We start from the raw sequence: 144,179 nt of genomic DNA on the forward strand, positions 1-144,179 counted from the left end.
TCACGTTTGAACTAGCTTAACTTAACGGTTTCGTACCCAATGAATAATTTAGCAGCACTTAATTAATGCATCGTTCACAACCTTCTTTGCTACCAAAAGTACGGATAACAGATATCCAAGTAAAGATATCAATGTTTGTAAGAAATTTAATGGTTGTTTGGCGAAGTGATCACCAAGAAGCAATTCGCATATAGAGGTGCTTTGAGCAGCCCAGCAATCGCTTTTGGGATTCTGCGTTCGACAGTGGTAATTGTATGCTTTATAAAGATGTTTGTATGAGCTTTCATGTCTGTTGTTTGTGTCAGCAGAATATTTATAATTGACAAAATGTTTCAAGATTTAAGAATGAGGAATATGATGATGCTTCGTGATGGACGACGAGACGCACATTCTGAAAATATGAGCGGATAGACAAAAAACGCAAATGTTAGCCACATGGTCTTTGAACTCGATCTACAACCCAACATTAGTTTCGAACGAGCCTAAAATTATTAAAATCGATTCATCTATGCCCGAGGAACTTGAGCGGTAAAGAGTTTTGTCGCTTACTTCACTTATAAAATTTTAACTTCAAATTTGTTTAAGAAGCGGGTAGGGTCTAACACTTTTAAAAAATCATTTATTATTCTCTTTATATTGTCTTAGAGTAAAACATTTCAAGAATATTCTGTGAAATTTTCAAGCCTATTGGAACGAAACTCAGGAAGTTATAGACCTTTATCTATGGCTATCTCATTCTGCGAAGAAGCAAGAGCTCGTCGCACAGGCCCAAGATTTCTACTTCGATCGATTTCAAAACTTGACAAAACATTTTTGAAATGTTTCATTATAATACATTATAAAAAACATGAAATTTTGAACATTTTAGATCTATGAGCTCACTGGATTAATTAGTTGTTACCATTAATTTTATAGACAAAAAACTTTAAACGCATTTTTCTCGAAAGCAGGTTTTTTTTTGTTTCCATTATAGAGGTTTTAATAACATTGCGGTCATTCACCTCTTCGGACCAGAAAAGTTTTCTGACTCTATGTACGGAGTTGGGAATAGAACCCAGGTGAGCTGCGTGAAAGGCATCGACTTATCCATCGAGCTATACCCGTTCCCCGAAAGCAAGTTTTGAAAGTCCGTGTCCATTGTCATCCAAAAACTACTGCACCAATTGTTTTCAAATTTTGCACACATTTTCTACATATAAAAAACCAGACCCCAAAGCTACAAAATGGCGATTTTTTTCGTGAAAAATCGTAGTTTTCACTTTAAGCAACCACCAAAAATTTAAAAAAAATAAAAAATGAAACAGAAATGTTGGGGTCTAGTAAAACTTCTTCTCTAACTATGCTGCGTTCATTTGTTCACCTCTGATTAGTCTGCGCTGAGATACAGTGGACACCGCAAATCATGATTTTTAAGAAGCGTCCTCAAAAATATCTCTTCACCGACTTATTTCTCAATATCTTTCCATGAAAAAATTACAAAATATTGTTCGAATGATGCTTTTTATCATGCAAAACATTTGAATTTATTTTGTTGAACGATAGTTCTGGAAAAAATCGCAAATATGATGATTTTTCCATCGTTTAGACCCTTCGCAGCCAATTCTTAACGTTCAGAAGCATTCCATTGCTAGTACTACGATCCTATTGACACTAAGAATCCTTCCAGGTCGGGACACGAACATACGACAACTGGTTTGTAAGACCAGTGACGTATGCATTGAATCGCCAACCCGGACACATACCTACTCTGCGTGAATTATTATTTTGCTGATTTATTAAGTGGATTAAGAAGGAAAGTGGAGAAATTTGCATACGTTTTAAAGATTAATCAACAATTCTACGACTCATCAAATATTAATCGGAGAATATACGATAATATACATCAATGTATTTCTCAATTCCTTGTTAATGTGAGTTTTGCCCTTTCGATAAACATCTAATTAATTAAGATTATTAACATTTAGGGTTGTTCAGAAACATGTTGGTTTGTGCAAAAAGCACATATTTCATTTCGATTTCTTCACGTTTCACATTCGGTTCATCAGTGCTTAAAGCAGTTCAAATTGAACTGTCATCTCCGCCTAGAAGTTGAATTTAAACTGCTAAGCAGACGCAAAGTTTACACTATTTATGTAGTTGAACTTCTTCAAGCACTGATGATTTTCCCGCTAAATATGAAACGAGACGATGAAGAATTGTTTGATATGGAATTGGTATCTGAAAAATTCTCAAAGACCTTCTGTTTCTTCTTGACTTCAGACATGATCTTGATATCCGTTCTCGCATCCGTTTCGTGGGGTTGAATGCTCAGGAATTGATGAGATCGAATGGATATCTAGTTTCCATTCAGATTGTAGCAGATCTACCACGAGAATAGTTCTTGAAGAATCTCGGTGAACCGATAACAGGTCGAGTATACAACGTTTTGAAAGATTGAAAGAAGTTGTATTCGACGTGATTCTTAAAACTAATTTAAGAATCCAACAGGGCTCCCAAGCCCATGGCGGTCGATTATCGCTTGAGGACAGTTAGGGACATAGTGTAGTTGAATACAACTATTGTGTGTCTTCGAGTAAAAGAAATTACGAAACATTTTGATATGTTTAATTGAACAGATTGGCACTAATGGGTTTAATTGAACAGATTGGAAATATCCAAATGTTTTGCAGGAGTTTGGCATTTTTTAGATTTTTACTAAGATTGAACAATTTAAAATCGTCGGCAAAGGATAACTCTTTGCATTCTAATGAAATGCTCAAATCACTCAAATAGAGTAAGAATAAAAACGGTCCAAGATGACGTGGCCACACCGGTTATCCTGGGTGAAAACTTTCTTTTATAGTTATAGGAAAAGGACTCCTATATATTTCTTTTATATAATTCAATCAGAATAGGCTCAAAAACTGTTCAGTTTTGCATATAACTCAAATTTACTATTCCGGCCCCAGTTACCAGTTCCGAAAATACCGGAAGAAGTAATCATAAGGCTTCGGAAAGGAGCTCAATTTTATGCTATAGGTACATAACCGCAGTAACAAGTCGAAGACGTAACGTGAAGAAATAGTAAAAACGGTTATATACCGGTTATAGCTAAAAAACCCAAATAAGCATAAACTGAGGTCGGCCAGTAAAACCGTTCATTCGTGTGCTTCGGGACGTCAAAGAAGACATTGAGCTTTGGCACAATTCAAAAATAAGCGGCTCGCAAGTAGTGTTAACTTTAAGTTTGTTTAGCAGCTCTGCAATTACATGTCGAAAACGAATAGTGAATAATTAGTGAAAACGGTTCGTAGTATCGGCTTTTTAGCTAGAACTTTAGTTAGAATATTATAGATTTGAATATAAGATAATTTTTTTGAGTGTTTGTACACGCGATAGTAGACATGTCACTAGAAAAATGAGTTGGTTTGATGCCTCATTTATGAATCATTGCAAGATGCTTATTTATAAAAGTCAATCATCAGTCTAGCCCAGGTTGAGCTGAACGCTACTGGTAAGTAGAGTGAGTGATGCCCACTTGCGCATCGTTGCTTCACAATTGGATCCAATTGTGTTAACGTCGGTGTCTGACCGGCTAGTTCTTCCACTTTTCTCCATCTTCAATAAAACGCTTTATAAATATTTAGATATACCTACCTGCACAAAAGCTGCTGAAACTGTAAATAAATAGAGAAAAGCTTTAATAAAACACGAGATATCCAAAGCCAGTACGTTCCGCTCTAATCATCATGGTTTCTGCATTAATCGCCACGCTGGTACCTACATGTGGCAAGTAAAAAATAGGTGCTGCTGCCCAAAAAATCATGCCCATGGCTGGCTGCGGTGCATCACTCCCTGCCGCCCATGCAGCAGTACCGTATTGCGTTTGATTTGGTGCAAAGTGCTTCATTTTACTTTCATCGCCAAGAGTTGGGAGAAATCGGCTTACCAAGGTACCGTGACACATAGATTAGGCTCTCGCTTATTATCCTTTCGCGGAGAAATGCTGCTGACTTTACTTTCATCAGCTATTATCACGGCATTTTATTCATCATACGTTGTATATTTTCATCAAACAATAATCGAATAGTTTGCGACGTTAAACAGATGTTTTTTTACTATGGAAGTTGATAGAGTAAATCATGATCGAGAGTTAATTATCATCACTATCATTTTCACACAATTCACAAATGTATTGGCTCCTGTCTCCCGTTCAAAATAACATTTGAAGTTTACGCTCTTTGTGATTTAAAAAATGTCACATAAGAGTATACATCCTGTAGATTTTTTTATGTTTTTGCAGGAAAAACAAGCATGCTGGTCTGAAAGTTAAATCTGGATTGATTCAAACTAATATAAGAGCAAATTTAGAGCAAAATCTGCAGCTGGAAGTTTCATATGGGAGATCTGTAACAAAACTGAAACTGGAACAAACGTATTCCCAGCAAGCCGTTTTAGTTTAATTTATTCGAACAGTTCTACTGTCAAATTTAAAACTAGTGTCGTTCTATTATTTCTATATTTGAAATACGAATAAAATGCGGTTGGGGCTGCCAGTTTTGATTGTAATAATTTCCAGATAGTTCGAATCTTTTTCAATTTAGCTATTATAGCGACGCGATAACTCGAAGCAAATGCAGATATTTTCATTACATCCTGGAAGACAATCTATCGAACAGAGACTACAGACCTCAATCTAAGTAATTTTTTCGTATATGAGAGGACTACTGGAGCTGAGATGAATGGGGATGACCGTTACCCTATTTGTTCTTGCTAAAGCTCTCATTTGATTTCCAAAGATAAACTGAAACACGGAGAAATATAAATTGAAATTGATGGCTGTTATAAACCTGGCATAAGATTCAAGACTATTATTGTGATTAATTATAGATATCCTGTTGTACCGAGGCTCTGTTTTGCAATCTAAATTCATAATAACGTCGTACATATATTCATCGTTCACTAAAAATATATAGTTTTCTATCAATATAACTAACCAACTCTTCAAATATTCTTATATTTTAATTGATAGGTAAATGGTACAAATTGATTTATACAAGTTATGCCCAACCAGTGGTCAGCGATGTAATTTTTCAACGAATATCATATACCATTCGACTCAGTTCGTCGAGTACGCAAAATGTCTGCGTGTGTATGTAACAAATATGTGCACTCGATTTTTTCGGAGATGGCTAGATCGATTTTGTATAGCTTAGACTCAAATGAAAGGTCCTTGGTCTCATACGTTGCTATTGAATTTTACTCGGATCGAATTTCCAGTTCGGGACTAACGGGGTAAAATGTGCAAAGAAATTAAGAAAAAGATTTTCTTTTCTCAGAGACCATCCAATTTTCATAAACTTATGTTCAAATGAAAGTTTTTACAATCCCATATAGTCTGATAAGTATAAACATTTCATTATCAGGAGCGTGCTTTTAGACATGACAAGCAAAAATCAAAATCAAATGCATTCAAATAACCGTATAATTCTTCAATTGAGCAAGTATGGTTTGTTGATAACCAAATACGTCGATTTTGGACCTAACGGATCATTGTTTTTTTTAAATAACTATTTATTGTAATATGAGTTAAAATTAAATTATTAAAGTTTAAATTGGGTGTTCAGCTACAAGTGGTGACATTTCAGCCCTATTATATACATGGTTTGGTTATTACCATGAGGACATCAGATTTTTGTGTAGGGAAAATTCTAAACCTACTTGTATTGTGTAATGGGGAAAAGGAACTTATATACTAACATACTAACTAATACAGAGAGCGAATCGATTCAATTGAAGATTGCATCGATTTTTGTCGGAATTTGCTTATAATATTATGTGACATTACATCTAATGGTTCTATATTTGTGAGTCTGTGTAACTCATTTGTACTAAACCAGGGAGGACGCTTCAAAATCAATTTTCAGATATTTATTTTGAATTCTTTGAAGCGTATTCTTCCTGGTGGAACAACAACTTGACCAAATTGGTACTGCATAAAGCATGGCTGGTCTATAAATTTGTTTATAAATTAACAATTGGTTTTTAGACAGAGCTTTGTAGGGACTGCAGATCACTCTTAGATCTCTACCTGTGGCGTCACAGAATAGCGATTTCTGACAACCAACGGGTAGCTTTGGAAGATCAGAAGTGAAAATATTATACAAGATTGGAACTACGCTCGAACCCTGCGGAACACCGGCTCGTACGGGTAGCAATTCAGATTTACAATTATGATAGCTAACCTGAAGAGTACGATCAGTTAAATAATTTTGAATCATTTTGATTAAATAAATAGGAAACTGGAAATCAGACATTTTTGCCATTAAACCTTCGTGCCAAATACTGTCGAATGCTTTTTCTATGTCTAGAAGAGCAACTCCAGTGAATAACCCAGAAGATTTATTTGCTTTCATCATGTTCGTTACTCTGACAAGTTGATGAGTAGTTGAATGTTCACGACGAAATCCAAACTGCTCTGGTTTAAAAATTGAATTCTCATTTATATGAGAAGTATTTGATTTCCTTCCTTGAGAGCAGGAATTGGTTTCTGAGGTTTCTTAAGAAACTTAGAAAAATTTCAGAAAGGTTTAGAATATGGTTTAATTTGTTCAACTTCTTTAGCGAAATTTTCTTTTCGCAAAAGAGTAAATCTATGTTTAATTTCTGTTTGTAATTCCTTAACTATGTGTTTCATAGCAGGATCACGAGAACGTTGATATTGTCATTGACGAACATTCTTCAACCGAATGAGCAGTTGAAGATTGTCATCGATGATAGGAGAATTTAATTTAGTTTGAGCTTTGGGAACTGAAAGATTTCTAGCTTCGATAATATAATGATTCAAATTATCAATTGCTGTGTCGATGTCCGCATAATATTCTAAAATAGTTTCAAATCCACATGATTTTCAATATGAGATCTGTAATCCAACCAATTAGCTCTATGATACTTGAATATAGAACTAATTGGATTAATTATAGCTTCGTTGGAAAGTCTGAATGTTACAGGAAGATGATCTGAGTCAAAGTCAGCATGTGTAATCGGTTCACTACAAATGTGACTTTGATCAGTTAGAACCAGATCAATTGTAGGCGGTTTTTTCACGGAAGAGAAACAAGTCGGATTGCTGGGATGAAGAACTGTGAAGTAACCAGCTGAGAGTTGATTATGAAGTATTGTACCATTACTGTTATTTTGCCTACAATTCCACTGGACATGCTTAGTATTTAAGTCCTCTATAACGAAAAACTTCGGTCGATATCTTGTGCATTGGAATGGCAAATATGCTCCAGCGATGAAATAAATTCCATGAATGTTTTCAACTTCGATTCCCAAGCTTTCAATAACTACAGTATTGAAATAAGGTAAAATTCGATGTTTAATTTGCCGTTGGACAAAAATGGCAACTCCACCACCCATTCCAGTAAACCTGTCAAATCGATGAACCACATAATGTGGATTACTTTTCAATTTGACATTTGGTTTAAGAAAAGTTTCTGTCACAATGGCAATATGAATTTTGTGAACTTTGAGAAAATTATAAAATTCATCTTCACTCAATTTTAAAGATCGAGCATTCCAATTTAAAATATTCAAATAATTATTTTGCATCACTGTTAAATTTTAAATTCATTATAATATTATTTGCAAATTGCCTTCCGGTTTGAAATGCTTCAAAAAATGATGAAGTCGAGTTCATTCGGATGATCATTTGAAAAAGTTGATCTTGTAGGTAGATCATTTTATTTTCAGTTATATCGCCTAAATCGACTTCATTTAAATATGCGAATGGCATTGAAGGAATATTTGTAGGTAGACTGCCATTAGAAGAAGATGATTTGGCCGATTACCTATTAATAAATTGTTTTCGTTAGAAGACGAAGTGCCTTAGAAGAATTAAGCGTGACATTTGTACGGTTTTTTGATTTTTAGGTATGTTCTGTAAATTTAAGGTCGTTGATTTGACTTGTTGTCTAAGCGAACGAGCCTTTAAAAATTTTTCCCTGACAGGACATTTCAAATAATTGGATATATGATTCTCATCGCAATTTGAACATGAAAATTTATCAGTGGTTTCATTCATTAGACAAACGTCTTTCGAATGCGATTTACCACAATTCAAACACCGTATATCGATATGACAATTTTTGGTTCCATGGCCGAAGCCTTGGCAACGACGACATTGTGTTAAGTTTGTAATACGATTATGCCGTTTATAATGTTCCCAATGCATTTTAATGTGGGAAATGAAACGTACTTTTTTTAAAGTTTTCAAATTGTTTACATCACTTCGATTGAAGTGTATTAGGTAAAGTTCATGGGAAATTCCAGAGCGTGGTTTAGAAGTATCATTCGCTCTTTTTTTCATAAGTATTACTTGGGAAGGGGCAAAACCAAGCAATTCTTTTAGTTCATTTTTAATTTCATCAGTACTTTGATCATTTGATAAGCCTTTCAAGACAGCCTTGAAGGGTCTGTCTGATTTTATATCATATGAATAAAATTTATGAAGTTTCTCGGACAAATATCGGAAAAGACGTTCATAATCTTCAAATCCATCAACCAAGACTCGACATTCTCCTCTTCGTCCGATTTGAAATGAGACTTTTACTTCCGGAAGAAAAGTAGAAAGCTCAGTACGGAATGCTTTGAAGTCGGAAATCATCACCGGCACTGCTGGCATGTTTCTTCCCAGAACGACAAGCGTCCATTTTGGGCATTTTTGAAGAATTTTCTTCTATGTCGCTACAATCGGATTCAGGAAGAATCTCGTAAATATTGTTAGACGGCATAGAATCAACGGAAGGGAAATCCGTCCGTTGTCTTTTATTCTTACATTCAGATTCTATAAGATCGTGAATGTTATTAGGAAAATGTTGAATAACGGATTGTGATTTATTCCGCATTGAATTATTTTTAGCCTTAGGCTTGTTGCCTTTCCGGTTGGACGCAGGCATTTTTGAAATGAATGAAATTTGAAATTAAATTAATTAGGCTAAATAATTCTTCGATTAGACTCCTAGTTTGGAAAAGTCTTGATAAAGATTGATTTTGTGGTAGTCTTAATATAGACTGATTAGTTCAAAGAATAGTTCTTTGAATAGCTAGCCTTAAAAAGGCTGATTAATTTCTTAGTCTTGAAAAAGACGGATTATATTAGAATATCACTCTTTGTATACCCTTGAGAAATGCTGACTAATTGACTGACTCTAGGTAGCCAGAAAAAATTTCCAAGAGCCAAGAGCTATACGCATGCAGTGCGAACGACTGTTCAACACCGACTGAACGGATCATCGTTCCTGATTACGAAAGTACCGGGATAGTGTTCGTATGCTCCAAACCGGAAATCACTCCAAATTCTCAGAAAAGGCCAGATTGACCTTCGCAAACTCAGATTCAAATGAAAAATATTATATTTACATAACTTGATTTTTTATCCAGGTTCCGGAAATACAGTGCAACCTATTGTATAGAGCGATAATGCGGAAAACGTAAAAAAAATTCTAAATTTGGTGCAAAACTTTTTTTAGTTTATAGGTAATGCTAGTTGCTGGCCAAACGAACCGGTTTTTAGATCCTGGTTGCGGAAGTACCGGAAAAACGAAACTCTCTTCATTTTCTCAGAAACAATTGGGTCGATTGTCACAAACAGACTCAAATAAAAGGTTCAAGTTCCATAAAATTAGACTGTTTTTGACTTTTGTTCGGATCTCACTTTCGTGCTAGTGTACCTATGCCCAAACAAACTTTTTTGTTCTTATTCAATGTTCGAAGAAAAGTTTTTTGAAGAATCCCTTAGCAATATTTATGAAAACATGAGTTATATGAGAAAGGAATCATAACACCATTAGGTGGATAAAAAAAGGTTTTTCTGTCAGCAATTGTTCCTAGCATTGTTGTGCTTTAAACAAAATATAATAATGGCTTCAAGTCAATATAACGATCATGTTGTTCTGTTCTCAAACTTATTTGTCATTTTCCGTAGATACTATGTAATTTTCAGAATAAAGTGTAAATATATATCCAGCGCACAAAATTAATCCTAATGCCTGAGGACAGAGCGACGCGAACATTCCAGAAGGTCACATAAACCCATGAGAGTTTTTCTTCGTTTACCTTCTCTTTGTTAAGGGGCTGGGGTCCACTAGGAGATGGATAGTACCTATTAGCTCTCTCCAGACAATACCAGCCTAGATGCCGTGTGGAATCCGGCGGAAAAAAATGAGACAAGAATAGATCCACTGGGTTGCTGCTTCCATGTCGTAAAAGGCGACAATTGAAGGAGTTTTTTTTCTCCTTTCAGTTATCAGATATTTTCAATGTTTCACTTCTGATTACTCTATTTTTCTAAATTATCTCTTAATTCAACCTATCAATTTCCGTAGGGCTTCGGAGAAAAGTTTTATTAGGAATGTTTTCTTCTTCCATGTTATTGATTGTCTTCCAGGATTATAAATTGAATGATAAAAATCAACTAATGCGCAAATCCGTTGATATTACAAAGCTAATAACAGAGATAACATATATCGGTATATTGAATACATAGTAAAATACACTTGATATTAATATTTCAAACAATAAATTAACATTTCTCTCGGTAGCCGGCTGCCCAGATCAACCAATATAACCAATTAATAATTTTAATAAATAATTAAAATAATAAAGCAGAAATAATACAGAATCAAGACGCGCGTGAAATCTGTTGGCCTTTATTTGGTGATTTAAAATGAATTTTTCTTCAGTTTCCTCGAATAAGAGCTGTAAATCAAGACTTCTCGGGACTTCAATATAGGATATTGTTGAAACGTTCACTCGGGAAGTCAGTGAGTTTAGTGGTGTATCCGAGCATCTTGAAACCGGAACATACTGAGTCGCGCGAATAATACCAATACTGAAATTTTTACTAACAAACATCCTTCTCCCGTGACACTTGTGGAGTGCGCAGTAGTATATACGCCCTCTAGTAACAACAAGTGTTGGACTAACATCCCTTCCCATTTCTTAGACGATCTACGTTCGGGCCTGGCCGGCGTCGGTACTGATCAATGAATTCTAGGATTACCAGAAAATGTATATTGAAGGATGATTTACCAGTCCCAGGTCAGATCATCTAGAAATTCCCTGTACAATTTCAGCTAATCCCGATCAGTAACGGAGTAGCAACCAGGGGTGGTCGCTCAAGCTCAAGTTCAAGCTCAAGTTTACCTTCTCTTTGTTAATAATTCCCTTAGTTTCAGATTTACTTACAAAATATTCATTTAGAATGAACAGTACCATAAAGTAGCGAAAATTTGTATAATAACGCGAATATAGTCGAAAGTGAAAGTAAACAAAGATAATCAGTCAATGACTTTCAGGCCCTTTTGAAATGTTTACGTCGAGAGGGTCGCATATAGATTTGAATCGAACACGTGGCTCCATCATTTCCCTTTGCGTCTGTGTGCTTAGAAACCTTGTTAATTCGATTTAACTTATTTTCTCTGTTCTTTTTTTTTTACAGAAAAACATAAGAACTCATTTTTATCACGAAAGCATATATGTTTTTATGTATTAATCGTATATAAACTAAATTATCTATACCTTATTAAGGTAGATTTATAATATGAGCCTTAAATGTCGAGATATTCGATGAACAAGTAGAGGTATGTCATTCCAAGCGTAGCAATTTTCAGCAATTTTACAACTGGGCTTGACGATATTGCAAACTAAAAAAATACTGCATGCAAAAAAATACTCATTGTTTCTTTTTCATGTGAAATTAATGCATTCTGAGAAAAAACCGAGATAGAAGTTAAGGAAAAATAATGCAGAAATACAAAGAAAGAGGAATAAGTGGAAGAAGAAGCAAACGCAGAACATGAAAACTCGAAAAAGATAGGATGGTTGAATAATACAACTAAGAAAAGTATATATATACAAGGCAATTAAATTTGGTACAATTTTTAGTTTCCAAGATCAATTATGACAGACATTGTTAAATAATATTTTAGGGGGACGGGTACAGCGTGATGGGTAAGTCGATGCCTTTCACGCAGCCTGCCTGGGTTCAATTTCTAACCCCGCACATAAGGTCAGAAAAATTTTCTGGCCCGAAGAGGCGAATGACCTTAAGGTTAAAACCTCTATAATCGAAAAAAAAAATAATATTTTGAAATAATAGTTTTTATAACTCGGATAGTAACCATACAATTTCAAAACAAAAATAATAACGTATATACTTCCTGAAGTACCTTTAATTTGCAACCTTTACTTTACTTTCTCTTTTAATTATTACGGAGCCATTACTGCAATTTCTCGAAAATTTTCAATAAAAATCGTTTTGCGAAGAGTAAGGCGTAAAATATAAAATCAGTACGGTAAATCACGAAAGAAAAAGTAAACAAAGAGAAACTGACGTTTGCAAATAGGCTCTTTTGTCGTGGGACTCTCGAAATATTCTGAAATTTCTATTACATTGAATGAAGAAATATGTTTGATTTTCATCTTTACTATTTAAGTCTGTATTGACCTTCGGTTATAATTTATTTTATAACAATGTTTTATCATTTCAATCATATTAAGTGAACTTCCCCAAATCACACATGGTACTTAAGCAGTTACATTTAGAATTGGAATAAAACAGACGTTCGCTAAGTACTAAATCCATAGAAAACACTAATTGCGCTAAAATCGATTACGCAGTGCGCAAATTATGAAGTTATCCATTAGCACAGCAGTAGTAAGTGGCCACATGCTTTCTTTCATTTTTTGGAGAGGTGTGATTTTCTGTGTTCATCACATCTGGCGCAAAGCTAGTGAAACTAGATAAATGAAAAATTGATTTGATTCATTTATTTCACGTTTCTTACAATTGTCTTCATTAGCTAAATGATAGGTAATGCTTAGTTCACGGTTTGGTAGTATAGTGCTTTATACTTTCTCGCGATGCACCGTTTGTTTGAAATCAAAACAATTTGAATGGAGGTTCGAAATAATTACTATAGATGCTGCAATACTTCAACTGAAAAGTTGATGAAGATTGATGATAAAGCCCAGGGTACTGATGATTTTGGCCACGCATTTTTTTTTGGGAAAACGGTCCACAAGCCACCAGTCAACATTCACTTTGAAAAGGATTTGCAGGTGCACTATCACTATTGGTATAAAGTTTAACACCAGACGAAAGAGAAATTTTCAGTTTCGTTAACTGTTTTAACTAACACTCGGAATTTCTCTGTAGAGTTTATATTTCCAGTTGGCCTATTGGATACAAAACGCCCTTATGATGACATTCAAAATTCGTATAAAAAATCAAAACGTAAATATTTTTTAAAGAGCTACACAACATGTTACAAATTTTCATTTCATTCTTCAATGCGTTTCTATAAGTTAGGGCACCTAATAGATATACTATCTGTCTAACTGTGCATAAGTAGCTTTTATTTACATAATTCAACAAATTTGTTTGAGGTACTCGGAAAAATTTACTTACATAATTCCTTAACAATAATATTCCACAAATTAAATAAACCATGATTTTACAAAATATTTCACTGTTATAAATAACTTAAAAATGATGAACTGATGAATATACCTGGGTGTGTGTGTGTTTCTATTAGCTAAATTTGTTCGAAGATAACTCAATTGATCTCGGCATACTTGGGCTCGTGTGAATGCTGCCATTGATCAGGTTCAAATGTATTATTGTTGATACTTTCGGTTCCGGGAAAGTTATCGAAAAAGCGACGTAAGCGTCAAAGCACACTTTTATGAATTCCTTCAATCAATCTGAAAATTATTGAACCTAACTATATTGGTGTAATATATTAACTTGATGTACAAATTTACAGTGAGACTATTTGAAACCCAAAAGAAAGACAGTATCACACCACTAAAATTACTAAGAATTTTTTTGGCATTAAAAATGCCTTACTCTTCACTATACGGGGCCGGGTGTCAATTAAAAGTTTCAAAAATAGCCGCGTAACCTTTTTGTGTCATAATTTTGAACGTTAATTACTCGGTCATTTGTTGATGGATTGTTATAATTTAACAACCAATCGATTCGGAAACTTTTAACTTAAACATGTATGACGACGTCGTTTCAGTATTTCAATAGCATACTATTGAAAAAATGGTTGGAATCGACCTATGTTTTCATCCACCAATCCCTGCTTTACAAAATGACGTCAACTTCTTGTTCGGCATAGGAGGCTTTGCGTCATGCATAAAAAACACCGCATCGTTCTGCGTAGTATGAAGAGAAATCTATAAATATAGGCTGCACAATATTTCTTTGCCTAGTTGATGTTTGACTGCGAATGAAACAAGTAGCTCGTCCAGTGAGCTGACTGGATTGTATATGCGTTCACTTGCTGGATTGTCGCTTTTGCATTATGTGTTGGTGAAATTTCCTGCTGTCTGCACAACACCGCTTCGTGTTCGCTTGAATATCTTATATATCATCTAGCTATTGAAGAACCGAATCAGCGTGGTTATCGGTTCTTTTGAAATATCCCATGTATTTAGCAAATTGTTGGTCGATTTTGCCATTAAAAATGCCTTACACTTCGCTTCCCGAGGCTGGGTGTCAAATTAAAACATGCAAAACTAATCGCTTAACATTTTTCTGCCATAATTTTGAACGCTCATACCTCAGTCATTTGTTGATGGATTTATACAGGGTGATTTTTTAAGAGCTTGAGAACTTTTTTAAACAATAAAACGCATAAAATTTGCAAAATCTCATCGGTTCTTTATTTTAAACGTTAGATTGGTACATGACATTTACTTTTTGAAGATAATTTCATTTAAATGTTGACCGCGGCTGCGTCTTAGGTGGTCCATTCGGAAAGTCCAATTTTGGGCAACTTTTTCGAGCATTTCGGCCGGAATAGCCCGAATTTCTTCGGAAATGTTGTCTTCCAAAGCTGGAATAGTTACTGGCTTATTTCTGTAGACTTTAGACTTGACGTAGCCCCACAAAAAATAGTCTAAAGGCGTCAAATCGCATGATCTTGGTGGCCAACTTACCGGTCCATTTCTTGAGGTGAATTGTTCTCCGAAGTTTTCCCTCAAAATGGCCATAGAATCGCGAGCTGTGTGGCATGTAGCGCCATCTTGTTGAAACCACATGTCAACCAAGTTCAGTTCTTCCATTTTTGGCAACAAAAAGTTTGTTAGCATCGAACGATAGCGATCGCCATTCACTGTAACGTTGCATCCAACAGCATCTTTGAAAAAATACGGTCCAATGATTCCACCAGCGTACAAACCACACCAAACAGTGCATTTTTCGGGATGCATGGGCAGTTCTTGAACGGCTTCTGGTTGCTCTTCACTCCAAATGCGGCAATTTTGCTTATTTACGTAGCCATTCAACCAGAAATGAGCCTCATCGCTGAACAAAATTTGTCGATAAAAAAGCGGATTTTCTGCCAACTTTTCTAGGGCCCATTCACTGATTTGCAAGCGTTGCTCGTTAGTAAGTCTATTCATGATGAAATGTCAGAGCATACTGAGCAAATAATAATGCATGAAAATCATAACCTCAAAAAATCTGAGCAAATACTAATGCATGAAAATCCTAACCTCAAAAAAATCACCTTTTATAATTCAACAACCAATCGATTCGGAAACATTTAACTTAAACTTATGAGAAAACGTCATTTGAATATTTCAATTGCATACCATTGGAAACTTGGTTTGAATTTAGTGTTTTATTTTGGTTCTCTGGTAACTATCAGGCCAATTTAGAATTATCGGCCAAAGATTTTTCGGATCTAATTTGCAGCGCTTGTTCCTCGATGATTTGTTAAATGATTTTCCTCATTTAAATGATTCCGAAGCCTCAATATAGTCAGCTTAAAAATGTTTTAATTTGTCAACGGATCAGTTTGCATACTTAAATCTCCATTCCCATACGAACAAAACGGTGGCGCGAAAATGGATTCAGTATAAAGTTGTGTTATTATGATATTCATAGAAACTTCTTCTTTATTATATGTGACTGAACAAGTTGTTGTCCCACCAGGAATTAAACGCTTCAAAAGATTCAAAATTGAATTCTGAAACTTATCTAAAAGCGGCCTCCTCGGTTTGGTAGTATAAATGAGTTCCACAGGCTCACATATACAGTACAATTAGATGCAATATCATATAGTATCAAATTGATCGTTTGAATAGCAACCCTCGTAGAATTTGGTTAACCGCCAGTTTCAGTTCAATTATTATTTGCTTCAAAACACGCGTTGTAACTATGACAATGTTCATTCATGTGTTAATAACATCAAGTTACAATATGAACAAAATTTCTGAATTTTGTTGCGTATCCATTTTGTATATTCCTAATATGCCAAAGCGAAAATCAATGTAAGTAACTAAATATTTTATGCGGACTGTTTCACATTTTTCTTCCTCGTATTGTTGCCATATTATTTACCGACACTTTCCGAAGATTATCGACGATTTTGAAGAAGGATTAATAAAATTACACTATTACTGAGCTAACTGGTACAACTTTTTTCGTTAAAATAAATGAAATCTTCTCTTGGATCGATTAACTGTTTATAAAATTAATAAGTTTGTACGTTTCTCGAAGATTATTGTCATAAAATAAAACAGTTTCATTTGTTCAGGATTAAATCTTTAGGTTGTTTGTATCTAAAATTGAGCTTTCAAGTAACTTTGAATTCTAGTTAAAGGACGTTATTCAAAATCTTAACAATGTAAAAAATTGTGGAAAGGGATCAAAATTGAATATAATTAATTATCAAGAAAGAAACTAATTGTCAATTTTATCATTCGCCAACAATCTAAGCGCTTAAATAAACCGGGTATAAATAAACGATATAATAATAATAAGCGCTTAAACTAGAGCAAGTTTGTAATTAGTCGATTGAAAAAGTTTTTAGTTTAGTGTATCATCATCTCTTTATTTTTGTATACATTATGAAGACCCTAGGAACGTTCCATTTTTAATGTTATTGTGCTCAGTCGTGTCTTGAATACAACCCTCTAATTTTTTTGTATAAACAACTTCAGTGTTCATTAGTAAAGTTTCCGATTTTCTTTAGTATGTTTAAAAATACAGTAGGCAAGGAAGCAGTAAGTTAGAATGGCGTATTTTTCTTTTTTTTTGAATAACATCAATTCTCTGGTTCAATGACTAGCTTTATTCCAGAACTTTATCATTTATCCTGAAAAATCTTTCGTGTTTTTGCGTGATTATTATTTCAAGGAATCATATTTAACGTAACATTCTATGAATTCTTGGTATACAACATGATTCTTTTCATGTTATATGGTCAATTTTTATACATCATCAGGATCAAGATACTATGGGTTGTTTTAGAGCATGCTATTTTTGGAAAAAAATACAAAGTGCATTTACATCTAACATAGGTATTTGGTTGATACAACACATTTATTTTCATTTCGTGAAAATACCATACCGCTTGGGCAATTTAGGTGTACCGAAATTATTCCACCTGATTTATCATCTGTGCACAGGAAATACGATCGGCAGTTTACTGAGTTAATATCCGCAAATCTACCGGTTGCGGTGCAGGGATATTCGTAGGTTGTTGTCAGAGTTGTTGTCGTGTGAAGAATTTGGTTTTTGTTGGATGCTAATGTCAATAGATCACTGACTGTTTCGATTGTGGGTATCATCTCCGATACTCCCTGATAGTTGGTCGTTGAATCCAAACCGTCGCCGGACTCATCGGAATTGTCTGACGAAACAGAAGAGAGTTCGTTAGAGCAATGTAGTCTGTCAGAGTCTTTGACGCATTTATTCAATTGCGACGAAAATACCAAATCCTGAGGACAAGTAAACAGTACACGCGATAGTGTATTATTCGAATTCAATGAACATAAATAGTATGTTTTGCAGGTGATATCTTCGTTGTTAGGGACTCGTTCAGCACCTATACATTCAAAGTGGTTAACTTCAGTAGAAGTAGTTAGCGAAAACTCCGTTGCTTGTACAAAACAGACGAAATCTGCGTCACTCACACATCGTTCTAGTTCATAAGAGAATAACGACCCAGACGGACATCGCTCAATGACCTTGAACCAATTACCTTGTAGATCTCGTGAACAAATATAGTAAGTCTCGCAAAGTTCATCATCTTCATTGGCAAATCGTCCGGACTTACTACAAACGGCAGTCTTCTCTTCGTTTGTCGCTTGTTTCGAGATAGTGGAGGGTTCATTATCGGCGTGCTGTGCGAATTGTTCAATTTCAGCTAGCTGGGTTGGACATACATATTCGGATGAGGAAACGCATTTGGATGTTATCGCGGAAAAAATAGTTCCTCCAGGGCAAGTAGATACAGTAGGCCGTAAAATGCCTTTCGAATTTAGAACGCAGTTATGGTATGTCTCGCAGGTCTTAGATATTTTATCTGGATATCGTCCAACACCTGGGCAAATAAAGTCGTTGTTTCCATCATCTGGACAGTCATAGCTATCGGACGAAACACACGATCGTTCAATTTCTGAGAAAATTGTATTATTTTCACAAAGAAAATTCTTTGACACCAGTGTTCCATTCCGTAGTTTTGAGCAAAGTCGGTATCCATGGCAATTTGGTATGGATTCATCCGGATACCTGCCGACGTCCAGGCATACAAAATCGGACAAAAACTTTAGAACTATTGGTGGGCACTGATATTCAGACTCATCTACACATGATAATGTTTTTGCCGAAAAAACTTGATCCTTTGGACAATTTTGTTTTATAGGAATATACACTCCGGGATCCTTGGTTTTTAAACAGTTCACAAATTGCCGACAATCCTGTGACTTAATATTCACATACTTTCCGCATTCCTTGCACTCGTATTCGATGGAGTAAAAGTCTTCCAGGCTGTCACATGCTTCACCAACTATGCAACGTTGATATTTCGCACTGAACAAACTCCCCGGATTGCACTGGTCATTTCTCATTTCAAAAGTACCATCCGCATTTGGTAGGCATGTTACATACAATTCACAGTTCCCTTCTTCTTCATCCGGATCTCGGAATCTTCCTGGCTTAGAGCATTCATGGGCAATTATATTCGATATCAGAGAAAAAATAATCAGAACTTGCATTTGTTGATTCATTTTTAGACGATTTGAAAGTATTGTAGATTAGATACGTTTCGGATGCGGTCAAACAGACTACTGAGCGAAGAATAATATTAGAATTCAACTAAATTACCTCCAATCTTTGCCGAGGACTTTGTCGGCTATGCCAACTGATGATACTTTCTATCGCCGTGACTTTGCTTGGCATGACTCAAATAGAAATATGAAAGTAGATGTATTGTCTTAGCAATTCATGCACACAAGACCGAGCCGTTTTCCGCCCGCGTGAATTGTGATCTGGGTCTCTAATATTTGATAGTGAGCTGTGATTATATATGATAATGAAGGTGCAATTCTCTGGTCTACTTCTGTACAATGATCGTGGCAGAAACTACTACTTTGGGTAGAATACGTACACGAAGGTTTTAGAATCATGTTTGAAAAAATAAGAAATTGCGTTCATGTTGGTAAATGATACTTTATAGATCGATTATAGCTGACATAAATTCGTTTTCGCGATTGAGGACTCGATTATTTTTAACAATCGATGAAACGGGATCTGTAGCTAAATAATATTTTTTTTTCAATTTTCCTCTAGCATCTAGAGAGTTTGCGCGTTGATTATTGCTATTAGGCCGCCTTACATTCGTAACTGTTTTACTTCACGTGTCCATTTCTTCGGATATTTTCGATTTTGATGAACGATTAAAACACACCCGCAATAGTATAATTCAATTTAATTACTTCTATCATCGAATCGCCTAAACGCGCTTTGATCGCTTGTACCACATTTTACTTACTTTCCTCTAATGAATATTAATAAACGAAATCGTGAATAGGCGGCGTGGTGAACAATAACACCAAATTAAAAGCATATTGCTTTGAGCCTATCACCGCGATCGCTACCGAAGATGCTTATATTAGAGTCTCTGCTGAGCTTTCGATAATGATTTTGCAGCTCCATTTATGTTTACCTAAATTCAAGGTGGTCGTTGGTTCAGACTAGCACGAAAATTCAAACGTTCAAACTTTCTATTCTAAAAACATACTGCAGAAGAGTCAAGAGCGATTCGAAACTGCGCTACGGGTTTTCCCCGGAATTAGATTATCAGCAATGGTAAAAAAACAAACTTAAAACTCATTATAACAGCATGAAATAAGTTATAGAGCAATTCTCGATGAGGATAACAAAATAGATTGCAAATGTACTCCAAAAAAATCCAAGAATTTTACAAGAATTAGAAAACTAACCGAAAGAATTAAAATTGAAATAAAACGCATCGCTACTTTTTCACAATTTCTCCATTTTACACCTCCTATATTTAGAAGACTATCCACTGGATTCTTTCAAACTTAAATGTGATGATCGATTTTCCGACACTAGTGGATTGAAACGAATCTGTTTGGGTGTTGAAAAATATTTGATCATTGTGAGCAAATTGATTTCCCTTGGGCTGTGAAACCATATTCTAGAGTTTGTATAACTATTTTACAATAAAAATTGATGATTTACTAATGCCTAAAAAATTTCTACATTTCTTCTCCACTTTTGTACCATTGTTTCTCCTTAGTCTTAAAAATGCTTCAATCTCAGTGATGACCTCATCATTAGATGCAAACTTTTTTCATGGAATTCAGCCATTGTAACGATAAGTTGTTTTTGGTCAGTCGTGAGAAAATGCCGCGTCCACTTTGAAAACAATTTTTTTCATATTCAAGTGCCTTGAAAATTGTGAATACACTTCTATTTGAGCTTGGTGCCTCTTTTGCACGGCCACGTTTAAATTCAGCATACCAGTCAATAATGGTTGGGTATTGTTTATCAAGCCAAGCTTGCTCAGTATTTTTAAATTAAAAACAATGGTTTCTCAAAAAAAAAATTAATGCTTTTAAAAAGTGGGGAAGGCGAAAAAATTTGGAAGAAAGATGTGTCATTCACAATATTGACAATATTGTAAAACAAATTCTGAGAACGAAGTATGAATTGTCAAGTTATTTGCACTTTTATATAATAATTACTTTTTTGTTAATGGAACTTAATGTTGAAAAATCTTCCATGGAAGAGGGGTGAGGGTACTAAAAACCAGTATAAAACAAAATAAAAAAAACCTTCTTAATCCACCTAGTGGTGTGATAATGCCTTTCTCTTTCTTCAAAACAGTCTCATAGAAACATTTTTTATCTTTTTATTAAATAGTTTGTGACACTAATTTGGGCTCATTTTCGACACCAATTGATTCAGATTGAATCGAGTAATCACAAAAGCATTCTTCACTCTTTATATCACATAGTAGGCATAATTTTTCCAACCAAGCGCTTGACATTTGCGTTGCCTATTTGTATGAGAAGAGTGATGCTAATCTAAAAAACCTATTTTAATCCACCTAGTGGTGTAATGATGCCTTTCTCATATTACTCATTATATCATGAATATAACCGTGAAATTCGCAAATACAACTGTTTATTGCATAGAAATAGGAAAATTTGTTCGGACCTAATCTCACAAACTCTACAAATCCTGTTTATTCTGTAGTTCCGGAACCGAAAGTAGTATCCACAACAAATTAAGGAATTCCGTATGAAACTGTAAGACTTTCCTTTTGAACCTATAAGTTTGTGAAAATCGATTTGGCCATCTCCAAGAAAAGTGAGTGAGATCCTCTTTGCAGTTTTTAATCACTATTTCCAATTCTTCCGAAACTGGATTCAGATGAACGGAATAGCCGAAGTTGGTTCGTTTGCAACCAACAAATATGACTTAAACCTATACTTACTATCTCATTCTCTATTTCGATTAAACCAATTAAACGAAATCTAACAAACGGAACAAGCCTGCGTTTCTGTTACTTCTGCATATGTAAGTCAAGCTAAACAGCATTATTATTATTATTATTATTATTATTATTATTATTATTATTATTATTATTATTATTATTATTATTATTATTATTATTATTATTATTATTATTATTATTATTATTATTATTATTATTATTATTATTATTATTATTATTATTATTATTGACATCTCTACACAACGTGTACGAAATAGAACAAAGCACACCTTGTTCGCTTTGTGTTTTCTTCTTTTTTCGGTGTTGTACATATTGTCACTCTACATGGCGATTTCAAAACTTTGACACTCTTCGCCCTGTAACTGCGGAACCGGAAGTCGGATCCGGATGAAATTTCACAGTAGCTTTAAAGACAGTGTGAACTTCAATACAAATCAAGATTTGTGAAAATCGGTTCAAGCATCGCAGAGAAATCGAAGTGAATTTAGTTTTAGGGGTTTTTCTTCTCCACTTTCGGTGCTCTCGGAACAGGAAAAGAGGGGACCAGTAGTGCCGAATTAAGTTTTTATGCCCACAAACTAACAAGCTCTGCAAACTAGAAGAATTTATCAGACAGTTTTATGAGATTTGTACTAGTTTTTAACCATCATTCGTGGAAAAATACTAATAAAATTGGTAATTTTCACTTATCACGCTTTGGTTCCGAAATCGAAAGTCGGATCTATATAAAATGTTCTACAAATTGTTGGGATATTATAAGACCTTTCATTTGAATCTTAGTTTGCAAAAATCGGTTGAGTTGTTCCAGAGATAATTGAGTGTAAACTTTTTCTCAAATTTTCACATATTACAATATAGCTCTGGAACCGGAAATCACATTCAAATGAAATTCAATAGCAAGCTATGGGACCATAATACCTTTCATTTTAATCTTAGTTTGTGAAAATCGGTTCAGCCATCTCTGAATAAGTGAGTGCATATTTTTTTCATTATTTTGGTACATATCATCCTATATCTCCGGAACCGGAAGTCGGATCGGAATGAAATTCAATAGCAGGCTATGGGACTATGAGACCTTTCATTTGAATCTTTGTTTGTGAAAATCGGTTTACCAATCTCTGAGAAAAGTGAGTGCATATTTTTGTTACATACACACACACACGCGCGGACTCATACACACACAGACATTTGCTCAGTTCGTCGAGCTGAGTCGATTGGTATATGACATTCGGCCCTCGGTTAAAAAGTCGATTTTCACAGTGATTGCATAGCCTTTCTATATGAGAAAGGCAAAACCCTTCTCTTAGTCCACTTAGTGGAATTTTCATAGATCTTGACATTTCCGAAATCGATGAAAAAAATTTGATGCCAAAAGTCTTAGAATTGCATGAAACGTCGAGATTTAGTGTCACCTCGATTTTTTTTAAATCGACTTTCTGGGAGAAAAAATATCAAGTCGATTTAATAAGTGACGTAACCGACAAAACGCGTTGATTTTTTACCGCGCAAGTTTTTGGAGCTGAACCGATTTTAACAAACAGCTCGTTTGAAAACTACTATTGTGCCATTGATCAAGTTTTAAGATTCAATGGCTGTGACTTTTGGTTCCGGAGATATAATGGTATAAGTAACGTAACCGACAAAACGCGTTCTTTTTCACCGCTTTAATGTATATAAGTGTACCAATCTTTGGGGATCACCTCTAATTTCGTAAAGCACTATAGTTAAAAAGTTTAAGCACCTCGAAAAAAAATCCTCATGCAGAATTTGGGCTAAATCGGTCATGGGTAAGGGGTGCTACCCAGCGGTTAAAGTTTGAAAATTTTCGATCTTGAAAAAGCACCATATGGGGGGAGTACTTGAAATTTCCGAAATCGAAAATTTTTTTTGATGCCAAAAATCTTAAAATTGCATGAAACGTCGAAATTAAGTGTTATCTCAAATTTTTTTTTTTAATCGACTTTCTGGGACTATGCAGTCACTATAACATTTATGATCTGTATGTTTTCGTCCCATCTTATTTCAATGTGCAAAGTTTTACTTTATTGCAACAAAAGTGTTGAAAATGGTCTTATTTAGATATTTGAAGTTTCTGTGTTCGCAGAAGATGAATGAAAGCCAGAAGTAACTCGAAACGTCCGAAGAAACTGGCATTAGTGTTTATTATAGTGATTTATTCCCGAATTTCGGCAAAACTTTGAGTCATATCGGCAAACTCTAAAACAACTGATATTATCGATATTTTTTTTATCTTAAAAGAAATTTGCGTTACCGAGATTTTCGGTTTCGGGAAAATTATAAATTACTGAGATCTTCGTCGCTTTTGGAAAGAAATTACCGAAAATATTGGTATTCATGCATGTGAGTTATTACCGAAATTATAAGCAATTAATTGCAATGAACTTTTAAATTGAAAATGAATATTTCAGTTAACATGAACTCAACATTATGTTAGCGATTGCACTGATAGGCTTGGAAATGTAAAAGAAAACTAAATATCAGGTAATGAAATACTGTAAAGCAATTTCATTATAAAATGGATGCATATTCATGCTATTTCCAGTAGGGAATACGATTTTATTTTCCGCAGCAAATCAGATTCCGACTTCACCAAAAGTAATGGCTGAAAAAAACATTGAATATTTAAAAAAAATCATACCGGATTCCAATTATCCCATGTGCGTTAGGGTTTGCTGGGAGATTTCTTGCTACGGATAATCCACAAACATTGGACAAATTTATTTTAACATCACAAAACATATCACTACATTCGGGTTTGACTTTCAGTTGCAACTGATTCTACATATGAGCACATGCAATTATTCACATCGCTCAGTTTTGCAGTGAAGAAAAATGACTACTTTTATGAATCACCGAATTTCAGTTTTATAAAAGCTGTTTACCGAGATTCAGGTAAGTCGATATCATTAATTCGCTGATATCGGTAAAACGACCAATTGCTGATAAACACGGTAATTTATAAAAACGAATGTCACTATAACATTTATATTGCCGAGAAATAAACCGAGTATTTTGGAAAAAGCTATCTTTACCGAAATTTCAGTAAAATGTCACTTCGCCGTTCGTTTTCGGCATCTTTTTGCTGAGATTATTGTTACTTTTATTATTATCATTATTATTATTATTATTATTATTGTTATTATTATTATTATTATTATTATTATTATTATTATTATTATTATTATTATTATTATTATTATTATTATTATTATTATTATTATTATTATTATTATTATTATTATTATTATTAATATTATTATTATTATCATTAATATTTTTCTGCTAATTACCATCAACGGATTGCGATGTTATCAAAATCAATATCTCGCGTTTTTGTGATAACAGCCAATAAGCTACCTCTTAAAATCCACTTCTGAAAAAAATGCTGGCGAGCTATGAAAAATAGAGTATTAATTTTAACACTATTATGAATATCGAGTTTTTCGGAAATCCTCTTCAAAGTGAATGTTGATAGGTGGCTTTCGATTGTTATCACGAAAAATTCGAGATATCGTCATTTTCGACCAAAAAGGTGTTTCACAACTATATTATATGTAAAAAATGAGCAAAACAAGAAAATTCCAAGCTAATGCATCAGCTTTACTCTTCTCTTCTGATCCAAAACATTGAACATAGATTAGAGATATCTTACTAACTAATAGTTCAATATATCAGAAGAATTTTGAATCTACATTCATTTTATTTTAGTTTATTGAGGAGCAGGGATCTGGACGATTATATGCATCTTTGCCCTGTGCAAGGATACTTATTTCAAAGATTTCTTAAGCGACATATGATATTACTTATTATTTAGAAGCCTCTCTAGCAATGGTTTTGAAAACATATCTGAACTCGGCTATCCCTCAATCTTTCAATCCCGATCATAAAAATTGAATATGTTGAATATCATTTTTGATATTCGTACATAAAGCACGTTTTCTTGAAATCATGGTGGTATTTACTGAAACGTGCCACTTGAGCCAATACACTTGAATTTCTGATTATCATATTAATATTATTGCTTTCTTCAATAAGTTCCCTATTTTCTCATTAAATCTCACAATGTTATACTAACCGTTCTTATTTTGGAATACTGTCACTACTAACAAGCAAGAGCGAAGGTTATATGCATTGCTATATCAACGTTCTTTCCACATCATTTCTTTCTATTGAACTTGGTCTCTTGCAACCGGTGTGGTTGTGTCTGATGCAAGGCAAAGAGTTGCATGTCACATTCACATTGGTACGTTTTATCCCCGGATACGATCACTGATAATCACATGCGGCCGCGCTCTCCAAATATGCTCTGATCTAACGCTGGAACATAACATATTCTCTCTCACTGGCGATTGTTCGATGCTCATGTTCCGGACATCGAATTGCCTTTCCTTTTATTTACTCACTATGCTCACTATCGCTCACATTTCTCCAGCCGCTCTGGACGATGAACCATGTTAAATATATCTACAGTTTTTAAATATCAAGCAATATTATTTTTGCTTTAGTGGCGGTACAACATTTTTTTTAACTGGCTTCATTCCAGCTCTGTCCGTGAAGTTGTGCACATCGTTCTTGCGCAGTGTCGTAGTAGTTTACCGGGTCCTTTGTTAGTTTTTCAGTGGAGAAGCAATTTGTTAGTGAATTGCAATCATTTTTATATTCCATATTATCCAATAGTGCGGCTTACAAAAAAATTCACCCAAAACCAAGTGGTGTGAAATTTGTATATGAAAGTTGTTAAGCAGTTCCATTGTGTGAAGAAGCTATAAGAATACAGCAGTTGACCGTACTACAGTGTTTGAAGTTTTGAAACCGGCACGGGCTTATACATTGTAGAAATTGTGCTGTTAAACGAAGAAAATCCTGCTGGGGAGAGATAAAGAAACGGAATATTTGCACGAAGAACTGCACAAAGCAAAAGAGCCGCAAAAAGTGATCGACATCATTCCATCTGAAGAAGAGGTTTTAGTCCAGACGACTAACTGCACAGACACCATACAAGTAATAGATAGTTCCCGTAGGGAAAATCGGTAAGTAAGAGGAATGAATGTTTATTAGAGAACAGAAATGCACTCTTCAAAGATTGAATGACATCTAGTGTTGATGCTATTTATTGCCATATTTAGTCAAACTAACATTGCTGACTGCAATTAAATGAAATACTAAATGAGTTGCTTCTTCGTTTCCTTGAATATTATTTATAGTTGATTTTTGAATAAATCAACTGAAACCAATGCTAGTCATTAATTTTCCAAATAGTAGATTTCAGGAACGAGGCTTGAATATGGACGATAACGGTTATCTGTCGTCCGATGTATGGGAAAATCATCACAGTTGGTTTTACTTCTGCAAGATCTTATAATAGTACTATTATCTATGGTTTTGTTATGTTTATATCATGCATGGAATAAAATAAAATTTAGCAGTAGTAATCAAATTTAGTAATTGAAAGTGTACCGAATACATAGGAAAAACATAGAGGACAACACTGAACTATTAAACTTGTTCAATATTTTTATTCAATGTATTCATATAGCATTTGAAAGCGATTTTATTTCATAAGTCCAAGCAGAGATATTGTGAATATTGGCTCGAAAACCTACCTCTTTCTAATGGGTAATTAGTCACTACATATAACATTCATATGGAGAACTACAACAATATTGTAAAGCTGTAATCATTGTACAAAATTGTTGATTCGTTTAAAAATAAAAAAATAAAAACCGTACCTAAAAATCCGTGTTTTCGTTTTTCTTTAACTACACGAATTTCGCCCGGTTTCAATTTGGCACGGTGCGTATCTCCCATGTATAATCAGAATTGAAATCATTCTGAAAATCTTTTCTCTTCTACCAACATAAAAAGTTTATATAGTTATTCAGTTGACTTCTCAATTTGTATCAGATACTGACCAGAAAATCGCTTTATTTTTATTGTAATCCAAGTACTAACGATCGTAATGTGAATATTCTGTCAAAATTTTCAATCATCGATGTATACGTATATGACATAGAATTAAAAAGTTTATTCCTTACATTTCATATGGTAATAGATTGGAACCAATTTTAACTTTAACTAACAGTTGTGACTATATTCGAAATATATTAGGTTAAAAGTACTACACACAAAAAAATTTGAATATTAAAGGTGACTTAATTCCTCATGCGATGTAATCCATAAAGACCTAATTGGTCAAATGACGGAAAATTTCATTTGTAATGACTTAATGTTAGAATAGCTTGAATTTTACTGGGTTCGACTGTAACTTGCGTTCTGCTAGCAGGTGCGACTGTATGAATTTGAATGCACCTTTTACTAACCAAGCAGATGTATGCTTCTGTGGCTCAGTCGATTAACAGACGTACTTGTGATCCAATGATTCTCGGTTCAAGTCGCGGTGGTTGCTATCAGTTTTTTTTTATTTCAACAAATTTCATGTCATGGAGTTTTAGACACAATATTAAATGTTCTTCCACGTGAATTTGCGTGAACTGCGACGCTCCATTTATGTGCATCTTATAAGATGTAAAATCACAGGGATTTTTTAAAGTGTGTATATATGCTGGATGTTATGGCTAAGAAAAAATGATTACCTTAAGAAATAAACGTATTTATGAAAAAAATTGACTGACAGTTTTTGGGTTATGCGAGATGTTTATATTTTGTTTTTTTCACATATTGTAATTTGGAAGTAACACGGTCGATTGTTTCTTTGTAAATGGATAAACACTGAAGATGTCTTATTGTAATTACAAGTGTACACATTACACAAATTGTAACTTCTCAAAATTTAAAACAGCTTGATAATGTTGGATATAAGTAATGTTCTACAGGAAAATTGTTTTCTGCGTAAATATAAATAATTCTCATCAGAAATAATAATCATCGATTAATTCTTTAAAAAAATTGGATTAGCGATTTTTTTCAATAAATCATATTCACCATTTACAATCAAGTATAATTTTAGATTAGTTTTAATAAATAAAATAAAACAAAACACCATTGAGACAAGCAATACAGTTTTACCTGACTTTTTTACATTCATCAGAAACACTAGGTACACAGTTCGAAATAATCTTGTGATTTTACATCTTATAAGAAGCACATAAATGGAGCGTCCTATTTCACACAAATTTATATTCAAGAACAAGTAAAATTGTACTATTTGAAAATTACATGGCTTGAAATCGAATGAAATATAAAACAAAAGATCGATAGTACCAGCGCGAATTGATCCAAGAACCATCAGATCACAAAGCACGTCAGTTAATCGACTGAATGACAGAAGCCCATATCTGCTTGATGAATAATTGATACATATAAATCCATACAGTGGCACTTGGTAGCCGAGTGCAAATTACATTTGGAGCCCGTAAAACTCTGTACGAGTGGAATATTGCGTCATTTGAAAAGTTATGTAGTTATGAATTGTATCGTTTGTAGAATTAGTCACCAGGAAAATAGTCACCAGGAAAATTCATAATTTTTTTTCTGTGTATGTTATTTTATGTATGGCATGTGAGTAATTTATATCGTTCTGCGGAAACGAAACCGCGTAAACACAACTACTCCTACGATAATCTCCTCAATTCTCTCCTATTGTATTCTCTATCGTCGCAGTTTCATCTGTTTCAAGTGAAGCTAAGAGCTATAATGTAGAGCGTTCTCGAAAATCACAGAGGCTTACCTCTTTTTCTAACTATAACCGGAATGTTTTTTTTTCGTATTATAGAGCCTTAAACCTAGTGGTTATCCGCCTCTCGGATCAAATGAACTTCCTCTCCCTATCTGTGGAGTTGGTATTCGATACCAGGCAGGCTGTGTAAATCTTATTGTGATTTCAACATAAAATCGAGAATACGATTGAATAAATCTAAAAAAACTGAAATGAAAAAAAATCAAGATTCGAACATATTTTTCATTAAAGTCAATATATCTTTGATGTTTTCTACTTGTATATACCTCCTGCTTATTTGTAAATGGTTTTTAGAATAGTATTAGATTTCATTCTGCTATTTAACGGGTATTTTATTCAGGTTTCGTATAAAATAAATAAAAAAAGGTTCATACCCCTTTACAAATTGAATGAATCAAATATTGATGATGAATTCTCAATTAGGAATTAAAAAAAAATTGTGTGAAAAATTAGCGTCAAACCTCATAAAACACTTTTTAGAACTGTTTTTCTTTTCTCATATAGAAACCATTCGATTTGTAGCGATTTCTTCTTAATAAATCCTCCTAATTTGCAGATAAAGATAGTCTATGGCCAAATAAACTCATATCGGATTTTCACAACATCAAATTCAAATTAATAGGACTGATAGTTCCATAAAAAATATCCAAGTCCGATTTCCGTTTCTAACATTACAAGATGATAAAATTTCAAACCGTCATAGAAAATCGTAAAAAATCTTTTAAGTTAGATTCAAAACTGTTACAATTTGTAGGTCATGTTAGTTATTGGTTTCGTTATACTGGACCCTTCATTTAGTTCGAACCACCATATAAATCAAAGATGAAGATGAACATTTTATTTCAAATTGTGCTTAAAACCTTTTCAGTTTGTAATTCATATTATCTGATAGTTGAATGATCCACTATACAGGTATCTAGTTTCCGGTTCTGGAAATACCGAAAACAGTGTTTTTTAAATGGAGCTCATTCCATTGTCTCATATATGATTGAATCGATTTTCACTAACCTAATTTCAAATGAACTATATAAATGTAGTTGTATTAAGCAAGGAAGTCTTCAGAACTGGTTTCTAAGCTTTATTAATTTTTAGTATTTTGATTAATCTTGGTATAATATATAGAAGTAAATCAGTTGAGAAGTCTGCTGAAACAGTACGGTGAATTTAACGTCAAGACTTTGCTTTTCCTTGTGTATATTTCCACAATATCAATTTCTTTTTTTCTAAAATGAAATTTTTCATCCGAGAAACTTTGAATCTCTAACATTTTTTATATTAATTCTATGCTATGCAAATGATTGCTTCAAAATCATACCAGTTTACTTCAGAGATTGTCGTAAGGGTATTTTAGGTGAAGGATTCAGTAGATGTTCAAAACAAGGGGGAGCCAATGGTCAAATTGTTTGTATAATTCATACACATACTTTTTGCATTCCGAAGGGTACTAGAAAGGTATTCCTGAATGACAACGTTCCTAACAGAATAATGAGATTCCTAACAGAATTGATAAAAACTGTCCCGATTTAACTCTAATACCGTGAAAATTGTGATTGTAATAAGATCTACGATGACATACTGGTCATGCGCAGCCTGGACATGTGCGGGGTATTGTATTTCAATTGACAGGATCTTTCGGCAAATTTGTCCTAACGAAACATTTCTGAACAACTCTGGATAATTCAGCTAGTACATTCATAAAACTGAAAATTTTTCCACAATGAGAAAAAAATTTCAATAAAATAATTGAATTTAGAAAAAAATGTGTTATCCATATGCACATTGCCTTTGGATTTCGTGGATAAAAAAGCAAATGTAACTGAATCTCGAACAATTTTCTATAATGGTGGAATTCAACGAGGTCGATTTACCGATAGATATTCACATCAATTTGTGAACGAAAATAATTCTTGTATTGACAGTAAATTCAAGGTGTCATACACAAATTTCGCAATTCTCAAATTCTATTTAAAACCTTTTTTGGAGTAAAGATCATGTTTTCACTAAAAAGAATTTCTCGATCGAATGTGTATACATCACGCGTAATAACGGCCAACAGGCCTTTCAACTACTTTTGAATAAAATTGCAGGCAAGCTATCAAAATAGAGTTTTAGTTTTAACACCAGACGAAAGAGAATACCTTTTCCTATCATTTGCTGTTATGATTTACTCTCAGCGAGTACCGAGTGACTTATTGACCGTTAACACAAAATGCAAGACATGAATAGGTCGTTTTTCTATTTCACGCATCGGTGTTTCAACAGACTGTTATCCTTTGCCAATTTGTACACAATCACAACTGTTCATTCCTTCAATATATCCTGAATTTCGGTACCCGGCAAGAGAGTTTCTCTCATTTACTATCATCATTCCGCAAGGTGTGGTTGAGTTTTCATAGTCTAGACTTGGCTAGGACTGAGCTTCAGTTTCAAATTCATAAAAATTAAAAATAAGTGATTGAAAAACACTACAGCAGATATATCTGGATGTGACGTGCAAAAAATGTATGGTGAAACACAGTAGTAGCAGTAGTGAAAGACGAAAGAAGTTGATAGCTTCATACCATAGAGTTGCCCGATACATTTAAATAGAAAGGAAAGATTGCCGGCAATCAGTCAGGCTTTTCTTCGCAACTCCCTGCTGTCTATTATAACGAAGAAGTGCGACTGGAAAGCAAGCCGACGGCGATCGCGTGTGGTTCAGGCCTCCTGGATAGGTTTACGATCGATAATAATCACCTGCAATCAGTGCGTGCAGTCTGAAGAAACGAAAGAAAGTCAAGTAAGCGAAACTCGAAAGGTGTTTGTGCGCCAAGGGGAAAGCGGGGTATAGTTACTACAGTTATGCGTATGCGCTTGAAAAAATTCTTTCTCCACAATGAACATCAAGGCGTTTGTCTCACTGCTTGCTCACTAGTAAAATCAATAAAAATTACTCTCCTGGCGTCCTTCACCTTGTACTTTCCTCAGTTCTGTTATCATCGCTTGTTTAAAAAAAATGAAAACCATGTTTACTGAATTGAAACACGCTTGATAAGCAATTTTGTTCCCGACTCCAACTGGTACATTTAAGAGTTGATGTGATGAGTTGAGTTTGAAAAAAGATGTTATTTAAAATATATTCACCGATGACGAAGGCATACATAGTTCACCTTCTGTATTCACTTCACCGTTTCTACTGTTCACGCCCGGTACAATGCCGACGATTCGGAGCATACAGCATACATTTCATAAACACACCTCCGTTCATTTGGGCAATTTCATATTTCTGCTGTGAGGGGTGAATTGAGCAGATTCGTTTCCCCGGGAGAAGGCTGGAGTGCGCAGTATCATTGATCGGGCGGAATACTACAAAGGGCAAAGTCCTCGCACAACGTAACATGCATGTATTAAAGTATTTGCCAGTTTGGGGCTTTGGGTAAATAATAGTGTAGTGAGGGATGTTACAAAAGTTGAATGTCTCTCTGTTTCCCAGTCTCTTCTTCGTTAAGATGTTACTTCTTTACGGAGCAAAATAATATACTTCAAGTACAAATCTTCACGCGAATTACTTCCGGTTTCCGACTAGTAAACAACCATGTCTCCAGTCTGCAATCTATCATCTTCGGCGATGGATGGCCGCACATTGAGTACGGGTCATTGCGAAACACCGATAGGACCATTGGGTTTTTCAAATGATGAGAAAAATCACTCTTCCACCATGAGTTACAATGATTTGAGCGTTACGGCTTCAAAATTATCAGCATCTTCACTGTGAGCAATCTAAAAAGTGGTAAAGTGAGCACAGCAAAGCTGCAAATATACAAGTGACTTTTCCAAAATATGTTTCCGGTATTGGGCTGCTGCCATGTGGAGTTTACAATGATAATCGATTCATACAATATATTGGGATTTGATTACATATTAATTTTAGGTAACGAATACATCAATTGATGTTTAGCGTATATAGGGCTCGTTACCAAACAAATTGTGAAAGGTGTTTGAATTGACTATAATAATAGCAACGGAAATCAATTAGCTACATGTCTAACATATCGTTGACAGCTTATGCAAAGAGATTTCCTGAATAATAGATATACAATGATTGTACAAAGGCTATCAATAATATGTGCAATAGAACTAGTGTAACATGAGTAACACTTTATATATCACGAAGTGATAGTTTGTTATTCATGCAACCAAATTTTCCTGCTTGACAAATATATTCAACGACTATCATTTACAAAAGAATATAAAATAAAGTATATGGGGCAAAAAACTGTCAAAGTTAGGATTCGATCAGTGGCGCGACATGTGTCGACAAGTTAAGCCCGTATTCGAGCAAGTTGCGCTACTTTACACTCCTCGCGTGCGGATCGTGATTGAAAAATTCACTGACCAAAAGTATTAATCTTTCCACTCTGAAACTTTGCCAAGGTTGAGTTAAACCGTTAAGGCTTCTTTTTTCAACTAAAAAAAGAAAAAATTTAGGCCCATTTTTGATCTTTTTTATTTGTTTATTAATTTTTAACTTTTTTTTTTATTAAATAAAATTTTTGTATCTTTATTAGATTTTACAGTATAGGCTTTTGAAGAAAGGCGCTCTTTTTGGTAAACGCGAAACTTCAAAAACTCATATCTCGAAAATTCCACGTACCATATTGAAATAAAAAAATACGTGGCGAATATTTTCGAGTTCTTTACCGAAAAAAAATAGTTAGATGAAAAAAAAATTTTAGGTGGCTGATTTTGCGTGAATTGCCTCATTTATATTTTCGAAAGTATGCGACTTTGTAACTTCGCGTTTCTGTTCTGTTCTCAGATAAAATATCTATCAAAGTAGTACATAACAATCACATTTGATGAGAGCCTTCACTATAAACTGAAATTTGGTGAAGTAATCGTTGATATCAAAGTTTTATAGTTTGTTTATTGTTAGGCCCACTTCTAATCTTATTGACCTTCTCGTAGTATGTCACTTTAGCAATAGTACGGTTTTGAGAATATCTATCTTAATGTTTCGATATTTCCTTCTGATTCCGATTAAAGAGCCAGGTTGTAATTGAAAAAACAATTGAATTCTGTCAGCAAAATTATATAAACGATGTGTTTTGAATGTGAAAATTTCTGCTCCACAATTGCTTGAGCGCTCATTACTTGTGTAATGTATTGAATTTTTTTTAACCCGTTGTTCGATTGGTCTTACTTCAGTATACCTAGAATTCAATTCACAACTGTACCGCAGTTATTCTAAATTAGACATTCTGCTACCACACTGTTAAAAAAAGGCAGCAACGAAAATGACGACGACAATATTCAAATCATGTTGCGTTGTGCAGACGAGTCAACGTTTGTGGAAAGGAAATTGTACGATAGGAAATCCCCGCCCATCCCATACCTCCGTTTTCAGAAGGCTCACTACTGACTTCATGACAGGACAAGGCAGTCTTCCTCAAACCCAGTTCGATTAGTCATCATATTTTGTTTTGTGTTTCTTCGCCTTGCAGGCGACCACTTGTGCATACAATTGTCGACATGGGCAAAGTTATAGCACGGTGATTCGATGCGTCCAGGATGTGTTGTGAAAAACGTTTCGGTTTCACCATTCGAAGAACCATCATATTAAGCACAGTATCTACACGGTGAAAAATCATCTAGGCTAATCCAATTATTTTTGTTTATTGCAAATAAGTTACATTACGTGTAATATAAGCATTATGGTATATTTAAATTGCGTCGATTGTTTTTAAATTTTTAATAATAGAGAATTTAATCTGAAAAACCCCTAAATTTGATGGAAATGGAACCAAAATTAAAAATGGAAATTTTATATTGTAAAATAGCGTTCATTTGTATTGGTCAATTCAACACTGTTAGGCAAAAAGTAGAAATCATGCAGTCGTGAGCAATGAGCTGCAGATGGCACCTGATGTAATACGGGCTGGTGGCATAGACTAGCGGAAAAAAGCGGCAGTTAACACTAAAAAAGGTTGCTAATAAATATACGATGAACGAACTAAGGCACGGCTTCACGAATGATTTCATTTTAGTATACTCGAGAGCGTGCGTAAGATTACCCTGGAAAACGTATCGCGGAAGCCAGCATTCGAATGGCATCCGCTACCATGATCAACGAAATGAACCTTCCACGTCATATATGGCAACTTAACAGGCAACGCAGATTAAGTCATCTAGCGAGGTTACGGATTCAATCACTGGCCCTTATTCTGCGAGTCGAGTGACGTGACTCGACAAATCTCACCTCACTGTCACATGACTGTAGTCACCCTATTCTAGGAGTCGACTCGGGTGACGTGACAGGTTCATTCTATGGTGAGTGAGATGGTGAACCTCAAGTGACGAACGATTCATTTTCCCAAACGTCAAAACGAGTGGGAAATGTTGCCGGGTGTGAGGTTAATTTTGGAAATGTTGCCGGTTGTGAGGTTTAAATTTTCTCGATATAAATCTTTAGTGTTGAATTTGTTTTCGGATTCCGGTTTGTTTTTTTTTTTTCGAATCACGAGATCCGTTGCCGTTAGTTAGTATGATTTGCCGTTAGTTGGTATGAATTAACGTCGATAATCCTGGAAATCGCTACAAGTTACTGGCCTTAATATATTTCTGAGTCGTTTGCAACCGCTACAAGTTACTGGCCTTAATATATTTCTGAGTCGTTTGCAACGATCGGTCTTATTTGCAAAGTATGCTTCTGAGGAGCGAAATATCAACTGTAAGATTTGTTTATTTGATTTAAATTAGGTATTAAGTAAGTATACTTAATACCTAATTTAAATCAAATAAACAAATCTTACAGTTGATATTTCGCTCCTCAGAAGCATGTTTATTTGATTTAAATTAGGTATTAAGTAAGTATACTTAATACCTAATTTAAATCAAATAAACAAATCTTACAGTTGATATTTCGCTCCTCAGAAGCATACTTTGCAAATAAGACCGATCGTTGCAAACGACTCAGAAATATATTAAGGCCAGTAACTTGTAGCGATTTCCAGGATTATCGATTGCAGTCCACACCACTGTCACTCATTCGAATAAAATGCTTACCGGTGGACAAAGACCAGTTGTAACATTCTTGTTCAAGTTGAAAGGATCGTACAGGATTCCTAATTGTATTCTTTCCAGCTAATCTCTCAACAATAATGGCTGCGATTTAGGCAAGGACGAGTCCAATTAAAGTGTTGGTTTGATTGTGGTACAGTGTGCTGGTATTAGAGTCTTCATGAGGCACAGATGCCCTGAGTATAATTTTCTATTTCGTTATCTGAACATCCTTCCTCTCACAAAATAATTCATACCAAGCCACTGTGCTAAAGATTGAATATTCAGTTTTCGACTGACTGATGACTGGCTTTTAACGGTTAAATGTTTCTGAGAGTTTCGAATGACTTTGGGCCACATAAACTTTTGCATATCATTTATTTAATTCGTGTCAAATTAATACTGGGTAAGAATTCTTAGTTACACTTAAATATTATATACAGTAGCAGGAGCACAGAATTAGCGATGACGATTTGGCGATCTCAGAAAATACTGCAAACAAACTAGCACTTTGTCTGCCAGCTACTCGAGAGAAACCAACTCCTGCACTCCTGCTACTTCTACAAAATCAAATTCCTGCTAAATAACTTTTAGTTGGGTTTAATCGAAATAGTGCATGAGACTAAATCAACAGTCTGCATGAAAAATAAATATATAATGATTAATATTCAGCATGGAATATTTCGTCGTTGAATTTTGAACTGAAAACACTTCCTGAGAAACAGCTGAGTACATTTTTGCAAATTTAGACCATAATAAAAGGTTTTATGGTCTGCCGTTGACTTTTTTTTGGATGTCACTTCGGGTTCCAGAACAACAGGGCAAGTGTGTTTAAAATGTATTCCGCCATGTAGTGCAAAATACAAAAAAAAAGATAAACTTCTGTAAACTTGCCTTAAAGCTTTTTATAAATTATATAGATTGTGCTATATGCTTAAACAACTTTCCTTGTTCAGATCGCCAAAAGCTTTTTTTTTCTTAGTAACATTTATGAAAACATGAGTTATATGAGAAAAGCATCATTACACGACATGTGGGTTAAAACAGTTTTTTCACAATAATCTGTGCTTTCGCGCATTTCGTGAGTATAAGTCATTTCATCCCAAAGCATTATGAGCCTAGTCCATCGTGCTCATAAAGTTGTATCTAATAATTTTACAGCTCAATCTCTCTTCTAATTCTCTGGAAGTATACATTTATCCTAATGTATGAGAATTGAATTTTTCATAGGAAATCTAAAAAGTAACAACATAATAGATACAATTAATTTTGTTGTTTAATAACAACATCAAACATGTTAAAAAAATCAAAAGTTTGAAAATATCTAAGATTTTTCGGTTAATATTCCTCCTGTCACTTGCTTTACCGGTACCGACTTTGAAACTCACTGCGTAGTGACTCTTGTCACCTAGATTCGACTGCAAGAATACGGTGAGAGTTCATCGAAGTTCATCCTGGTGACTTTTGTCTCTTCATTCGACTGTCAGAATCGCGTGACTCGGGTGACTCGACTTATCTCACCTCACTCGACTCGCAGAAGTACCATTCCAAAAATAGAACCTTTAAATTTTCTAGTGAACAATCTGAAATGTGACGCATTTGCATTGTGCGAAACTTGATTAACTTCTGATGTATCTTTAAACTTTCACGTTTTTAACATTATTCGCCTGGATCGAAATGATCCCTACGAAAGAGTACTTTTGGAGATCAAAAAGTGTTATTTCTTCTATCGAATTGACCTTCCCTCGATACCAGGTATTGAAGTTGTCGCATGTCATGTCACAATGCAAGGCAAGGAGCTTTGCATCGCTTCCATCTACATTCCCCAAGGGCCTCGGTTGGTACCATTGGGTCAGTGGTATCATGCAACTCCTTCCAGCGCCGACGTTAGTTTCGGGAGACTTTAACTCTCACGATCCGGGATAGGGTTGTCTTCATGATAATAACAGATCAGATCTCTCATATCGATTGCTAATCCGATGGTGATTGAAAACTTCAAAAGGCTTGTCGAGCTTAATTCTCAGACCCGTTTCATATCCTTGTATTTTGATTACATGGCTCAGAATATTAATCCCAACCATCTTGGATACTTGGCTTTGCTCTGTATGGGACCGCAGGACCTTTCATTTGAACCTAAGTTTGTGAGAATCGGTCACGCCATCTATTAGAAATGTTAGAGCATATTTTTTCATTTTTTTTGCACATTTTACCCCATAATTCCGGAACCAGAAGTCAAATCCAATTTAAATTCAAGAATTTAGTATGGGAGCTAAAGAGCTTTTATTTGAACCTAATTTTGTGAAAATCGGTTTAGCCATCTTGAAAAAAGTTGGTGCACTTATTTTCACAATTTTTTGCACATTTTACCCCATAACTCCGGAACAGGGAGTCGGATCCAAATAATATTCAGGAATTTTATATGGGACCTTTCATTTGAATCTAAGTCAGTGAAAATCGGTTCAGCAATCTCCGAGAAAAGATAGTGCAAAAAAACGTTACATACACACACAGACATTTTGCGTACTCGACAAACTGAGTCGAATGATATATGACCCTCGGCCCTTCGGGCCTCGGTTCAAAGGTCGGTTTTCACAGTGATTACATAACGTTTCTATATGAGATAGGCGAAACGCTCGAAAACATTATTGGTTTAATTATTCCCATTTTTCTTTACTTTTACAAGATTTCAGAAAATCATATGCCATGACAAGTAAGAATTGTAATAAACGAAATATACCTGGTTTGTATAGCAATGAACCTGAATACACTTCTAATTTACACCGAAATGCGTGAAAATACACGTAAATGAATAGAGGTCTGGCCAGACCCATCAGTTAGACCGAAGGTATAAAAATATCTGTCAGACGAAGGGTTAACCAATAAATTTTCAAAATGGAGAATATTAACGAAGTACGAAGCCTGAATGATCATTCTTCAGACATTTGAAATGAATTAGACTCTCGTTGGTTGAAACATTTCAACATTACCCTAACATGAAAAATCTCTAAGTGTCCCATTGAGCTTTGGTGAAAATCGTGGAGCGAGAAGGAAATTGGAAGCAACACGTATGAAGACCAAAGAAAAGGTTGAGAATGTAATTTCACCCGAAACTCATACATTTCAACACGAGATGTTGACAAAATAGTCGGTGTTTCGAAAAAATACGTTCAGGTGGTCAAGACAAGTGCTGGATTATATTCATGCAAGGTTCAAAGCTCCCAAACCGCAATGAACGACAGCAAAGTGCTACCAATACCAATGTTCGGAAGTTCTCCACACATATGTTGACCGGATACAGAAGCTATGTGATCAATTACATAAAATAAGTTCAAGGATTATGATCGTTTCAAAAACAAATGTAACTCGCATCGAAATACCTCATTTGGCAGACTATCTGATTCTAGGGAAAGTGAAGTGAAATTTCTGACACAACCGGGATCATCAGTTATGGCATTGAGAAGACTAAATACCTTTAAAAATTTCATGTGTGTTATGAAATGATTGGAGGACCAACCGCCTTAAACCTACATCCAATCGAAACCTATTCAAATATGAGAAGCGGGAAGGTAAAAAACCATTAGAAATTTAAAATCAAGAAAGGTACCAAGTCGGTGTTGAACAGTCGTTCGCACCGCACGCGTATAGCTCTTGGCTCCTGGAATTTTTTTCTGGCTACCTAGAGTTTCATTGATTCAAGGCTTCAGTCTTTTTCAAGGCTACCTGAATCACTAACAGTCTTTTTAAAGACTAACAATTAGTCAGCCTTTCACATTCAGTAATAGCCGTTCAACCGAGAAGGTTGTGTATAGAAGCGTACAGTTTAATAACGCTGGTTAGTTTACACGCGTTAAATACGACAACGGTTGAACTACAGGTAGAGACCTGTTGGCAGCAGCCGTTAAAACGTAAAATCGTGCTGCATAAGAGAGCCCTAGTGCTGGGCCAAGCTGGTGAAGGAAACAACAAAGGGCGTTTCCCAAGCTCTACCCAGGCCACAATATACAGCCACAAGTGCTGAGCAGGAGAGTGCAAAGGCACATTGAAGAAGAAGAGTGCAAAGGCACACAGAAGCAGGAGAGTGCAAAAGCACACCGGTGCGAAGGCACTTCGGTGCAGAAGCATATCGGTGCGGAGCACAAGGAAGAAGGAGACAAGACAACTCGGTCTTTCCACTGCCATACAACACGCAGGTATACACCGGTGACCTGCGCTGGTTACAGCTGGCGAAGACAAAAGTAAATCGGAAATCGAGTGGTGCTGGATGTCAGGTAGCAGTAGCATCACATCCAACAATCAGCATCCAACAAGAACATCTAGAGCAACGAGGATCTACACGGCAGTGCAACGGAGATAGACAACAATTTCAAGGTAGAAGTTTTTTCTTTTCCTTTTGATTGAGTACTGTGTAGTGTTGGTTTCATTTTTTATTTTAAAGTTTGATTAAAATTTTTAATGTGATGGATGAATCCATGGACGTAAATCCTAGCATGAATCCTATACCCCCACGAACGAAAAAATATCAGGAGAGCTCTTCTGGGCCTTGGATAGTCTTTTTTAGACGTATATCAAAGCCATTAAACATTTACCAAATTTCTAAAGGTTTGACATCACGATACTCTTCAATCAAAGAGATCATAAAAGTAAATAACGATAAAATTCGTGTTGTGGTAAATAATTTGAAACACGCGAATGATGTTGTCTCTTCGGAACATTTCATTAAAGAGTATAAAGTTTACATACCCTCCAAAGATGTCGAAATTGACGGTGTTGTTACCGAAGCGAGTCTTTCGGTAGATGATTTACTCAAGCATGGTGTTGGTCGTTTCAAGAACTCTATGCTTGAGGGTGTGAAAATACTGGAGTGCAAACAACTGTACTCAGTAGTTTATGAAGAGGGAAAAAAAGTTTATCGCCCATCAGACTCGTTTCGAGTGACATTTGCCGGATCTGCGTTGCCGTCCCATGTCTATGTCGATAAAATTCGCCTCCCTGTTCGGCTTTTTGTTCCAAATGTAATGAATTGTACGAACTGCAAAAAATTCGGACACACAGCTACTTACTGTAGCAATAAACCAAAATGTATTAAGTGTGAAGGACCTCATAAAGATAATGATTGCAACAAGGAAATTGAAAAATGTATTTATTGTGGGGAAAGTCCTCATGAGGATATTTCAGTATGCACTGCATTTAAAGTGCACAAAGACAAAATTAAGCTTTCTTTAAAAGCACGGTCTAAGCGCACATATGCAGAAATGCTTAAAACGGTCATTGATGTCCCCCCTTTGGAAACCGAAAACGGGTTTTCAAATCTAGAGGAAACAGAGGACTCTGACTCTGACGAAAATAGTGAAGGTAATTCGTTTATCACTACCCAAGGGTCAGTTAAGAGAAAGAAGTCTTCTTCCAAATTACCAAAAAAGACACCTAAAGTTTCATCTTCGAAAAAAGATCCCCGTGTTAAACAAAAAAAGTCAAAACCAAAGACTGTGCCTCCTGGTTTGTCAAATTCACAAACCAATCCAGGATCTAGCACAGAAAAAGGTAATAATCCTGTGGGCTCCATTTCACAGCCACCAACAGGATTACTGAAGTTTTCGGAAATTGTTGAATGGATTTTCTCAGCATTCAATATATCTGAACCCTTAAAGACCCTCATAATGACATTCCTTCCAATAGCTAGAAATTTTTTGAAGCAGTTATCAGCTCAATGGCCAATTGTCTCAGGTTTTGTATCTTTTGATGGATAATTTATCACCCGCTGCAAATGATACAATCACTGTCCTGCAGTGGAATTGTCGAAGCATCATGCCAAAACTTGATTCATTTAAAATTTTATTGCATAGTCAAAAATGTGATGTATTTGCTTTATGCGAAACATGGCTTACTTCAAACATAGCTTTAAATTTTAATGATTTTAACATTATACGTCTCGATAGAGACTCTCCGTATGGTGGAGTGCTTTTGGGAATTAAGAAATGCTGTTCCTTTTATAGATTAAACATCCCTTCAACTTCTAGTATAGAAGTTGTTGCTTGCCAAATAAACATTAAAGGCAAAGATATTTGCATAGCTTCGGTTTATATTCCTCCAAAAGCACAAGTTGGACAGCGACAGCTTAATGAAATGGTTGAAGCCCTTCCTGCTCCACGATTGATTCTGGGGGATTTAAATTCGCACGGAATGATGTGGGGTTCCGTTTACAATGATAGCAGATCATCTTTAATACAAAACATTTGTGACAATTTTAGCATGACGGTATTAAATATGGGTAGCATGACACGGATCCCAAGACCTCCTGCACGCCCAAGTGCATTAGATCTATCTCTTTGCTCAACATCAATTCGACTAGATTGCACCTGGAAAATATTGCCTGATTTACACGGTAGCGATCATTTACCAATCATCATCTCAATTAGCTGTAACAAATGTATTGCTAATTCAGCTAGTATTCCATATGATTTGACAAAAAATATCGACTGGATTAAATACCAAAGTAGAATCTCTAGTATTTTGAATTCAATGGAAGAGCTCCCTCCACTTGAAGAATATGACTTCCTTATTTGTTCGATTCTGGAGGCAGCAGAACAATCCCAAACTAAACGCTTTCCTGGACCAACGACTAACAGAAGGCCTCCCAACCCCTGGTGGGACAAAGAGTGCTCAGAGGCTAAACTCGCAAAACAAAATGCTTGCAAGACGTTTCTAAAACGGGGAGGAGGAACTCCTCAGAATTTTGAAAAACTTATGGTTTTAGAAACCAAGTACAAGAGCATACTTCGAGCCAAAAAATGTAGCTATTGGAGACATTTTGTCGAAGGTTTGTCAAGAGAAACCTCAATGAGCACTCTTTGGAATACGGCCAGACGAATGAGGAATCGTAACGTGGGCAATGAGAGTGATGAATACTCGAACCGATGGATATTTGACTTTGCTAGGAAAGTTTGCCCAGATTCTGTTCCTACGCAAAGCATTATACGGGAATCTCCTCCAAATAATGGTTTTATTAATAACCCATTTTCAATGATGGAATTTTCTATAGCACTCTTGTCTTGTAACAATAACGCCCCTGGGTTGGACAGAATTAAATTCAACTTGGTGAAGAATCTGCCCGACCTCGCAAAAAGACGTTTGTTGGAATTGTTCAACAAGTTTCTTGAGCAAAATATTGTTCCGCCTGACTGGAGACAAGTGAAAGTTATCGCCATTCAAAAGCCGGGGAAACCAGCTTCCAATCACAACTCATATAGACCCATTGCGATGTTGTCCTGCATCAGAAAATTGTTCGAAAAAATTATTCTACGACGTCTCGACACTTGGGTCGAGACGAACGGTTTGTTGTCAGATACTCAGTTTGGCTTCCGTAGAAATAAAGGGACGAATGATTGCCTTGCATTACTTTCGTCTGACATCCAAATTGCCTTCGCTCAAAAGCAACAAATGGCATCTGTATTTTTAGACATTAAAGGAGCATTTGATTCAGTTTCCATTGATGTTCTTTCAGACAAGCTCCACCAACATGGACTTCCAGCGGTTATAAATAATTATTTGCACAACCTTTTGTCAGAGAAGTGCATGTATTTTTCACATGGCGATTTGGCAACATTCAGAATTAGCTACATGGGTCTCCCGCAAGGCTCATGCCTCAGTCCGCTCCTCTATAATTTTTACGTGAATGACATTGACAGCTGTCTAGTAACCCCATGTACACTAAGGCAATTGGCAGATGATGGCGTGGTTTCAGTTACTGGGCCCAAAGCTATTGATCTGCATAAACCATTGCAAGATACCTTAGATAACTTGTCCGTTTGGGCTGTTCATCTTGGTATCGAATTCTCTGCGGAGAAAACAGAGTTAGTCGTCTTTTCAAGAAAGCATGATCCCGCGCAGCTTCAGCTCCATATGATGGGAAGAATGATCCAACAGGTTTTAACTTTTAAATACCTCGGGGTGTGGTTCGATTCCAAATGCACGTGGGGAGGACACATTAGGTATCTGATAACGAAATGCCAACAAAGAGTAAATTTTCTTCGAACAATAACAGGATCTTGGTGGGGTTCTCATCCGCAAGATCTAATAAAATTGTATCAAACAACGATACTTTCAGTGATGGAATATGGATGCGTTTGTTTTCGTTCCGCTGCAAACTCTCATTTTATCAAACTTGAGCGAATTCAGTACCGTTGTTTGCGAATTGCCTTAGGCTGCATGCACTCGACACATACAATGAGTCTTGAAGTTCTGGCGGGAGTTCTTCCATTAAAAGATCGATTTTGGGAGCTTTCATCACGCCTGCTAATAAGATGTGAGGTGCTGAATCCCATGGTAATTAATAATTTCGAACGACTAGTCGAGCTTCGATCTCAAACAAAATTTATGACAGTATATTTTAACCATATGTCAAAGGAAATCAACCCTTCAAGATATATTCCTATCCGTGTCAGCATCCTAAGTGCCCCTGACTCAACTTTATTTTTCGATACATCCATGCAGCGTGAAGTGCGTGGAATCCCGGATCATCTACGCTCGACGGAAATCCCAAAAATATTTTCAAGTAAGTTCAGGCATATTGACTCTGAGAAAATGTTTTACACGGACGGATCGCGAATTGAAGAAGCGACAGGGTTTGGTATGTTCAACAATAATGTTTCGGCCTCATTTAGGCTTCAAGAACCTGCATCTGTTTATATAGCAGAGCTAGCAGCAGTTCATTATAGTTTGAGTGTAATCGTCACATTATCTCCAAACCATCATTTCCTCTTCACAGATAGTCTTAGTGCAATTGAAGCCATTCGCTCAATCGCTGCTGGCAAAAATGAACCGTTTTTCTTGGGTAAAATAAAACAGTGTCTGAACGACATATTGAATAATAATTATCTAATCACTATAGTCTGGGTCCCGGCTCATTGCTCCATTCCAGGCAATGAAAGAGCCGATAATTTAGCCAAACGTGGTGCTATTGAGGGTGAAATTTATGAGCGACCGATTGCTTTCAACGAATTCTATAGTTCGTCTCGCCAAAGAACACTTGCCAGCTGGCAGGCATCTTGGGATAGAGATGATCTGGGTCGGTGGATGCACTCAATTATTCCGAAAATATCGACAAAGGCATGGTTCAGGGGACTGGATGTGAGTAGGGATTTCATTCGTGTGATGTCCAGACTCATGTCCAATCACTACACGTTAGATGCACATCTCCTTCGAATTGGGCTCTCCGAGACTAATCATTGTGCTTGCGGAGAAGGTTATCGGGATATTGATCATGTCGTTTGGACATGCGTGGAGTATCGTGATGTCAGATCTCAACTAATAAATTCTTTGCGTACCCAAGGTAAACTATCCAATATCCCAGTTCGAGACATTCTTGCTTGTCGTGACCTTTCATACATGAAACTTATTTATCATTTCATAAAGAAAATTGGAGTTTCAATTTAATAAAGGCCCCTTTTAAGACTTAGTTCTGATCCCAGCTGCGTCCATGAGTTCAACCAATAGCTAAATTAGAATAAAAATTATGTAATGATACAAACAAACTCGAAACAGTTTATGAAATTATCAACAAAATGTCTGAAAATAACAGCTTATTTTATAATTTATAGAAGTTAATCGTTTGGTTCAAATAATATTTCCGAGTAGATTTCATAATTAATGACGAGTTACCTAAGATGATATTTAAGCTATAAGAGAATATGTTTTAATAAATTCAAAACGTTGTGACTATGTTAGAATTAAATTAGGATAAGAATATTATGTAAAAGTGATGCTACGGCGAAGAAAAACTTATGTAAACTGCCTTAAGAAATAAACGTATTTATGAAAAAAAAAAAAAAAAATTAGTCAGCCTTTCTCAAGGTTATACAAAGAGTGATATTAGAGTGACTACAAAGAGTGATATTAGAGTGACTAAGTGATACAAAGAGTGATATTAGGGTGACTAAAAAATAATCAGTCTTTATTAAGACTACCACAAAATCAGTCTTTATCAAGACTTTTCCAAACTATCATCAAATATCTATCAATAAATCACAATCCGTTATTCAACATTTTTCTAATAACATTCACCATCTTATATAATCTGAATGTAAAAATAAATGACAACGGACGGATTTCCCTTCCGTTGATTCTATGCCGTCTAACAATATTTACGAGATTCTTCCTGAATCCGATTGTAGCGACATAGAAGAAAATTCTTCGAAAATTCCCAAAATGGACGCTTGTCGTTCTGGGAAGAAAGAACAATCTATGCCACCAGTGACGGTGATGATTTCCGACTTCAAAGCATTCCGGACTTTTCTCCCGGAAGTAAAAGTCTCATTTCAAATCGGACGAAGAGGAGAATGTCGAGTCTTGGTTGATGGATTGGAAGATTACGAACGTCTTATTAGATATTTGTCCGAGAAATTTCATAAATTTTATTCATATGATATAAAATCAGACAGACCCTTCAAGGCTGTCCTGAAAGGCTTATCAAATGATGAAAGTACTGATGACATTTAAAATGAACTAAATGAAATGCTTGGTTTTGCCCCTTCCCAAGTAATACTTATGAAAAAAAGAGCGAATGGTACTTCTAAACCACGCTCTGGAATTTCCCATGAACTTTACCTAATACACTTCAATCGAAGTGATGTAAACAATTTGAAAACTTTAGAAAAAGTACGTTTCATTTCCCACATTAAAATTCATTGAGAACATTATAAACGGCATAATCGTGTTGCAAACTTAACGCAATGTCGTCGGCCATGGAACCAAAAATTGTCATATGGATATACGGTGTTTGAATTGTGGTAAATCGCATTCGGAAGACGTTTGTCCAGTTAATGAAACCACTGATAAATTTTCATGTTCAAATTGCGATGGAAATCATAAATCCAATTAGCGCTTGGACAACAAATCAAATCAACGACATTAAATTTACAGAGCATACCTGAAAATGAAAAAACCGTTACAAATGCCACGTCTAATTCTTTTAAGGCACTTATTTCTTAATTCTTTTAATGTAACTAATTCTTCTAATGTAACTAATCAAAACACAGGACCGCCTTGCAGTTCATCTACTAACGAAAACAATTTATTAATAGGTAGATCGGCCAAATCATCTTCTTCTAATGACAGTTCTAATGGCAGTCTACTGCCAATATTTCTTCAATGCCATTCGCTTCTTTAAATGAAGTTGATTTAGGCGATATAACTGAAAATAAAATGATCTACCTATAAGATCAACTTTTCCAAATGATCATCGGAATGAATTCGACTTCATCACTTTTTGAAGCATTTCAAATCGGATTGCAATTTGCAAATAATATTATAATGAATTTAAAATTTAACAGTGATGTTAAATAATTATTTGAATATTTTACATTGGAATGCTCGATCTTTAAAATCGAGTGAAGATGAATTTTATAATTATATATATATATATATATATATATATATATATATATATATATATATATATATATATATATATATATATATATATATATATATATATATATATATATATATATATATATATATATATATATATATATATATATATATATATATATATATATATATATATATATATATATATATATATATATAATAGGGCTGAAAAGTCACCACTTGTGGCTGAACACCCAATTCAAGTCTTAATAATTTAATTTTAATTCATATTCCAATAAATAGTTATTCAAAAAAAAAAGAAAGGTACCAAATATGGCTGTACAAGCTGTTATGGATTGTATGAAGCAAAAGTATCGAGACTTATGCACAAACACTCTCCATCAATTGATCCAACTTAAACTAAGCTTATTATATTTAAGAAACTTTAAAAAAAATCCTTTTTCTTCGAAAGTTACATGAGATTTTTTCAGTTAATTAACTGTGTTGCAACAATGTCAATGTTGTGGCGAAAAAATACTATATATATATATATATATATATATATATATATATATATATATATATATATATATATATATATATATATATATATATATATATATATATATATATATATATATATATATATATATATATATATATATATATATATATATATATATACGTACCTTAAACGCTCCTTGAAAACCAGGAAAATATCTAATAAAAATATAAATCTGGACGGTACAAACTGAAACGAACTTTATTGTATGAGTTCGATGAAATATTTAACAGTAACTTCGGAATATGATTATCAATCAGAGAAGTTTGATGTACCATTTAGTAGCGAATCTTACAAGAACAAAATTCACCATTGAAAACAATAAAATGCAATTGCAATCAAAAGTTCAGTTTGGAAATGCAGTCCGAACCAGTCCATAATGTTACCTTAAACTGCTGAATCGTGGTATAAAATTGTTGACTTTTCAAAATATCACATGCTGGAAATTTAAGGCCCTTTTGCACTATAAGCTAATACGCGTTATAACAGTATTGAACAATTCTAATTGAATCAATTTTTAAGTATCACTCATTCTTAATAATTTATGTCTCGTATGTGCTAATAATAACTTTTCGCTCGTTGAATCTTTAGCGGCATGTTCTTATTGATGAGCCTTGTTTTTAGTTTTTCTATATGGCATATGTAGAAAATTGATGCTACTGCAATTTGTTCATTGACCTAGATGACGGGTATGTTTCTAAATGTTAAATTTCTGGTAACCGAGAACCAAAGAATAATCGTAATGAACCGAATTTATTGAACAACAGTTCAATTAATTGAATCCAAAATTAGCAGACATTCTCTTGCGTCTGGGCGTTTTCATTTAGTTTCTGCTGTTTTAAAGCATGACGAGCGTTGCATGTAGCAAAAGGCATTCCTAAAAAGGAACTCTGAAATTATGGTAGTGACTCATATTTTATCTCCCTCAAGTGTTGTATCCCATATAGAATTTGTTATGCCTGTTTTTCGCAGCATTATTATACGAACCGAAAAAGTTAAGGTGGCAGTTCATTTTATTCGTACATCACTAAATAAAGGTACTATTCCGAAAAAAAATCACCATTAGTAAGTATTTTCAACACTATTTTAAGTCTTTGTACGAAGTATTTTCAAGTGAGTCATGCAAGTATACACACAAGTATAAAGTGAAGTGCTACCTTAATGTAGCAACAAGTAAATTTCCAGCAGCATGACTCAAACGGTTTGTCTCACTCGGATTGTGCATTTAGGCATAAGGAAAGTTACTGGAGCGAAAATAATATATATCACATCGATTTAGTCCTATCCGATTCCCTCGCATGTTATGTTTATTTTTATTCCTCCGTTCCATCGTGTTTCAATTCGTTTTTGGTTGAACATTGAAGCAGACCTCGTTTCCATGTTTCTGAATTGGGGGAGGTTCCTGCCCTAGGATGTAGAACCGTAAGAACGAGAGTTACGTACGACTATAACAAATACTTGCTGCACGAAATCGAATGTGGAATTCTCTATCGTGTTTTATGAATGGGCATTGCGAATTATAAAAGTTGGATTGTTGACTTAAATTACTACACACAAGAGTACTTATTATTTGTCTTCTTTTTTTTCAATCCTTTTTAATTGACATATTAATGATACTGTGCCTAAAAATAAAACACGCAAAAATCTACGCTTGAATAGAATAAAATTATGATTAAGGTCTAGTCAAAGAATTCCTAAACTATTATAAATTATTCTAAAATCATAACATTTGCTTCAATTGAACAAAGTAAATAGTGTCATAAACTTTTAATTCGGAGGGCGATGCAATTGAATTAACTCAAATAATAACAAAGTGCAGTATTTTAGTGACACAATGGGGCAGTACGTAGAGATACTATTCGATTGGTAGAATATTTTAGTTCTACGACATGACTCTTCCAAAAAATTATTTGGAAGGCAGATTTTTCACACGCATTTCTATGGCACTGATATGTGGTACTTTGTGTTATCATGTTCCAAATAGTGCACAGTACTGTTGTTGCTAATCAATTCAATGGCTTTCAACTTCTTATAGAATTAATAATTTATTATAAGTTTTGTTCACTTGAAGAGAATGCAGTAGCTATAGATTTACTCTTGAGCAAAGTTTCAAATTATTTCCCGGTTTTCGGACAGTGTGTTTCGAATTAGACCCGCAAGGATAATGCATATTTTATGAGTATTGCAAATTTTTTAACGAGTAAATAAATCTGACTAGAATTGCTACCTAATTCAGAATTTGATGCATGGAAAGTTAATTGGATTGAATTCTACAGCAAATAAAATGATAATATGTAGTAACGTTTGCATTAAAAAATGAACTTTTTCGGATGGTGATAAAAAAAAGTTTAGGCAGATAAATGCTTTAGATAAATTTCCTATTGATGGTTGATAGGATTTGAACTTACTTGTAAAAAAGTGTGCGTCCTTGCGAGCGACCTTCCTGCAGTTAACCACAACATTAACCATGGCGAACGAAAACAAATGTGTAAGCATGTTTTTTGAGTTCGTTCTTTGTTTTATTTATTAATTCCTCCCTAGTTTTCGTGACAAAATTGTTGGAATAGATCTTACGCTTCAGGTTCTTTAAAAATTCTCGATGGGACGCAGCTGAAGGATGTTTGGTGGGGTCGCCGAATTGGATACCACATCGATATTCAGCCGCTCCATCTCCTCTAATGATCGCTTCGAGTAGTGGGCGAACGTCAGATCAGGCAAGACCCCGCATGGTATTTTTTCATGAGCGACATAACTTCCGACAGACATTTCGTACTATAAATTTCCTCGTTCATGGCCTGTCCGGAGCGAAAGAAGAGCGACTTTGACATGCCCTTCTAGCTGATCGTCAGCCACAGCAGCACCTTCTTGCGGAACTTGGTTTGTGAAATAAACTTCACTTCGAAGCTCACTTCCTTCGTGAGGGAAGTAAAATACGAAGTACCCTGCAAGTCGATGCAAGATTGCACTGACCTCCGGCCAAGCGCACACAGCAATGTAGCCACTTTTTCCTCGGTTTACCTCTTCAGCTTCCTTTGGAGCTTCTTGTCGCTTGTCTAATAGTGCCAAGATGTTGTAGATGCCGGAACGGGCGTATTCGGCGTCCACAAAGTGCCGCACGATGTTTGTTTTCGACGCGACAGGATGCTATTCTCTGAACGCGCACACTTCTGAACGAAGTTGCTTCTCTGTTTTTGCCATCACGGATAGAGTTCGACTGACAGAGCTGTCAAATTTTGTCTGCTGACTGCTGGTTACTATGATTGATGCTGCAAGGGTAGTTTCGTCAGTGAGGTTGAAGGTAAACCCATGAAAATCGGCAAATTTTGTATATTTTTACCTTTTTTTGTAAATATAAAAAATAGGTATAGAATTCGCTCAAACTTTAGAAAAATTTTCCGAGGCCGAATGTCATATACCAATCGATTCAGCTCGACGAACTGAGCAAATGTCCGTGTGTGTTTGTGTCTGTGTCTGTATGTGTGTTGTCAACTAAGAGGTCGAGATCTCAGAGATGGCTGGACCGATTTCGATCAAACTAGTCTCAAATGAAAGGTTTCTCCGTCACCCAGAACGCTATTGAATGGTTTTGAGATCGGATGTTTACTTTTTGAGTTATACGAAGTTTTATGTCAAAATTTTCAGTTTTTTGACAGTATCTGTCACAATTGACCGTGAAAACAGAATATATTTTTAGACTTAGATTCCGCACGGTAATACCTATTCAATAAGCCATAGATTGTTAAAATCCGTCCATTTTTAACGGAGATAAGCGACTTTTCCCCTATTCCAGCAGTAGAAGTTTTGAGCGCTGTCTGGCAAAGAAATGCTTGGGAGCAACATAAAACATTTCTTTATACTGTTACATGCATTTGTTTCTAAGTACCCAAAAGACTGTGAACAGCATGATATTTTGCCTCGGACCGATTTTAGCACGGTTCGTTTTTGGCAACATAATCGTTCGAATATGACATATGTAAACCAGATGATGGCAGAATTTTCGAGTTGAAAGCAATTCCATAATTATATTGATTTAAACTATTTACAGCAATAAATGCTGGAAGAACATAACAGCCATATATCATTCGAATCAGTTCGTCGAGATCAGCAAATGCGTGTGTGACAAATAATTTCACTCAATTTTTTCGGAGATGACTCAACCGTTTTCTACAAACTCAGATTCATATGAAAAGTCGTATACTCCCAAACAAGGTTCCTGAATTATGTTTGGTTCCGACCTCTGGTTCCGGAACTACAGGATGATATGTGAAACGAAATTAAAACTGTGTAACTCATTTTTCTCATAGATGGCTGAACCGATCTAAGATTCAAATGAAATCTAAGAATCATCTAAGATTCAAATGAAAAGTTTTAAGATTCTATAAAATATCTTGTTTTTCAGTCAAATTCAACTTCCGGTTTTGGAGATACAGGGTGATTAGTATAAAAATGTCTATTTCACATAAATTAATCAGGTTTATCGGGTAGATTTGGATAGTCGATAACCAAATAAACTTATTTCATTTTTTGTTGTATTCAGTTTGTTTCGTAAGGCACCCAAAAATTGAATTCGCACTACGATTCCTCAAAGATGTCTACATTGATTTTCAAATGTTTTGAAACAAATGTAAATTATACAGCTACTCAGATGAATTTATTTGACTTCGGCCATACCGATTTTAGAATTCCGGTTCCAGTATCAAATCGTTTCTCAAAGCTATGTCGTTTTCTCGAAAAAAGCCTAATCGAATTTCAGAAACAAAAGTTCAAATTAAAATAAATCCAATTTTATCCAATTCTGACTTCCGATTCTCGAATTGTAGGATGATGAATTTTTTAAATTCAAAGCGATATAGAAGATGACAATCCCGAAAAGCTTCAAAGTTGGACTCAAAACTATTGCAATTTATTCGTCATATGGTTTGGGTTATGCTGGTTCCTGAATATCGGCACTGGAAGTACCATAAATAACCCTAAACTTTAAAGTGAAAATTACTTCGACATATCATGGAATGTTTAATCTATTGTTACACTTTTAGATTCAAATTCGATCCGATTTGCAGTTTCGACATTACAGAGTAATGAGTGATTAAAATCTCAAATTGCCACTTAAAACGACTGACATTAGAATAATGTCAGGAAAACTGAAACATCGAAAAATATTCATGCAAAAAACACATACGGATTGATAAAAAAAAGGTATCATCTCACTGCTAGGTGGATTAAGCACGTTTTTTTAAATGCAAACGCTAAAATAATTGCAATACAGAGTGAATAAGAAAATCTCAAAGAAAACTTACTTCAATTAACAAAATATTCTTTCGTTTTGTTGGAATGTTTTTTAGCGGATAGTGTAAAAACAATCTACACAGAATGGGTTTTTTAAAAGATCTGAAGCTTACACTTTTTTGCACGATTTTTTTTCCAGTGTCTGAAAGTAACTATGAAACTGTCGAAAACAACCATGCTCTCGAGCAGAGTTATTTCTCGATAATGGTGTAAGTAGAAGTTAAATGGTTCACTGTCTATGTGGTAATACTAAAACGCCCAAATTTTTATTTGATACATAATAGACCATAAATTAACTTTCTTCAAATTAGTGCTATTTTTCATCGAATTTAAGTAAAATTTACTGGAAAAGCAGTAATATTTAAAAATTTGCGATGTTCATATGCCAACGGATTATTCGTATACTTCTCCAAATTAAATTACCGTTTATGCCGAAAATATAACTTTCACTGATCTGATTACCTAATATTCAGCTGTAAAATTTATTTGATGTGTATGCCTTGGTTATTGAATTTTACACAAGATCAAATTTGCCATAAGTTTAAATAACTTGAATTGGAAAGTTTCATATAAAATAAATTGGCTACTTAACAAGCGCGTGATTTCAGAAACGAAATGTTAACAATACTGCTGTGGTGTATAAGTCATTTCGATTTTACTTTTTGGTCGTTTTATATGTAATAAAACATATTCATTTATCACCAACATAAACTTATTCAATACCGGATGAGATATTTCGGAGACCGTGATTGTCAACTGTTCGATATTGATTACTGCTGTATAGGCCAAATAAAACAATCACTGAAGTGAAATTTTCGGGATCAATGAACTTTATGGCTCTGTTCATTAATTGCACTGCACTATTCCGCAGGTCATCAAAAGAGTTAAAAACTGTTAAGTAAGGCTGTGTCTAAAATTTGCCACTTTCCGAATTCACACTTTCTCGTAAAATAAAGACTCCTCCGTAAAATAAAGGTGCTCCGTTACCGGATACCCGCCCGTATTGCTTTGTTCCAACCGCGTCTTCATTAGAGCGCTTTTTTCTTCAATCAAGTAGTCATTACCGCATTATCTTTGAAGAAATCGAAATCAATTCCGTTTTATCACGTTTACACACAACACCGTTCGGAGGGTAAGTTCGTGATTTTTAACAAATTTTTTTGAACTGTGCTGTATTTTGTATTCGCTTATACTTCAAAAATCCAAGAACAGTGAGACTGGATCACAAGATAGGAGGAAATCGAACTCTGTCTACAATTAACTGAAATGAATAGGTCAACAATAAGTTAAGTGCTTTCGTTAAATGCATTTACGTGATTAGCAGTCTTCAGAAGGCCTCGTTTGACCGTAAAAGCGCCTTCAAATTTTCGGCCGATGATTGCATGAATACCGACTACGTGCTTCTTCGGTGCGTGGTATTTCTACCAATCTTCCTAACTACGGTACCTACTGACGTTTTCTGGCGGATAGATTGAGCGCACGGTCGAGCGAACGAATTTATTGTGCTTCGGTTCGCTGCAGACTGTGCATTATGGTGCCGGCTGCTTTAAGACATGGAAGATCATTGAACCTCACCACGGCAGCAAGAGATTGTACTTATTTTTACTTTTAAATGAAGTTATTTGTGTGGGATATATATTTCAATCCACACGCTCAGTGATCATGCTATGCATCGCGCCACTCAATGCACACTTAAATCGTTGCATCAAATCTTCTTGAACGTCCAGTCAGCATGAACTAAATCAAAAAATTGATAATGTGTAGTTAGTATTAAAGCCAGATAAAACGAGTAAAAACAAATGGCTGATTACAACAAACATGTTCAAGTAATCAAAGTGTTTGGTATCCTATAGAAAATATAAACACAATTTGCCGTCTTTTCATTATCAATTCACAGATAATAATATTTTGTGAATTAACATCAATTTTTTTGCACGTATTTGGAGCAGGTAATTGAATGAAAAGTTACTACACGATTCTTCAATTTTCAATATACTTCAGAAGCAAAACTAAGCGTTTTTTGAAATACACAGTCTTGTTCAAAGGAAAACCAATGCATTTAATTTAATTTTACATCGATCACGGTTTCAAATCACATGTTCGATTGAACTGAAGAGTATTTAAAATTGTATATCATCGGAGATAGTAGACGGATGACTTGACCAATTTTCACAAATGTATGTTCAAATGGAAGGTTTTACGATCCCATAAAAAAAACTCTAGAATTTCATCCGGATCCGGCTTCCTGTTCCGGGTGATATTAAGGAGGATGAAGAGTTAATTTTTTTACCATCGTTCAAATGATTTTTTTCACCTTGAAGTGGCGAAGCAAAATACGTAAAGAAATCTAAACATGTCTCAAAATTATTTCTATTGATAATCAATTCCAGTAGAAGGCCAAACACTGCGAGTCAGATTATTATGGCTTCCGATTCCAGAAGCACAGGAAATAGTGGAACTGCATCATTTTCTAGGTTGTACATCAACATGCATAAAACAACTTTTTTAGTTTTCTTTCAAGAAGCAAAGAAAATTATTTCGAATTATTTAGTTGCTGGATCCCGTCCATACCCTCTTTTTGTTGATGAAGCTTCCTCATTGTCATCTAATGAGGCTAATAGTTCATCGGTCGCGCCTTCGTGCATTGATTCATTATCGCTGCTGTTTTGTTTTTGTTGTTGAAGGTATCATTGTGGAAATATTTGTCTCATTTTCGTTTTGGTTATTTGTGTGAGTGTTTGTATCGATTCCAACTGTACTAGACGCACTTTGTTGTACATTAGTTATTATTGATGGCTTATTTAATGAGATTTTTGTTTAGATCTAGGTTGGCGTAGGTGGAAAAAACGACTATAAACGTTGTGGCAAACAATATGGAATTGAACACTAATATCACGAATTAGTAACAAGTTTCGAATTTTCAAAAAAGTTGTTCTGCAATAAAAAATGTTCATCCACGTCAAGTGAGTTTGAACATTCGCACCGGAAATGTGACAATTAATTTCATCGATATTCAGAAGCAGAATTTCGCATTCGATTGAAAAGCTCTCAACATTGTTTAGTATGAAAAATAATTCGAAATTTGGTCTTTTGTGATCGATCCCATTCGATCGAGTACGATATTTGAGAAAAAGCAAAGCTGGAGTAAGCAATGAAGCGCTCAAATGTTATTCAATTTGATTATGTCTCCTGCATCATCCACCCGCCTTTTCTCCATTTCCCCACTACACGTGTCGATTTTTTGTTAACAATAGACGATTCTATTTTATTGATTATTTATTCAATCTGGGTTTAGCTATTACTTGTAAAATAGTGACAATCTGAGGCAAATATTTTACACGAGATTCGCTGATGAGCTTTCCAAACCCGATATTTGTCATTTCAGCGAATGAATAGCATACAAACAATCATTAAAAATTTTTGACTGTGAAGTTTCTTGCTACTAAGCTATCAGTTTGAAAATCGGTAAGTTTAGTTTTCGTTTTTGCAGACTTCATTCACTAAGTAACACAAACATCATTCGAAAACAACCATTATTATGCTATCTAGTTACAAAAAATTCAACTGAACTATTTTTTGAAATAATAGTTTAAAGTTGTTACAAAAAATACATTGAACCTTGTTGGTAGGATATGGCGGTTCAATGCGTTGGGCACTGTTTTTACATGCTAGTTGTTGTACCTTATCATCAAAAAAGAACCGGAATTTTATTAAAAACGCAAAATTTCAATTTTTAATACATTTCTTTATTCTCGCCTTCAAAGTACTCTCCTCCTGCGGCAATACATGCATGCCAACGCTTGATCCAATTTTCCATACAAGTTTTATAGGCCGCCGAAGGTATGGTCTTTAGTTCACGCATCGAATTCTCTTTTATGGTCTCTATGGTCTCAAAACGCGTTCCTCGCAATGGCAATTTGAGTCTGGGGAAGAGGAGAAAGTCACATGGGGCCACATCTGGAGAGTACGGTGCTTGGTTGATGATATTGGTTGAGTTTTTGGCCAAAAACTGCGACACAACCAACGCTGTGTGAGCCGGCGCATTATCGTGGTGTAAAATCCATGAGTTTTCCTTCCATAAGTCTGGCCTTTTTTTTGCGAATGGCCTCACGCAAACGACGCATAACGGCCAAATAATATTCCTTATTAACCGTTTGACCGTCCGGAAGGAATTCATAGTGCACCACACCACGAATATCGAAAAAAACAGATGTTGTTGGGCGGCCAGGGATCTCATCATGATCCAAGCTTGTACGACTACCTTTGAAGCGTTTATACCACTCGTACGCCTGTGTTTTTCCTACACACGATTCACCAAAGGCCTTTTCTAACATTTTTAACGTTTCGGAACACTTAAATCCATTCGCTACACAAAATTTGATGTACGCACGTTGTTCTAAAATTTTATCCATTATAAAAATCGCCACACGAAAATTTTTCAACTTCTTTGTATAGACGCAAAACAAAAACTAATTGTACAATATGCGTCAAAATTTGACAGAATGTGTATAAAAGTGTTGCCAACGTTGAGAGAATAAAAGTTTACCGATTTGACAAGCGCGGGAATTTTTAAATGAAAATTCCGGTTCTTTTTTGATCATAAGGTATGTTCGAACACTGACCTGGAAGAATTCTTAGTGTCGGTAGAAATCGTAACACTGGCCATGCAATGGTTCTGTATGCTATAAATAGGTTGCAAAGTCTTTTAAAACAGAAAGTCAAATTCAACAAAAGGACTGCAATTCCAAGATATTTTTCGTTCCTTAGGCTACAGTACTTTTGCAATTTGGAGTTCTGTCGTACGTGCATTTATAAAGCGAATTGCTGTCAAAATATTTCTAATTCATCCACTAGTGGCGCTGCTGTAGAGTATCAGTATGAGCATTGTAAAACACAGTGTGTTTCTCATACGAATGTTTTTACGACAAAGATGCATGAGTGTTTTGAGATTTTCTATTGATTTTTTTTCCGTGATCTTAATATTTTAATTGCTGTTTATTATTTGTTTTTAATTTCCTGCACTTTGTTTCTTTCTGTTGGTTTTCCATAATAACTATATTATATCTGTACCTGTATCACTGTATGTAGTAGATAAAATCACATTTCAAGTTTTGTTGATCACTCCGAATATGTCACAAAATTATACTATACAAACACAAGTACACAAATTTAAGCATAAAACTACGCGAACAAGTATTGTGTGTACTGAATCCCCTGGTTATTAATAACTTCGAAAGGCTAGTTGAGCTTCAATCTCAAACTAGATTCATGACAGTATATTTTAACCATATGTCACAGGAAATCAACCCTACAAGATATATTTCTATCCGTGTCACTATCCTAAATGTCCCTGACTCAACTTTGTTTTTCGACACATCCATGCAGCGCGAAGTGCGTGGAATCCCGGAACACCTACGCTCGTTGGAAATCCCAAAAATATTTACAAGTAGGTTTCTGCATATTGACTCTGAGAAAATATTTTACACGGACGGATCACGAATTGAAGAGGCTACTGGGTTTCGTATATTCAACAATATTGTTTCGGTCTCATTTAGGCTTCAAGAACCTGCATTTGTTTATATAGCAGAGTTAGCAGCAGTTCATTATAGTTTGAGTGTAATCGTCACATTATCTCCAAACCATTTTTTTTCTTTTCACAGATAGTCTGAGTGCAATTGAAGTCATTCGCTCAAACGCTGCTGGCAAAAATGAACCTTTTTTCTTGGGCAAAATAAAACAGTGCCTGAACGTCATATTGAATAATAATTATCAAATCACAATAGTTTGGGTCCCGGATCATTGCTCCATTCCAGGCAATGAAAGAGCTAATATTTTAGCCAAACGTAGTGCTATTGAGGGTGAAATTTATGAGAGACCGATTGCTTTCAACGAATTCTATAGCGCGTCTCGCCAAAGAACACTTGCCAGCTGGCAAGCTTCATGGGATAAAGAAGATCGGGGTCGGTGGATGCACACAATTATTCCTAAAATATTGACAAAGGCATGGTTCAGGGGACTAGATGTGAGTAGGGATTTCATTCGTGTGATGTCCAGACTCATGTCCAATCACTACACGTTAGATGCACATCTCTTTCGAATTGGACTTTCCGAGACTAATCATTGTGCTCGTGGCGAAGGTTATCGCGATATTGATCATGTCGTTTGGACATGCGTGGAGTATCGTGATGTCAGATCTCAACTAATAAATTCCTTGCGTACCCAAGGTAGACTGTCCAATGTCCCAATTCGCGACATTCTTGCTTGTCGTGACGTTCCTTACATGAAACTTCTTTATAATTTCATTAAGTCAGTTGGAGTTCCAATTTAAATTTTATTTTATTGAAGACTGTTTTCTCTTCCATGAGTTCAACCAATAGCCAGCTATCTTATATTAAATAAAAGTGATGAACTGATACAAACAAACCTGAAATAGTTATTAGATCATGTACAAAATAAATGTATTTCATTTAATGTAATTTATAATAGCAACTCGTTTGATAAAAACAGTGTTTAGATTAACTAATGAATACCAACATACTAATACGATATTCGAAATGTATTAGGTTTTAAGTACTATGTATTGTGGATGCCACGGCGAAGATAAACTTATGTATTTTGCCTATGAAATAAACGTGTTTATGGAAAAAAAAGTATTTTGTGCACAAAATAAAACCTTCTTCTATACTTACATATAGTGAAGAATTTTTTTATAACCCAATGCAATGAAATCGCCATGAAGATCATCGAACGGAATGCGTAGCAATGTAATTAGCCGTTCGTGATAAAAACCGTTCCTTTGGTCCAGCTAGCGCATCGCCAACCTTTGCTAGTTCCAATCAAACGCAATAGCAAGTACATGTAAAATTTTTACTCTGCTTTACCTTCGCATCAGCTGGCGATGTCTAAGTAAAGCGGTACAGAAATGGGCGCATTCGAGTTTACAGTTAAAGCAATTTGAGCTTTCAGCTTCAATAACATCACACTATCATCATCGTCATCGGAGAAGTGCAAAATCGCGAAATTTTGCTCATTCGGAGTTTACCAATGGAGAACGCGGGTTCGTGTTGTGAAGAAAGTTTTCAAAAATGGGCTACCAAAGCGGAGGCAAAAGCGGCCCCGTCGAGTGCGCTTGATCAGATTTCACTTATTGATTAATTCGATTAAGTCTCATTTCGATTGTGTTCCCAGCCTAATCTCATTAACCTTGATCTCGTGCTGAAGACAGCTGCATGCACGCTTGATTCCACACTTACCCAACGAAGCAACCGGCAAGTGTTGTTTCGGAAAACACGGTATCGAAACCGTCTGTTTTGATTTGTTTTCGTTTCGTGAGTCTCCCAATTATTTAATTACCGTCTTTCATTATATTTCCATATTTCAATTCAGTACTCAATTGAACATGATGGGCGGCATCAACTTTTTAGATAAATATTCGAGGCATGGAAGAACTTCGCGATAGCTAAGAATGAACGCAAATAAGCAGATGCGGTTGCAAGCGTTACAGTGTGATAACAACTTTTTTAACATGGAAGCTTTCTAATTTAGTTCAATTAGAAAAAACTTCTTTTCGGAAAACGGCAGAATATTTTAAGACCATTTAGATGTCGCAAAAAATAATTGAATCGTTGTCGTATATAATAATTGAGAGAAATTGGACGAGCCTAGCGTATAATATTGGATTTATTTGATAATGCCATTTTCAACATAAAAAATGATGAGTTGGCTGTTCACATCCAAATCCATTTCATTTTTTGCTCACCCAGAGTTACTCACTGCTTGGTTTTTTGTTTGCAGTTTTCTTTTTCCTTCCCAATATGGTGTGGTATCTAGTCTGTATGCATATACAATAGCGCTTTGTTCGATTCAAACTTTCAACTTTCATCTTATGCAAAGTCATCAACGCATCTTTTGATTGAATGGCGCTGCAGCCGGGAATCGCACATGTGAGAATATTTACATCTTGGAACGTCTAATCTCAGCAAGCAGATGTTTGCTGCTTGATCTCCTAACGTGCGGTGAAAATTATATTTATTCGTTGAACAGTAAAGAAACGGAATTATTTACATGGTCATTAACTTGGCCGTTATAAGATGTTGATCGTATATTTTAGTAGCAAACATTTCACGCCATTATCAGTAGCCTGGTTAAGCGAGCGATTCTCTCGATCTATATATAATCTTCGATCAAACTAGGCAGAATGACAAACTTAAATGTTAATTGATTTAATTATCTGTGCACACCCGAAAGCTTATGATTATATGAATACACCAATAATAATAATGAGTAATGAATAAGTTGTCCAACCGTAACAGTTTTTTTTATTTGAAAATTCTTGATTTTAATTTGTATACGATATGTATTGTTTATTTAATGTCAATTTTATTATCGCATACCATATTGTAAATGCGACTAATCTAAATCAAAACCTAATAAAGACTTCAACAGTCATACGACTAGAATAACTGATGAAGGCAAAACAAGCAATCACGTACCATTGTTCGATCGAAACCGGCTTTATGAGTGGTTAAGTTTTGATCGTTGGGGATTAGTTTGCCGAGAATTGAAAATGGTGCCTCAGTTTAAATTTGTTACTGTGTTCATCGGCTAAGCCGGCTGGTCCATTGAGTAAAACTGAAACGACTTTTGGCAATGAAGAATTATGAATTCTTACTCCATAGCCAAACATATTCTTTCGAGACTGGTTAGGAATAAATTGACAATACAATATTATTATTGCGGAGAAATTGTGTGACTTATAAATGATAATAAAGTAAGAGTTTTATCCCGAATATTAAATACAATGGTTTTATATTTGAAAGGGCACTATTATTCACAAAGGATATTGAATAAATTCACCGGAACCCTATGGATTCGACGCTGTTTCAGCAAACGTGAACATTTATTAAAGAGAAGAGATTTACATGCCAAACGAGTTGCAGTGTGATTTCCTGTTTTTCATATACTATGAGATCTCAGCTTGTAATGTTGATGATGAATACTAAATTGTTGATACTTGTTGAATTTTCAAGTATTATTTTTACTGTTCACCAAACAAAAAGTTAGAACATGTTTTTATACTTGACAATTTTTTTCGTTCGTAACCAATGTTCAAATTACTTCTAAAGTTATGCATGTGTTGCTTTCAAACTAAGCAAACGCTAAGGTACTTATGTATTTTGTGTTATGTCTTCACCCCAAAGGTGATTTGACCGCAGGTGCGAATAATAAGAAAGAAGAATTCTCTTTTGCTGGTCGCGCTTAATTCACAACTATTCCACATTTACAACCACTTGCATACTGTGCCACTCTAAGCAGCTCTAAAAAATGTTTACAACAGCAGCTAACGGTCATTTTTATTCTTATACTAATTTTGCACTTGGTCCGCTATGATCGCTCTTGCTGTTCGGAAACAACTTTCCAATAGCCACATCAAGTACAGTGGAGTCTCGTACAACGTGGATTCGGTTTTACCGGCATTCGTTTATGCCGGAAAACCGCGATATACGAAATCCAGAGCATATCGGATTCGACTGTAAACGGTTATCTCGCTTCTGTCAATAGATAGCATAATACAGGCAAACTTGTAGTAGTTACTTAGAGCCACAATTTAGAGTCATTTGGCAGACAATTAGTTGAGAACTGCTCCTCCAGAGGCGCTTCGAAAAAATGAAAAAAGTCATTTGCTTATTATGAGCAAAACGATTCGAGCTTCAAGTATTTCGTAAATTGTAGTATTTTGAAGATGTAGTTAGAGTGTTTGAATACACATTTTAAATATCAAAATTATCAATCTTATCAAAAACTAAACGATATAGGGTAGTTTTGTTCGTTGGAAAGTTGTTAAGAATGTCAGGGTAGACATTATGAGAACCATGTTAGTTTAGAACTTGCCCACCGAATAGCGCTAGTGGGTTCACAATTTTACGATAGAAAATTTATTAGGATGTGATATTTCTAAAACCTGATGATATAAAATTTCGGTGTTTTCAGAAAGTATATTTTGAGCCCAAAACAGATTAAATAGTGTAAACAGTAGTGAAAATTTATTTTACTTGGTGGTGCTAGTAATTCTATGATGAAAATTCCTGATAATCAATGTCGTGTTGATTTATTAAGATCGTTTCTTCTTCTTTTTTTCACTTCGTTCTTAAGAAAACATATTTCAGCAAAAAAATAAAACGAAAAATGCGCTATACCTCAGCTATACTTGTTTCTACATGGGCTTGACGAATAGATACCGTTGAATTATGCTTGCAATCGATCCAAAATCCTAGATAACGCCTTCCGATTTATCCACATTTCTAGAAAACTCTTATAAATTGAGTATAGTAAAGAACCATACTGTCTTCGGGAAGTTTTTTAAATTTGTTTAGATTAAAAGTGTAGGGTTGTTTAATTAGAATTAGATGAGAACTGTCTCACCAGAAGCGCATTGAAAAAAGCATGAAGAAATTGTATTGCTTTTAATACCACAAAGTTATGTTACGAGTAAAGATAATACTGATTAGGGTAAGGGCTCCCTATTTCATCGCATTTGTAAGAACGTCGCCTCAAAACCCCGGTTTAGCCACTAAAATCACTATAACTTTTTCATATTATAACTTCATTCGCCTTGCTCCACGTGTAGAATTGATTCACATTTCTTGAAATAAATTTTCAAGAAATTAATATTCATGTTCATGGAACAGCTAAAAACACTTATGATGTGTTCAGTACTCTACTCCCAATTTCATCTCAATGGATTGTTATCCGTCCTATCGTTGGTCCTTTATTCATCCTATAAATTAGTAATGGCGACAGCAATCAAAACAAAATATTCCACTATTACACACTCAGTTTCAAAATGTCAGAATTCTTCTTAAAAACGGCCTAATGCCAACTATGAGACGACACATGATATTTTTAGAACCAGTTTGAAATCATTTCAACGTTTAAAAATTTTTCAGTCGTTTCCGTTACCTTTCGCTTTAAATTTAAATTGCAAAGTTAATTTGGTGAACTTTAAATGAAACCAAAAAAGGAATTGTTACTATTTAGGCATTAGCCCTTCTTAAAACAAAATGCAGAGTCAGAGATGCCATTTATACAGATTTATCTGTATTGTATAGATTTTTGCGTTCGCATACTGATCTAAATCAATGTACAGATTTCCTAAATTTAAAACATATTTTTACAGGTTCATAAAAAGTGAGAAGTAAAAAAATACACTTTTCTCTCTGAGTATCTATTAGTATTTGATTGCAGTGATTCTTTAAAAGTTTATTAATCAACGGACAAATCATATGTTAAAGTGGAAATCTCTTATGCAGATAATTAATTATGATTAACACCATTTTATTAGAGAAAACAGATAGAACAGATAGAGCAGATATAGACTTTCTATGCAAAGTAATACATATTTTCTATGAAAATATCTGGCATCTCTGTGCACAGCCGAAAAACACACACACTTCACAGCGTTATGTTGACGTATAGCAGAATGAAACCAGTGCTGCTAGATTTGCCACAATGGTTATTTCAATAGTATTTAACACGTTCTTTCTGGCAATATTCGAAGCCGGAACAGTTTTACTGAAATATTAATATGAATAATATAATTAAACTAATGTCACGGATACCAAAAACATACTTTTTGATGATAATTTGAAGAAGAAAAACAATTTTTGTTTTGTAACATTATGAGATAACTTGGCAACTTTGCGAAACCAAACGAGATGAAAACAAAACGCGATCAAGTTAACAAAGTGAAAAACTTTCACCTCATATTTTTGAAGACTTTTATTGCTTGTCGGGTAATGTTTAAAGTTTTTAATCCCTAACTAAACTAGTGGCAAGTGAACATTACTAATTATGAAGTCGTCCATCATTCAATGGTAGTGTAATTGTGCGAAATAGTGATCATGTTTTGAGACGAATCGATTAGTAGATAATCAGAAACATGACGAACTGTAAATCTTGAGACGAAAATGTGTCCTAAATTGAAAAGTGAGTTTATTTTATATGAAAAAATAGATCACCGAAGAGTTTAAAACCATTTCTTTCAATGGGAAAGTGTGACAATAGCTTTTATAATCATTATTTAAAACATTTCACAGTTTGGTTCAGGTAGGTTGTAAAATATTATTCATGTTCAAAGTAATGAGGTGACGGGATGATATAGAAATAGGAGCTCAAATGAAATAGGGAGCCGTTACCCTAATTGGAAAGGAGTGATCCTGAATCAGTTTCTGTGCAATACATAAATTATGCGCAAAACAGAAATGTATTCAAAAAGAATCGCTGTACCAGGTGGGAAAGTTGTTCGGAAGATCTTTAACTGCATAATGGAGGGTGTTTTAGTATAAAACTTGTCCTCTCCGCATCGCAAATGCGCTAGTTCTGAAGACAACGTACATTACACCATATCTCAACAATGTGATAATTTAGGAGCTTTTGAAAATGGTGCTGTCGTTCAAACTCCTTATTGTTACCTCGATATCCAACGTGTCGAAGCCATTCAAAATAAACTTCTTCGGTTAACTCTTCGTAGTCTTCTTTGGAGGAATCCCTACAATGTTTCCAGTCATCAGAAGCGTTATAAATTTATCGATTTGCACTTTTTATCCGTTCGCTGAAATGCTCAGAAAGAAATAATGAGATCTACACAACATGTAAATCAATAGCAACATGGAATGGGTCGAATCGAAAATTTGATTGAAAACCATCATCGATGAAAAATTCAATTGAATTGAATTGAATTTTCAATGAGTAGGACTGTATCTTTCAATTGACGCTCTTAGGCCGTTCACGTACCCGATTTTGTTACAATCTTAAACTGGTTAGCCTGACTTGTTACGAGAACTGAATTCGGACTTTCACTCTCGTTATCTTCGATCTCATCCATTTCTGAGAATGCAATCAGTATTATCTGATTACGGCTTTTTCTAGAATGTATCGTCAATTTATTCAATGTTCCCAATTATTTTTAAACTCTCCTTTCTAGTTCTTAAGTGTTAGACTCAGTTATAGGATTAGTTAAATATTAACTCTATGATAACAGTTCCGCGCACTGAACCCGAACCCGATCGACTCGAACTCGAGAATAAATTTTCTTCCAAACCCGAACCCGAATCGTACTCACGGAAAAATAAAAATCTTTACCCAGACCCGAAAAAAATTTTGTGGTCGGGTTCAAATACCCGAAACCCGAACAAATTTTTCTACCCGTGCACGTTTAAACTGAGAAAATCGTCACCCGTACCCAACCTGAACCCGACAAACAATTTGTTTTCTGTACCCGAACTCGTGTTTGGCACCATTTTGTTTTAGTATTGAGCCGGACAAGTGTAAAATACACGCATCAGAACGTGTGAAAGAATATAACCGCCCGTGCTCGGAACTGTGCCGGAACTAAACTTGATCGTAAGTTCATGAGAACGTTAGTACTGTTTTTGCCTTTCTCTATAGAAAGGTATTAGAATTGCTGGAAAAACCGACTTTCGAACGGACCCATAGTGTTATATACCATTCGACTCAGTTCGACGAGATCGGAAAATGTTTGTGTGTGTGTGCACTTTTCGAAGATATTTGAACGCGCTCAATTTTCTCAGAGATGGCTGAACCGATTTTAACAAACTTGGGCTCGTTTGAAAGCTGCTATTGGACCATTGATCAAGTTCGAAGATCAAATGGCTGTGACTTTTGGTTCCGGAGATATGATTGTATAAGTGACGTAACCGACAAAAAGCGTTGTATTTGAACGCGCTCAATTTTCTCAGAGATGGCTGAACCGATTTTAACAAACTTGGGCTCGTTTGAAAGCTACTGTCGGGCCATTGGTTAAGTTCAAAGATCAAATGGTTGTGACTTTTGGTTCCAGATATATGATGGTATAAGTGACGTAACTACATTTATTTTTACCGCTCTTATATATATAAGGGCGCCAAAATTTTGGGATCACCTCTATTTTCGTTAAGCTCTGGTGCTCAAAAGTTTAAGCACCTCGAAAAAAGCCTTCATGCAAAATTTGACCTACATCGAACATGCATAAGGGGTGCTGCCCGGTGGTAAAGGTTTGACAATTTTCTATCTTGAAAAAGCACCATAGGGGGGAGTACATGAAATTTTCAAAATCAAAATTTTTTTTGATGCCGAAACTCTTAAAACTGTATAAAACATCAAAATTTAGTGTCATCTAAAAAAAAATGTTTTTTTGAAAAAATCAACTTTCTGGGACTTTTTTATATTTTTTCTAAGTCCCAAAAAGTGGACTTTTTCAAAAATATTTTTTTTCGAGATGATACTAAATCTCGACGTTTCATTCTAAGCCTTTTGGCATCAAAATTTTTTTTCGATTTCGAAAATTTCATGTACACTCCCCCCTATGGTGATTTTTCAAGATATATGATAATTCCACTAAGTGGACTAAGAAGGCTTTTTTTAGATTAGCATCACTATTCTCATACAAATAGGCAACGCAAATGTCAAGCACTAGCTTGGAAAAATGATGCTGACTGTGTGACAAAAACACAAGCATGCTTTTGTGAAATACTTGAATCAATCTGAATCAGTTGGTGTCAAAATTAGTATCTGAAATTATATAATAAAAGTATGATATATATTTTCATGAGACTGTTATGAAAGAAGAGAAAGGCATTATCACACCACTAGGTGGATTAAGAAGAGATTTTTTTCGAATTATTCGTAGTGTATTAAATGGCAAACATAACATTCCAGTGAAGTGTGCCAAATAACAATTCATTGAAACGTGAACCTGACGCTAAAAAATAAAAATCTTTTCTCGTACTAGATCCGAACCCGAAAAAAATTTGTAATCGGGTTCAAATATCCGAAACCCGACCAAATTTTTCTACCCGGACTCGACCTGTACCCGTTTAAAATGAAAAAAATCGTCACCCGTTCAAATACCTTTTATTCATTTAATGATGATACTTAGTGAACAATTGCTAGGATTTTGCACTATTTGCTATGGTTAAGTAATCTGGTCGTATTTATCGCGATATCTTGTTTACCTAGCACAGAAGACACTAAACAGTTACTAAGCGACATCAGTTGAAATGTTTGCTATTCCTGTTGTGATTTCGATGACGTGTCTGACTATTCTGATTGAGGCGATAATAATAATAATCGACAGAAACGCTTCCAACTGATAAATTGAACATTCATACAAAGTAAAGTTCTTTTTGATAGTTCCAATTCAATTCACAATCTACGTGACTTTCTCGGTATTCAGATGTGATCAATTTGATTCAATGTGTAAACCTTAGTAAGAGTTTTTATTTTCTTAGATGTACGCCAGTACTTTTTTATATTGAAATTCCTAGGTGACGGCAATTGGCTTTGGCTTTCCAATCATAATCAAATTTCATGTAAGTACACATTTGTACAATTTTTTTAGAATTCTTGACCAAAACGTGTCTGTTTTTCATTTTAAAGAACGGTATCTTTCCTTGAGATTCCCTAAACCTTCGAATTGAACCAATGTTGTCAAAATGACTTTAAATAATTGTAAACGATATACACGCTCTTTGAACATAACTCATGATTTGAGTCGCGATTACTCAAATTTATAAACTGAAACGTTGTTTCAACATTATGGTTTTTGTGAAATTTATGTCGTTTTGGCTTGGTATCAAACCCAACTCCCTAACTGTTGTCAAACCGTTTGTATAAATCCAACCTCGAACCTTCGAACCTCAGTCATTGAACTGAAATTCATTTCAGTTTCGACCCTGATTCTTATATCGGATTTTTTTCATTTAATACAATTTCGTGAAAAGTGTTTGTTTGATGAAACTATTCTGGGTCAGTTTCAGTTTTCACAAACGAAGACGACATTAGTCAAGTCATGAGCTAGCCATATCTTATGTCGTTTTCGCTTGAGAAAACTGAATCTGACCCAGGGTAGTTTCATCAAACAAACACTTTTCACGAAACTGTGTTGGGTTCGCACTTCGCAACATGGGTTTGAGCAAAACTGATATAAAAACGAGGTTCGAAACTGACTCGATTTTCAGTTCAACAACATTGAAACTAGGTTCGAAACTAACTTCAAACAAACGGTTTGGGTGAGACGACATTAGTAAGCGTTGGGTTTCCAAACACTTGATTGGAAATAATACTTCAAACCACGTTGTGCTGCTCGGTGCTTATTCTCGGAATACTCTTATCACTTACGGCGAAGCTCTTAACGTGTGAGCACGTTGATTTGCAGACAGTGCTTTAGAAGTTCGAGCAATTCGCGAGAAGGAAAAAAATATTTTTCCGCGACGTCGCGATATATCATTGATAGTCAGGAACTGTCCATGCGACTATAAACGAGACCGATGGACATTGCAACTTTTTTATACAAACAGGATATTTTTTGTCGAATTTAAGAACTCAAAAATATACTGTTTTTCATTATTGTTTCTAGATCCGTGAAAATTTTCCAGTGAGATCACGTTCATCGAAATTGGCTAACATGATTTCTTCCAGATAATTAGTAGTCTGAAAAACGTATGGCTGGACCCATCTGCCAGGTGGATGGTTAAGGTGGTATTCAAATCAACATTACGCTTCATAGCTCGCAGTTCTCCGATTACGCATTCTTTCAAATTAAACAGTACTTTGGTACATTGCGTATATTTTTTGAAACCACATTTCACTCATTTGGGGGAGTTTTTCGATTTCCATGTCTAAATATCTCGAGAACGGTTGCTTCTAGGAGAAAGGTAGTTATGAACAAATGTTTTTTCAATAATCTGTAGAATTAGAATGACTATTATTTATCAAAAACTTTATGTTTTGCAAATGTTGGTGAACTGATTTTATTTACACCAAAATTTGGGCTTTACGTTAAGGTTCAAAATTTAAAAAACACTTTGAAGAGAAGTTTGTTTTTAATTTTAGTACTTCGGTTGGTTTTCTTATTAGCATTAGAGACCACCCGTGTGTTGCTACTCCTTTATTGTTCAGAACCAATTAAGCATGCAAAATGTGTTTCTGACACAACTTACTTGGGAATAGCATGTAATTTCACATTTTGTAAACTGGATTGATCAGCATCAATGTCGACGCCGGCCACATTTGAATTCATATATACTTGGGAAGAAAGGATTGTTAGTAAAATGCATGTTGCTACTAGAAACCGAGGAATCCTCTGCATTTCCACATGCATCACAGGAAGGGGGTGTGTTTATATAGCTCTGGTTTTGTATTAATATGTACTTCCTACTAAAATACGATGTTTCTTCCGAAACTCGTAAACTTCTAATAGTCGGCGTGTTCCGCTTTTTTCAGTAGAAAGTCGTAATACTGGCAACATGTCACTCGATCACCATCAATCGAACAATAACGCATTACGCGATATAAAGTAATGTTGATATCTACACCCCAACAAAAAAAAACCAAATGGATCTTCCTCATAATCTAAACAAAATTTTCATACATTCTTGTAAAGCACGGTAGCAAGAAATATCTGGACGGTAGTGAACTTTACGCGCGCGTCTTAAACTTAGCGTTAATCCCGAATCAAAATAGATCCATTGATCAAACGTTCCCCGAATAATCGACGGAGTCTAGTCTAGCCCGATTTTGAGTGAGAAGAAATATAATGATGATGATGGTTCCATCTCATACCCCTACAAAGGTGTGAGCAGAACGAGTTATCTAGATGATAATTATAAAAAATAATTATAAATATAATAAGACATTGTAAATTTAAACAAAATGTGTAATATCTCTACGAAACGATCTCACCAGTATCTTGTTTATCTTATTCGCATTGCTGTAAACAACGCGAGATTGCTTTAAACACACCATTATTGAAAAAATAAATACTCGCGTATGGGTTTAATATCAGATTTTCTACTTGAATTACACGATTGACTTGTGTTTTTTCTCACATTCCATAAAAATTTGATAATATAAATCTGATAACACCGACAATGATATGCAGATGGCGCTTAAATCGGCTGACATCGTTTTAGTTTAGGTGGTATATATTTAAATTTCGCGAATCAGCATTATTCAATAAATAACACTTTTCACTAATCAACACACACTTACCACAGCTGCACTATCATTCAAAATAACTGTTTCGACCAATTACTCTACTATAAATTTGTTGATGCACATCGAAATTGAACCTTTTTTTATGAGCAACATTTAGGCACCGCATCGTACTCCCAAAGTCAATGCCTGCATGTCTATTTCGGTTGGTTTTCTAATCCTTGAAAAAGTATTCAACTTTTTTTTCAAAGTGTATATTTTTTAAGAGTGCCCAATCGATTTTCTTCAACTCTTTTTCAACAGACTGCGCAGCCGATTCATAAAGTACAGAATCATTGCATGGCTAGTACTACGATCCTACTGACACGAAGAATCCTTCCAGTGCTCGAACATACGACAACTGGCTTGTAAGATAACCGTCCTTGCATTGAACCACCAACCGGAAATAGTGGTACAAAACTGTGAAACAGAACTCATTCAATTTTCTCAGGGTCGTCATAACCGATTTTCATAGGTTTGAATTTCATCCGGATCCGATTTCCGTTTCCTATATTACTGGGTGAAGTGTGTTGAAAATTACAAACCGTTATTGAGAGCGAAGATAAAAAAAACGGAATAATTTTTCTAATTTTGATTCATAACTGTTTACAAATTAGAAAGATTATATTAGTTTATTCCTAAATAAATTTTCTAGTTTATTTTTAAGTTTCAAATGAAGTTTTAAATATATGAGTAATTGATTTTCTCATAGCTAGTTTTTGCTGTTGTTTTCGAATGCTGTTAGATGTTCATTCGGTACCATTGAACTCTAGCTTGGTACAATATAAAACATATAGTATAAACTAAAACCACATCATGTGTATGAGCAAAAAGGCATGTAAACTTATCGGCTGCTCACGTGCTTGTATAAGCTTTAAAGTGGTGAAAAATATCTATAAGTTTTCTCACAAATTATAATAATGGGCGCTGTTACTCTTACACCCTGTGATCCTCACAACAAGCATTTTTTGCCAACCAATCGGAACTTTCTAATCGTATGTGCTACACATACAAGTACTTGAGTGTCTTAAAAAAAAGTAATCATCTATTTTTCTTTCTTTGTTCGTGTTTTTTAGGCAAGAATATCTGGAAAACATTCAGATAGGAGTCGTGTGTTTGTTATAACTGCAGTCAACAGAGGCACATTCGCTACCAATAGCGACCGCAGCAGAAATATGAATGGCTCAAACTACGAAATTAACACGAATGGCGATATTCTATCACAGAACCAGCAGAAGGGTTGGTGGACCATCGGTCTCATAAACGGTTTGTACAAGTACATGACGGCCGAAACCTTCGGCTACAAACTGAATGCAAACGGAGCTAGTCTGAAAAAGAAACAACTCTGGACACTGGAACCTTCAAACACCGGAGAAAGTAAGTATGAACGTGCTTTATCTTCGTTTGAAAGCGATAACATTTCTATTTTCATTCACTCGGTCTAGTTGCACTGCTAAGAGCAAAATGCTTTTTTTTCCTAAATTTGTATGTTGTCTAAGCAATTTCGGCTTGGATAGTAATAGAATTTCTGCGACAATGCTAAATTATTGTATTTGAAGAATGTGACGCTGTTCGATGAAAAATATTGAATCAATCAATGTTAAACCTAATTAATCGATTTTTGGATGGAATGGTCCGAGTCAAATTTCGAATTGGCTTCATTGATCAGGCAACTGATTCTAATGAAATGATGCAAGCGAACGGAGAGTATATAGATAACGTTACAAAAGGCACAACCGTGTATATAAGAAAGCAAAAGTCTATACAGTAATTACAATTTTTCCTTATGCTATGTGGTGGTCACAGCATGCGTTAAGTATGCTGAATAACAGACATAAACTACAATATGATAGCCCAGAGTGGTACGTAGATTTGAGCGCTAGGTATCGAACCGTTAATTATTTCTACGTGAAACATGTAGTTGCACGTTTTATCTTTTTTCAGCGAAGAAGGTATATTTCCTGAGTCTTAAAAAAATATCATTACCCTTTCTGATAATACTTTATTCGATGAATCTCTTGATTCATAATTTCAGATATTTCAAAAGTTCACTTCGTATTACTGTTCGATACGACCCGTGTGTTGAAAATTCTTAAATCAATGCATTATGAGTAAGGGATTGCGAAATTTTAGCTATTTTCGTTGCGCCAACTGGTAACTCTGAGACCCGTTGAACAGAGTTTTAAGATCAGCTGTCTCCGCTCTTCCGCATTTGATTTTCCAGTCGAAGGACAAAGGCTGTCCTACCCAGTATTTCAATTTCGACATAATGTAAATAGATGAATTTATTCTGACATCAAATAAGTGTCGTGGAACTCACATTGATGTCTCGTAGATGACTAGACAAATTTTAACATGCAAAGGAAAGAAATCAAATAAAAGATACGATTAACCTATCGATTATCGATTACAACTAGAGAGAATCATATGTAAGGTACGATAATAGCATAACTTTAAATTCAACCTTGTGATCTATTACGGAAAAGGTGTTATTACACTGATCGGTGCATTGATAAAGGGTTTTCTCCGTTATGTAAAAAAAACTGTTTAAAATTAAGACCAATTTGATTCACATTTGTTTATTCAATTTCAAAAGGAAGTTTTCTGTCACTTTCTATGCGATCATATGATAAGTGACAACGGCACATGATAGGTCTCAGGAATAAACATGACTGTTAATTGATCGAATAAACATCGGAGTAATGATTTGCTATAACCAGTTTAGCTTCTGTTAGATATATTGTATTGCGTGCGTTGATCCCGATGGTCATGCCAACTTGCAGTTTCGAAAAACCAGGAAAGTGGAATTGGACCTCACAGCGGCAGATCTCAACATCTTGATAATGCATAACAACCACTTGTTAAGTTTGAAGCTGTCCGGGATACACTTGAATCTGGTGCTTCAAGAAGTGATAGCATCAAGTAACCACAATTTCACCACGCACTAGCAACAAGTGGCTGCACTTTTTCAATTAATCAAGTGATTCAAAGTGAGGCGGAAGAAAAAATGCCAAAGCAGATGAACGGAATAGCATATCATAATACACTTACAGTCAAAAGTTTTCAACTAAGCTTGTTGAATTAAAAAAATGGTAACTTTTAGTTTGATTAAAAATAATTGTTCTAATTATTATAATGTAAATCTATACAAAAAAGTAAGCATTAGAGTATGATTAAAGAAGAGAAATAATTAAATTTAGAATGTCCACTGGGTAAATAATTTGCTGACGCTCGCGGCTTCGAACATCTGGGTGTCGCTAAGTGACTATTTATTCCTGTTCCTGTAATATTTTTTTTTTAATTTTATGCTTTCTACTCTTTTATAAAAAACAGGTTATGGTTGTAATGTTTTCTGTAAAATAGTTGCAATGCTGTAAACGGTATAAAACTGACTGCGTTAGAAATTAAAAAAAAATATTTAACTATGTTTTTTTTTTAAAAAAAAGCTTCAATATGTTTTCATCTTCATTCATGATATACATAAAATTACACTGAAGACTTTTTAAACGCGGAAGATACGTACCGCACAAAAGAACGTGGAAATTCGGAAATCTTCGTAAAATAGGCGGGAGGGTAATGTGAGAGACATAACTGGATGACGAGAATACAAATAAATCTGACATGCTTTTACACACATTCGAATATCGATAATCGCACGCACTAGTTTATTGATTGTGTGAATTTAGCAAACTTTCAATGCGTCATCTGGGGGGGGGGACAAGACCGATTAAATTAAATTTGCAATGTTCAAATTCATTTATAAATTGAAAAATGCACAACATATCATTTTTATCTTTCTAGAATTTCTAAATCTAAGTTGGAAGTTAATATGACATTAATTTCAATAACTTACTTGTCCAAACCCGTCTCGGAAATGCATATTGCATAGCGATTTTAAAGAATACCATGAACCGAATTTAAGAATTGCGAAATATAAATTATTGAAATCAACTTGCCAAGCGTGAACCAAAGGTATCTCTAATTTCTTCAAAACTTTATGAGAAATGGTAGAATGTTATTCACTTATATGCTGGTTTGATATGCACTTCACAAACTATATATTTCTAGTAAACATCATACAAACTAGTTGTAATTCCATGTAAAAAGATCTTGTTCGGATATTATTCAGTTATTTTATAAAAAGATACATAGTTTGAATCATCTAGGTGAAGTATTGTCATCATGTCAATGGTTCCAATCTGTAACAAAGAATGAGCAACTAGCAAACAAAACATGTCGTAAGCCCATTGCACCTGATCACTGAAAGTATTTCGTATTTCTATGTGTCGGTTTTGCGCCGTAAGCTTTAATTCATGCAGTTGAAAATTTTTGCGTCTTATTTTGGCACTGAATTTCACCTTATTGCTCATTCATTCAACTTAAATTTTGAGTTAGGTGTATTTATCTCATACTACTGAAAACTGAATCATTAATTGCTGATCATATTTTCGATGGTATGAAGAAAATATTATGCTGCAGCGTTAAATGTAACAAGAGATATTCGTGATTAAGTTCTACCCATTCCTGTACCCCATTCTTGGCTAGGTCATACAAATTTTCAGTTCGTTTCGCAATCCGGGCAGTATGATGAAGCTAACTATCCATCTATCTGTTTTATTCGTCAAATCATTTCACAGAGATTTTGAATCAAGCTTTTTGGATATCTGAAAGAACTTTTTATATAGATTCACGAATAATATGCAAAAAAATGATATACATTTGATCGAAAATATTAGTTTTATTATTTAATCAGTCATTTTAATTGAAGTTTATTTGAGGAGGTAGCCATTACACAAAGACACTCTTTATCACATTAAACAATTCATTTATCATGTCTCTTCTCATCCACCTATCCGTTATAGATCGCTGGCAACCTGGTGCCAACACAAAGCCAGATGATAAAGGTAATTTTTTAATTGTTGGGAGTGATGTATTTAAATAGTTTTTTTTTTTATTGATTTTGTCTTGAGTGAAATTATTATTTTCATTTAAGTATTGAATTATTGTATCTGTTGAAGACCATCTGAAGGATTACATTCACTTTGCTGTTATTTACAATGTTTGAGACACTCCTCGTTTGCCGAGTAAGACATAGTTTCTGCTACAAATTGATCCCAAAAACCTATTCAGTATGCCTAGCACTGACAACACAACAGCATCAACACAGACAACACACAACATACTTAGATTTTACATTATATGAATAGCGATCTAGAAGTTATTGATGTGAACACTTGAAAATAACAAGAAAAAATAACAAAATATCTGTATTAAATTAAAGTATTCGAGTAGTGAATAAAAATAATCGATAGATGCCAATTTTGTGTAAGATTAGTTTGTTGAAAACTACAATGAAACCGTTTACTAATATTTAATACACGAAATGCCCATGGAAACTGTTCTCTCGCATGAAATTTGATAATATTGATCCTCAGTACTTGATTGAGACCAGCAAAATCGAAAGTATTTTAAGCACTCTAAGATTTTTATGAAATCTGCCAAATCACGGAAAAATCACAGTCTGCACTTATTTACTCCTGATCCGAAAAACAGATTCGGTTTATCTAATTTTAGTTCATTTAACGAAATTCCCAATTTGCATAACGCGAGTGGCAAATATAATGATAATCGAGTCATGTAAGATTATTTTAACGAGAATTTGCTAAATGAAAATGAAAGGTCAAGTTGAAGAGGCGTGAAATTTTTGATTATTGGAATCTCTTAATAAATAAGGAGTCAAATATATCAAACATGATTCAGACGATTGTAAAAATAGTTGAACACAAATAATTTTACACTGTTTCGCTATTATTATATAGAAAAAGCAAACACTGTGAATATCATCTTTCTAGCAGTTAGATTCATCTTTCCAAATAGTTAACTTTAGCATTCTATGGTAGTGGGAAGCGGTCGATTAGAAATTGTCTATTCAAGTCTCGATATCAAATCGTTTCGAATTTCGAATATTGATAGATGCCCAAACAAACTTCCTTTGCTAGGATTGCTATCTGCTCTTCTGTTCTGGTTTCTGCAAATCGATTTCTTCGAGATAGCTTGATTAATTTTCACAATCTTAGACTCGAAGTGGTTTTACGATTCCATTTGTTGAATTTGAATTTGAATGAGTTATAAAGAGTAGAGTCGACCTAAGAGTCCCCGTATGAGACACGACGTAAAATATGTGGGAAATCTTAAAATCTTAAATGCAGAATTCAACAATTGATGACTAACTGCAGTCTTTATGGTCACATGGGTGCATGATACTCGAATACTCCGAATTCATATTTGAGATCATTAGCCACTTGATTGCGTTATTAAAGTACACAAGAAAATCAGAACTTCGACTACACCCGATAGATTTTTCGCAGTTATTTTAACTACTAAAGAAACCGAACTTCTATTCATTTTAATAATTCTGATCGTTATTAACACATCACTCAATGTTTACTGAGAAAAACAATATTTTTGATTTTATTCATCAATGCAGTCTTCAAGAGCAATACAATCATTCCAGCGTTTTTCTAAATTCTCGGTGCCGTGCTTGTAGAAGCATTTGTTTTTTGTCTGAAAATAGGCTTAAAAATCAGCAATTGTTTTTTATATAAGTAGAATTTCTTACCAATGAGCATTTTTTTATCTCAGCGAATAGCCAGTAGTCACTGGGGGCCAGATCTGGACTATATGGTGGATAAGGAAGTAATTTGAAGTGTAATTCGTTCATATTAACCATCATTGCCATCGACTTGAGAATCGGTTCTTTGTCTTGGTGAAACAGTGTTTTCTTTGATATATGAGGTCGTTTTTGCTTGATTTTTGCATTCAACTGATCGAACAATGCTGTGTAAGTCAAAGTCTTGGCATTACATTCCTATTGTGGAAATTGACCTTTCTGCTTCAACAGACTTCACAGCCGATTTTTAGCGTTCAGAATCATTGCATGGATACTATTGCATACTGCTCGTTTGTACGGTCAACACTCGAATATTGTTCGTCAGTATGTAACCCTCACTTTCATAATGGAGCTTTAAGACTTGAATCAATACAGCGCAGATTCGTTCGTTTCACTCTTCGTCGTTTGCCTTGGAATAACCCTCACCAGCTGCCTTGTTATGAAAGCCGTGGGATGCTTATCGGACTCGATACTCTACAAGTACGCCGAGATCTGTTCCGTGCAATGCTAATTGCCGATATTTTGTCGAACAATATTGATTGTCCTGCACTACTTAGTAAAATCAACATCAATGTTCGTTCTAGAGCTCTTCGCAACAACAACCTCCTCAGAATGCCTCTACGCCGTACTAACTACGGAATCAACGGTGCCGTTATTGGATTGCAGCGAACCTTCAATGGCGTATCTATGGGATTCGATTTCCATTTTCTTCGTAACAGAATAAAAGCGAATTCTTTGAATATTCTTAGAAATAATCATGAGGACTTCAGTTTGTCTGTTGATTAAAAATGTATATAAATAAATAAATAAAATGTGTTTCGGCAACTGCTACGATACTATTGACAATGGGCCGTATGAATAAAATGTAGTAAAGTGCACAGAGTAAAACGGGTTTAGCATGCTTGATGTGGATGCTACATATGGATCACGTTCCTGTCAACATCAGAACAACACAACAACATTCGAACATGTAGTATTTACTACAATTTTTCGGTAGGTAGCTCCAGAGGTTGCTACTCGTGTGTTTGCTGAAAAAAATGAAGTAGAAAAATTAAATAAAGTGGCATTTTTTCAGCAGTAAGTACGTTTCTTGCTTTGTGCATACTTATGCAGGTTTTCCAGCTCCGTGGCGATACGGCATGCAGTAAATGTTCAAATTCGAAAGCAGCATAGCTACATGTTCGAACTTGTTTTTTTATTCATACCAAACCGCGTTATACTCTGTGGACTTTGTTTTTGAGAAAATACTACAAACAACAGACTTTACTACATTTTGTTCATACGGCCCACTGTCACTGTCACTGACTCTCAAAATGCCATAAAATTTCACACATAGGCTTTTAAAAGTTGGCACTTCATAAACGCCATATGGATTTCACAATGATAGCACCATCTGTGCGTCAATCACACAACTTATTGAGTGATGTATTATATCATACTGCAGATGAAATTCAAATATAAATTTAATCTTTGTACTATTCGTGAACGATCATCATCTTGTTGAAAGGATATTCTTTTGTAAGAATTTTCAATTGATCGATACATGTTGGCCGCTGCACACTTCTTGTTGCACGGAGCTGTATCGGCAAAGAATTTGATCGGAAAGATGTAAATAGTCCATTATCATCCACAAGCATTGTTCATTGTTCGTACCCGTCGAGATTTGAGAATTCAATTTTTGTTATAGGTTCACTTCTTGCGATGGCGAACTTTTCTCGATCAAAACGTCCTACAAGTCCTAAGCTTCAAGCCCAAGTACACGAGCTCGTCGATTTCATCTTTCGTATGAGGAACAATTTCTCCTGACCCTTTTTCTTCCATGCTGAAATAATCTCTTAAGTCCCATATTCCCATGTACTTGAATTTCGACGCTTTTATGTCAATTCTCCTGGGTTCAATTTTAATCCGATGTGCGTTTCCTCCATCTTCTCAAAGTTGCGTGCTGTAGTGTCAATGTCATCCGCGCAGACTGTCTGAAAATCATGCCACTTGTGTTCTTCGTTCTTCTTATTATAGCCTCCAATGCAAAGTTGAATAGCAAATATGAAATACCGTAACTCACTGCGATATGCAAAGGAACTTGCTCGTGACAAAATTGGACAGATTGAATTTGGAATATTACAAATTTACTTATAGTTCAAACCAATATAAATATGTCATTCATTTAATTGTGCATTATTGGTCATCTTAAAACTAATAACAGTTACTTAATTAGGTTTCATGTAGAAACTACAAATTTTGATGTTTACTCCAGCCACTAGGATCTGTGCTGACTTCTCTGCAACAGATTTAGCTTTATGAGAGCCCAATATCGATAGGTTGCAACCGACGACTTGCAACTCTGGGCAGTCGGTACAACATGGACTCCACTCGCTTTATACCATTCCAAAACATCTTTGGCTTAGTTACAAGATGTCAAATCGGTCAGAACAGCGAGGGAGCGTCATGGCTGCGCAGGAATAGTAACAATCGCTTCTTTAGACTTTCTTCACAGTATACTTCCATGTTTATCGTGATCACCATCGAGTGATAAAGCTTTGGATTGCTCGACCACAGCTGCATATTTTCTGCCAAATATTTCTTGGAATATTTGGCCTTTTTCTTCGTTCTAAGATGCTCCTCTACGCCGATCCGTTGCATGGCAGTATAAAAAGACATTCCGGGAATCACACGGAACGGACCTTGAACGGCCTTGCCGGTGCTTTGAAGTATACACGAAAGTTTTTGTTGTTCTAGCAACAGTACGTACCGAAAGATCTGGTATCTTCTGAAATATTTACTTCACCTTCGCGTCCTTCCGGTGGTACCTGAGATCAGTTTGCATTCCGCTTCCATTCTTCCTAACTGTTGCCAAACGTGTATCGGAAGATGTAAGAACGTTATGTACTTGCAGGAAAAATAAATGTATTTGAAGGTTTTCTTACTGATACATCCGGATTTTCATTGCTACCGAACGCAGTTGCTTTTCGCACTTGCTCTTCTTTGGACGCCATCTTTGATTCAAAAGCTTGTAGTATCTCCAAAAATTGATTTTATACACTGAACGGTCATGAGTCTGCGAAATAATTTACGCATTGGTGAAGTATTTTAAGAGTATTTAAGAGTATTTATGGCGAATTGCAAACGCCTCGTCAGTGGTAGTAACACGTGGAATACAACGTTTTATTCTCACGTTGTTCGAATCACATTCGAATTCAATCGAAATAATAAACAATAAATTTGGCGTGATGGAACCCTGCAATTGTTAACCATCCTGCTAATTCAATTTTTTACACACAGTTTATATGAGAACCTGTACATCTGTTCTCTGTGGTAAACATGTAAAGTTTTTTAATGTACTTTGGGTGTAGAGTTACGGTATCATTAGTCATCTCAGTTTCACTGTTCATCTCATACATAGACTCCATTGGTTTGTGAGATCTGCTATCTCTGTTTAATGCGTTGCATCAAATAATAAGTCGGACATTGGTGCATTCGCTTCACAAATTCGTGTCTTTTCAACAGGAGTATTGTATATTTTGCACTTAAATTTCTACTGTAATATTGCTTCTTAATGTTAAAGCAAAAGTATTGGTACCGGTTGCGTCTTAGTCTGTTCATTGTAGGTTCAATAATCTGTATAACAATGTGATAGCTCGACTAATGAATTGATAACTGGTGCATTTACCCTAGTTGTTTTAACCCCGTGTAGAGGATAACCTTAATAAATATATTCCAATAGTGTCAAAACAGATAACGGTAATGAAAGTCACTAACTGAATCAACTACGGTTGGATGAAATATTCGCTTGGCTAAAAATGACTTTCGGATGCAACCGAACATTTTTTTTTACTTTTACTTCACAACTAATTAGGAAAAATAAAACGGTTAACATCGTTTCTCTGCTTGCAACGCAAATAAATGATTACTATATACTACTTTTTTGTTCTCCGCTTTCCACACAGGTATTATTTATTTGAAATCTCATTTGGGCAGATATCTGTCAGTAGATTCGTTCGGCAATGTGCTGTGTGAGTCGGAGGAACGCGATGCCGGTAGTCGTTTCCAGATCAGTATCGCCGATGACAACTCTGGCCGGTGGGCATTGAAAAATGAACAGCGTGGCTACTTCCTTGGTGGAACCCCCGAAAAACTGACATGCACGGCTAAAGCTCCGGGTAAGGGAGAGTTTTGGAGCGTGCATCTCGCTGCCAGGCCACAGGTAGGTCGAAAGTCTCGGTGATATCACACCATTAAATTTCTAATACAATTTTCTTTCTTTGTGCATCAAATTTCGCCAGGTGAATCTACGCTCTGTTGGACGTAAGCGTTTCGCTCATCTATCAGAGTCACAAGACGAGATCCACGTTGATGCTAACATTCCGTGGGGCGAAGATACACTCTTCACACTTGAATTCCGTGCTGACGAAGAGGGACGATACGCACTGCACACATGCAACAATAAGTAAGTATTCTATAATAGTTATGATTACAAACAAAACCATATATACGTTTGACACTTCAGTTTAACATCTCTAACGTGCTATTCTTTTCGAAGGTAAACGTAGATAAATTACATCTGATCTCCACCATTCATTTACACAAATAAAAATATTTTGTGAATAAAAATATTTTTTTGCGAATATTTGGAGCATTCAATATTCAAACACGTATTATGAGTCTTACATGTATTATGGTCTCAATCAAATTTTCGTTTCAATTGATGTCTTTTTCATATTATTATTGAAATACATGTTGTGTAAATTTTATTTTCCTGTGTATTTAAAACACATTATCCTCTTTTCACACCAAGTGTGCCATAATATGGCTTCATAGATCCGTAGCGTAGGCATCGGATCTGATTAATTTGGTTTAGCCATTACACCCAAACCTCCGTTTACGAACACTTTTTTTACGTTACCTCTTTTTACGTAACTCTTTTTACGAACCAAATCCCAAATAACGTAAACTTTTTTTACGAACCAACTTCGTAAAAAGAGGTTTTTGCATCCAATGAAAACAATTTCCGGCTCCATGGAAATTACCACAATATGGGTATTTTCGGAACGAGATTGATGAGTAGATGACAGAAAACGATGTTTGAAGTGGTTCGGAAATCCAAGATGGCGACTTCCGGTTTATCGATATTCCTTAAAAACCTTTACAATGTGGGTATTTTCGGAACGGGATTGATGAGTAGATGACGGAAAACGATGTTTGAAGTGGTTCGGAAATCCAAGATGGCATCTTCCGGTTCTTTGATATTGCTTAAAAACATTTACAATATGGGTATTTTCGGGACGGGTTTGATGATCAATTCAGGTTCGAAAATACCCACATTGTAAGAGTTTTTTGGAATATTGATAAACCGGAAGTCGCCATCTTGGATTTCCAAACCACTTCAAACATCGTTTTCCGACAACTACTCATCAATCCCGTTCCGAAAATACCCACATTGTAAAGGTTTTTATGCAATATCGACCAACCGGAAGTCGCCATCTTGGATTCACAAACCACTTCAAACATCGTTTTCCGTCAACTACTCATCAGTCCCGTTCCGAAAATGCCCACATTGTAAGGATGTTTAAGGAATATCGATAAACCGGAAGTCGCCATCTTGGATTTTGAACCGACCCCAAACATCTTTTCTTGCTCTTATATGAATTATATATGGTTCATTTGAACCTTTCATTTGTAAGAATTGGATGAGCGAACTCTAAGTGCACTTCTTTAGTTCATTTAGCACATGTTACCCCGCAATTCCCGAACCGGAAGTCAGATCTAGATAAAATTAAATCGCTAGCTATGGGACTTCAAGGCCTTTAATTTAAGTGTAAGCTGAATAAAAATCGTGTGCACTTTTTCTTTTTTTTGAAAATTTTACCCCGTTACTCCCGAACCGGATGCCCGATTCGGGTAAAATTCAATAGCAACTTTGGGACCAAGAGACCTTTAATATGAATCTAAGTTTGTGAAAATCGGGTCAGCCATCTCCGAGAAAATCGAGTGCACATTATTGTTACATACACACACAGACATTTGCTTAATTCATCGAGCTGAGGCTTCGGTTAATAAGTCGGTTTTCCCAGTGATTGCATAGCCTTGCTATATAAGAAAGGCAAAAATGATTGAACTGAAAAAAAGTTCAAAACTGACAGAGTTATGGCCATTTCTAGGAAGCGTTTTTTTGCAGATGCTTGCGCTGAACACTCTCCAAGACAAATCGCTTAACTGAAATAAAAAAAATTCAACCAACTTTCAAATCGTCATCAATGCCAGAACCATGAAGCGACCCCAATGAGTTTATGCCGTCACCTAAACCGTCGGCCTGTTATTGTCTGCGAGTCATTCCTTTTTGGTCGTGTCAGTTCTTCGACCAAGACGCGTCACTTATCCTTAACGAAATGCGTCTCACAGGATACCTCCAAAGCCTCGATAATTTTGAAAATTGCTTTGATGATGTAACAATTTCTACAGCAATGAAAAAAACATAACGTTGTATATGTTTTGGGGAGATTTTCCAGATGAACTGAAGTGAAATCCTGTATATTCCACGTCGTTACTCGTTACTTTCTGCAGTTTGGAGTTGAAGTACTGCCTGCTTCTTTTCGGTCACGATTTTTTCTTCGACGTTCTTGATCGGCTCTTTCGGGATGCTTTCCCTATCAGCAGGCCGTTCTATTTTGTTGGGCTTTGAGCGCTTGTTGAACGGTGAAAATTAAGTGTTACCTTTACATAGAAAGAAAATTTGTTGTTATTCTACGTGAAGTAGAAGTATTGTGCAGGTATGTAGTGTTAGTTAAAAAAAAAATAAGTGGAAAAAACTTCAGAAATTCTACAGTAAAACTAGTTCGACGGGGCTCTAACTCGTCATGTAAAAAATGGCTCAACAATGGACCTCTGTCTGCCGGGTTTGTTGAACGAAAAAAATGGCATTCGTTTCAACGGTCTGTTTCAAAATCGGCAAACGAAGATCCCGTGTTGGCCTCCCGTTGAACGATTGATTGGACTTTCATTGGACCAATTATCCAACGTATTGGACCAATGAAGGACCACCTTCGAACGTTTTTTCTAAGAGGGTTATTTGACCCCTATTTTAACTATAAAACGCGGCAGAGTTTTTCGTTCTGATGTTTTAGTACATAAATTAGCCAAATTTGATAGCGCGCTGCGAACGGCTGTCATTTGAAATATAGTGCTCCGATCTGGATCAAATTTCACCAAGATATTTTCAAAAGTATGTACTTTCAGAATGACCAATGAAAAACACGATTTTTTAGCTCCAACTTTATATATATAATCCCTTATAGATTAACTACATATTCAATCCTTTCTATTCATAACTTACTTAGCGTTCTTTACAACTGGACTTTATTTATTTATATTTTATATATTTGTATCCTATTTCTCAGATACCTCAACTCAACCGGTAAGCTGGAAACCAAATGCACCGACGATTGTCTCTTCAGTGCAGAATATCATAGTGGTCACCTGGCTCTGCGTGATCGTCACGGATTGTATTTGTCTCCAATCGGATCTAAGGCTGTATTAAAATCACGTTCCCAAACTGTTACCCGTGATGAATTGTTTTCATTGGAGGATTCACTGCCACAGGCCTCATTCATTGCTGCCTTGAATAACAAATATGTTTCGGTAAAGCAAGGTGTCGATGTGACTGCCAATCAGGATGAAATCGGAGACAACGAAACATTTCAGTTGGAGTATGATTGGTCCGCTCATCGTTGGGCACTCAGGACAACTCAGGTAGTAAGGTTTACTGAATTTATTCCAGTTACAAAATGATAAATTTGTATTGTTTTAGGATCGTTACTGGTGCCTGTCCACTGGTGGTGGTATTCAAGCTACGGGTAGTCGTCGTTCTGCTGATGCCTTGTTTGAATTGGTTTGGCATGGAGACGGTTCTGTATCTTTCCGTGCAAACAATGGGAAACTGCTGTCTACGAAACGCTCCGGACATTTATTTGCTACAGCTGACATGATAGAGGATACTACTAAATTCTATTTCTATCTGATCAACCGTCCAATTTTGGTTCTAAAATGTGAACAAGGGTTCGTGGGCTATCGAGCCCCTGGTAGCAACAAATTAGAGTGCAATAAAGCTGTTTATGAAACAATTTTGGTCGAACGTGCTCATAAGGGTGTCGTTTTCTTCAAAGGTGAGAATCTATGCTACTAAACGAGAAAAAAAACATAATTAGAGAGTATTCTTATTCAGGGCAAAATGGAAAATACTGGCGAATCGACGGCGAAGGTATAGCCGCTGATTCGGATACACCAGTTGATGGCTTCTACATTGAATTGCGTGAGCCAACTCGCATTTGCTTACGCTCAAATGATGGTCGGTACCTTGGAGCAACGAAGAATGGAACATTTAAACTGGTTGATACTGGCTATGAAACTGCCACTCAGTGGGAATACTAAATCAGCATAATCTAGTAATATCTTATCGGTTCGGGTATACTCGCACTCGAAATTTTAGCATGTTAGGTTACTCTTCTTCTTACTTTAAAATTTCGTACCAAGAGTTAGACAAGAAAAACAATACAACTATTACCGAAATAACTGCAAAACGCAATCAACCTCTCCTATTCTTTTAAACTGGATCTTAAATTTTATTTGTAAATTGAATTATACTATTCATCCTATTAAATAAAAAAAGAATAGAATATTTTTACTAGCAGCCAACAAAGAGAAACACTCTTTCACTTACTGCGCTTATGTTCGTATTGGGATTTTTGATTATGCATGAATCTGCTTTTCACAATATCTCAATACGATGCTTGCGTATATTATTTATTGCAATATTCATGCATCAAAAGCTAAATTAGTTTAAGTACTTAGAGTTCATTAAAAAATGACATCAACTATCGTAATCTAAATAAGAAAAATATAAAAATATCACATTCATACGATAATGCTTTTGTTTTTACAGTATCTGACTCATTGATAATCATGAACTCCTAAAACCAACAACAATCTAAGTATTTGGTATCACAATTAGTTTGCAAAACACCCAAGCAGACATATGATCATATTTGATTCGCACAAATTTAACGAAGAGGATATCTATTTCAACATTGATACTATATCCTAAGTTGCCTTAGATGTTTTCAAAACAAAGCATCAGTCTTGCCAACTCGAAGCTGAAACTGCCAAATTATGGGAAACAGTAATCCAAATAACAGAATGAATAAAACTCTAGACTAGACTCTAAAATCTAGTAACATAACAATCAATGAAAATCTAGAAAACAACGGAGTAACATTGTAAAGTATTTATCTAGTTTTTATTTCAGAACCACTTAAAAACTTTGTTAGCGGTGCATGTATAATATTTATTTATAGTGATTTGCGTTTATCGACAAACCTTGTGTTATAACAATATGTGTTTCGATAAACCTAGAAACATACTGTAGGAGGACGAAAGAGTGTATTGTGCAGCGAGTCAAATCGAATGGCACATTTTACGAGTGGAATGCTATTCGACATATTTTACGACGAATTTACGAGGAAAAATACAATTTACAGATATATGCAACCGTACGTGTGTAATCAAATCGAATTGAGTAAATATGAATAATATACATTTTCATCTTTTTACTATCAATATCACAATATTTTATGGACCCTTGCTCTTCGACTGCTGTTAAAAATTCACGAAAAATAAAATTGTTATTCCTTGTAGTGTGTAGCTCTACACACTAAGATTTAATTCCTTTGTTCGGTAATATTTTTGACGAGATCTTTCGGTAATCTATAGAAATAACCGATATTTCGGTACATGGGTTTTATTTTACAACAATTACGCATATTTTCACCGAACGATCAGTTTAACGTAAATTTTCATTAGAGAATTCTGTATTAGATATACAATTTATACGGCAAACCTGAATAGTCGCCGAAAACGGTAGAAATCATACTGTCCGTTTGGTAAAGTTATCTTCCAATAACCGAACTTCTGTGAAAACTGATTGTCATGAAACTAACTGTCAAACAGTTATTAAAATATTCAGTGAGTGTCTTTTTATTAACCAAACGAAATAAATGTTGAAGGGTTCATTGAATGGATTGAGGTACAGGTGATAAAAGTTTTTAAGACATTAGATCCACTAACAGCTTTTTGTTTACTTATAGGCAGAAAATAATTTTGTATCACTAGTCCACTTGCTGCCAACACAAATTGTTCAAGGGTAATTTTTGTTGAACTGGACGGATTGTGCAGTGTTTTGGAAGGCGCTCATAATTCCGGTCAGTCGGAACATCTAACACTTTTTAAATTTCTCGTGTAATATAACCATTTTCTCCATTCGTTTTTGTGAATATGTTTTTTTTTTTTGAAATCCGAAAATCCAGAATTTTGACCGAAGGAAAACAAACAAACAAAAATTACCGAACAATCTGCTAGATCCATTTGGTTTACAGTTTACGGTAGTTGTTTGACAGTTCAGCAATTACCGAACGATCGGTAATCAATTCAATTACCGAACTGATTACCGAACGTTCAGCTGTTGAAAATTCGGTAAAAAATTACCGAATACTGCGAAATTTTCTAAGTGTGTAGTTCAAATTTAAAACAAAACTTTCACTTATTGATTTTTTATAGCAAACGGTGGATCTTTCTCAAAGTTTAACAAATATTACTGAACCTACTGTAGTTTCAAAGATGAATACTGCCATCGTTACCGCTCTCACTTCCTCTTTCAATTTTTTTCCCATACAAGTAGTCATTTTTTTCTCAGGGGCGATTTCAGTATAAGCGATACTTTTACTTCACTTGATTTTCATCGTGAAGTGATAGGACAGAAGGACATAGAAGAATAATTCTCACGTATTGGTTTGGAATGGTACATAAATTTCTGAATGGGTTCTGAATCAAATTCTGAACGAATTTCAAATCAAATTTGAAAAAAAAACAATTCCTATTGGTGACAATTCATTTACAATTCGGCATAGTTTTGCACATTTTGATTTACTTTACGTCTCATCTTTGACTCGTCAGTACATAACGGTATATGTTGCACTGTTATGCCACCTAGCAGTTCAGCATAAACCGCTAAACAGAAAAAGTTTTTCTTTTGCAATTTGTAGAACACTTTTTGTTGTGCACCAAAGTGCAATGTGAAATTTCGACTTCTACTGCTCGATTCATGTTTGGCTATTCAGGGGTTAGCCTTATTTTGTGCTTAGGTCACATAACCGGTTTTAATTTTCTCTACGTTTTTACGAATAGTCAGTGCATAACAGTTTATGTTGTACTGTTATGACTGCCGCTAAGCAGACGTGAAGCTTCTGATAGTTTTGGATGCAGATGACTCCATTTACTCAAAATCAACCTAAGCCGAAAATATTTTCCTCACTATCTTTCTGCTACAAATTGTAGATATAACCAAAGACATCATATTAACAAGATATCCGGCTCTCGCATTTCCCGAACAAATCTTTGGCAGCATCCTTTCTTGGGACCATGGCGCCCTAAAGCGAGTCTTCATCGAATCACGTACATAGAAGTAGGGGAGAGAAATGTCAAATTCGTACGCGCCAAAATAGCAGCACTGCGCACCCATACAATTGACATGACATGTTGAATGAGACGCCGTGCGATGACGTTGCTGAACTGAAGATTGAGATCGCTCCAAGCTGACAGGGTCTGATATAACTCAATCTTGAGGCTTGTGAATTGATAAATATCAATGATAATTAAATAATAGTTCTTATACTATAATTTAATATTACTAGCGCTACGATGTAATAGGAAACAAGTTTAAAAGACGGATAAATAATTTTAGAAAATATCAAATACATCAGTACAGTACATTTTATTTGAGTTTACGTGGAAGTTGGTTATATTTTAGCGATAATAACCTGGGATTCCAGGAGCATATTTTTGGACAATAAAGCCGAATGTTCATGAAGTGTTCCTTTGTGATACTAAAGAATGAGTTTATTTCATCGCACTGTCACTACCGACGCAGAATATTTTGAGAATCCGAAACGCTATAACTAAACGCCAGAACAACCATCAAAATCGAATGCAAGATCGAGTCGTGGTCAAAGTGGTCAAAGAAACAGTCACGTTTTGTTGGGTTATTCAGAAACAGTACCTGAAAAGAAATGGCAAAAAATACTACCATTTTTTTCACCAACGTGCAAGCTTGGTAGCTGTTTTAAAATGGAAACCAATACCGTATTCTACAAAAACAATTTCTTCCGAAACAAGTTCTATAGATTTCAATACATGTCATTGGGTAATCGAATATTCAAGAACTGGATTTTGTCATAAGCTAGATTAACATCAATAAATTCAGTCGGCATTCAAAAGTCGTTCGCAATGCTCCTGTTTCCTAGATTTTTTTTTGTTAATTAGAGTTGTTTTGATTTCAACAATTATTTCCAAGGCTACTTGAAACACTAACAGTATTTTCTAGGACTATTAACTGTACAGCCACTTATGTTACCAGGTTATTTCATCTTCTATCTATTATTCCCAGCTAAAGTCTTTTCAAGAATAAATCTAAATCAGTCCTTTTTGAAGCTAACTATCCAAATAATTACTTTTCGAACGAATCAGTTTTTTGCAAGACTACCACAAAATCAGTATTTTCCAGGACTATCTGAAAATCAGTCTTTCTCAAGACTTATTCAAACTAGGAGTCTATTCTAAAACAAATTCAACCTGGTTGTACTTCTCAAAATACAAAGACTCCCTAGAGAGACAGTTTTATTTCCAAATAGCTCATATTTCTCTTATTTCTTAGCAACAATTGATCTAGTTCCAGCTGAACAAAATCATATTTTTATGGAACTGATTACTCATGCAGCCCTCAATTCAAACAATTTCCTATAACATCCAGAATTTCAAATAAAGCAATAATTAATTGCATTGTATTATATTATGTTGCCAACCCCGCACATAGGGTCAGGAGTTTTTCTGGCCCGAAGAGGTGAATGACCTCAAGGTTAAAACCTCTACAATCGAAACAAAAAAAAATCTATGTTATGCTCTATTATATTAAGTTATGTTACATTTTATTATGTTATATATAGGTAATAATATTATCATTATTATATTTAATGTTTTTTATTATAATTATTCTTATTATATATATATATATATATATATATATATATATATATATATATATATATATATATATATATATATATATATATATATATATATATATATATATATATATATATATATATATATATATATATATATATGCTCTCTTTTCGTCGCAGCCCTAGAATGCATAATATTCTAGGGCTGCGACGAAAAGAGAGCAGAACTGACACCGCGATATTGACTGTTGTATTATTTTTGTTTCGATTATAGAGGTTTTAACCTTAAGGTCATTCGCCTCTTCGGGCCAGAAAAATTTTCTGACCCTATGTGCGGGGTTGGGAATCGAACCCAGGTGGGCTGCGTGAAAGGGCATCGACTTACCCATCACGCTATACCCGTCCCCGCTGATACGCTGATGTTATATATTGTATCGTAGCAAATTACTTTGTATATTGTATTATATTGTAGTCTGTTGTATAAATCAGTTATGTTATAATTTTTCAAACATTCAAAGTTGTACTATATTATATTACATCACATTGTATTATATTGAATTATTTTATATTTTATTTAAAAAATAGTCCAGATGAACAACGTTGAGAAAAATAAATGGTCACCTTCCAACATCGCTACAAAATAATATTAAATATATTATCAACGTAATCCCAAAATTTATTGCGGGGATTCATTTTCAAATATTATACAAAGCCTGATGAAATCAGGCAACCCTGCAAGCAGCTGATTGGTCTTGACAAACAAGGGTGAACCAACTAGTAAAAAAACATTTACATAACACAAGGGGCGATAGTAAATAGTTCGCGCTGTTCAATATAGGTGGAAATAGTGCATTACGGAAATTTTTTTTTATAAGAATTTACTCATAGTTTCATGTCTGTTAGTCTGTGGTAAATCGACAGTTTCCAGGAAATTCCATATATCAGTTATATTTTAGATAGTTTTTTGATAAACTTGCTCAATACTACTACGGAAGTACACATTTCTTGTTGACTCAGTCCGTGAAGAATGACGAATAACTTCTCTCACGAGTCTACGGGATTTATGGATAATCCCTAATAAACAATCGTTGAACATTGTCAACCTGATGTTCGTCTGCTTCAGAAGACGTTCCCGTCGAAGTTCTGTTTCATCACATCCAGACTACTTAAATTAGCAGAACGATTTTCCGTGACTAAAAAAGGTTGCGAGTGTCTGTAGTAATTTTTCGAAAAATTTTATTTTTAGCTATTTTTATTTCATTGATAATTTCACAGTCTGACTTCCGTTGTCTACTGATAAACGCAATCCTCGTAGTAAATGTAGTAGATCAATCAGTTGTTTAGTAGTTCAATTGCATGACTCGTCGGATAGCATTTGTAATAACAGCTGGTCAGCAGTAAGCAGCTATAGAATATGACTCGTTGGATTATGATTATGAAGTTAGATTATGATAACATCGAACAACAGGAAACTTGTCCGGAAAACAACATTCCATCGTAAATTACTATTATTTTCCTGTGTTTGATTAGCATGTTCCATATGTACTCCTTTATTGCATGCCGCAACGACGAGCAATAAAATTTACGAAATCTTCCACAACGACGAATGATATCGCCGCCTTCAATCTGCATGATGATTAATTCGACTGAAAAACGGTATCTTTCGTCATATAAGTGGAACAGTCTTGCAAATTCTTCAAAGCATTGGATAAAAAGTTTTCATATTTAGGATTCTCAATGTCAATTAATAAAGTTTCAAACGTTCAATACATTTATTATCCATGGCACTGTTTTGTGCTTCTATGTCAACAATATGTAGGTACACTACATGACAAAAAATGGGCTGTTATACATTTTATTGCTATAATAAGCTTATCAAATTGAGCACGGCTGTCAAGTTCATAAGACACACATCTTGTAAGAATGACTTCAGTTAGATTTTAAAATTGAACGGGGTCGCAATTCCTACTCTAATTTTACAGTTGTTTCTTACAATACTTTAAAAAAAATGTCGTACATATTAGTAATATTTGGGTATTGTGTTTTAATTTCAACGATAGTTTATTGTGATAAAATCGATACTAGTTGCACTAGCGGAAGGTTTAGCGCAGTTCGTATGGGCAACTGCAAGGGATTTTATTATTGTATCGAGGTGCCCACCGGTAGTTTTTATGCAGTCAAATACGAATGTCCTGTTGGAGAATCGTTTTACAACGCTGGACAGAGATGTTTATTGGATGGTAGCTTTAATTGCGACGAATCAGCAAGTGACACCATATTTCAGGATAAAAATGCTTTAAATCATTTCCAATGCCCAGCGCCTGGACATTTTCCCGATACAAAATCATATGATTGTAAAACGTACTATACATGTTCATTGGATGGAAACAACGAGTTGGTGGGCAAATTAGTAACGTGTCTTAATGATACATTATTCTCATGGGATGAGAAGAAATGTGTAAGTGATTTTTCCTACGAGTGTCCAAATTTCGTGCCAACAATGGTTCTGATTACCAACTCAATCATGTCGCAGAAAACGAATTTTTTAAACGAGTTTATATGTCCATCCGCTGGTCGATATGAAAATACGGAATCTAGTGATTGCAGAGATTACTATCTATGTACGGTATCTGCTGATGCGACGATTAAGGCTACCCTAACTCAATGTCCATCGACCACGGTATTCTCACCGGATGATAAAAAATGTGTCAAATCATCGCAATATCAATGTCCAGCCCAGACTAAGCCTGTGGAGGCAACTTCGACCACTATAGCTTTAACTCCCGAGGTTGGATATCAATGTCCAGGAATTGGTCAATATCCTCACGAAGAGTCTCCTGAATGTAATTCTTATTATGTGTGTACTTTGGATGTATTTGGAGATCTTATTGCTGTATTGACTGATTGCCCACAATCTACGATATTCTCCTGGGATGAAAACAAATGTGTATCGAGGAATTTATTTACATGTCCTAATACCGAACTAAAAGAAACAACTACACTACCTTCAACATCAATCGTTTCCACAACGCAAACTGTTGACTATAAATGTACAGGTTCTGGGTCTTACCCGAACAAAAATTCACATGACTGTACAACTTATTACTTATGTTTAACCGGATTGGATGGATTCTTATTCGCAGTGATAATTGGCTGCCCAGAACTTAAAATTTTTTCTTGGGATACTAGGACATGCGTTTCTGCATCATCCTATATCTGTCCAAATCAAACCCCTCCATCAACAAAAGTTCCAGAAATTACGATGCCAACAACCACTATACCGATATCATCAACTACGATCTTTTTGACAACCTCTCCATCAGAATCAATAACGACAACATGGGCAACTACATCAACTTTGTTTCAAACGACCTCAATCGCATACTCTTCAACGTCTATTTCGTCCCCCTCATATCCTGAACAAAATATGTGTAAATCCGCCGGACGATATCCGAATCTAGAGCAACCCGACTGTCAATCTTACAATTATTGTATTCAAACCGCCAATGGAAACTTTTTAAAATACACGTTTAAATGTCCTGCGAAGTCATTCTTCGACCCGGTGAAACAAAGTTGCTCCACCAACTACGAATGTCCTCATGTTCCAACTGATGTTACAACTGAAGTAGACACGACTTTATTACCTTTCAACTGCACCAGAAGTGGACGTTTTCCCAATCTGCTATCATCGTCCTGCGAATCTTACGTATATTGTATGAAAACAACTGATGGGAAACTATTGACCTACGTTTTCAAATGTCCAGCCTCATTTCTTTTCAGTCCAAACGAAGGAAGATGCTCGTTAAGTCATGAATGTAAATATTGAGACACCGTGAAGAAACAAACAGTCAATAAGCATGTTTTCCACACGAATCATTTTGTTTTACGTTCACCTCATTTTGTGTTTCATGCTGAACACTTGTTCTGATTTTAAGAGTAAATAAAGAATATCCATACATTCAAACAATAACATCAAGTACGTTTTAGTATGTAACGTTAGCTTAGTTGTAAAGTCTTTATAATAAAAGTAATGTATAGTATTTTTAATAAAACAAAACCTGTTTTTATAAACCTAGTTGTGTAATAATAACTCATGTTTCCATAAATATTACTAAGATTCATAAAAAACCTCGAATCTTGAACAGAAACAGAAAAGTTTTGTTGGGCCCACACTAGCATTTTTTGCACTAAATATCTGTAGAAAATTTAAAGCACACTTCATTCTGCTATTCAAGGAACCGGAAATCGGATCTGAGCAAAATTCAATAGTTTATGAAGCCGTAAAAACTTTCATTTGAGTCTATGTTTGTGAAAATCTACTCAGTTGCATCTTAGAAAATAAGAAGAGTTTCGTGTTTGAATTTTTGACCACTATTTCCGGTATTCCCAGAACCGGCAACTGAGAACCGGTATAACTAAAATCAGTTCGTTTGATAACATAAGACAAACAAACATAAACATGACTGGCCTGATTTTTAACAAACCAGTCGCAAATGAATGGTCTCCTTACCAGACTGAACGCTGTATAATGTTCTTGAGATTGAATGTTTACTTCTTAAGTTTTACGAAGCTTTATATAGAAATTTCTATTTTTTGATAATAACTGTCCCAATTGTCCATGCAAACAAAGTATGTTTTGAGACCTAGATTTGAACAAGCCATAGATTGTTAAAATCCGTCCATTTTAACGAAGATATCGATAGTTTTGTGTAAGTGCCTATTCCCCCTGTTCTAGAAGTAGTTCTGAGCGCTGCATGATAAAGCGATGCTTGGGAGCAAAGTGAAACACAATTTTTAATACTGTTGTATGCATTTGTTTCTAAGCACCTAAAAAACTGGGTACAGCACCCTTTTTCATGTCGTTTCGAGATTTCAGCACGGTTCGTTTTTGGCAACATAATCGTTCGAATACGACATATGAATTAGAAAGATGACAGTATTTTGGAATTCAAAACAATTTCATATTTATATTGATTTCAACTGCTTACAGCAATCATTGCTTCCATAATAATACCATTCGAATCAGTTCGTCGACATCAGGAAATGTGTGTGTGACAAATCATTTCACTTACTTTTCTCGGATATGGCTCTACCGATTTCTACAAACATTGATTCATATGAAAGGACCTATGCTCTCATACAAAGTTCTTGAATTTCATTTGAATCCGACTTCTGGTTCCGGAACTACAGGATGATATGTGTGACGAAATTAATCTAATGTTACTCATTTTTCTCGTAGATGGCTGAACAGATTTCATTCATCTAAGATTCAAATGGAAGGTCTCAAGATTCAATGAAAATTTCCTCCATTCCACTTAAATTAATCGGGATGGCAGATGTTGATAGTCGATGACCAAATAAACTTTTTTCAGTTTTACCGGTATTCATTTCTCGATCCCGGTAAGTACCTGAAATATTTTTGGAACGCACTACGATTTTTCAATGAGGCCTACACTAATTTTCAAAAAATTTTAATTAAATTAAATGGGTAACAATTTTAGGTGAATTTAACTTACTTTGGCTACATCGATTCCCAATTTCTGGTTCCAAATGAATGGATTTCATTAAAAAAAATCACAATTAAAATTGATTAATTTTATCCGATTCCGACAATCGATTCTGAAAACACATGGTGATGAGTTTTTTTTTTTTATAGAAGATGATGATACTAAAAAATCTCCAAAGTTGGGCTCAAAATTATTCCAATTTATTCGTCATATTAATTCAAGGCCTTACCATTTTGGGTTATTCTGGTCCCTGAATACAGGTTCCAGAAGTACCGCAAGTAATAACCAAAAACTCTAAAGTGAAACTCACTTCGACATTTCATGGAATACTTAATCAATTGTCACAGGTTTAGATTCAGGGGAATAATTTTATGGTTTCATATAATTTCTCTTTTCGATCTGACTTACAGTTCCGAAATTACAGATCAATTCAAATTTCAAACTGTCATTTAAAACGTCATTAAAATAATTTCATGAAAACAATAAAAAAACACCGAAGAAAACACATGCAAAAAACACACGCGGAATAATATAAAGGTATCATCTCACTGCTAGATGGATTAAGCACGTTTTGCATCATCGCTCCAAATGACGGATTACAATTCATACACACCTGTATTTCTGGAATCGGAAGCCGAAACTGGATAATTTTACACCACCTTATGGGAGCACAATACTTTTTATTTGAATCGTAGATTAGGAAAACCGATCCTATCATTTCTGAAAAATTGGAGTGAATTTCGGTTTTGACTACACAATCACTTTTTTCGGTACTTCTAGAACCGGAACGAAGTTCCGGTATACCCAAACTCAATGTATTGGGATATGATTCATCAAACACACATATAACTATGGTACTAATGCAGTGGAAAACGTCTTTATTTTATTTGTTTCAAAGACAGCACGACAGCTCAATGCGAATAGCTGCAAGGAATAGATCTTCATGCGAGCAAAAAAAAAGTACGGGTGTGTAATGTCAGAGACATAACTGGATGTCGTGAATACGAATAAAACTGACACACTTTCTTTATACTTCCGAATTCGAACTGGTAGTTGATCGATTGTGTGAATTGTGCAACTTTCCCCTTTTTCACTACTAGAATTTTAAACGATGTGCCTAGACTAAATTACTGATTAGTTACATTAAACATTCTGAAACGCAATTAAATGTAATGAAATAACTTGATAGTTCTTTATAATAAAAATGGGCCGTATAGAGTACAGTAAAGTAAAATTTCGCATAATTCTTTAGGAGTATTATTATGGTTCTAAAGAGAACCGATTTGAAGAATTCTGGAATTAGGAACTGGACCTGAGTTCAAGAACTAATTTCAGAACTTAGAACAGACACAGAATTCAGTTGGATTTTAGTTCTAGAACTACATTTTCGAAACTGAAACTAGTTCCGAAATCTTTTTTCAGAATCCAGTTCAGCACACAGGCTCTGAATTCTAAACCCGGAACTAAGCTTTGAAACTTGAAGACGATTTTTCGCCTCGACCATCAAAATGGGTTGTATAAAGTACAGTAAAGTAAAATTTCGCATAATTCTTTGAGAGTATCATTATGGTTCTAAAAAGAACCGAATAGAATTCTAGAATAAGGAACTGGACCTGAGTTCAAGAACTAAATTTAGAATCAAGAACAGAAGTTCTGCTTTCATTGACGACTGCTCCACCTGACGATTGAAGTCCAAATGAGAGCACGACCTGAGCGTTTGAGTTTTTTAACCACGCAGAAGGTGCACTCTCCGAAGCTGCTGGTCCCACGACGTCTGCTTGTTCCAACGCACAAGAAGAAATGATCGAATTTCGACCACGGTTCCCCTTTTATAAGCAGTCAGTTGAAGATATGTGCCTGACTACCTCAAAATCGTCGTCCTTGCGCGAAAAAGCCAAGCAAAAGTAAAGAGTTTTCCGCGTTGTTTTCAAAATTTTAGAAAACTTAATATTTGAGTTGTTTGTGGTTATCTCACACTGTTCAAAATATTATCCTAAATTCCTGATCATATTTTTGATGAAATGGTGAAAGAATTATGTTGCTGCCTTTAATACAAGTCGAGGTATTCACGATTAAGTTCTGCCCATTCTTCCATATAGCTAATTTTGAAAAGGCACCCCATAGTAAAGTAAGTCGTATTCACGACAAAAGTAGCGTTGGCTTCGTTCGCACCCGAATATACGGACAAGTCCGAATATCAGAGCGATTATCGAACAAAGAAGAAGGGAAGCGAACGATGATCATTGGCGTTCGTTGCATTTTTGATACTCGAGCAACATTGCTTGTATCTTTACAAAACCATCAACGACTCCTTCAAAACATTGAAGTACCTTATGCAGAACAGCAGGGCTTGCAAATTGAAGCAACAAATTTTAAAAAAGTGTTTCACCCTCTGTGCTATTCACACACATTCGTATGTCAGGTAAAATACACAGCGCAACCCAAGCAAGGAGAGCTGCTTCGTTCGTTCATTAGTTCATGAATGTGCCCGCTAGCTGACACCTATGCTTCATGAGGTTAGCGTTTGATGAATGGTTCTCCTATTGAAGATGCCTATGAAGAAACTAGATTCATTACTTTTAGTTCCTATGAATATTAATTTAAAGAACATTAATTTTAGTGTATCTAGGATATATGCACAGTGTAAGTTCCCAAATTGTTTGGTTTGAAAATGGGCTCAAATGTAAAATTACTGCTATAAAATGTTTAAAGTATGTTTGAAATGTGACCAAATTTGGCCTTGGAATGCGAACATTATGTTCAAAAATGATTTCTGTAAACCTACACTGTTAAAACACCGTAAACATTGCCTATATGACTTTACTTCACGTCTTGTAGCACGCCGTGAAGCAAGGCCTTCTTTCTCGTACAATACTAACCTTCATTTCATTACATTGCCATAGATTGCTTAGTTCATGTGTTAACTAAGCTCTCAAAGCAAAGTCTTGGCATTACATTCCTTTTGTGGAATTTGGCCTTTCTGTTTCAACAGACTTCGCAGCCGATTCTTAGTGTACAGAATCATTGCATGGCTAGTACTATGGATCCTACTGACACTAAGAATCCTTCCAGGTCGTGGCTCGAACATACAACTGGCTTGTAAGACCAGCTCTCAGCATAGGCAATTTACTAGGCAAGGGAATTGGTCTGCTCCGTAGCATATACTCTCACGCATCCAGTTTCTCTCTAATATAGGTCTCTCATTCAGCTATGTCAGGCAAAGTGTTCACAGCAGAAGTTTTTTTTTTGTTGCTTCGTTCGTATGAGGATTCACAATACAAGCCCTGGAGAACAGTTGTGGTTTTGGCTCAAGAAATCTAACAGGAACGTTTCTTGTATCATTCGAAAATTGTTCCAAAAAACTAAACGGGACGCAGACAACAGAAAAATTGTCAAAAGAAAAACTAAACCTGCTATTCTTCCACTCCATCTAGTGAACGTAAATTAATCACAATTAATATCTGAGCCATCACCAATTTAGATCTGTTACACTTACGTAACAGTCATAAGCTGGATAAAGTATCCGACAGCATCACAATCAGGGTTGAACCGAGACGGTTCAGTCTAAGAAGGAGGAAGTTATGGACGAACGCACAGACGTCAGTAAAGTACGCGCCAGCAGTAAGGCGCCAGTGTATCTGGCACGTGGAGACGTTAGCTACCCTGCTACTAATTATCGCAACGCTGACATTGCAGCAGACATCCGGTCATTGTACACTCTTACCAGCCGCTACCTATTTTTAGGTCAAAACCTACCCAAAATCAACTAAAGTGCATCTCCCCAATTTCAGGTAACGAGTGATGACCTTAAAATTTAGGTAAGTAATGTAAGTTTAGTACAAGTGTTATGCCATAACAAAGCACGCTACCCATTTTTTACGATCAAGTCAAAGTTTGAGTACACCGAAAATTATTTCTACCTATTTTTTGAGGAGAAATCACTCATTGTCGAGCTCTTCTATAAGCTACCCAAAATTAGGTCGTTATCTAAGGGGCTGTCCATAAAAGACGTCACGCTTTTTTTGACGATTTTTGACTCCCTATCCCCCCTTTGTCACAAATTGTCACAGAAGCAAAGACCCCCCACCCCCCTTATGTCACATGTCACGAATTCAAAATAAATAAAATTCATCTCAATACATTCTCAATATGTATGACAAACCATACTAATATGACGGAAAAAGCGACTTATTACATGCTGTCATTAGATTAAAAAATATCCATGAAACTACAAAATCATCGGAATTATTTTATTATTATCAAGTGTATAAATTAACAAAAGTATTTGGTTGGAATTGATGAAACATTTAAATCATCTGTTTTATTCCTCCTAGGGGTACACAGATATATTATTGTTTTAGGTAAAGAATAATATTTCCTTAGTGTAGCAAACAGGGCTGACAAAATAAAGACCAAAACCTCATCAAAACGAGATCACTGCCGGAGAATCTTTTCATGATCAGTTGATCAGTGAATTTTAAATCACATCAATATCGGTACTGATCTTCCTTCACACGATGGGTAGTGATGTTGAGCTAAAATGATTCTTGATTTATGTAAGTTCAATCATTGGATTATTCGATAAGCTTTGATGTTGGTGGAGGAAAATCACATATGATCAAGATAAGACATTACATGATCTACGTTTGAAATCGTTGATCTCCCGCCCTTTTTTCAAATGGAGTACAATTTAATAAACTGCATCAGAATCAGATAAGAGAAATTGTTATGATATACTATTATCAATGCTAGAAAATCAAATTACTGAAAAAATTGTCAGTGCATAACTTAAGTTAAACCGTTTGAAGGCATCTTTTTCTTTTTTACTCATGTTGGGCAAAATTTATTAATTTCGATAATTTACTCGCTCCTCCGTGCACTTTTGCTGATCACAGCAGAAATGATGTCCTGCATCATTCATTTCCGAATTTACAAGAAGAAGCTTTTACATCAACAAATACACGTTTTCCTAAAGAATGTAAACGTTTATTGTGGAGATTTTTTCAGGAAATAGGCAAAGCAGTAATATTATAAGGTATTTCAAAAATGCGCTCATTGAAAATATTGGACGTCATATTCCAAAAACCTCCCCCCCCCCCCCTCCCCCCTGTCACAAAAGGTCACGTTTTATGAAACACCCCCCTCCCCCTTGCAGCGTGACGTCTTTTATGGACAGCCCCTAATCAAACTTTGAGTTATACCATGTTCACATTAGCGCTGATATCACTTGATATACCGAGATGATATGCATATCATGTCGAAGTGTTCACATATGATCGAAATGATATCGTTTGACAATCAAGTTGTCATATCGAATGTTCTCATTAGAAATAAGATCAATAATATTACCTTTCTCTATTAAAATTAAATCAATAATTGAAGTCTTGCTTTTTATGGTCTCCGAACGCCAGTATTCGTTGAAAAATTCGAAATTATAATGATTGTTTATTGTCACTCTCGAAGTGACGTTCATGAATGAGTGCGTTCAATGCCATTGTCCGTGTTGCTAGTTGCGATTTTTGACAACTCGACATGATATCGTACATGATATCCCGGATATCATGCCAAAATGATAATACGCATTGACATCAAATTGTATGGGATATCAAGTGATATCGCACATGATATCATCGGATATCAAGTACATCCGTATATCACTTGATATCAGCGCTAATGTGACCATACTATTACGGAATAACGCTTGTACTAAACTTACAGTTACTTAAATTTTGAGGTCATCACTCGTACCCAAAACTGGCGAGATGCACTTTAGTTGATTTTGGGTAGGTTTTGACCCAAAATTAGGTAGCGGCTGGTAAGAGCGTAGATATCAACCTAGATATCCCTAAAAATAGGTAAAACGATTTTCAGTGTAGTTGCAACAGCCAGGAATTGTTAGACTGTGAACCATTTCGCGGTTAATTTTAACTTTTGGTTAAAATCTGACACTCGAGCGGTTAATTTCATGTTGTCAAAAATAACCCTTCTCGAGAGCATGGTTATTTTTGACAGATCGATGGTTATTTTCCGACACTGAAAAAAAGCGTCAATGAAAATTCTAATATTAATTCTTTAGTTCAAATTATTTCCGGTGGAAAATAAAACCAAATAACTTTCCGTCAAATTTTGAAATCGGCCGCAGTTTTTGTTGAATTTAACTACTCGATACAAAATAACCACTCACGTGTCAGATTTCAACCAATGGTTGGTTGGCAAAATGGTTCACAGCCTCAGTAATTGCATTAGCCGAAAGGCACCACGCCGCATCGACGACTTCGATATGTTCGGACAGGATAACAGTTTAGGGCGAACATCCAGGCAGAGATGCCAGATATTTTCATAGAAAATCTGTATTCAATGTATAAAAAATCTGTATTAATCTGTATTCAGTAATAAAATGAAATTCTTACAACAAAATGATGATAAAAGATGTTATTCCAATAGATTGTGGTTGTAGGATGGTAGATTCAATCAGTCAATTCAACGACGAAGTTTCATAGTTTTTTTTAACCACGATTGAATTGCAATTCCATATATTTTTCTAGTTTGAAATTGATGACTTTATAATTTGACATGGAATTTTAACGCCCAATATGCAACGTCAAGTCGGTTCATACAACTCTCAGTTTGACAGTAAAGTTTCATGATGCAATTACTTCCTTAAATAAAGTACTGTCCCTGAGCGTATCCAAAAAATCTTCTCTTCTGTTAGTTTTCCATTTATTTGGCTTCTACAATATATGTTTTCACTTAGTCATTGAAAAAAATTGAATGTAGGTTCAAATTGGTTTCAAATTATAATATTTTAATATTTATAATATTATGGATTTCACAGATTTTGATATTAATTCGTGATTTGTCCGTTGATTGATAGACTTTTATATCGTCACTGGAATCAAATACTAAAAGATAACTCAGACAGAAAAGTTAAATTTGTTCTTTCTTACTTTTTGTGACATTTGTATAAATCTGTATAGAATTTAGAAAATCTGTATAAAATCTGTACTCTGTATTGAATCTGTATGCGTATGTAAAAATCTGTATAATACAGATAAATCTGTATAAATGGCATCTCTGCTGGAGATACGTTTGTTTCAGTTTCATTTACATTATAGACCACCCATATGAATCTTGCAGCTGCTGAATTTGCTCTTATAGATCTTCCATATAGAACTTCTAGCTGCTGAATTTGCTCTAAGGAATTACTCAAAATTGGAGTTGTTCTACTTTTTCTGCAGATGCACTAAAAATCATTTCAACCTACTTTTTAGGTGAAATCACTCATTGTCGAGCTCTTCTATAAGCTACCCAAAATTATTTCGTTATCTACTCAAACTTTGAGTAGATCGGTAAAAATGGGTAGCGTGGTTTATTATGGCATAACACTTGTACAAACAAACAAACAAATAAAACTTGTACTGAACTTACATTTACCTAAATTTTGAGATCATCACTCGTTACCCAAAATTGGGGAGATGTACTTTAGATGATTCTGGGTAGATTTTGATCCAAAATTAGGTAGCGACTGGTAAGAGTGTACCAAAATTAGGCTGGTCACGATGTGAAATACACTGGTGATCACGTTTTTCTATGATTAGTGCGGTTGTCATTTTATTTTGGAGTATACACGTTTAGAAAAAGTTACTCAAAGATTGAGTACTAGTTACTCATTTTCAAATTATACATGAAAACGTCAAAAATTGAGTAGTTATCATCAATGATATTGAGTAACTCCTACTATAAATTTGAGTTTAACGCAAGAACTCGTTTTTTTGTTACTATTCGCAAGATCAGTCTAAAAGTTGTAATAACCATTTGTAGCAACAGGTTGTATTTTTTTTAGTGAGATCGCGTATTTCGAGGGTGAGTCGCTCAACACAAACGGTGTTGTGTCTGCAAAAACCGGAATGATAAACTCCGTGTTGTGCTTTAGAATGGAAACGAATATGATCAAATGTCATTTATGAGGAATAAGTGTATGATTGGTGCCTGAGCATAACTGACATGTATGTTAATTTGCGATTGACACACTACTCCAAGCGACCACCACTTGATATAGTATTGAGTTCAATTACTTAATATTTTAATACAATACACTCAGAAAAGGAGCAATTTTTTGCAAATTTGGTATATGTGAAATAAAATTTCACTCAAAATTTGAGTGATAGTTACTCTATTTTTGGTACATGTGCAAATAAAGTATTACCGACGACACGACCAGGCACTCCGAAGAAAAATCGACACTAAAATTGTCTGTTAACGATTTACCGCCAGTTACCACAAATATAGCGACCCCTTGATAATGATAAAAATAATCTTCTCAAGCAACACTGTTTAAGTTACTATGAACTTCTGTTACCAAGGATCCCAAAATAAATAAACAATTTGAAGGAAGAGGTATTTTCAGAGAGCTATAAAAGATTTTGGGTTCGATTGAAGCTGGATATAATCTAAAATATGTCTGTAAAATCAAAATTTCGAGTGTGGACTCTGATGATCGGAAAAGTGTTATATTATGTGCTGTTAAAAACGATTTTTTCGTTGTGTCGGACGGGAATGCAGGCATTTTTGATTTCGAAGAAAACAAAATATTTATTAAAAGTATGTTTATAACGTCTGGATAGTATATTGAATTTTGAATGCATCTGAATTATATTGGACAAATCGAAAATTTTATGTCAGACGGATTGAGATTCAGCGAAACGATTTCGTTCAAAGCTCAAAGTATTCAAGCAAAACAAAATTCCATCGTAACTTTAACTAACATTTAATTGGATTTTCCATTTTATAAGATTATTCTACCGGATTTTATAAGATTACTCTACCGTTGATGTAGATTTCATTTTTTGTCTCAGCTCAACTTTTTTTCGTTCCGAGCAATTGGATAGCGTCAATATAACCTATAAAGCAGAGATGTCTATCTCCTCTGTGTGACGAAGAGCAAGCAAAATTTCTCCCCTCGCACTGACAACTTCAACGAGAGCTCTTCTCTTTCACATTTATACACCACTGTTGTGTAAGTGTGCACGCATCATGAGTGCGTTTGTTTATTTCCTTTTACCTCTTCCACTGAATCGCACCAAAGTGCTAGAGCATTAGCTAATAAATTCTCTGAGGTGATACTTTCACAGCGGTGTACACGCCGGTGAGCACTCTGCTGTATGGTTTTCGTAGATGAAGCGTGGACACGCAAAATCAGCAAAATAAAACAATTTATCGTAAAATTTTCGGTTTTCCTTGCAAATTTTTCATAGCAAGGCCAGATCTACTCTCTATTAATTGAAGTTCACAGAAGTGTTCGCTCACGATCACGCGCCAGTGGTCACTTGGGTGTATTTAGACGAGAGCGCGTGTGAGCGATTCATGCGAAGAGAATGTGTTTCACTCGCGCCAGCAACTTTAACCACAAGCACACACTCAAATGCCGTCTATTCGACACTGAGAAGAAGTGCGCTTTCCTCTTTGTGCGGTGCTTCGTTTTTTTCATCCTCGGTGTGGCAAAAATCTGACTCTAGCGTGTATAACTCTGGTGAAATGCCATCTCTGCTATAAAGTGAATAACATTTTGTTAAATTTTTCATTTCATTATTTTTACTTTGTAACTAACCTGATTCACTTCAGATTCTGTTTTAGCAAAAGCGGCTCGTTGACAAACTCTAAGCGCCCGCATTTTGTCAGCAGTACCAATTCTCTTTGAATTACAATCCCGCTAAATCTGGATTGATGGAAATTGGGCTAAGAAAACTCTTAGAATAATTCACTGATTCGCCCCTACCATACAACTACAAAAATTGTTTTGTGTCTCAAACTCATTTTCATTGCACGATTTTCTCCGAAACCTCGTTTGTGGATCCCAATTCAGTCAAAATGAGCAGGGTCCGCAATGTTGTGTATCTTTAAAAAAATAAAAACAAACAAAGTGATAAACTACGCGACTGGTCTATCGATTCGGAGTTGGTGTTGTTTATCTTCACGATCATTGATTTGAAAAACAGTATCCAAGGTTTCTGATATTCGAAATCAATAATTTATCAAATCGAGTTGCCAGTTCTAACGAATTTTCAAGTAATTTCGTTTTGACGTTACGAGTTACTGAGGGGTAGTCAGATTTGCGATACAGTTTTAATAGACGAGTGGCAGGTCGTGTCGTCGGTATTACTCAGTAATTGAGTTACACTAAATTAGAGTTGTTCCACTTTTTCTGTAGATGAGTGAGATCATACTCCTTTTTAGTAACTATTTTTAAGCGTGTAACAGAGAGACGCGAAAAAAAAATAACATAAACATAAACACGATGTAAATACACTGAAGATCACGTTTTTTATGTATTAGTGCGGTTGTCATTTTATTTTGGAGTAATAGAGAGACGCGAAGAGCTGGTTGTTTGCAGAAATATTGACAGTAAAATGCGGTAAAATTGTTCCGGGATGTTTCAATCGTCGAATTCGAGGAAATGATCTGTCTATTTCATAGCATCGAGCCCCGAAGAACCCAAAAACTGATTTATTTTTTGCGGACTAGAGTAAAATAGTGTAAAGAACTGGCGCGTATGTTCTGCACATATCGGAACCAAAGATTATCAGTCGAGCGAAAAGCAGCGTAAATTTTGTGGATTTCAACGTCGGGTCTTAGGAAAGTATGGTAAGTTCAATATTTTCAATCATCACAGGTCATGAGGACACTGACTTCAGCTCAACCCTCGATTCGCTGTAAATCCTCGTCGGAGTTGAATTTTGTCGTAGTAGTCGGTAATACCACAGGCTAACAGACATGACAGTATGAGTAAATTCGTATAAAAATAAATTTTCGTGATGCACTAGTTCCACCTGATGCTGGTGCGGCTGATCAATTGTTCCTGTGTTGAAGAGTATGTTGACGAGCTGATGAGCACGAGTCACAAGTTTGCATCCGTTGGCTTCAAGGTGAACGATTCGTTGCTCGCAATGATTATTAATGGGTTTACCGGAGCAGTACGAGCCCATGATCATGGGACTAGAAGCTTCCGGGGCGGCATTGACAGCTGATGCGGTGAAAGCAAAGATTTTGCAAGCCTATATTGAGAGTATCATACGACGTTTTGGAATGACGGATTCGAATCCAGTTCCGATTCCCGCTGACCCGAGTAAGATACCGTTCAAGGGAACTGTTGGGTGTCTCTCTTTCGCATCCCAAGTTACTCGTCCGAATATTGCTTATGCGGTAAGTGCTGTAAGTCAATTCAGTGCTAATCCCGGACGACAGCGCTGGGAAGCGGCCAAGAAGATAATTCGTTACCTGAAAGGAACTACTACGAAGAAGCTAGAATACTGGAACCAAGGACCAACAGAACTAATTGGATTTAGCGATGCTGATTGGGGAGGAGATCCAGACAACCGCAAGTCAACAACTGGGTACGTTTTTACGCTGCAAGGTGGAGCCATTTCGTGGAACGTAAAAAAGCAACCCATCGTAGCTTTGTCATCGTGTGAGGCGGAGTACATGGCTTTATCTCGGACAATTCAAGAAGCTATGTGGTGGAACAGTCTACGATCGCAGTTGTTCGAAAACCATCCGGTGGTGATAAACTGCGACAACCAATCTGCAATCAGCATCGCAAATAACGGATCGTACAATCCAATAGCGAAACATATTAGCATAAAGTATCACTTTATCCATGATGTGTTGAGGATTAATCAAATTGAGTTATGTACCAACAACAGAGCAGCCAGCTGATGGACTAACAAAATTAGGGATTCCTCAAGGAAGGATTAGGGAGGATTGTCGTACTAGTCGGTAATACCGCGTCGCTGAGAACTTTGTTATTTTCAATAAACAATCATTCCACTGTTATATTCCAAGTCAACCAGGCGGTTTTTTTTATTCTGCAATTAATTTCATTCCATTCAATAGTACCGATAAATACTAATTTCCCGAAACAGATTCGGTAGAAGCAAATGGCATTGATCTATCCAGACTTAGTAACCACAGTACCTTCTTTCTGTAAAAAAAAAACTAACAAGAAACACGTCGACCATCATTAAAAAAGCACTTACGTACTACGGATAGAAACTTGAAATGAACCGTATGACCAACTCGCTCGTAGCATAAATCAAATAAACATAGATTTCCCAGTGTAATAGTAATGTAGTTGAGAAACCCGTGACACCAAAAGCACCGTCTGGTGGAGAATGGGTGCGTAAATGCTCCTAAAATGCATGCAAAAAGTTGCCTGCGCATTTAACACAACCACAGTAGCTAATGGAAAAAAGTACACCCGTTTGTCACTAGAGGTGCTGTTAGTGTCACCGTACTGTGAGAAATCTATGTTTATTTGATTTATGCTCGTAGTTAACCTCGAACGGATGTACTCAGTAAACATTCGGAATCTCAAACTTCAGCTGGTAACATTCTCCACCGATGGAACAAATGGATTGATTCACTCGACCTCCATATGAACATCGGTAGTCTGGAATGATTTCATTTGGGATAAAATAAATGATATAAAAAAAATTCATTTGGTCATCTTCGGTGTTTCACGATGGATTGATGTCTCCTTGTGGTGTTGACAAAACATCATTTTCGCCAAATACTTTTTTAGTGCGAACGCTGTACCGATAACATAACTTGTGTCAGAAAAAAATATAAGTCAAATAAAACCATACTTAAGAGTCAGAAGAGCTACAGGCAGATATTGTTTGATCGATTAGGAATTGTAAAACCAAGATGTATTCATTATCGGTTAAGCGAAAATCAACGTGTGATCTCCATTGTTTATCAATTAAAATCAATTAAAATCGATAAGTGCAATATTTTACTCATCCAATTCGGAATCATCACCTGCATTTGAAATGCCAGCTACAGCACAATCACTCCATTATCCATGATAACTATAATAGATTCCACAGTGCGATCGCGCCTTTAACGAAATGAACAGAATTGGATGTGTGTACAATTTTGTATATTTCGACGTTACCTTGCAAGCCCTTGAAGAAAAAATGTCCAGATTTTCAATTAGTGCCAAAGATTCGCCAGACTGCGCGACAAGCGGAGTAACTTAGAAGTGAAATCCCGATCTGAACTGGTCGTTTGTTTATGTTTACATGCTTGAATCCCGGCGGACCATACTAATTTCGTAAGAAAATTACCAACACAATTAAAAATGTCTTATCAGCCACCAGTGTATTTTATACCATGTTCACATTAGCGCTTATATCACTTGATATACCGAGATGATATGCATATCACGCGGGAGTGTTCACATATGATCGAAATGATATCGTTTGACAATCAAATTGTCATATTGAATGTTCTCATTAGGAGTAAGATCAATAATATTGCTTTTCTCTCCTACAATTCAATCAATAATTGAAATCTTGCAATTAATGGTTTCCGAACCCCAGTATTCGTTGAAATATTTAAAATTATAATGATTGTTTATTGTCACTCTCAAAGTGACGTTCATAAATGAATACGTTCAATGCCATTATCCGTGTTGCTAGTAGCGATTTTTGACAACTCGACGAACTTTGACATACTATTATAGTATGTTCACATTAGCGCTGATATCAAGTGATATACGGATATACTTGATATCCGATGATATGTGCGATATCACTTGATATCCCATATAATTTGATGTCAACGCGTATCACCATTTTGGCATGATATCCGGGATATCATGTCGAGTTGACAAAAATCGCAACTAGCAACACGGATAATGGCATTGAACGCACTCATTTATGAACGTCACTTTGAGAGTGACAATAAACAATCATTATAATTTCAAATTTTTCAACGAATACTGGCGTTCGGAGACCATTTATTGCAAGACTTCAATTACTGATTGAATTGTAGGAGAGAAAAGCAATATTATTGGTCTTACTCCTAATGGAAACATTCAATACGACAATTTGATTGTCAAACGATATTATTTCGATCATATGTGAACACTCCCACGTGATATGCATATCATCTCGGTATATCAACTGATATAAGCGCTAGTGTGAACATGGTATTACCAAAGATAAATAATAAAGACATGTACGTGCTTATAAATATTTTAAAAAAATGTGGTTCGTTTCCGGTACCTTCTGAAATGACCGCACTCACCATTTGGTGGCGCGCGAGATTAATTGCATTGTTATCATTTCAACCAAAGTGTGCCATAAAATCTCAATATGTACAAATGAGCTACCGAACCGAAAGGGTTCTCACGGTTTGACATTTGCATTATGAATGTATGATGGGAACTCAGCAGTGCAACCAATTTATCACCATTGGTGCCAGTTTCACGGAGGACCGTAGATGTGCGCCAAAAAAAGATCGTGACTGTCATGTCTGGAAATTCGTTTGTGGTATTACATCGTGGTGGTTGGTAAGAGTGTAGTAGAGCTCAACAACAAGTGATTTCTCCTAAAAAATAGGTAAAAATGATTTTCAGTGTAGAAATTAACACTTTCGATTTAACCAGAGATGCCATTTATACAGATTTATCTGTATTATACAGATTTTTACATACGCATACAGATTCAATACAGAGTACAGATTTTATACAGATTTTCTAAATTCTATACAGATTTATACAAATGTCACAAAAAGTAAGAAAGAACAAATTTAACTTTTCTGTCTGAGTTATCTTTTAGTATTTGATTCCAGTGACGATATAAAAGTCTATCAATCAACGGACAAATCACGAATTAATATCAAAATCTGTGAAATCCATAATATTATAAATATTAAAATATTATAATTTGAAACCAATTTGAACCTACATTCAATTTTTTTCAATGACTAAGTGAAAACATATATTGTAGAAGCCAAATAAATGGAAAACTAACAGAAGAGAAGATTTTTTGGATACGCTCAGGGACAGTACTTTATTTAAGGAAGTAATTGCATCATGAAACTTTACTGTCAAACTGAGAGTTGTATGAACCGACTTGACGTTGCATATTGGGCGTTAAAATTCCATGTCAAATTATAAAGTCATCAATTTCAAACTAGAAAAATATATGGAATTGCAATTCAATCGTGGTTAAAAAAAACTATGAAACTTCGTCGTTGAATTGACTGATTGAATCTACCATCCTACAACCACAATCTATTGGAATAACATCTTTTATCATCATTTTGTTGTAAGAATTTCATTTTATTACTGAATACAGATTAATACAGATTTTTTATACATTGAATACAGATTTTCTATGAAAATATCTGGCATCTCTGGACTTAACTCATAAACATTTTCGATTTATTATGTGAAAATCTGTGAAAAACATTTTGAAAATCTGCCATTTTTATAAAATATTCACAAAAATCTGTAGAAATCTGTGAGTTTTGATAAAATCTGTGTTCTGTGACACAAAATCTGTGTGGCAAAATAGGCAATCTGGTTTACAGAAATATCTGTAAATCAGCTGTTTTTCAAAGAAGGGCGAATCTAACATTGACAGCAAATGGAGAAAAACAACGATGAATGTTTCGACCAGCGCTGCCAACTATACCGATTTCTCGGTATTTATACCGATTTTTGGACTCGATACAGGAATACAGATATGCTCTCTCAAAATACCGATATTTCAATTTTCATACAGATAAATACCGATTTTCAGTTTTTGTGTTGGATTCCATAGGGGTAAACCAGGTCGAGCGACCTTTCGCACTAAATTGATGTTTGATTTTTCGAGAAAGATATTGTACAGATAGTTTTTTTCGCCAAATACAGATTTTTGGAAAAAACAGTTGACAGCACTGGTTTCGACTATGGTTTCAAATCCTATTTGGAAATTATCGTATATTCTCAGATCAATTTTTGATTAGTCGATGAACTTTTGGTTTATCATTAAAAGGCATGCAAATTTTACCACTTTACTACTATATCTACTGAATAAATTAACATAAAAAGAGTTTCGTCTATTTACGATTTGTTTACTTTTATGCTTCCTGTGTGAATTATGAAGTTACGCCCTTGCGCATTTTTCGTGAAATTGGTTGGATTTCGCAACTAAGATAAAACTGCGGGTAATTTTGTCGTCTCATTTACTATTTCCAGTATAAAAAGGTTCGTGAACCATCTACCCCAATAGCAGTTCAAAATCAATTTGGTGAGCAAAAAAAAAAGGTCTCACACTACCCATTTTCCGCACCATTATAGCAGGTCTCACTACCAACACGCTCTGTACCTTTTTCCTCAACCGCTCAGTAGTTTTTGGTGCTAAACTGTGCTCGATTTCCAAAATCTGTGATTTATTCAAGAATCTGTGAAAATCTGTGATCATTTTCTGAAATCTGTGAAAATCTGTGTCAAAAACTTACGTAAACAAATGGAATGACAGTTTCGCCCTTTATAGTTCTTTGTATTACTAAGATTGAGATTTTTATAGAATCCGAATTTTTAGGCAAAATTGTTGCATTTTGAAGCATTTGTTTACTTTTGTAAGATTCGCCCTACTTAGAAAAACAGGTGAAATATGGGGGTGAGATAGACCGGTTTTGGCCATGCTTGTAATTTTCTCACGAAATTAATTATGGCGCCGGGATCGACGCAGGTAAACATCGGAACAAAACATGGCTCAAAGTTCTATTTCAGAGCTAATATGTAATGTTTTCGTATGTAGTTTAATTATCCAAATTATCAAGTATTTCCGTCTTGATATATATATATATATATATATATATATATATATATATATATATATATATATATATATATATATATATATATATATATATATATATATATATATATATATATATATATATATATATATATATATATATATATATATATATATATATATAATATAATACAATAATAATACTTCTCGGTTAAAACAACTGTACGTGATTCGACGGGTAACACTCGATGTTCACAATTTTCTTCGTTTTTCCAAAAACAAACAGACAACCGCACTCACACGTAGCAAAATCGCGCCACCTGTGCTTGAGTTTCAAATTCTCAAAAATACGAATAGTTCTCATTTTTCGTGTATTCTAGATTTGTTTTGGTTTGATTGTATTTATTCATTCGTATAGTTTAGATACGTATATCACTATTTTATAAGCTGAATATTATTCGGATATGTCTGCAAATGAATTAAAATATGAAAGTTTGTCGATGTCAACCATGTCGCCTGAAACTGCGTTGAAACTGTTTGAGAATTGTGCATTTTTAATAATTGCCGGTGTACCTCCTGGAACCGAGTTTGGCATAGATCTTAAAAGCTTCTACGTTGGTGAAGATTTCCGCGGAGTTAAATTGATTCCGGAAGGTGTACATTTCGTTTACTGCTCTTGCCGTGGCCCGTACGGAGACATGGCACCAAGGGTCGGGTTCATACACTTTTTCAAGCGTGGAGAGATATTAATTCGAGAATGGGATAATAATACAGAGGAACTTCGTCATCGAGTTCATGATCACATTGAAACTGAACTGCAAAACATTAAAAGAAATCTTAGAAGTCTAGATGGGTAAATATGATTTTTGAGTTTGTTTAATGACGATATGAGGTAAAATCATAAGACTGATAGGTGAGGCATTCCAGGTTAATGTGAATGTGACGGAGTTCTGTCAACTTGAATTGTTTTGTATGTTCATATCTGATGTTTTTGGAAATTTTCCAAATATTCTATTAAAATTCCATTCATGGAAATGATTTTGCGACTGAGCTTACTGAGCGACTCAGATAGTTCGTGATCTAATAATTATATTGCATCTAATTTTTACGAAAATACTAAAGGAAGCCAAGAATATTGATGTATCGGTAGAACAATCCATTCATGAGTTTTATGAATCACTTCTATAAAGTTATTACCTGCCACATATGAAAGCCATACATTTCTATGAATTTGGTAAACGAAGCTGACTATTATATTTACAACATAAAAATACTGTCGAATTCATATAGGTTCTGACCACGTATTGATTTGAGTGTTACTACCTTTCTACTGAAGGTGTGTGATGTTAGTTAATTTAATGTTCAATGTCATTTACTCGTATTACCATGAAGCCCTATCCCAAAATAGAAATGATAAATTGTAATAGAAGTAGGACACACATATGTTTGACATAATTGAATCCTAGCTCTTTATTTCAGGTACTTGGCACCATATGATTATGATGGGTACGTGAAATGGAGTAAGTTATCGGCTAACATCACAGAAGAAACAATTCGCAGACATTCTCCAGACAGTGGAATAATACGTAACACAATAGAACTTCTTTCATGTTCTGATGCTGACCGACCAAGAGGGGTAAATTCAGAAGCAACTTCGCCAAGGTCAAGAATTCGTATGTCCGTGGATGCGGAAGAGTTGCTTCCCAAACTAAAAGCCGTACCTGGAACTACACCAAAATTTACTTGCCTTCCTCATCGTTGTCCTGAGGGTGCATCTCCTGCAGAAGTATCAATGCATTATATAGATTCCATAGCAGCTGTCGAAATGCTCCTGAGCAACCGCGAGAAAGAATTTTTCGAAGAAATTGAGTTTACCTTTGTATTATTTGTTTGCTGCCATTCCATAGAAGCGTTAAACCATTGGCGGAAAATTTTGCTTCTTTTAAGCAATTCCGAAAAGGCAGTAGAAAAGTATAAAGGCTTTTACAAAAACTATCTCACAGTTTTACAGTATCAGCTGGTTGAACTTCCAATCGAACTCATGGAACAGACTCAAAACAATACGGTGTACTTGGATGTGAAGCGGTTAGTTCTTAACTGTTACCAGGCAGGAATTACAAGTGTTGCCCAGCAACTGGAAAAAAGTGTAAGAGAAACTTTATTATGGAAATTTGACAATTTGTTCGAAGAAGATCCTGATGACATGCCTACCATAGTAGAATTTTAGATAAATAAATACTTAAATGTTACATAAACTGTTTGTGTTTTGACAAAAGATTAGATATTGCTACAAACTGATGACAATATGATTCTTCAGGGATATATGGTTCATTTACCATTATTTTAAAGTCATCATATAGAGTGAAATCGTAAAAAGAATTAAAACTTGGTTCAAACATTCGATTTGTTAGCCTACATATGTTTTTTAATTTGTTTTCATTCAAAAGACCAGTAAATCTTGAGTTCTTAGGATTAACTAATTTAAATAGGATAAACTCGATTTATAATGAGAAAAACTTTGTTTCAACCGGAATGGCAGACTAGTATAACCATAGAGCCGACCACGAATCGCTACGTTGCACTTTCGCAAGATAAACTTTACGCTATACAAAAAACTGCATGCAAGCAAGACTTGAACACAAGCTTGGAGATGGAAAGGTTAAATACTGTAGATCAGGGGTTCCCAAACTATTTTGGGTCAGGGACCCCTTTACTAAAATTAACTTAGGCCTCATACCCCCATCAACAAATTTCTTTGAAAATTCAATTTATTTCTTTTTTAATATTGATGTAAAATACTTACCAATTTCTGCGGATGGTCAAATAAACGCAACTTTTTTAGCGTAAATATTTCAAATAACAACTTATATCAAACAATAGGGGGTCGATTTCTAGACCTCGTCGACCCCCATAGTCAGTTTTTGTTACGTCGACCCCCGCAAAAAGGATATCGACCCCAAGGGGTCTATATCGACCACTTTGGGAACCCCTGCTATAGATCTTAGCACTGGCAAGCACATAGATATAGTTGCATATATTTGGGCTAATGATAGAATTTCGGCGGATATAAGGCAAATACAAATCAAGGTGAATAGAGTCAGACCCTGTCAGCTTGGAGCGAGGTCAATCTTCAGTTCAGCAATGCCATCGCACGGCATCACATTCAAAATATCATGCCAATTGTATGGGTGCGCAGTGCTGCTATTTTGACGAGCACGAATTTGACATTTCTCTCCCCTACTTCTATGTGCCAGATTCGAGTACGCAGGGCGCCATGCTCGCAAAAAAGATGTTGCCAATGATTTGTTCGGGAAATTTGAGAGCTGGATATCTTGTTAATATGATGTCTTTGACTCTTTAACCTGAAAACTTTATGTTGCTTCTAAAGCGGCCTTTACACGAGTCTTATTTTTGTCATTTCTAATTATAACTAAGTAATAATATTTTAAATTTGCATAGAATCTGGTCATTACTGCACCATAAACGTTCATTAAAATGATATTATTTTTTAGTAATGACACTTTTAATGATCGTGTAAGGTTCGCTTAAGGATCACTTTAATAAAACTCTCGTTCAATTGCACATTAAAAATAAAGTAATTTGACAGTTGGTTTAAAATATCGATAATTTGAAATTTTAGTTACCTCAGATCTCACAATAGTCCTAATTTTCACAGTATTCTCGTCAAATCGGGTCAGTTTTATGATTGATTCGCATTGTTCGGAACATTTGGAACACCTTTTTCTCTAGAAATACCTTCTTAGTAACTTTTGAGAACCAAAAAGTAACTGTGCTTGTAACGTACTTGAATTAACGTTCCACGTCACATCCGATCAATAACACCTGAAGCTCCCGTGGTTATAAATACTTGCAGCTCCCTCCTCGTTATAACAATTCACCGTTCTTCTTACTCTTCAAAGTAAATGTTGATGGATGACTTATTAGCCGTTTAAAAAAAAACGCGTGATTTGTACTGTAGAATATCGATTCAATTAATACACAGATAACAGATAAAAGAGTCGAACTCGACTGTTCGCCGCGATCTTTCAAAACGTTCCACTACGTTCTGGAACGGTAACAAAATCCTCCTGCCTTTTATAGAAATATTTTACCTACAACAATTTTAACACTTATCACACGATCACCCTAAGTGTTAAAGAAAATTTTATTTCCATATCGCATAAATCACACGAGAATTCCGTCGGAATAAAACAAAAATAAACTTGTCATTTTAACCAATAGCAAAACGAAAGTCTAGCGTGAATTGAATGCTGCACCTAAAATTGTAAATTATAATAAGACACTTAATTGTTCTGGATGACTGGAAAATGAAAGTGCGCGAGCTTACCATAGTTGAGCAAGATTCTGCAAATTAGAAAGATATCCTGCCGCTGGATCTCGCACATACTTATTTAGGACTAAAAAGACTAGCGCAAGTGCACTTCGAGTACAAGTTTAGCTAGATTTATTATTACATGTCAGAGAAATAAATGATTACCCGACAATGGACTGAAGTCGTCGCAGCATGAGTGCCTGGAAGGGAGGCTCAATGGGTCGGAAAGATCATGATGCCGGTTTTCTGGGATTGTCATAGTATTCTTTTGGAGTACTAAATTGACTAAGGTCTGAGGCCAGTGTGTTTTGGCTGTTCTAGAGGGTTAATTTAACGCTTCAAATCTGATTTTTTAAAGAAACGGTGACGAACATAAAAAAACCCAACTGACAATCTCTTAGAAAATTAGTTCAGATTATTCTGTGAAAATTTCAGAATGATTCATTGACTAAATTGAATTACATAGCTGAAAACGGAAACTTTCAACTTGTTCTTTGAATATCTCGCCTTCAAAGGTATGCAAAAAATCTATCCTGACAATGTCTAGATAATTTAATTTAGATGCGATTAGTGCATAAAAAATTGATTGATTTTCCAGAAGGCCGAGCAATGAGTTGTTCTCTCGTACAAAACATTACATCTCAGTTGATCAACACGGCTTTATGCCCGGGCGTTCGGTCAGTACTAATCTTCTGGATTTTACCTCGACCTGTATTTCACGTTTGGAGGAAAAAGTACAAATTGATGCCGTATATACTGATCTAAAAGCGGCATTCGACCGAATTGATCACCGTATTCCTTTGTGCAAGTTATCGCGTCTGGGCGCAACACAAAAGTTCATTGACTGGCTTTGCTCTTACTTAAGTGGTAGAGTCTTACGAGTCAAGCTTGATTCCTGTATGTCATCCTCGTTCTCGAACATATCTGGTGTACCTCAAGGCAGCAACTTGGGTCCACTTCTGTTCTCGCTGTTTTTTAATGACGCTTTTTTGCTGCTCGATAGTGGCTGCAAATTAGTTTACGCCGACGATTTGAAACTTTACCTTGAGGTACGCTCTATTGACGACTGCGTGCGTCTTCAAAAGCTTCTGGATAAATTTGTTACCTGGTGTCGAAGGAACTGGCTTATCGTCAGCATAGCAAAATGTCAGGTCATAACATTCCACCGAATTTTGAATCCATTTCTTTTTGACTATAAAATTGACGGACAAACGCTTCAAAGAGTTGATCGTGTTAATGACCTTGGTGTTTTGTTGGATTCCAAACTAACTTTTAATCTACATCGTTCCACACTAATTACAAAAGCGACTCGACAATTAGGATTTATTGCTAAGATCGGATGTGATTTTAAGGATCCACATTGTTTGAAGGCATTATACTGCTCGCTAGTTCGGCCTATACTTGAAAATGCTAGCATAGTTTGGAGTCCGTATCAACTAGCTTGGAGTTTACGAATTGAACGTGTGCAAAAAAGATTTGTTCGATTCGCTCTAAGGAATCTACCCTGGCAAAATCCGCTAGATCTTCCACCGTATCCCGATCGCTGCCGTCTGATTGGTTTGGACACACTGGAACGGCGCAGAAAAATTCAGCAAGCAATTATTGTTGCGAAAATAGTAAACGGCGATATTGACTCTTCGAAGCTTTTATCGAGTCTTGATTTCCGTGCTTCACAACGATCGCTACGTTCTACTGGTTTACTTCAACCGAGATTTCACCGAACGACGTTTGGATTCTATGAACCGATAACAGCATGCATCAGAACATTTGGGACTGTTGAACATCTCTTCGATTTCGGCGAACCTACACATAAATTTGCGCAGAAAGTGTTACGTTCCACTATTTTATAACTTGACTACATTATATTCATTAAGACCTTTTATTGTCGGATGAATTAGAGAAAAAATAAATAAATAAATAAAATAAATAAACAGCAAGTGACAGTTTCTCTTTGTTCAATCTCTCTTTCGATTATTGTGATGTGATCTAAAAAGATTTTCTTGGATTTCAAAGTTCTGTTTAGAAGTCGATCGTTTCGAGCATCATTCTATGCAAAGAGTTAAGTGATAAACGTGTAAACCGCTTGGTAATTAATAGAAGAGAAAGTAAACAAAGAGAAGCTGTCACTTGCTGTTACGGCCTTCTGGAAAATCAACCGAGATATGTTGTTGCGATAAAAATGAAGTTAGGTAACGTAACGAAAAATGAGAGAAATATCAAAATTTTCTTGGCCACATCGAGAGTTATTTTGCACATTTGCAAGAGAGCATGGAGAGAAGTGTAATAAGCAGAGCGAGGCACGTGGTTATACGCGACCTACTGGCCTCAGCCCTTAAAGACCTAAATCGCTGTGAAAGGCCTTACATGAAGCACATGAACATCGCTACCATAGGTAAACTCAACAGTTTAGTGCTTCAATTACTTGCTCATCCATCTTGTTTACCTGATTTGACCTTCTCGAACTGTTCCCAAACCTCAAGTCATCTATGTTAGTTTCGTTTTGGAATTTTCGACCGCTACTTCCGGAATCTGATACCGAAACCTGTATAGCTAAAGTAAGTTTGTATTACCATCAACTAAAATGACCTACAAATTTAGAAGATGGAGCGTCGTATTTCACACAAATTTTTATTCAAGAACATGTAAAATTTTGTGATTTGAAAATTACATGGCTTGAATACGAACGAAATAAAAAACAAAAGACCTTTATATCAGCAGCGCGACTTGAACCGAGAAACATTAGATCACAAGCACATCGGTAACTCGACTGAACCACAGAGCTCATATCTGTTCATTGAAGAATTGATACATATAAATCCATACAGCGGCACTTGGTAGCCGAGTGCAAATTACATTCGGAGCGTGTAAAATTCTGTGCGAGTGGAATATCGCGTTTGTAGAATTCTGTGACCTGTAATATCCATTTTTTTTCTCTGTGTAATAATGATAGTTCCATGATCGGTAAACAATTTATTACTTTCTCTTCCAATCTTCATTTTTAATCGCCACCCTTTGTTCATTTTCTGATTTTCTGCCATCGAGCTTATTCATTCGGATTTATTCAGTGGCGGCAGCTGAACCAGTGAAACAGATAAATTCATTCGTGCTTGAAATGTAGGAAAGCAATGTATCTCATTTGAGTCTGATAACAAAAGTCAATTGAATGAATGAGAATATAATGACAGTGAAAGGCCAGAAATTTCATTTTCACCCTGAAACTATCGCTATTTACTGCGTTACCTGGAATATTTGAAGTTTTTATTGATCAATATAATAGATCAAATATAATATTGTTCATTACCTGATCTAAATGCATCAAGTTATGTTTTCAAGTCGTATGTCTATTTGATACTAGAGATTGTCCCGACAACTACCAGTTTATTGCTACAATTCGAATTACCACTTCTGTCTTTTAACGTTAATGTGTTAATTACCTTGACGTTCACCACCGCTACTTTCGCGCACGAAGTCAACATTTCTCTCTTTTTAAACTATGTACGTGATTGTCTAAAAAACGACCGGTGAATCAGTGCAGTGAACATCCACACAAATGAACACATATTTGGCATACAGCGCCGCAATGCACACATGTTAAATACGGCAAATTCATCAATAAATTACCGATATACAAGCGCTTAAAATTAGGTCCAAAAAATCTATCACCGAAAGTTCTGAATTGACATGCTAGTCCCCGTAGAACCAACAGATTCAATATACTCAAACACGGGGTGCAGCTGACGGAAGAAAATGACTCACAACAAAAAAACAAGCCTCCAACGAGCGACAAGCTAGCTTCGTTTGCAGCTGGCTGCTAAACAAAGTTAAAATTGTAAGATGACATTTTACATATTTATAGATTACCTTTTGTGCGAACGATCATGCGATGGCGTAAATACTCTCTGTACCGAGCGAAGCATATCAGCTACTATATGAAATTCTAGGTGCAGATCAACGATCGCAACCATCGGTCCTACACGAAAAATCAATAGGATGACATCATTTATGTGATTGGATTGTGAAAACAAAGCTCGATTCTAACCAACTTTTCAATAGTATGCCGTTGAAATACTGAAACGACGTTACCATACATGTTTAAGTTAAATGTTTCCGAATCGATTGGTAGTTAAATTATATAAATCCATTCACAGATCACTGAGCTATTATCGTATAATTAGTTATAGCCTAATTGATTGTCGTAAAATAATTATTAAAATTATGACAGAAAAAGCTTACGCGGCTAGTTTTCTAATTTTTAATGACACCCGGCCACGTATAGTGAACAAACCAATCTTCAATATGGTACGTACACGTCATTGAAGCAAGATCTGGCTATGCTCACTCGACGACACAACAAATTCACCATTGCTGGGACCTGAACGCACGGCATGAGCTGTGTGGAAACAAAAGACAGAATTGAAACGGATTCGTGCTTGCCGAATACTACGAAGCTGGACAGTACAGCATCCTCGCTCCAGATCCTTTCCAGATCGGAAGTTTATTCCATTTTAGATATAATCATCAGTAACATCGTCATAGAAAGCTCTCCGGTTGTCTTCAACGAGCTCTCTTCCAACCACTTTCCAGTAATATTGACGTTGGGGTCTTCACCAGAAACATGCCTATTCAATCTCGGAACTATTATCCCACCGACTGGGTCCAATTTCAACAAATCGCCGACTAACTTATTAATATCGATTTGCCACTAGATTCCCCGATGGAAATCGACGCGGTCCTATCCTATCTTCCAGCATTCAATCACAGTCGTTCGTGATAGGACGGTTCCAGTACAACATATGCCGAGTTCCTCTCTTCAAATTGACAGTGTCACCACGAAACTCATCTGACTTCGAAATATATACCTGAGGCAGTATCAACGAACTGGCATCCTAAATAAGAAGACCTCTTATAACAACTAAACTAGGATAATCCAGGAAAGGATAACTGAGCTTCGCAACAGGAACAGCAAAAGCTTCGAGAAATTCTCCCACATTCAAAGCCCTTCTGGTCCTTAACGAAGGTGCTTAAGAAAAAACCGAAGCCTATTCCTCCTCTGATGTCACCCCAGGTAGAGTCACTGCGAATGAGCTGATGGCTATTGTGTAAAAATCCAAAAATATGAAAGTTCCGGTTTCGACAATACTTTCAACATTGAGCTGAAACATTTGAGTATTCTTAGCTAAAATTTTTAACGGGTGCTGGAAGCTTAGATACTTCCCTTAAATGTGGAAGTTAGCTAAAGTTATCCCAGTTTTGAAATCGGGGAAATATTTGCAAGCTGAAAAATTGTGATCGAGACAGGTCATCTTGTTTCCACACTCAAGATTAATAAACAGATATTTATGCAAAAACAAATTATGCCACGTATAGGGAAGAGTAAGGCAGTTTTAATGCTAAAATTATTATTAACAAATATTATTTTAATAATAATTGCTATCATTATTAACAAATTAAATTAAACTCCGTGGTTAAAGATTGAGTATGATTTTTATTTCACTAGATTTGATTCTAACATTCGAATTGTGTTTTAGCTGTTTGATATATAGTATAGATGTAAATATTTCCTGCTAGAATTATTTGCATTAAACATTTTTTATGTGGATAATAGTAAATCATCATGGTAATTATTTCAAAGGTTGTCAAAATTAACATGCAGATCTCACAGCTGTTTTGTAGGACATAGTATTTCATACTCGTACTATATTGGTAAAGTGTTTTTGAGTACATTTTCTGGGTTCTTATGAAATATGTAGCATATAATGCATCGATAGTAAAGAGTGTACACAACTTCTCAATTTGTTATAAAAGGAATTAAAATGTTATTGTTTCCCTGTTCCATGTCCATCATTCTAACTATAAGATACACTTCACTTGCTGGACCATATTTTAGATATTTATATATATCAAGTTTCAACATAAAACTGCAATGAGATTCCAATTATCTTCAAATGTTTTATTGTTTCACGTTGTGATGTTGACCGAAACCGGCATATTAAAAACATGGTTTCGTTCTATGTTTATACTTTGCATAAAATGGAATTTTTCATACCTATTTTCAAGTAGTAGTAGGTATTATTCAAGTTTCATCGTTGCCTGTTAGTAGATGAAGCTCAAATTCAGGTTTATTTATTTTTATCGTGCTAAAAAAAAGTATTTTTCGCGACTAAATATTAAATTGTACAAGCTTCTCCTGGGCGGATCACATCCATAATGCTGTTACACCAGAATTATTGCTTCTCAGATCGTTGTGGTATCTGAAAAGGTAATGAAATTTTAGATATAAATTCATGTAAAGAAAAATTGAATTGTATCATTTAGTTTTACATTCATTGAACACTTATATCATCTTGATAGTTTATTTTGTCTTGTGATTTATGCCATAAAATCGTCATGAACTTATTTTCTATATTTTCAGTACCCCACAAAGGGTGTCCTATGCAAAAATGATACCAACAATACTAAAAAAGTAGATCTGCAGTGTATTTGTACATATTTCTTATATCCGTGAAAAGGCACAATAAACTATAACAGGAAGAAATGAGTATTTAGTTGTTTTTATTTTCTATTACTGTTTAACAATTCATCAAAAACATTTTTTTAATTCTAAGCAATTTAGTACGGCATGACATTTGTGCATAATGCTATGTTGTAACAGTAAATTACTTATGTATTACCTTTTCCATGTGTTTTCCTAACGCCAATTTTGCAGCTTGCATTAGCTCCGGATTTTCAGCTAGAGTGTCAGCAAGTGCCGCCAGAAGAACATCTAAAATATTTTCAAATGTATCTGATTAGTAGTGCACCTTACATGTACCTCCGTTTTCGATTGTTTTAAACTTATTTTTTACTATTCTAGAAGAATAAACTCATATTTTTATACAAACCTAGAATCTTTTTTTGAAGAACTGGGGAGATACGTCCGTGAGTACCTTCCGATTCCAGGAATGTTGTTAATTTTTCTAATGCATGTTGTGCCGGTTCCGAACCGCGTGTCAACGATTGGGTAAACATTACTTTGGCCAGCTGGTAGATTACCTCCTCGAGTGAATATTCTGCGTACAAAAAGTCTGCTAGTCTAAGTCTGCCTACCACGTCATCGTAGTCTTGTGTTGATTCTGTTACAAAGATATGTGTATCAACAACAGTAAACAAAAATACTTTTCTTCTAGGAGTTAGGCTTAATTTGTCCTTAAGTTTACATATTTTTTTACTTTTCGTCTTCGAGTTGTTGATGTATATCAGTTTATGTTGAACTATTATACCATTTAGTAGTTCAACATTCTGCACTTTACGTCTGCTGGTCCGTAGCAGACGTAAAGTGCAGAACATTTTTTGGTTTTGCACCGCAGTGCAATGTCCTAGCTGACGTACCGAACGAAAACACTTCAGGTTTGGTCATTTATGGATTGGCCTTATTTTGTGCTTAGGGCACGTAACCGGTATTAATTCTCACAACGTTTTATCTTCGATTCGTCAGTGCATATCAGTTTATGTTTAAACTATACGATCATAGGTTCATGTTGAACTCCTAGGTAGGAGAAATCAACTGTTATACACTGACGAAACGAAGAGAAAATAAGAATACTCTTACTCACCCGATTGATCATTCAAATCATTAAACTTAAGCAAATTCGGCAATCGTTCGATAATTTTAAGTATTTCAGGAGGAAGTGTGACTTGTGGTTCGATCAGATCGTTGGCTATTAAAGCTTCAGTTTGCGTAGCGACCGTCGTCTGGGCTTCAGTTGCGGTAGTCATTGCAGTGCTACTTAAATGTTCTTGTTCAGAATGTGATTGACGCTCCGTCTTAAGCGAGCGACTTGAGTATGTATTCTGCAAATAATCAATGCCGAGACGTATATCCCTTAGGAATTTGATGGCATTTTCACGGGTCATCTAAAAACACAGGGTCATACAAATAGAAGTAATATAATCATATAAACTCATTTCTCTTTACCAAACCCTTCTGAATGAGCTCTTCGACACCTCGTGCTACTCCAGCTTCATCACCAGTCCAGAATACATATTGCGCCATATCAAATGCAGAATATTGACCCCCGCTGTGTCGCAACAGCACTTCAGCATCCTTTAAATATGAAAAGTAATAGACTTGTTCTTAATTTTATTCCATTAATTAAGGGTGATTTTTTTTACTCCTCGTCGCTGGCCGTTCTTAGTAAGCGAACTGGATCCTGAAGTGACTTTTAGAACTTCTTCGGGCTGTGAAGCAGCTGTTGTTTTAGGAATTGCTTGTGCTGTAGTCTCTGGTGTGTTATGTTGACCAAATGTTAGTCGTACCGTTCCCGGAAGCAACTGTAAAACAAAATGTTTGGTAAAACGTTGAAACTATTATATAGTACAATATTATAATATATTATATTATATTGTATTATAATATATTATATTATATTATTTTAGATTATATTATATTATATTATATTATATTATATTATATTATATTATATTATATTATATTATTATCCATATTGTCACGCTTCGTATTTTTCTGGAGCAGGTCAATGAATTTCAACTTTACTTGTTCTTCATTGACTACGAAAAAGCCTTCAACCTACTCAGTCACGAAAACCTGTGGGGCGCTTAAAGGCGCAAGGGCATCCCAGATAAAATCGTCAACCTCATCGAAGCGCAGTATGAGGCTTTCACGTGTAGAGTACTGCATAATGGAGTCTTGTCTGACCTTATTCGGGTAGTCGCTGGAGTGAGGCAAGGATGTATTCTATCACCGGTACTGTTCCTCATCGTGATAGACGAGATAATGGTTGGTGCCATTGATCGTGTACAAAACCGTGGGCTGCTTTGGCAGCCTATCACTATGGAGCATCTCAACGACCTCGATTTGGCAGATGACGTTGTTCTAGTATCGCAACGGTGCTCTGACATGCAGAGTAAGCTCAACGATCTCGTCGAATGCTGGTCAGGTAGTGGATAAAGTTGAAAGCTTTCAAAATCTTGGCAGCCAGATAGCGTCATACGATGGGACCAAGAGCGACATAGGCGCGCCGATTAAGAAGGCAAGGTCTGCCTTTGCGAGTCTACAAAATATCTGGAGATCAAATCAGATACGTCTACGCACGAAGATCCGAATTTTCAACACAAACGTGAAATCTGTACTGTTGTACGCCAGCGAAACCTGGGGTATATCAGCTGAAAGCATGCTAAAGCTGCAGGTGTTTATCAACCGATGTCTGCGGTACATAATTCGTGCCTGGTGGCCTGACAATTGGATTTCGAATGCCGAGCTCCATCCTCGTTGTCATCAGAAGCCGATATTGACTGAAATTCGGGAACGTAAGTGGCGGTGAGTCGGACACTAATTTCGAAAGAGCGGAAACGAAATCTGCAAGCAAACGCTGGACTGGAATCCAGCTGGACATCGCAGCAGAGGTAGACCTAGGGGCTCATGGCGGCGGAGCCTGAACAAGGAATTTAAGCGAGTCGATCAGAATTTGACCTGGGCCCAGGTCAAGGCGAAGGCAAACAATTGCCCAGGATGGATACCTTTCTCGTTGGCCCTTTGCACCACTGCCGATGCGCAGGACACATAATTATAATAACATAATATTATATTATATTATGTAGACATACATTTATATATTTATGGGAATAGTTGATCATACTTATTTAATTTCGAAACCCGAACTTGGAATATTGAGGTCCTGTCATACAGGGTTGCGTAAAGGAACCTGACACATTTTGTTCTCCGGTTGGTAAACGACTGGATAATGCACAATTCAGGGCCCAATGTGGTTTTCAGCCTCTTGTCCAGTAACTCCTATCCCTACCTCCCCGCGGTGCCGGCTGGGGTACGAATAACCATAGGAAAGATCGGGTAACCAAACCCGGTGACACCTTGGTCGTATGCTGACAGGGAAGGGGGGGGGGGGTGTTGCCTTCTCTTTACAGAGAATGAGTCTACCCGAGCGTCTGTTCCCCATGTTGGGGCGGCTCGCAACAGCGTTTGTTATCCATGTTAGGAGCGACTGATTACCGTCCTTGTGTCAATGTGGGACTCTAAACAGTGCTGATACGATGGCCCTCCGGCGAGACAGGAGGTTGGTGCAGGCCTAACAAATCGCCTCGGAATAATCGGCAAAGACCTACGCAACGAACAAAGGACTTCGCAGAATACGACCGAATGCTGCATTATGAGCTTCAAATCCGTGGCTTCGATATCGTAGCACTGCAGGAACTTTGTTGGACGGGACAGAAGGTGTGGAAAAGTGGGCATCGAGCGGCTCCCTTTTACCAGAGCTGTGGTACAACCAGCGTTCTAGGAACGGGGTTTGTAGTGTTGTGCAAGATGCGTCAGCGCGTGATTGGGTGGCAGCCAATCAGTGATAGGATGTGCGTATTGAAAATCAAGAGCCGTTTCTTCAATTACAGCATCATCAACGTGCACTGGCCACATGAGACGAGACCCGATGACGAGAAGGGAGCATTTTACGCGCAGCTGGAACGAACCTACGACAGCTGTCCACGGCTGCATGTAAAACTCTTCATCGGCATCATGAATGCTCAGGTAGGTCGGGAGGCAATGTACAGGCCCATGAACGGGCTGGAGAGCCTACATGCGGTAACAAACGACAACGGTCAACGATGCGTAAACTTTGCAGCCTCCCGCGGAATTGTAGTTCGAAGCGCCTTCTTCTCCCGCAAAGATATCCACAAAGCCACCTGGAGATCATCTGATCAACATACGGAAATTCAAATCGACCACTTTCTCATCTCATCGACGGGCGATTCTTCTCCAACGTCATCAATGTCCGCAGTGCCAACATTGATTCTGATCACTACCTTGCGCGGTTTGTATGCGCTCAAAACTATCGACGGTGCACAACACTCGTAGCAACGCACAGCTACGTAGCGTTCGTACTGCAGAGGAATACGCGCAACAACTGCAGCTAGTGCTACCAACGGAAGAGCAGCTTGGCGCGGCGACTCTTGAAGACGGCTGGAGGAACATAAAGTCCGCTACTACCATACTAGGTACGAGGTTATCGAATCGAGGAAATAACTGGTTTGACGGCGAATGTCAGCAGTTGGTCGAAGAGAAGAATGCAGCAAGGGCGAGGATGCTGCAACACCGCACGAGAGCGAACGAGAAACGATACAGACAGGCGCGAAACTGACAGAACACAGTTTTCCGGAGGAAAAAGCGCCACCAGGAAGACCAAGATCACGAAGCGATGGAACAGCTGTACCGCGCAAATGACACACGGAAGTTCTATGAAAAGGTGAACCGCTCACGTATAGGCTTCACGAACGAACGATAGGTGAACAACAGGTGGAAGCAGTACTATGACGAGCTTCTGAATGGTGAAGCACAAGATACAGATATAACGGCACAGGAATGAATCTGGGTGCACGCTCAGCCGACGACAGATTCCCAGCACCTGATCTGTCAAATATAAGTGAGGAGATCGGCAAGCTGATGAACAACAAAGCCGCGGGCAATGACCAGTTACCACGCGAGCTGTTCAAACATGGTGGAGAGGCATTGGCTAGAGCGCTGCACTGGATGATTTCTAAGATTTGGAAGGAGGATCACCAATAGCTAAGGAATTCGTAGGGCCGTACCAAGCGTGATTTACTGGAGTCCGTGCAACTACGGATTACACATTCGCGATAAGACAAGTACTCCAGAAGTGTCGTGAATACAACGTACCCACGCATCACTTATTCATTGACTTCAAAGCGGCATACGACACAATCGATCGAGAACAGCTATGGCAGATAATGCACGAATACGGTTCCCCGGATAAACTGACGCGATTGGTCAAAGCAACGATGGATAGAGTGATGTGCTACCTCCGAGTATCTGGGACGCACAGATCTTTTTAGTTAGTGGATAGAGAAACCCACTTTGAGACTACTATACACCGGTTTCTGATTCCAAAATCACCAATAGTAGCGAAGAAAAGCTTCAAAAACGGAACTTACTTCGTTTTCTCAGCAATGGTTGAACCGATTTTCACATATCTTGATTCAAATCAATGCTCTCATTGTCTTAAAAGATACGGTGAAATTTCATCTAGATCGGACTTCCGATCCCGAAATTGTATGGCTATGAGTTTCAAAACATTCAAATTGTCATACAAAATGACGGTTCAAATTGGCACGGAAGAAGAAAACAACACCGCCTTTGGCACCGTTCGCAGCATCTTTGTTTAATTTCGTATAGCGTGCAGTGTTGTCACATTTACATCTATATCATTCATGCGAAAAATCTGTAAATCTGTATCGGGACATTAAAATGCTGCATTGAACATCTGTACATGGAAATTATAAGCGCTACGAAATGAAAAGTCATTAAATCGAATCTAGCGTAGGTAGTGTTTATTGTAATGTAATTGACAAATATTTCTAAAAACCAAGATGGTGGTTTCCAATTTGTCGATATTGTTTAAAAATTTCACATAAGGTGTGACTCAAACATTGGTTAATATTATATACCGCCCTTTGATTTATTAAGTAAATTGTTGGAAATAATCTGCATCTCCAAGTGCCAGTTTCATGAGCTAGACGGCCACACAATTAACAGGTCACGATTCTAAATACAAGAAATAGTCTTCACATAATATTTCCACTGATTTGTCCAACTCTAATTCAAATGTTCATTTCAATTTTAACCTGTAATTATCGTTCGCTGGTGTTGATATCGTATTTCATAAGGGCCCACTTTTATTTCAGTGAGCCAATGACTTATGCCTTTGACATTACCCACCCGACTTTTCTAAACTGTGTAAAGAATCCACACTTACCGTAAATAATCTTTACTTGGAAAGAATTTCGAGAAGCCAAATGAATGGGAAACTCACAGAAAAGATGATTTTTTGGAAAAAAAAAGATACGCTCAGAGACAGAACACGAACCTGCGTTCTTTTGCAATCCGTGCATACACGTTACCATTTTCGCCACCCTAAGCTGTGATAGTAACGGCTCTACAACAAGACTGGGTCTGGTGAGCGTACATAAAACATGGTCTAAACCCTAGCCGCCTCACGACCGATATCATATATACAAATGTCTTCTCTGATCATCAGACAACAATTATTCCAAGAAAGTTTATTTTAGCCTGAATGCCTGTTCAAACATTTCCGGTGTTTTTGGAATATATATTTGCACTAATATGATCTATGGGACTTTTTTCAGCTGTCTGTCTCGTATTTAGCAGAACAAAATTAGTTCAAAGTAGCAATATACTGTTCTTACCTTCATCAAAAAGTGATTCGAATGAGGCATTTTTGGTTCGCCTGTGATATGAAGATGATTGTGCTGATCTTCGATATGTTGCTGCCTTTGCTGTTTGTGATGGTATTCGGCTAACGTTTTTAACAACATACTTTCAGAAACTTTTGCTAGCTTTTCCGCGTAATCACTACTATTTTCGTCTTCGTCATCATTTTCGACATCGTTTTCTCCATTATCAATTCCGTTATCCTCGTCGGATGATACAATGGAAGCAGACGCTTGCGCCTCTTCCTCCAATTGCCTCTCTAGCTGAGGAAGAATTTCTTCCTTTGTGTTTGCCATTCCTCCGCTTGATGTTTGATGTTTAAGATGTTCGAGTTCGAACACTTCTTCATCAACATTCTGAAATGATACCCAACGATAATGCATTTTACGAATTATTCAAAAAAAGCTTCTTTGCATTATGTTTACATTACGAACTTAAAATAATATATCAAATTGGAAAAATTGATCTTTTATAGCAATTCTGTTAACAGTTACCTCCCACAAATAAATATTTAGCATTACGTACAACAACTATGTGCCTATACTGCCTCCGACATGAATTTAGAGGTCCTACCGCTTTGACCCAAATATAAAACTTCCGCAAAAGATAATTCCTACATGGAAAATTTACTAATTCCAGTCTATGATGCTTTTAACAATATTGACGTCCATTTGAAATGTCTCGAGCATGAATAGTTGCAAACAATACTATCGAAGTATCTCTTAGGCTGTGAACCATTCCGCGGTTAATTTAAACTTTTGGTTAAAATCTGACACTTGAGTGGTTATTTTGTGTTGAGTAGTTAAATTTAACTAAAACTGCGACCCATTTCAAAATTTGACGGACGGAAAGTTATTCGAGTTTATTTTCCACTGAAAATAATTTCAACTAAAGAATTAATATTAGAATTTTCATTGCAAGATTTTTTTTAGTGTCGGAAAATAACTATCGATCTGTCAAAAATAACCATGCTCTCGAGCAGGGTTATTTTTGACAACATCAAATTAACCGCTCGAGTGTCAGATTTTAATCAAACGTTAAAATTAACCGCGAAACGGTCACAGCCTTACTAATGAGCTTACAATTCAATTGGTAGAATAAACAAGAAATGTTTCTGTTGTATCGTATCTGACGCCTAAAAAGTAAATCGCATAGTAGAATTTGGATTTCAAAAATTTTATATCTCTTTACTTTATAATCAACAGGGCTTGTATTGTGAATCCTCATACGAACGAAGCAACAAAAAAACATCTGCTGTGAACACTATGCTTGACATAGCTGAATGAGAGACCTATATTAGAGAGAAACTGGATGCGTTAGAGTATATGCTACGGAGCAGACCAATTCCCTTGCCTAGTAAATTGCCTGTGCTGAGAGCTTAGTTAACACATGAACTAAGCAATCCATGGCAATGTAATGAAATGAAGGGTTCGCTGTCGTTAGTACTGTACGAGAAAGAAGGCCTTGCTTCACGGCGTGCTACAAGACGCGAAGTAAAGTCATATAGGCAATGTTTACGGTGTTTTAACAGTGTAGGTTTACAGAAATCATTTTTGAACATAATGTTCGCATTCCAAGACCAAATTTGATCACATTTCAAACATACTTTAAACATTTTATAGCAGAAATTTTACATTTGAGCCCATTTTCAAACCAATCAATTTGTTTCTTGGGAACTTACACTGTGCATATATCCTAGAAACACTAAAATTAATGTTCTTTAAATTAATATTCATCGGAACTAAAAGTAATGATTCTAGTTTCCTCATAGGCATCTTCAATAGGAGAACAATTCATCAAATGCTAACCTCATGAAGCATAGGTGTCAGCTAGCGGGCATATTCATGAACTAATGAACGAACGAGGCAGCTCTCCTTGTTTGGGTTGCGCTGTGTATTTTACCTGATATACGAATGTGTGTGAATAGCACAGAAGGTGAAACTCTTTTGGTAATTTTCGTTGCTTCTATTTGCAAGCCCTGATAATCAATGATTAATGACAAGATTATTATCCCTCATGTCGCCATCTACTTATAATACCAATTCAAAAACTCAAAACAGATTTCGCAGCCGATTCCTAGCGTACAGAATCATTGAGTGGCTAGTACTACGATCGTACTGACACTACGAATCCCTCCCGGTCGGGACTCGAACATGTGACAACTGATTTGTAAGACCAGCGTCGTATGCATTAAACCGCCAACCCGGAGTGTGATTTGGCAGACGGTGATTATCGATGTCACAGATCAAAGGTGAGTTTATTCTTTTCGCAACACTGCTTTTAGAAACTACTTGTAAATATCGTACCGAAAATTTCTATTTCGTAAAATTTTCAACAAAGGTGAATTTTTAAATGACACCTCAATGAGTATATTTGAATAACTCGTATTATGTTAGAAGATTCCTGATTTCAAACATCGAATTTATGATTGTTAACATTAAACTTTTTTGGCTATAATAGGGCTCTAGCTTGGTCGATGAAACGAGCAATGTCACTATGTCACGTTGAGATTAAAAATAAGCACACATTGAAAGTTGATCAAACCCATGACTGTTGTATATATACTTACCTGTCTCAAACCGTCCTCATTTTGACTTTCTGACGCCGAGGTAGAATCTGCAAAAATAATCATGTGTTAATAAAAGGTGATTTTTTTGAGGTTAGGATTTTCATGCATTAGTATTTGCTCAGATTTTTTGAGGTTATGATTTTCATGCATTATTATTTGCTCAGTATGCTTTGACATTTCATCATGAATAGACTTACTAATGAGCAACGCTTGCAAATCATTGAATTTTATTACCAAAATCAGTGTTCGGTTTCCGCTTTTTTATCGACAAATTTTGTTCAGCGATGAGGCTCATTTCTGGTTGAATGGCTACGTAAATAAGCAAAATTGCCGCATTTGGAGTGAAGAGCAACCAGAAGCCGTTCAAGAACTGCCCATGCATCCCGAAAAATGCACTGTTTGGTGTGGTTTGTACGCTGGTGGAATCATTGGACCGTATTTTTTCAAAGATGCTGTTGGACGCAACGTTACAGTGAATGGCGATCGCTATCGTTCGATGCTAACAAACTTTTTGTTGCCAAAAATGGAAGAACTGAACTTGGTTGACATGTGGTTTCAACAAGATGGCGCTACATGCCACACAGCTCGCGATTCTATGGCCATTTTGAGGGAAAACTTCGGAGAACAATTCATCTCAAGAAATGGACCGGTAAGTTGGCCACCAAGATCATGCGATTTGACGCCTTTAGACTATTTTTTGTGGGGCTACGTCAAGTCTAAAGTCTACAGAAATAAGCCAGTAACTATTCCAGCTTTGGAAGACAACATTTCCGAAGAAATTCGGGCTATTCCGGCCGAAATGCTCGAAAAAGTTGCCCAAAATTGGACTTTCCGAATGGACCACCTAAGACGCAGCCGCGGTCAACATTTAAATGAAATTATCTTCAAAAAGTAAATGTCATGTACCAATCTAACGTTTAAAATAAAGAACCGATGAGATTTTGCAAATTTTATGCGTTTTATTGTTTAAAAAAGTTCTCAAGCTCTTAAAAAATCACCCTTTATAAGGCGATCTATTTTGTTTATTGTAATATATATGATAAAATTCGTCACAAATTTTTCAAAATACCAGTAAAATCACTTGAGTTTAACAGTTTATTTAGTCATCATCATCATCAGTATATTTTATATAAAAGTAATATTTTGTACTGTAATAACAGTGACGAAAAAATATCTAACTGAACCCAATTAGTAGATCATAAAACAACTTCATCAAAACTGTATCTAATGGAAACTGTAGCTCTATGGGATGCGAGACCAGACTTATTTCTGTATTTGTTACGAAGATGTTATTATAAACTTGTTGTTGTTTGTTGATCAGGTAGTAATCGCCTATTTTGTTCATCAATAAACGTTTTCCATTTATGCATTTGATGTGTTTCAAATATTTTATCAAACTCGACCAACCCTACTCCAGACCTGGGGTTGGATCACCGATTTTGTATTCACATTTCTTTGTAATAACTTTTTCTCTGATTTTTCTTCAGGAATGGAATGTGCTATGCTCAAAAGTTGCATCCTCTTGAAAGCGCAAACTTTTTATCAACAAGTCTCAGAGTGAGTACAGAAATTCCGTAAGCAACACTCAATCAACAATGCAACAAGCTTAAGGCTAAAAAAACGGAAGAACTCCCTTTCCGTCATTTCAAATTCTTCTAACAACATCGACGATCATACAGAATCTGATTGAAAAAATAAAAGACAACGGACGGACTCTCCTTCCGTAAATCCTAACAATATTCTTCCTAGATCTGGTTGTAACGATATAGAAGAAAATTCTTCAAAAATTCCTAAAATGGACGCTTGTCGTTCAGGGAAGAAACAATAATCTATGCCCCCAGTAACAGTGATGATCTCCGACTGCAAAGCATTCCTGAGTACTGAGCTTTTCAATTCGGAGGAAGAGGAGAATTTCGAGTCTTTGTTGATGGATTGGAAGATCAAGAACGTTTTCTCTGGTATTTGTCTGAGAAACTTCATAAATTTTATTCATATGATATAAAATCCAATGGACTTGAAATTGATAATAAACTAAAAGAACTGCTCGATGTTGCCCTTTCCCAAGTAATACTCATGAAAAAACCTGTTTTAATCCACCTAGAGGTGTAATAATGCCTTTCTCATATTACTTATATTTCCAGAAATATCACTAGAAGATTCTGTGAAGAAACTTTTTTTTCAATCTTGAATAAAATAAGAAATTTTTCTTTGGGTATAAGCTAACATAACCTTTTCAATTTGTAAACTGTTATATCAAGTTAATAAGATTTGTTCTTTATTTTGAATCGTCGTACTAAATGATTAAACACACTTTAAGACTATATTAAACACTCCTATAAGACTGGAACCGGATGTCGGACAGGGATGAAATTAAACAGCAGCCTATGCGACTATAGGAACTTTCATTTGAGCCTGTTTGTGGAAATCGATCAAATCATCTCTGAGAAAATTGAGTGAGTCTTGTTTTAAACTTTTTGATCACTATTTCCGGTACTTCTAGGCCCATGAACTTGGAACCAGTATAGCCGAAGTCGGTTCGTTTAGTAAGTAACTAACATAGCCTACAAATTGAATCAGTTTTAAGCCAAATCTAGAACAATTTTACCCTTTTTTGCATCGTCGCTCTAAATGATGGGATGAAATTCAATAGCAACCTGTGGAACTACGAGATTTTTTATTTTATGAGTGAAATATTTGACACATACTCACACACATACACACAGATACATACATTCTATAGAACACTTAGCCCTCTGGGCCAAATTTCACTAGTCAATTTTCATGTGAGAAAGGCAAATAAGTGTACTTTTATAGAAAAGCATCGTTATCATAACACTAACAAGTAGATACAAATTGAATAAAAGAAAGGAAAATTTACTTTTTTCACAGAAAAATATTATTTTAATGTGGTAACCCTGCACGCTATACGAAATTGAACAAAGCACGTACCGTCGCGTACTAGTTTTGCATTGTCGTTTTGAATGACGATTTGAATGTTTTGACACTCATCGCCCTATAACTTCGGAACCAGATGAGGATGAAATTGCACAGTATATTTAAAGACAATGAGAGCTTTAACTTGATTCATGATTCGTGAAAATCGGCTTAACCGTTGCTGAGAAATCGATGTGAGTTTTGTTGTTGGAAATTTCGAGAATGGAAATTAACAAGTATTGTTACAAGATGACATTACTGAAACGAATTTTGATAAAATTAAGTCAACCGTTAGGAAACTTGAAAACATGAAGCCTCCTGGTAATGATGAAATCTTCAATTGAATCGTTTAACTCTCAGTATTAGTTAGATAGTATATAAATTCCTTTTCTCCATTATACATTACAAGTAGCTTTCCAATTTTCCCTAGTTTTGTTGTTGGAGATTTGGAGAATGCAAATTAACAAGTATTGTTACAAGACGACATTACTAATTTGTCAAATGACGGAAATTCTATTTCAGACCTATTAATCTATGTCGGAATTCGCTCAACCGATTTCAACAATCGTAGACTCGTTTGAAAGTTACTGGTCACCACTTCTGGTTCCGGATATATAATGACTCAACCGATTTCAACAAGCTCAGGCTACTATTAGGTAATTGATCAAGTTTGAAGTTCAAATGGATGACACTTTTGGCTCTGGAAATATAATGGTATGAGTAACGTAATTGACAAAACGCCCGTTTTCTTACCATCCTCTTAGAAAAAAACGTTCAACGGTGGTCCTTCATTGGTCCAATACGTTGGATCATTGGTCCAATGAACGTCCAATCAATCGTTCAACGGGAGGCCAACACGGAACCTTCGTTTGCCGATTTTGAAAAAGACTGTTGAACCGAATTCCATTTTTTTCGTTCAAAAAACCCGTCAGACAGAGGTCCATTGTTGAGCCATTTTTAATATGAGGAGTTGGAACCCCGTTGGACTAGTTTTACTGGACAATTTCCGAAGTTTTTTCCACTAATTTTTTTCAAAACTAACACTACGTACCTGTACAATAACATACTTCTACTTCTTGTACAATAACAACAAATCTTCTTTCTATATGAAGGTAATACCTAATTTTAACAATATTTTTGCAAGTGAAAAAACAACAACAAACCGTTCCAGCAAACTGAACGAATATTTCGTGCAGTATGTCGTTCAACAAGCGCTCAACGACCAACAAAATAGAGCCGCCTGCTAAGAGGGCACTCATTTTTCTCGGAGATAGCTGAACCGATTTCAGCAAACTCAGGCTCGTTTGAACGCTACTATTAAATAATTGGTCAATATTGAAAATCAAATGGCTATCACTTCTGGTTCCGGAGATATAATGGTATAAGTGACGAAACCGAAAAAACAAAAATAACTAATCGATTACATTTTATTCGATTAACATAGTTATAAATTCGCCCCGGGCGCAACGTTTGTAGGGGGGGCGGCAAACCAATCCTTGGGACCTTTTTTTCTGCTCGTCCAAGTCATCTTTCCGGAGCTCAGCATTTTTTTGCTGACCAAACCAACGACGGGCGCGGCTAATCTCATTTGCCCCGGGCGCCAAATTTTCTCGGTACGCCACAGGTTGTAGCTGTAATTGTTTCTTGCGGAAGGAAGACGGAGAAAACTATGAATTCGAAGAACAGGATAACGAGTCTAGTCTAGTCTAGTCTAGTGAGCGTAAGAGTTCACAACAATCGAGTCGAGATGTGAGCAGATCTACGACAAAAGTTGCCTTAAACACGTCTATACGAACTGACAGTAGATCGAGTCCTGTGAGCTTGCAACGATCTAATGGAATATTTAAAGGATCTCTCCAAGGAAGTTTACGTAGCGCGAAACTAATGAATTTATGTTGAATGGCTTCTATAATGCATATTCGAGTGTTGAACGAACCAGAGCACAATATAGCGCTTTTGGGTAACGTATATATTGTCGAAACATCTCGTAACACGAAAAATAAATCCAAGTAACTTAAAGGCTTTATTTATTATGTAATCCACATACTGCTTGAAGTTCATTTTTTAATCCAGAATAACTCCTAAGTCTTTAAGGAAAGATTCTGTTTTAATTTGTGAGATAGAGTAGTCAAATTTAACTACTGAATGTTTTCGTGTGAACGATATAATTGAGCATTTCGAAGCGTTTCTTTACCAATTTGTAAAGATGTCTAATGGTGACTGCAAGAATATAGAATCATTGGTAGTTTTGATAAGATGGAAGAGTTTAAAATCGCAGGCAAAGGATGATTTCTTGTATTTTAACAAAATATTCAAATCATTTAAGCAGAGTAAAAATATGAGTGGTCCTAGATGACTTCCCTGGGGAACTCCGGAGCTGACAGAAAATGGTGATGTAAAGCATTCACCGATTTTCACTGACATTTTGTGGAATGTCGTAAGAATTAGATTACCGAAAAGTTACGTCGGCACTTACTGTGATGAGATGTGAATTCGTAACTTTTTTTGGACTTCATTGTCACTAGCATAATCCGACTTTCGACTACCACCCTTTCCCCTTCCGTCTCGGCGGCCCTGATGATAGATTGTTGGTAAGAAGTGGGATCCAGTAACAACTCTAAAATATTCAAACGAATATAGGACCACGACTTAAAACCAAAAATCGCCTTTAGTGGCCATTTACAATCGTAGAAAAACAACCATTGTTGCAAAACGCGAAAGTAGTTTTTTCCGTTTTTGTGGAACAGAAATTCAAAAAAGAAATATCTGTTTATTTAGTACATTTCACTAAATAAAATTATGTTTTTATCACGAAGATTCATTAAGCGGAAAAACTTCTTTTGCGTTGTTTAATATTGGCTGTTTTCCAGAGTGTGAGTGCGTCGAACCTTACCGCCAAACTGGTTCAAATCGGGAGTTGATCTGAAATAAACTCTCCATCTGAGAACTGAACCAACAGGTATTATATTCTGCTTTATTTGTTTATCAATCAGTAATTATACTAATCTGATGATATTATCACATTGTTAAACTAATTACTAAAATTAGACGTATTTTTGCCGTCACATACAATACTTAGTTTTCTTTATAGGTCACAATACATATTAATTTATTTATACCGTCCCTGACAACCTTCATTGTTAAGACATTTCGTGAAGACAGTTGCGACAGCTCTGCAGGAGCTCGAGTGACCAGCGTTTTGCCACATAAAGGCAAATAGATTACAAGCAAATACACTCAAGTGTGTTATGACGCTACTTTTTATTAAGTGAGGGAAATCCTACTTGCGGAAGCACTTAGTTTAATGGAAACGACGCTCTCTGTTTCTAGCCCAAAGAATCCAATCACCTAATCCAGTCAAAATTACCTATTATATTGTAACTATTACTTTTACTTACCTGTCTGCTTTGGAGCAGGTGCCGCGCTATTGCTTTTCATCGATATGGAAAATAGAACCAAGAGAGCCACCAGAACATAAGTTTTCTTCGTTGGAGTCATCTGTCAATGAGAAAATCGATTAATTATATAAAATGTTATAAATCTTTATATTTGAGTATTGGGTCAGAATTCGTAAAATCGCCCCAAAAAATAGTATTTATATTTCTTGTTCAAATGTTGATAATTTGGTTCTATTTGATCATTAAAATGGAATCAGGAATCAGAACAAATTGGCTCAAATGGCACGTTCCCCTTGATATTTGGAGATTTGTGCCTTGCCATCAATTTGTTTTTAGCATCATTTTCCCGATATATAAGAGGGAAGGATTGAAAGGAAATGGTAAGGGTTGGACTAGGAGGATGGGAAAAATTGACGACACAAAAACATATAAAAGCAGAAGTAAATTCTGCACCCCTAAGGGATGCCGAACAATCTGCTGAGGATCACATTTAGTGGAAGCAGAAGTAAATTCTGAACCTCTACGAGGTCCCGAACAGTCCGCTGTTAATAAAACCTCCAACCCCCGAGAGGATTTGAAGATCTTACAAAAGCGACACCATTCTGCACTCCCGGAAGAATGCAGAACGATTCGCAGTATGTACGAGCAGAAGTAAATTCGGCACCCCCTAAAAGATGCCAAACAATCTGCTAAACCCTATTTAAGGTAAATACAGAAGGGATTCATTCACTCCAGGAAGAACGATGAACCCTTCTGACTATAGCTCCTTACCACATTGGGTAAGAAACGAGAGAATATCCTTCAATTTTAGCTCCGCATACACAGATTCAACCATGTATGGAGAACCAAAAACCCGGATACGTAGCTGCGTCAATGCGGGACAGTTACATATCAGATGATATGAAGTACCATAATCGCATTCACACAAATCACACGAATAATACTCAGCACGTTGAATAGTAGCCATGTGATAATTGAGTTTGCAATGTCCAGTCAGAGCTCTGACCAGAATACTGCAATGATGCTTGGAGAAATGCAGTAGACACTTTGACATTTTCAGATTTAAATCTGGTAGAAATGCTTTTGTCTGAGCGCAAGTTTGCAAGCTGCGCCAGTAGCTGGCATGTTTGGATACAGCCCAAGAACGAATCTTGTGCTTTATGCAACTAGTTGAAAGTGGTAAAGCTGGTTCAGGACCAACGAAATCATTCGTTGCACCAGCTCTAGCCAACTCATCAGCCCATTCATTTCCAGTAATACCAGAATGGCCGGGTACCCATAAGAAGTAAACAGCATTTGAAATGCTGAGGTCTTCAATTTGAGTTTGACATGCGATCACTAGATTCGACCGTGAGTCATTCGAACTGAGTGCTTTTAAGGCTGCCTGACTGTCGGAACAAAAATAAATTCGCTTACCACAGATCCTCTGCTGAAGTGCCGATTGTACTCCACACAGAATCGCGTAGATTTCTGCTTGAAACATAGTACAGTATCCACCAAGTGAATGAGACTGCTCCAGCCTCATTTCACGACAGTAGACACCAGCACCAGCACGACCATTCAACAGAGAACCGTCCGTATAACAAACTATGTGTTCATCAAGTTGTCGTTCCAGACAACCAGACAACCATTCCTCACGAAAAGGATAGCTCACATTGAATGTTTTGAAAGGAAAACTGCATGTGAGAGTTAGGTCACTAGGAGCGAGTAAATACTCATCCCACGTAACCATTTGAGACCACAAGCGAGTGTGGCTGGTAGCATAATCTAATGGGTTACTGTTCCAAAGCCCTGTAACCTTAAGACGATATGCACAAGATAATGCTTCTTGTTTTAGGAACACATGTAGTGGTTTAATGAACAGTAGCGCCTCTAGAGCAGCAGTAGGAGTTGTGAATGCTCCTGTCATCGCCATTAGGACCATCCTTTGGAGATGATTTAGCTTTGACTGAACTGTCGCGACTTCTCCTTTCTGCCACCATACAAGACATCCATATGCTAAAATTGGTCTAACAATAGTTGTGTAGATCCAATGAATATATCTGGGTTTGAGTCCCCATGATTTTCCAAAAGCTCGTCTACATTGGCCGAAAGCCATGCAAGCTCTTTTAATTCTGAAGTCAATGTGAGCAGACCAATTCAGTTTTGAGTCAAGAATAACCCCGACGTATTTAACTTGTTCGACCACAGTGACCTCTGAACCAAAGAACTGCAACGGACGAGCTCCTGTGATTATCCTACGATGAGTGAAAAGCACCATTGATGTTTTGCCCGGATTTACAGATAATCCAACCTGACAACACCATTGTTCAACAGATCGCAGGGCTTGCTGCATTAAATCAAAGAGAGTGTTAATGCTTATACCGGTCATCAATATATGATAATCGTCGGCAAAACCATAAGTCGGAAATCCAAGGTTATTAAGTTTCCTTAACAAACCATCAGCGACTAGGTTCCATAAAAGTGGGGATAGTACACCACCTTGAGGACACCCACAGACACTTAGCTTTCTAATCTCTGCTTGCCGAAGCGATGAACAAAGAAGTCGATTGCTAAGCATTGCGTGTATCCAATTTGTGATACTTGAAGGTATGCCATGACCACGGGCTGCTTCCAGAATTGAATTGAAAGACACGTTATCAAAGGCACCTTCAATATCTAGGAAAACTCCCAAGCAAGATTGCTTTTGTGAGAAAGCTTTTTCAATGTTGTACACAACATCATGTAACAGGGTTGTAGTGGACTTTCCACGCTGGTAAGCATGTTGCATTCCATGTAGCGGATGCAGGCCCAAACTAACATTTCTGATATAGTGATCGACTATGCGTTCCACTGTTTTAAGAAGAAATGAGCTTAGACTGATAGGCCTGAAACTCTTCGCTTCCTCATAAGTGTCGCGACCGCCTTTGGGAATAAATTTGACAATTATTTCCTGCCAGGCTCTTGGAATATATCCTGTCGCAAGACTAAAAGTAAGTATTTTCTTCAAAACATGTTTGAAATGTTCATACCCTTTCTGCAGTAACACTGGGAAAACTCCATCCTTTCCAGGAGACTTGTACGGAGCAAAACTCTCAACTGCCCATTTGACCGATTCAATCGTCACAACGCTTCGAGCAAGGGCCCAAGAATCGTAACTACCTGAAAAAGTCTCGGGAAGAGCTGTCGGTGATGGATCCATACATCCTGGAAAGTGAGTGTTAAAAAGATAGTGAAGTACATCACCTTCATCAGACAAGTGTTCACCATCTGAAGTTCTTAAGGAACTGACATTAAAGTCCTTAGACTTCGAAAGTAACTTATTTAATCTGCTAGCCTCGTTGAGACTAGAGACATTTGTGCAGAGGCTTTTCCAACCACTTCGCTCAGACGATCGAAGAGCATTTTTGTAAGCCCTTCGAGCCAACACGAATGCCTCCGACCCATTTCTGCGACGGTGGTTCCAAGCTCTTCTGCATAGTTTCCTTAGTCTAGCAAGTTCAGCATTCCACCAAGGAGTTCCTCTAGTAGCTCGCACAATCCGAAGTGGACAAGCCTCTTCATATGCTGCAACTATGAGTGAGTTTGTCTCGTCGACAACATTTTCCAAATCAATTGGGGTTTCAATTGTTGGTTGGTACCCGTAAAATCTAGTCGCCAAGCCCTCTTCATAGAGGTCCCAGTTTGTAGATTTGGGATTACGATATGTGATAATATCAAATTTAACGTTTGAATGATCAAAGAATATGTACTTATGATCAGACAACGAAGGTTCGAGCTCATCGGAGACGAGCCAATTCACCAACTCATGCGCAATTCTATCAGAGCAGAGAGTTACGTCCAAAACCTCCTCTCTGCCAGATCTCGCAAAAGTTGGACGGTTTCCTGCATTGACTATGTGCAGGTTTGTACTGCTCACAAATTCCATCATATCAGAGCCTCTCGAATTTATATCTGTGCTGCCCCAAATGATATGGTGAGCATTTATGTCACTGCCGATTACAAGCGGTAAATCACTTTTGCAGCAGTATGATACAACCTTTTT

The 144,179-nt window shown here is 35.9% G+C and overlaps 5 protein-coding genes across 10 annotated transcripts in view; 3 read left to right on the forward strand and 2 right to left on the reverse strand.

The window, feature by feature from the left end:
• Nucleotides 1-16,883: 16,883 nt before the first annotated feature.
• LOC131425134 (uncharacterized) lies at nt 16,884-19,133 on the reverse strand. Its single transcript, XM_058586745.1, has one exon. It carries the CDS (start codon nt 19,072-19,074, stop codon nt 17,356-17,358), a length of 1,719 nt encoding a protein of 572 aa, XP_058442728.1. The 5' UTR covers nt 19,075-19,133; the 3' UTR covers nt 16,884-17,355.
• Nucleotides 19,134-26,352: 7,219 nt separating this feature from the next.
• On the forward strand, nt 26,353-88,086 carry LOC131425135 (protein singed). Of its 6 annotated transcripts, none has more exons than XM_058586746.1 (8): nt 26,353-26,884; nt 72,910-73,210; nt 76,696-76,737; nt 82,448-82,704; nt 82,784-82,947; nt 85,895-86,249; nt 86,305-86,659; nt 86,719-88,086. In XM_058586746.1, the coding sequence occupies exons 2-8, from the start codon at nt 73,009-73,011 to the stop codon at nt 86,922-86,924; spliced, it is 1,581 nt and encodes a 526-aa protein (XP_058442729.1). In that variant the 5' UTR covers nt 26,353-26,884; nt 72,910-73,008; the 3' UTR covers nt 86,925-88,086. The 6 variants fall into 6 exon arrangements, with proteins under 6 accessions (XP_058442729.1, XP_058442732.1, XP_058442733.1 ...); XM_058586749.1 differs by having other exon boundaries at nt 26,356-26,884; nt 85,895-86,246; XM_058586747.1 differs by lacking the exon at nt 26,353-26,884 and adding an exon at nt 31,904-32,329.
• A 5,432-nt stretch (nt 88,087-93,518) lies between these two features.
• Nucleotides 93,519-95,581, forward strand: LOC131425137 (uncharacterized). The gene has a single exon (XM_058586752.1). The coding sequence runs from the start codon at nt 93,573-93,575 to the stop codon at nt 95,388-95,390; it is 1,818 nt and encodes a 605-aa protein (XP_058442735.1). The 5' UTR covers nt 93,519-93,572; the 3' UTR covers nt 95,391-95,581.
• Nucleotides 95,582-114,053: 18,472 nt separating this feature from the next.
• LOC131425138 (protein AAR2 homolog) lies at nt 114,054-115,921 on the forward strand. The gene is made up of 2 exons (XM_058586753.1): nt 114,054-114,519; nt 115,146-115,921. Exons 1-2 carry the CDS (start codon nt 114,131-114,133, stop codon nt 115,891-115,893), a joined length of 1,137 nt encoding a protein of 378 aa, XP_058442736.1. The 5' UTR covers nt 114,054-114,130; the 3' UTR covers nt 115,894-115,921.
• Nucleotides 115,922-123,464: 7,543 nt separating this feature from the next.
• Nucleotides 123,465-144,179, reverse strand: part of LOC131425139 (uncharacterized) — a 39,585-nt gene continuing 18,870 nt past the window's right edge. Inside the window, exons 2-10 of the mRNA XM_058586755.1 lie at nt 140,156-140,255; nt 133,824-133,870; nt 131,230-131,610; nt 126,151-126,309; nt 125,954-126,082; nt 125,592-125,892; nt 124,881-125,111; nt 124,671-124,762; nt 123,465-124,250 (exon numbers count right to left, since the gene is read on the reverse strand). Of these exons, the coding sequence (XP_058442738.1) occupies nt 124,224-124,250; nt 124,671-124,762; nt 124,881-125,111; nt 125,592-125,892; nt 125,954-126,082; nt 126,151-126,309; nt 131,230-131,610; nt 133,824-133,870; nt 140,156-140,255 (1,467 nt within the window). The 3' untranslated portion in view covers nt 123,465-124,223. The remainder of the gene's footprint in view (nt 124,251-124,670; nt 124,763-124,880; nt 125,112-125,591; nt 125,893-125,953; nt 126,083-126,150; nt 126,310-131,229; nt 131,611-133,823; nt 133,871-140,155; nt 140,256-144,179) is intronic.

Source organism: Malaya genurostris, chromosome 1, assembly GCF_030247185.1.
Source record: "Malaya genurostris strain Urasoe2022 chromosome 1, Malgen_1.1, whole genome shotgun sequence".
Taxonomy (NCBI): Eukaryota; Metazoa; Arthropoda; class Insecta; order Diptera; family Culicidae; genus Malaya; species Malaya genurostris.

Excerpts from the sequence above, each read along its gene's own strand:
- LOC131425137 (XM_058586752.1), top strand. The coding sequence starts at position 93,573 with ATGTCGTACATATTAGTAATATTTGGGTATTGTGTTTTAATTTCAACG.
- LOC131425138 (XM_058586753.1), top strand. The coding sequence starts at position 114,131 with ATGTCTGCAAATGAATTAAAATATGAAAGTTTGTCGATGTCAACCATG. Across the intron at positions 114,520-115,145 it reads AATCTTAGAAGTCTAGATGG|GTACTTGGCACCATATGATT; the intron begins GTAAATATGATT and ends TCTTTATTTCAG.
- LOC131425135 (XM_058586746.1), top strand. The coding sequence starts at position 73,009 with ATGAATGGCTCAAACTACGAAATTAACACGAATGGCGATATTCTATCA. Across the intron at positions 82,948-85,894 it reads CTGCACACATGCAACAATAA|ATACCTCAACTCAACCGGTA; the intron begins GTAAGTATTCTA and ends CCTATTTCTCAG. Across the intron at positions 86,660-86,718 it reads GGGTGTCGTTTTCTTCAAAG|GGCAAAATGGAAAATACTGG; the intron begins GTGAGAATCTAT and ends ATTCTTATTCAG.
- LOC131425134 (XM_058586745.1), bottom strand. The coding sequence starts at position 19,074 with ATGAATCAACAAATGCAAGTTCTGATTATTTTTTCTCTGATATCGAAT.